Source organism: Pieris napi, chromosome 23 (assembly GCF_905475465.1).
Source record: "Pieris napi chromosome 23, ilPieNapi1.2, whole genome shotgun sequence".
In the NCBI taxonomy this organism is placed as follows: Eukaryota; Metazoa; Arthropoda; class Insecta; order Lepidoptera; family Pieridae; genus Pieris; species Pieris napi.
The window spans coordinates 925,899-1,070,077 of record NC_062256.1 but is presented as its reverse complement, the minus strand read 5'-3'; the positions used below and the strand labels follow the sequence as shown (position 1 = coordinate 1,070,077).

The 144,179-nt window shown below is 34.2% G+C and overlaps 8 protein-coding genes across 15 annotated transcripts in view; 3 read left to right on the top strand and 5 right to left on the bottom strand.

Annotated features, from left to right (window-relative positions):
- The window catches only part of LOC125061602 (regulator of G-protein signaling 7), a 21,225-nt gene extending 5,590 nt beyond the window's left edge, over positions 1-15,635 (bottom strand). Inside the window, exons 1-12 of the mRNA XM_047667110.1 lie at positions 14,902-15,635; positions 13,930-14,086; positions 13,431-13,517; positions 12,272-12,432; positions 11,414-11,472; positions 10,399-10,541; positions 9,129-9,209; positions 8,084-8,197; positions 6,085-6,166; positions 4,795-4,939; positions 2,063-2,176; positions 783-911 (exon numbers count right to left, since the gene is read on the bottom strand). Coding sequence (XP_047523066.1) covers positions 783-911; positions 2,063-2,176; positions 4,795-4,939; positions 6,085-6,166; positions 8,084-8,197; positions 9,129-9,209; positions 10,399-10,541; positions 11,414-11,472; positions 12,272-12,432; positions 13,431-13,517; positions 13,930-14,086; positions 14,902-14,963 — 1,334 coding nt within the window. The 5' untranslated portion in view covers positions 14,964-15,635. The remainder of the gene's footprint in view (positions 1-782; positions 912-2,062; positions 2,177-4,794; positions 4,940-6,084; positions 6,167-8,083; positions 8,198-9,128; positions 9,210-10,398; positions 10,542-11,413; positions 11,473-12,271; positions 12,433-13,430; positions 13,518-13,929; positions 14,087-14,901) is intronic.
- A 12,335-nt stretch (positions 15,636-27,970) lies between these two features.
- On the bottom strand, positions 27,971-30,614 carry LOC125061238 (UDP-N-acetylhexosamine pyrophosphorylase). The gene has a single exon (XM_047666566.1). The coding sequence runs from the start codon at positions 30,453-30,455 to the stop codon at positions 28,998-29,000; it is 1,458 nt and encodes a 485-aa protein (XP_047522522.1). The 5' UTR covers positions 30,456-30,614; the 3' UTR covers positions 27,971-28,997.
- An 873-nt stretch (positions 30,615-31,487) lies between these two features.
- LOC125061557 (RNA exonuclease 4-like) lies at positions 31,488-32,884 on the top strand. Its single transcript, XM_047667029.1, has 2 exons — positions 31,488-32,376; positions 32,641-32,884. The coding sequence occupies exons 1-2, from the start codon at positions 31,567-31,569 to the stop codon at positions 32,830-32,832; spliced, it is 1,002 nt and encodes a 333-aa protein (XP_047522985.1). The 5' UTR covers positions 31,488-31,566; the 3' UTR covers positions 32,833-32,884.
- Positions 32,885-38,649: 5,765 nt separating this feature from the next.
- LOC125061358 (RNA exonuclease 4-like) lies at positions 38,650-39,618 on the bottom strand. The gene is made up of 2 exons (XM_047666757.1): positions 39,221-39,618; positions 38,650-38,910 (listed from the first exon to the last, which is right to left on the bottom strand). Exons 1-2 carry the CDS (start codon positions 39,536-39,538, stop codon positions 38,782-38,784), a joined length of 447 nt encoding a protein of 148 aa, XP_047522713.1. The 5' UTR covers positions 39,539-39,618; the 3' UTR covers positions 38,650-38,781.
- A 17,374-nt stretch (positions 39,619-56,992) lies between these two features.
- Positions 56,993-57,795, bottom strand: LOC125061652 (RNA exonuclease 4-like). Its single transcript, XM_047667185.1, has 2 exons — positions 57,407-57,795; positions 56,993-57,214 (listed from the first exon to the last, which is right to left on the bottom strand). The coding sequence occupies exons 1-2, from the start codon at positions 57,734-57,736 to the stop codon at positions 57,083-57,085; spliced, it is 462 nt and encodes a 153-aa protein (XP_047523141.1). The 5' UTR covers positions 57,737-57,795; the 3' UTR covers positions 56,993-57,082.
- Positions 57,796-74,159: 16,364 nt separating this feature from the next.
- Positions 74,160-104,374, bottom strand: LOC125061651 (RNA exonuclease 4-like). 3 transcript variants are annotated; one of them, XM_047667184.1, is made up of 3 exons: positions 104,320-104,374; positions 74,578-74,939; positions 74,160-74,379 (listed from the first exon to the last, which is right to left on the bottom strand). In XM_047667184.1, exons 2-3 carry the CDS (start codon positions 74,905-74,907, stop codon positions 74,248-74,250), a joined length of 462 nt encoding a protein of 153 aa, XP_047523140.1. In that variant the 5' UTR covers positions 74,908-74,939; positions 104,320-104,374; the 3' UTR covers positions 74,160-74,247. The 3 variants fall into 3 exon arrangements, with proteins under 3 accessions (XP_047523140.1, XP_047523139.1, XP_047523138.1); XM_047667183.1 differs by lacking the exon at positions 104,320-104,374 and adding an exon at positions 99,849-99,880 and having other exon boundaries at positions 74,162-74,379; positions 74,578-74,946; XM_047667182.1 differs by lacking the exon at positions 104,320-104,374 and having other exon boundaries at positions 74,163-74,379; positions 74,578-74,964.
- LOC125061650 (nascent polypeptide-associated complex subunit alpha, muscle-specific form-like) lies at positions 86,515-120,315 on the top strand. 4 transcript variants are annotated; one of them, XM_047667179.1, is made up of 26 exons: positions 86,515-86,590; positions 89,051-89,084; positions 90,484-90,641; positions 90,708-90,825; positions 91,720-91,833; positions 94,488-94,532; positions 95,647-95,694; positions 96,411-96,458; positions 96,997-97,092; positions 97,841-97,888; positions 99,257-99,352; positions 100,801-100,869; positions 102,085-102,180; positions 103,181-103,228; positions 104,023-104,118; positions 105,384-105,527; positions 106,492-106,635; positions 108,493-108,594; positions 110,925-110,972; positions 111,901-112,041; positions 112,174-112,218; positions 113,229-113,276; positions 114,102-114,149; positions 114,219-114,266; positions 114,337-118,602; positions 119,460-120,315. In XM_047667179.1, exons 1-26 carry the CDS (start codon positions 86,570-86,572, stop codon positions 119,609-119,611), a joined length of 6,321 nt encoding a protein of 2,106 aa, XP_047523135.1. In that variant the 5' UTR covers positions 86,515-86,569; the 3' UTR covers positions 119,612-120,315. The 4 variants fall into 4 exon arrangements, with proteins under 4 accessions (XP_047523135.1, XP_047523134.1, XP_047523137.1 ...); XM_047667178.1 differs by having other exon boundaries at positions 90,484-90,650; positions 90,717-90,825; XM_047667181.1 differs by having other exon boundaries at positions 90,484-90,656; positions 90,786-90,825.
- Positions 120,316-125,221: 4,906 nt separating this feature from the next.
- Positions 125,222-131,802, top strand: LOC125061609 (RNA exonuclease 4-like). Of its 3 annotated transcripts, none has more exons than XM_047667119.1 (2): positions 125,222-125,635; positions 131,575-131,802. In XM_047667119.1, exons 1-2 carry the CDS (start codon positions 125,303-125,305, stop codon positions 131,704-131,706), a joined length of 465 nt encoding a protein of 154 aa, XP_047523075.1. In that variant the 5' UTR covers positions 125,222-125,302; the 3' UTR covers positions 131,707-131,802. The 3 variants fall into 3 exon arrangements, with proteins under 3 accessions (XP_047523075.1, XP_047523074.1, XP_047523073.1); XM_047667118.1 differs by lacking the exon at positions 131,575-131,802 and adding an exon at positions 125,923-126,150 and having other exon boundaries at positions 125,223-125,635; XM_047667117.1 differs by lacking the exon at positions 125,222-125,635 and adding an exon at positions 130,939-131,290.
- The last annotated feature ends 12,377 nt before the right edge of the window (positions 131,803-144,179 follow it).

Genomic DNA, 144,179 nt, shown 5'->3' with positions numbered 1-144,179 from the left:
AAATTGGTTAAATAAAGTTAAATTAGATAAAGTTTAATAAAAGGCTTTTATTATCATAGACATGAATACAAATACAATTATTTCATTTTAACTTATTACTGTACTACTATGTAGTACTAAGATTATTACAGAATTTCATTAATTGTATTAGAATTACTATTAGTATTACTATCATTGTTATCGTTATTATATATTTTTGTTACTAATGGCTTCGAATCTCTTCGGATCAACCGTGGGACAAGAAAAAGATGGCGCGTAACCGAAAAATGTCACAAATGTGTGTAAATTTTTTTCCAACGCCGATAAAGAAGTTTGACTTCAAAAAGCAACATGGAGCGTAACCTGCTACAAAATTTCTCCCATACGTCGATAAAGAAGTTTCACTTCAAAAGATGGCGCGTAACGGAAAAATGTGACGCGTAACGAAAAAATGTAACACTAAATTTTTTTCCAACCCCGATAAAGAAGTTTCACTTCAATAAAATAAATCAGTGGCGCTACAACCTTTTTAGATCTGGGCATCAGATTTCTGTATCTATTTCCTGATCATTTGTCAATGTAATAGATAGGTGATCAGTCTCCTTTGCCTGACAGATGTCGACTTTTTGGGTCTAAGGCAAGCCGGTTTTTTTTTTATTTTAAAATGCGCACATAGAAAGAAAGTCGGTGCACAGCCGGGGATCGAACCTACGACCTCAGGGATGAGAGTCACACGCTGAAGCCACTAGGCCAAGACTCGATAACATTATAAAAAAAAATTTCTTGCACATAATATAACTTACTTGAGATTTTCCCCACTGAATTCCTTATTGAGAAACTTCGCGAAGTGATCCCTGCCTGGAGGATCACGGAGCAGTTCCCGAAGGTTGAACGACCAGCGTCTGACGCGACGGAGGGGAAGTGGTTCTTTACTGAAATAAATTTAACGTTCAAAAAAAAATATCTAATTAAAAAAAGACGAAAAAGTACTTTAGTTACGAGAGCAATTAAACTGATTTAGTTTTAATTTATAAAACAAATTTGTGTTGCAAAAATTATATATTGTTATATGTTATTTGAAAGACAAGGATAAAAGTCTAACATAAGTGTTGTCATACTATAAAAATCCCAATGTAATGAATTAAGAAGAAGAAACCCAAGTGCAAGTGTTGCCATATTTTTGAAGTTATACTTCTTTAGGCGCGTTATGAAAAATTGATGAGAGTGAAATTTTACGACGCGCGCGCACCGTGACACAAAATTAACAGAATGAAGTTGCCCACGGAAGATGCTACGGCATTGGACATAATTTAAAAACAACATTCGAATAATAATAGAATTTATGTTACACTTAATGTAAGAGAATAATAATAAATATTTATTTATTTAATTTTTCAAATGTAAACTGAACTTTATTGACTATAATGACTCCTTTTCCAGTCTTTGATTATTTAATTGTAATTAATTAATTGCATGCAATCAAAAACTATTTTTAATAATGCCAAAGAAGTATAACTTCTTACGCGCGTACATAAGTACATGCACCCTTTTTTTCATAGATCATAAGTTTTGACAATTATGAATAACTGTTCGTATGATTATGCCATTATGATAATTATTATGACATTTACATGCCTTTTTTATATGGCTGTGTGGTTTTATAATTAATCAATCCGAATGTACCACTTTCTTTGCAAATAACGATTTATTATAAACAGAAAAAGGGTGAATGATGCCATATCTAACAACCAAGAGATTATAAAAAAGTGCGTGCGTACAAAGTACACATGTCAGAAGTGAAACTTCTTTGGCCAAACGTGGCATTTAAATTTACAATCCGTCATTTGAGATTTCAATAAACTCTTTTGCACAAAATATAAAACACTAATATTTGATAAATTCTCTTACGAAATTTAATTTTAAATATAGAATTTCTTTAAGGTAATTCACCCTTCTCACTCTCTCCCTTTCGACAAAAACGCTGCACATCTTCGTGACGTTTGAGTAAAAATTTACCGTCATGCGCCTAAAGAAGTTTCACTTCAAACAATCTCAATATATTTATATATATAACAATAAATACCATTGCTTCTCTTGATCCCACAGCTCCGTGGTATCGCTTATCCATGGATTGGGCCACTCCGGTGGAGTCAGGAACGCGTCATACTCGGCATATTGCTCGCAGTACGATATGAATCTGTGGTTAAACTCACACTTTTGGGACCGTTCAAGTATTACGTAACGAATTTTGGGGGGGGATCCTTTTGTAATACGTTACGATGCGGGGCGGGGATTGAATTACGCGTTATTTTTAACATTATTTTCGACTTTCCAGTACTTTATACTACATAATGGTAACTTTTAGGTATTAAGAGTCACTAGGTAGTCATGAAACGTTTTACTATACTTGGGTACAGAACGTTACGGCGCGTTACATGGGGGTGTGTCAATAATCTCCAAAAATTGCGTGACGTAATACTTGAACGCTCCCTTTCACACAAGAGAACCAACAATTGTAAAGGGCCGATTGAAATCGGCCTTGACTTTCGCCCGAACCCAATAATCAATCCACAATCCCAATAACCAAACCCCACGAAGACAATCCATTTTCGGCGACGGATAAAATACTCTTTGTCGTTCCATTTTACCGAGTTTTCACTCATATTTGATAATCAATGTAAACCAAATAAAGTAAATAAAACCGTACAAATAACATTAAAATATACATGTGTATGTTTATAACATAACAAACAGTTTTTTCAATTATTTAAAAAACTGGTGTAAGTTAAAATCTGTTAAAATAATTAACTGTTGAAATCGAGCTTTCGTCAACTGTCATTTTCATACAAAGGTCTATACACAGACACCGATACGACCTCCCATGGATAGCTTGTATCGACAGATGGCTATTACAATCCGTCGATTGGTTATTGGGTCACTTGTTACAACATTTGGATTAAGATTACTATCTCAGATGGTGGTTTATGGATTAAGATATGTTATTGGGTTCGGGCGTTATAAACGATTCCTTTTATCCGTACTAGGAAAGAAGTCACACAGCAAATTGTAATCTTATTTTAATAAGTCTTTGTTATCTGTGAAGCAATTAAATAACACTTTTCTTTTTTTTATAGGAGGGAAAATAGAGTCTACGGAAATACCCAATTTAGTGGGTGCGTTGCCGGCCTTTGAGGAAGGAGTATACTCTTTCTGTAAACAATTGGAGGTGGTATCTCCCAAGAAATACCCCTCACTGGCAGTCACTTCCACAGTTCGCTAGTTTACCAAAGAAAATGACCTGAGAAGCAGACAGTGGAAAACAAGCCAAGGTGATGCTGGAAATTCTAATCTTTTTTTCTTCTTTTATAGAACAGGGAAACAGGCAGGAGGCTCATCTGATGTTAAGTGATACCATACACAGTCACATTGCCAGAAGGCTCGAAAGTGTGTGCTGGACTTTCAAGAATTGGTGCGCTCTTTTCTTGAAGGACCCTAAGTCGAATTGGTTCGGAAATACTCCAGAGGTCTCGCGAGTGCGCTGCCGGCCTTTTAAGAATTGGTGCGCTCTTTTCTTGAAGGACCCTAAGTCGAATTGGTTCGGAAATACTCCAGAGGTCTCGCGAGTGCGCTGCCGGCCTTTTAAGAATTGGTGCGCTCTTTTCTTGAAGGACCCAAAGTCCAATTGGTTCGGAAATACTCCAGAGGTCTCGCGAGTGCGCTGCCGGCCTTTTAAGAATTGGTGCGCTCTTTTCTTGAAGGACCCTAAGTCGAATTGGTTCGGAAATACTCCAGAGGTCTCGCGAGTGCGCTGCCGGCCTTTTAAGAATTGGTGCGCTCTTTTCTTGAAGGACCCAAAGTCCAATTGGTTCGGAAATACTCCAGAGGTCTCGCGAGTGCGCTGCCGGCCTTTTAAGAATTGGTGCGCTCTTTTCTTGAAGGACCCTAAGTCGAATTGGTTCGGAAATACTCCAGAGGTCTCGCGAGTGCGCTGCCGGCCTTTTAAGAATTGGTGCGCTCTTTTCTTGAAGGACCCTAAGTCGAATTGGTTCGGAAATACTCCAGAGGTCTCGCGAGTGCGCTGCCGGCCTTTTAAGAATTGGTGCGCTCTTTTCTTGAAGGACCCTAAGTCGAATTGGTTCGGAAATACTCCAGAGGTCTCGCGAGTGCGCTGCCGGCCTTTTAAGAATTGGTGCGCTCTTTTCTTGAAGGACCCAAAGTCCAATTGGTTCGGAAATACTCCAGAGGTCTCGCGAGTGCGCTGCCGGCCTTTTAAGAATTGGTGCGCTCTTTTCTTGAAGGACCCTAAGTCGAATTGGTTCGGAAATACTCCAGAGGTCTCGCGAGTGCGCTGCCGGCCTTTTAAGAATTGGTGCGCTCTTTTCTTGAAGGACCCAAAGTCCAATTGGTTCGGAAATACTCCAGAGGTCTCGCGAGTGCGCTGCCGGCCTTTCAAGAATTGGTACGCTCTTTTCTTGAAGGACCCTAAGTCGAATTGGTTCGGAAATACTCCAGAGGTCTCGCGAGTGCGCTGCCGGCCTTTAAAGAATTGGTGCGCTCTTTTCTTGAAGGACCATAAGTCGAATTGGTTCGGAAATACTCCAGAGGTCTCGCGAGTGCGCTGCCGGCCTTTAAAGAATTGGTGCGCTCTTTTCTTGAAGGACCCTAAGGTTAGGTTAGGGCTAGGGCTGGTTTCACATAGAATAAAATAAAAACGCTCAGTTGTGGAACGACGGACGTCGAGATGATACGGGTGGAATTTTCTGGACGTCCGATGATGAAGCCGTATCTTTATTGGAGAAATAATTATTTACTTACATTTCTGCAACCTTACTGACGCGAACGTTTCGTCTCTCGAGTCGCGCCTTCAAAACCGCAACTTGTCGTTTAGCCGCTTCAATCTGTGCTTCAATACTCGGCTTGTCACCCTCCAGTGTTGCCAGTTCAGAGTGGGACGATTCGCCTGATATAAAAATTCAAAAATCAAACCGAATCCGAATGATCCTAAGAGCTTTATATTATTCCTTACATATGAAATTGGCGTTTGGTATGGTAGGAACATAAATTAGTTTTTTTTTTGAGGTATTTCTATTGCATAGTGTTTTCGATTAGAGTCAACCATTGAAATTATAGTGAAGAATCAATACGTATTTATTGATTTTAATTCAAACATCACATTCTTAGATAAAATCAAATCTACGATGACTGATTTAAGTTAATACCCGCTCTTAATACTTTGTAAACATAAATGAATAATACAGAAACTTAAATAGTCAAGTTGAAACCGAATTGCCCCCAAGCTGTCTAAAATTGTCAAACTAAAACTGAATTGTCCCTAAGCTGTCTAAAATTGTCAAACTAAAACTGAATTGTCCCTAAGCTGTCAAAAATAGTCAAACTAAAACTGAATTGTCCCTAAGTTGTCTAAAATTGTCAAACTAAAACTGAATTGCCCCCAAGCTGTCTAAAATTGTCAAACTAAAACTGAATTGTCCCTAAGTTGTCTAAAATTGTCAAACTAAAACTGAATTGTCCCTAAGCTGTCTAAAATTGTCAAACTAAAACTGAATTGTCCCTAAGCTGTCAAAAATAGTCAAACTAAAACTGAATTGTCCCTAAGTTGTCTAAAATTGTCAAACTAAAACTGAATTGCCCCCAAGCTGTCTAAAATTGTCAAACTAAAACTGAATTGTCCCTAAGTTGTCTAAAATTGTCAAACTAAAACTGAATTGTCCCTAAGCTGTCAAAAATAGTCAAACTAAAAATTAATTGTCCCTAAGCTGTCTAAAATAGTCAAACTAAAACTGAATTGTCCCTAAGCTGTCCAAAATAGTCAAACTAAAACTGAATTGCCCCCAAGCTGTCTAAAATTGTCAAACTAAAACTGAATTGTCCCTAAGTTGTCTAAAATTGTCAAACTAAAACTGAATTGTCCCTAAGCTGTCAAAAATAGTCAAACTAAAAATTAATTGTCCCTAAGCTGTCTAAAATAGTCAAACTAAAACTGAATTGTCCCTAAGCTGTCCAAAATAGTCAAACTAAAACTGAATTGTCCCTCAACTGTCTAAAATAGTCAAGTCAACCAAATTAGTAATAATGGTAACTCACCATTTTCCTTAACGGCCTCAGAATTCTTCTGTATGGCCTCTTCGCTTTCTTGAGGGTTCGTGATTGTTACTATTGGGTTGTTCTGTAAAATTAAAAATGGTTAAAATGTGAATAACTTAACGCTTATCATGTGTCTGTAATGTGTCACAATGTAGCATTGATATACAAAAAACCCAAGATGCACAGTCTCGAATAAAAGTAACGCTCGAAGGTGTCCCGAAACACTATTTCTGTCCCTTTCTTTAACAGTATGTCTATAACAGTATATGTTACAAGCATATATTATTGCAAAATCAACCTTACGCGAATTGCTTAAAGTTGTTATTACAACGCTGTGTATACGTACTTAAAGCAATAAAATTTTATGACCGACCGTGGTCGGTAGGACAAGGTATTGAGTGGAGTCGAACATGACTTTTTTATTTACAACTATTTAACATAATTTTAAATTTATCCGACTTTTCGGGTGCTTTACAGCGTGCGTGGTCACGGTGACTGAAGACAAAAGGTGTTGGATGTTAAATAGTTGTAAATCTATAATAATACATAACTTTAATCCGGTTAAAAAGATTTTTCTTTAAATTAAAAAAAAAATTTTAATTGGCTACCTCCTGACCTACACTTTATATAGCGTAAATATATTTGTCAAAAACTACACACAAAAAAGTTCAAAAGTACATAAATTTATTTATAAAAAAAACAAAAATAATTAACATCGACTCCACTTATTAGACGCGAGACTATTTGAAATGAGTGCACAATTTAGAATGTTGCGCTCATTTTTTGAGGACGTTTTTTTGACGTTGAGTGTGCATCTTGGGTTTTTTGTATATCAATGCAATGTAGTCAATTTCTGTCTGGGTGGTATCTCTTTTGTGGCAATTTTCTTTAAGGGCAAGGAGTTGTGTAAAACAAAAAAAAAGAGTGGCGAAGAATTTATTGCTAGTTCTCTTCCGTTCTACGCCCATGATTTGAGAACTGGTAAAAAATGTAAAATTTGAAGCATTTCATATATATTTATTTTCCGTTCCTAAGTGTACATTTTGTTACCTATATGAATAAATGATTTAGAATTTTGAAATTTTTGATCAGCCTTCTGTGACTTTTTGGGTCTAAAGTCGGTTTTCCTTCGATGCTTCGCGGACCCATGCGACTTCTTCAATAAAATTCCTTTTGTGTGTGCTGCGATATTGCCATTGTCCATTATGAGGAAGTTGCATGGTTCTCATGTCATTTACACGTGTATATCATTTCTATATGTTCATAAGTATCTGATTATCCACCTTGTAACATGTGTGATGTTTGAGAGTGAACATAAAATACAGTGTAAACTCCATGTAACGTCTCTCGATTTAGCGACAATCTCGATAAAGCGTCGAAGTCACTCGTCTTTGGTTGGTTAAGCTTGTCTTCCATACAATGATGCACTCTACATAGCATTACACTCTCAATAACGACAATTAATACTAAAAAGTACTTAAGTTGCCGAAATTAGTTGAACCTGCGGAGCTGTGTACGTTCTTTTGTCGCTTTATTGTTAGCCCGGAATAAACTCGACTATCGGCATCATACGTACTGATCTTTCTGAGAAATCCGTTCGTTTGTTTACAAATTGGGATTGCTATCCCTAAGATGCCTCAATATCGCAAGATATGAATAAAATATGTATAAAAATACAATATATTTGCTAGTACAGCAAAAGCGTTAGCATAGCGTTCAAATAAGAATTGTTTTTATGTAATTACTAACACTACTCTGAAATAAACTTTTTCTAATACAGATTTTTCTTCTTTCCAATTAACGACAACTCTCTGTAACGTCAAAATAAGCAGTCGCCGTGTGTCGTTATATAGAGTTTATAATACGAACTAAATTAAAAAAAAATTAACCATACAAGCAAGTTAATGCCACTCACAAGAATTGAGAGTCATATACTGCTCAAAGCATCAATCTTGCCTTTTAAACTCTACCTCTTTTGCCCCATGCCCCAAGAACAAACCTTCAAATTGTGCTGCGTGATGAGCTCTCTGCATAGCTGAAGCCGTTTTTCCTTTAACGCGTTAATCCTTGACAGTTTCTTTGGATCCAATTCAGTTGTGTTCACACATCCGGGCTGGAAAATTTTACAAATTAAAATGATTTTATTACAAGTAGATTCTGTGCAGTAAGATACTAAACTAAATTCTTATTTGCTACTTGTGAACAATGCGCAGAGGCAATGGGAACTTGGAGAAGCTGAAAGGTCACGTGACATTCTGTTTTGGTAAATCACGAACCACCACCACCGATGTACCGATCAAGTGCAGGACTCATCCTCAAATTTACTCATACACTGCAAAATTTTACTAATATTATTGTTATTTTTCTACTAAGTATTATTACATTCTTTTTCTTTCTTTTTTGCGACTGAGACGCAAACTAGCTGCTGTGGTCTCTGGCAGAACGACCAGCGCTGTGGAACATTCTGCTCCTCAACATAATGCTGAGCCAGAGCCAATTACAACCACAGCACACACGCATTACACACTTGAAACGAACCGAAGAATTGAAACAAAGAAAAAAAGTTAAACAAATTTTCTTTGATTATTGTTATTATGTGTGTGTCTAAAATACACTGTCATAAAAGAGGCGCTGGACAGAAACAGCTGGAAACAGATTGTCAGCCCCAGATGTTTTCTTGCAGATCACGATCAGATATGAGCTACCTGACTGAAGATAGAGACTCAGATAGAGAGTTACACTTTTTGCCAGCTTCTTTGGCTCGAGAAATGTTTTTAAGAATAGCAACTCAGTTTCTCGTCTATTCCAAAGAACACACCAGCAGTCCATTTTCTAATTCGTAGCTCAAGAAATTCTTAATTAATTCCAAACTTCAGAAAAAATGGTTTAGTTTACTGCATTTTAGAAATTTAAAATTTTGGTACCGGCCTACCCTCACTTTAATTCGAATTCAACAATCATAACAAATATCAGCGACAAATCACGCGCATGCGCAATGCAGACATACACATTTTTTCTTCTTAATTAAGTCATTTTCAACTCACCATAGGTCTATGAAGATCCCAGAATGCCCTCTCCTGGCTGTCCAGAACTTTCCTCTCCAACTTATCCCTTTTTTTATCAACCTGAAATTATTAAATATAAATGGTTATGTATAATTTGATACCCGATGAAATAATAATTTCCAATATGGTTGCATTCCTTTCGAATTAATTTATTAAACTCAAAATAACGTTGTTCATATCGGTAGACAAGTACACTTATGAATGTCAACAGAAAAGATGTTAAATAGATTCTAAATTTACATTTTCTACCAGCTCGCAAGTCAAGGGCGTAGAGCGGGCAAGAAGAACTGGCACTTAGCATCATGACATTTACTTATAAAAGCCTAAACCTAATTTCGATCGCAAATAGTAGTTTATGCAACTGTCATATAATAGAGGGTATTAAAACATGAGTGTAGTTTTCAAAATAAGATTAAACGAGTGTTTTAATACCTAATTATATGCAGTTGTATACACTACTTCATTTAATCTCATGGCTATAGGTAGCTACATTAAATAAAATGCAATATAAAAGAAACAAAAGTCTGTTATTGGTCTATCGGCTCGGAACCAGCGCGCTCACCACAGATTATGTGTACTTAAATTGAATTGAAACCTCCTTGGTCGGGACACATTGTACTTTAATGATTAAAAAAATGTGTGCGTGTACTACTTCTTTATGACCTTATTTTTCGAAAAATGATCTACTATATGCAACTTAACGAAATTGGTTAAATAAAGTTTAACAAAAGGCTTTTATTATCATAGACGAATACAAATACAATTATTTCATTTTACCTTATTACTACTAAGATTATTACAGAATTTCATTAATTGTAATAGAATTATTACTTTCATTGTTATCGTTATTATATATTTTTGTTATTAATGGCTTCGAATCTCTTCGGATCTACCGTGGTAGGGACAAGAAAAAGATGGCGCGTAACCGAAAAACGTGACGATTTGCTACAAAATTTCTCCCATACGTCGATAAAGAACTTTCATTCCAATGCCGATAAAGAAGTTTGATATCAAAAAGCAACATGGCACGTAACCGAAAAATGTGACGCGTAACGAAAAAATGTTACACTAAATTTTTTTCCAAACCCGATAAAGAAGTTTCACTTCAAAAATTATTTTAAAGCTATTCTAATTCTAATTTTAATTATGAAATGAAATACAGACGAAAATTAAAGAATTATCTTATCTTTGTTTAGGATTATAAGCTTCTGGGCATCTGGAAGGAGCTAGAACATAGACTTTTACTTACTTTACTCTGAGCCTCTGCCTGCATGAATATAAACTCCCATTTCCTGCTGAACATCTTCTGTAATCGCGCCAAAGACTCTGCCTCATAATCAGCCAGTTCTAAACGCGCCTTGTTCTGCATTGTTCGCTTGCAGAGGTATACCGCTGAAAACGAGAACAATTAGGGTCCATCAAGAATACAGACTCCAAAAAGGCCAACCCACTGGCCAACATTCTGGTGAATGCTAATTTCGTCGCTGTAGAATGCTGAATGATAACCTCGCGTCCATGCGTCGGGTTGTCCCTCTCCCTAAAATATGGCGAGGGGGCCGATGGCTGGCCATGCGTCATACTCGTGAAAGGGTGCTACTTGTGGTGACTGGTCGTACTTGAATTCGTGTATGCGGTGATGTTAATTATTTCGAATATGTATTTGCGTGTTGTTCCCACGAGAATGTAAGTGCGTGCTCCTATTTCATTATGCCTCCTGCTGATAGAGGACAAATCTTTGTTTTTAATTTATTTTATTATTATTTATTACTTAAGATGTCATGTGGAACATGTAATGGTTGCAGCTCCTTAAAACGATGTGTAAAAAAAAATGGCGATTAAAAAGAGTGGCGTAGAGTTTATTGCCAGTTCTTCTCTTCCGTTCTACGGCCTAGATTTGAGAACTGGCAGTAAATGTAAAATTAGAAGCATTTAATGTATATTTCTTTTTACGTTCATAAGTGTACATTGTGTTACCTACATGAATAAATGATTTTGGACTTTGACCTCATATGTCCAGAGAACCAAACATTACAGGAAACGAAAAAAATGTATCATTTCGTCAATATTCGTTAAAATATTATTATGTGTTTTGTCCATAGTTTTGGATGGTAAAAGGACTCATTTATTAATAACATAAATAAATCCTTACTTCATGATTATACTAGTTAAATGACATAAGATTTAAGAATAAAAAATAAATGGTTTTTAGACATACGAGACTATATAGTGACGATTTGCTTTAAAAAAAAAAATTGTATACATACCGTAATCCGTATTTTCAGGCTCCCACTGATTTGAGGGCCAAAAGTACGGCGTTTGGAACCTGATAAATAAATTATTTATTTTATAAGTCATCTTTAATTTAATAACGTGATGATGTAGTGATCTAAATGATGTAGACTAAAATTGGGCTAGCTGATGGCAACGTGTATCTCGTTTCGTATATACTTAATATTAAATTTCTCATGTAAATAAAATAATTTTTGTAATGAGAAATAAAGTTCTTTAAACATTAAGTAATAAAAGAATTGACTGTAACTACTATATAAAATTGCTTTAAAGACAAATTTGCACGCCATTATGTGGCAGAATATGCGAACTTCAAATTGTACCACGATAACAATTGTGTACCATATTCTTGCAAATAAATTATTATTATCTCTATATATATAAAAAATTCTCGTGTCACAATGTTCGTTCACATACTCCTCCGAAACGGCTCAACCGATTCTTATGCATATTCAGTATGTCTGAGAATCGGCTACTATGTATATTTCAAACCCCTAAGTGATAAGGGGTGTCCACCCCAAACATTATATTTTTTAGACAACTTTTTTTTGTTTTTATGTTACAGCATACAAAAATATATACAAACCCTAATTTTCACCCCTCTACGATCAACCACTATTATTTATTTGTTAATAAAAATCTTATGACTTGAACACCGAGGTTTATATAGAGAAAAATTCACAGAAAAACCTTAAAAGTTTTCATTCCGAACAGTCTCTGGGGTAGCATAGCAAAATGTTCCATGTTGGTATGTACTAAAAAGGTAGGCTAAATAAAAACACATTAAGGAGAAACGAAGTTCGCGGGGGCAGCACATATATAAATAAACTTACCTATAATAGGTATTATCATTCTTCACCGTCAGACAATGATCATCTATAGGGAATAAGTAGCCATGAGCTGCCAAAAGATGAGACAGGTGCAGAGCCTCCCAAGCGTCTTCCAGATTGAGATGACGGGTCAACCATGCCACCAGTTCTGAGCCAGTGAAAACCTGAAAATTTGAACTTTAAACCATAGAGATTCCTGCTCTGACTTTTTCTACCTGTGTATACAGAATTTATTTATTTATTAAAGTTCACCACATCATATATAATGCTATATCTATAGTATATGTTACAAGGTATCTTTACTCATGACAAATATGTTACAAAAAATTAAAATAACAAAAAACTTTAGAGGTGTCAAGGGACACCCGGATCGAACGAAATTCCTTTCGATTAATTTATATGTTAATTGGTATCATAACAGTATGATAGATTTTCTCGACACCAATTAAGATTGGTGTCGTGATGTTGTCGTCGTAAGCGACGAAAAAAAAAGCCAACATCACGAGGTGTTCCCAGGCGGTCACCTATCCAAGTACTGACCTCGCCCGACGTTGCTTAACTTCGGTGATCGGACGAGAACCGGTGTATTACAATAGCAAATAGCAAAAAAGTGTCGTGACAACTTTTCGTAAGAATTTTTTCCGTCAAGAACCCCCTTTCACAACGCGCGATAAGGAATTTCGTTCCAAATATATGCTTCCAATTTTAGATTTTAAGCAAAAAATACTAACAAAACAGTGGATAAGTATCAGATTAGGCACTTAACAATGCTTTCTTTCTTTAAAATTGATCAGCCTACTACCAAATACATTCAGCATCCTTTAATCCGGATTAGAAGAATTCGAATGAGAGGCAAAAACCAACAGCAGTTTTTGCTGACAGAATTTAGAAGATTCTGTTTGTTTTGAACTTTGGGATTGAATAGGAGATGACAATGTTAACATGCTGTCAGAGGTTGCTGTTCTGTATTTGACAATTAAATGATTTGTTTTCGAAACACCGGCTATAGATCACCAATCATACAGTGACTTCATTTTAAAATTTCACTAGTCGACACTTCTACACCCTTAAAGGTAAAGTGCCGCTATGAGTGTGAAGAAGACATTGTCATGTTGTCTTGGTCTTACACACAATAATTATAATCAAATTATATATTACTTACGGATGGTATTTTACTCATAAAGCTCTTGACAGTACGAACAGGCACCCCTGTGTTTTCATCTTGCATTTTCTCTATGATAGCTTCCATCTATAAATTTATATCTGTATTTTATTAAAATTATTAAGTTTTAATTAGTTAATACGTCTTACATTAACTGCAGATCCATTCAAGAAGATGCATATAATTACTCATTATTGTGTCACCGGGAAGCGAATCAATAACAAGGTTGTATGATATATGTGTTAAGTATTTGAAGCTAGCTTAATTGATAAATTATATAAGACAAATTTCTTGGAAACTATGTCATGTTGAGATGACAAATTTCATCAAAATCAGTTCAGTTGTTTTTGAATTAGCATTTACACATTTCTGAAGGGCATTTGTATTTTTATATAGACTGTTAACTTTAAAGTATAAGCTTTATAATATTTAAATTATATAGTGGTCAAAAACAATATACAAGGTAAAAAGAAAATTACAGAAGTACAGCAAACATTACCTTCTTATATGCCAGATAGTTAGGCGATTCTTCTGGTGAAGGTACTGTAGCCATCAGTGCCTGAACACTGGGTGGCATGTTAGCTATCATGCTCTCTCTGTCTTTCTTTTCTTTCTTCTCATTTTCCTTATCATCTTTTCCTGATTTTGCCACCTCTCTGTAAATCATGGATATTTTTACAGCGATGCAAATATTTATATCCTATAAATATTACTCATAACCTGATGAAACCTCTATTCAACAATTACCAATGCCTGTTTAAGTAACATCTATAGAAAATATTTAGAACTTAACTGTACTAGCTAAAATTACAAAAACTGATAATTAAAGGAAATCTGACTTATTAATGTAGATAATAGAAATATTGAAAACAAAGATGCTATAACTACAATATTTCTTAACAGCAAAAAAACCTTAAGAAGGATGTTAATAATTTGATATGTATTTTTCTTATCAACACTATTACATACAATTACATGTACAAATAAACTGGCAGATAGTGTCTCACAAAGTTTAGAAGACAGCTAGAAAGTTATACCATTTTGTGAGTAAGAACTGTATAAAATATGAATAGTTTGCAACTAAGAAACTACTATACATCTAAAAAATATACTAGATTTTATAAATCAAAGCTATAAGTATGTAACCTATGTAATGAAATCCTAAACTTACGATGCTTTTGGGCTTAAGAACCAATGGCTTGCCATAAAACTAAAAATTACAAACATACTGGGATATTATATATTTTTAAAACCTTTTGCCAAAATTCTTACACCTAATATTAAAATAAGTATTTTGTTATGAAATGTAATCTGATGTTATCACCATCATACAAAAATCATGAATTATAAAGACTGAGATAAACAGAGAACAAGAAATAAGAGTAAGTTTAAAGATTACGAGAAATTAGCAATAGGTAGCTAATTGATGCATATGTAGCTGTTTTTTTTTTAAAAGAATTATAGAACCTACTTGGAAGGTCCCTGCTGACAGGCCTTCTGAGCCGTCTTCTCATTTGAATTCATCGTAACCATTTTAACACACTCACTTATAAATTCCTGAGAAAAACTTATTAATGTTCTTTCATAGTGAAATATTAAATAATTTCTTAATAATTTACATTGAGATTCTTAACACAAGGTCACTAACCACAAACAAATTGAAAAAAACCAAAAGCACAATCCCTCAGGGCACTCATAGTTTTTTAATTAGAAAAATAAACGAAGCAACAAATTAATCTTTCGCTTGAATAGTTATGGTGGTTTTTCTTCAGAGATACAATTAAAATTCACGTCTCCAAACCAACTTCGATATAATTTAGTGAAACGAAAAATAGCGTTCGGTTTTCATTCAAAAATTACGAGAAAAATACGCGATAAACGTAAATTTTCGTATTCGAAATCAGTGCACGGCGAAATGTCAAAATTTCAAGTAGCCATTAATCAAATGCACTTTTTGAACGATAGTGAGAAAACTGTGCCTTGCGTAAGGGAGATAGACTATACCTTTTTACACGATAAAACGAGAGGTTAGAGGAAAGATGGCTAAGCAGATAAATTGTGAGGAATGGATTTATGAATGATCTCCCTCCATGTGTAGCGTCTTTCTATTTTGTCGAATAATATTAGGTTTGATAAGCGCATGTTATGAAGTGATCGACTATTGAACAGTTGCTCTATTTTTAGACTCGCTTTATATACTTTTATAATAGGAGTACATATTTAAAAAGGGTTTAGGAGAAACTATTTCGTTTTATTGAATACTGCGCAACGTTCATCTGTACTGTCAAAAGATGGCAGCACTTATATTCAAAAGTTCTAAAACCGTTACTTTTAAAAAATAGGCAAATATTTTTGTAAGTAAGTCTATATTGATCCTTATCCTTAATAGATATTTATAAATCAGATAAAAGTTTACTAATCTTATTAACTTGGATATAAAATCTACTATTAAAAAATAGTTTCTACATTAATAAGCAACATTATATCAAGTCGTTTCGTTGGAATGTCTTTACATAAGGCTGGACGGCATTTTTGCATAAATATTTATCTCGTACAGAATATTTATTGTCCCTTTACGTAGTATTAACATCGATTGTTCCACGTTACTCAGTACCATTTCGGTACACACTTGGACTTTTATTTCGTAGCTTGGAGGACCTGGGTCGATTATCGGAAATACAAAAAAAAAAATATTGTAAAATAAAAGATATTGTGGCGGTCTTTTTCAATATTTTTATTGGTAATAAAATATCATGGTACTTCTTGGGCTATTTGAGTTTACGGATTTTGACATTTGACAATATTTTTTGTCCTGAATTCCAACATGTCCTAAAAATCGTACGCCATTTAAAACAATCGCTCCCAGGTGTTGTTTTGAATTAATAAGAACTTAATTAAAAAGTTAATTGAAGTCTGTTTATTATTATACTAAGCATGGTCGTCCTTATGTGCTGATTTTTTTGAAATAAGGTAGTAGTAGGCTAGGATAAAATCAATAATTTATGTAAAGGAAAGGTATTCTGATAGCCTTGCAGTTTGAAAGTAAGTGACCTTAACGAACGCGGAATCGCCGTTCTATTTTGTATCGCTTTTGTTACAAACTTGCTTCCGTGGAATAACTCACAATACATCTGAAATAAACATTCTCCCGAATGTAAGAACAAGACCATAGATAATTGAGAACTGCAAAAAAAAATTATAGAGAAATCATAGATTCGTTACAAAACATCCCTGCCTATTTTTGTTTATGGTTGTCATAAATAATAATAATTTATTGCAAGAATATAGCACAAAAATGTGTAAGGTGGTACAATCGTAAGTTCGCATATTCTGCCACACACAATGGCGCGCAAATTTGTCTTTAAAGGAATTTTACATTTTACATTATTAGTCAAATGAATTTGTCAATTCTTATATTATTTGTATCGTACATATCATATATGTTATTAAATTTATATCAACTACAGTGTCTCACGCAAATAATACTATACCAATACTCAATATATAGGTAAGTATATGTTTTATTAATTATTAAGTTTTATGTAGAATTAATTAAGTCAAATTAAATTATTAATATGTCAAAAGGAAGAGACAGGGAATCAGTGGCGTTACTATACCATCTGGGGCCCGTGACAAATTCTTTTGATGGGGCCCTATAAGTAAAAATCGTCACGTTGTACTCAGTTTAATTTTAATAAACTTCGAGATTTTCAGCGTACCCAATTACACGTTGTATATGTCCCACTAATGGCCATAGGCCTCCTCTCTTGGGTGAGAGGGAATGGTCTGTAGACCCCACGCTAGCCCAATGCGTATTGGAGACTTCACAATTATCCGGGGAACATAATATCTATTAGCGCCTTATTGTTACGCCACTGCAGGGAATCCTAGTTAGGGCTAGAATTATATAACTAAATATCCATTTTTATTATATATATCTTTCTATATACACAATGGAATTATGTAATAATTACGTACAATAAAAATATAATAATTCCTTCATCAGTTCTTGTTATCCCTTTTTCAGTAAGTACACCCAATGAATCTAAATCAATTAAATCGGTTTTTATCAAAGTCCTCATCTAAATCTAGTTTAATGCACTTGATTTAATTACTGCGATAATTTATAAACATCGATATCTTTCACTTTGATTGTTTAGCGATTATTTTATCATTTATATCGAAATTATCAAAGAATAAAAACGTGATAAGATACAAGTGGGGTAAATACCGGTCATGTTTAACAAATTAAATGTAGGAGTAAAAAATCAGTGGAGAAAAAAAATCTGTATAAAATTGTGTGTATCTTGTATAAAGATGGATAAATGTTTCATGAAATACATGTCTTAATTTTTAATTATTATTATTAAAACAAAAATCTGTGCAAATACAACCTTTTTATGTCTGGGCCTCAGATTTCTGTTTCTGCTACGTGATCCTTTGTCAATCTAATAGGCAAGTGATCAGCCGCCTGCGCCTGACACACGCCGTCGACTTTTGGGTGTAAGGCAAGCCGGTTTCCTCACGATGATTTTCAGAAACTACGATCTCAGGGTGATGAGAGTCGCACGCTGAAGCCACTAGGCCAACACTGCTTAACAATAAATGTATTGGATTTTGACAGAAGGGAGTCATAGTTCGCTCTTAATCTTTTTGAAGCTTATTGTCTAGTCACTGAGTAGTACTCAGACTAGTTTTATATAAATATAGTAGAATAGTTTTTTTTATGATCTGTGTCTTCTATCACCGTCAATTTTGCATCTGTTAATTCAGCAGATATTGAACCTGTTACTTGTTGGGGCTTAACGCACATGTCGTCTCTAATAAATTATTTGATTTCAAAGCTGAAACGTACTATTACCACGAATTGAACAAAATTAATTTAAAAAATCAAAATGGCCGACTAAAAACATTTTCCATTTTATTCTTTTTTTCCTTTTTATATCTGTCAGTGTCCATGCGCGGATATTACTTAACCGGCCCCCCGCCCCCTTGTCCCCTTTTATAAAAAAACCGCGGCACTTATGCCGGAAAAGTAAAAAGCGAATCGTAAATTTTACTATTGAGCTATCTTTTTATGTTTTTATGCCAAAAACAATTTGACCTTGACTTACAGACAAGACGCGATAAGAATTGTTATCAACTAAAATTAACAAATTGAATGTGTCGTAATTGTGTAATAGATAAATAACAATCGACAAACTATGTTTAAATAATCGAATGGAAATATTAAATAATACAACGGCCTATATAATTTGTGGTTTAAAAAAAAGTTAAACTCAACTATAAATTATTACAACCAGAGATAATTGCAACCAAAACAAAGGTATGACAGATTGCTTATTTAAAATTATATTTATTCATACTTATCAATGTTAAAAAATATTGTTTTAAAAGTAGAAGGCACATTCGGCCGCACATGGAGTACTGTTCTCACTAGGAGCAGGAGGCTCCTCAATACCAGCTCCTTCCACTTGACAGTATTTAACGAAGAGCTGATCGAATCGTCGACGACCGTGCACTTTCCTAGCGGCTTGATCCCTTGGCGTTGCGTATAAATGTGGGGTCTCTCTTCTTCTGGAGAGTGATCAGAGCAACTTTCACCATCGGACGTCGAGAATACAAAATTACCGTATCACCTCGACGTCCGTCGTTCCACCACTGAGCGTTTTTTGATGCAGTTTCTGCTGCGCACCACAACTATGTGAACCCAGCTGCCCACTGAAGTATTTCCGAACCAATTCGACTTAGGGTCCTTCAAGAAAAGAGCGTACCAATTCTTAAAAGACTGGCACCGCAAGCCCTCTAGAAGGTATTGAGAGTGTCCATGGGCGGCCAATCTGTATAAGTAAAAATATTATTAACGGATGTGTTTTCTATTTTTTTTTATAGACCAGGGGGCAAACGGGCAGGAGGCTCACCTGATGTTAAGTGATACCGCCGCCCATGGACACTCTCAATGCCAGAGGGCTCGCAAGTGCGTTGCCGGCCTCTTAATATTGGTACGTTATTATATGTTATTAATTGATAAAAAAAATAAGAATTTATCTATCCTATTATTATTACCAAAAAGGCACACAGACACCGTTCTCGGTGTCTGAACAGCGTAATATATATTATAGAATAATAACTTTAGCCAGTGTCTGAAATAAAAAGGTTTTTATTACGATTACTATGGCCCCCGCAAAGTTCGTTTCGCCTTAATATGATTTTTACTAAGCCTACCTTTTCAGTAGCTACATACCATGGAACATTCTGCTATGTTATCCTACAGAAACTTTTTGCTTTTCCGGAACAATAGTTAGTATTCAAGATTTGCCAATTTTGAAATTTTCTTTTTTTTTAGATTATCTGTGACATCACTGGCGTATTTGCCTTTAAACATATCCATATAAACGAATTATTTAACATAAAAAATGGTTGATACACGCGCACATGCTTCCATATATTATTCACGATCTGAACTTTGCGATTGCTTAAAATCCTTGACATTATAAATGAGACGCGTCGATGACATTTACGAGATATAAATTGTATACATAGTTTCGATTGTTGTTTTACGAAAACGTTCACTAAAACATCACCTTTATAACTCAATTTTAAAAACTTTAGCGCGGCAAATTATCTACCAAAAGAGATTCTAATATTATTATATTTCATGATATATTCACACTCACAATATAATCTATATTAGATTATTTAATAGTAGATACCTACTAGATTCATCGTCACCGACCGGGGATCGAACGTACGACCTCAAAGATGAGAGTCGCATGCTGAAGCCACTACTAGGTTCTTATTATTATTATAGTAAGTTTTAAATGAACTAAAAATAAACACTACAAAAAAGCCACTATTATTATTACACGAATTTCTTGCTTTGTATTGTACGATGTTCCGTTATAACTAACTGCTTAGAATACATAATGTCAAGTACATAATATTCTCAGTACATTGACTTTAATGAAAGTGTGAGTCAACTGAATTCTTTACATGCCTTAAAGGACAAAGGAATAACATCTTATATAAAATTTAATTAGAAACTAATGAATAACTTTGAGAAATGCTTTCGTATCAGTAGAATAAAATACATAACAATAAGCGTGCGTTATGTAGTTTATGATAATAACTAGCCGTTTCCCGCCCGCGTTGCTGGGCGAATTAAAATAGGAAATAAATAAAATTTTATGTTTCATTATTTTTTTACATTTTTTTTATTCTTCTTTCTTCCTGCTAAGAAAATTGAAAATTTTCGAAAATCGAGTTTTTTAACAGATGTTGACGTTTTGAGGTTCTAGATAGCTTCCCCGAATGTTTCCGCGGTGAAGTCCGTATGTATAAATTTTCATAAAAGTAAAACAGCAATAAAAAAATGAAGAAACGTTGGAATTTCAAAAATAAATAGCCATAAACCATCTAGGCAGTAGTCTCATGTCGATACGATCAGTGGTTTAGGCGTGAAGGAGCCTTAAACGAATACCATTTTTCTTATATATATAATATATATATAGATTTATATTCATTACCATACAAATATACAGTATTTACAATTAGCCCCGTCTCACCTCCTTCGGACAAACACAATAACTGGCGCGGCCGGGAAATAATGAGTCTGTCCTCCAACTTTGATTTTGTTCCCTTTGGAGTAGAGACTAGGTACGTAGGCTTCAAGTGCGCAGGCGCTAATTAATGATGTAATTTGCGTCTGGTGGTACCGGTGGCCCCTGAGCTAGTGCTTTCCTCGCTCAATCTCAATTCAGAGAGGAAATGCCAGCAATAAAGGTACCCACCAAACTTTTTAAATTTGTTTTTTTGACACTAAAGTATATTTATTTAAATAAAACTTAATGATGTTCAGCAGTGTTGGCCTAGTGGCTTCAGCATGCGACTCTCATCCCTGAGGTCATAGGTTCGATCCCCGGCTGTGCACCAATGGACTTGCTTTCTATGTGCGCATTTAACATTCGCTCGAACGGTGAAGGACATATACATAGTAAATAATAAAACAATTAAAAATAATAAATCGAAAATTAATAGAATTTAAAAAGTTTTGTCATCTGTGGCAGTGTACCTTTAACGTTGGCAGCATTTCCTCGCTGAATTGTAATTTGTTTTATTTTCTATTTATCAATTTTTAATTATTACTAGGTACATATACTCTGATTTTTAATTCCTTAGAATTCTGCCAGCTATCAATTTTTGACATGTCAGTGATTACAAACCTTTTTGGCCGGGCACATTTTTCAATTTAAATACGAGTCGAAAATCTGAGTATATACATACATTGTATTTGTCAGTGAATGTATCAATGTTTTTAAGTGCGGTGCTTCACATAAAAGTTGTTTTACGGCGACTGATAATTACGTTCTTTTTCATCACAAACAGTAAAAAACGCACAAGTAAAGATAACATTTTTCTTTAAAAGGTTTACTAAACCTAGAATTAGTAGCAGTGATGCCAGCTAAAGAATAAAATAAAGTAATTAAAGTTAATTCGATATATTGTTCGTGATATTGAAATATTAGTTATTTTTGTATTAGGTCACTTGAGTAAGTAAAAATTTAGATTTACCTTTTTGTAGGTAAAACATAAAAATACGTAGCATTTATATTTAATGCCCTCAAATTGGTCAATTTGTCCCCTTTTCGGTGGAGAACTTTTTTAGTAGCAACACTTATGAAATGTCAGAATTCTACGGAATGAAAAATCAGTGTTTTTGTAGGTTCATAATTAATTTTCTTAAAAGATTTCTTTATTTAAAATATAAAATAATAAGCTTCAAAGCCTGAACTCAATTTGAATAAATCATTGAACTTACCGCAATTTGAAAGTGAAAGGCAAAATGTCAAAATAATAGATATTTCGTTGCATAATTGCGTAGGTCAGGCGCGAATTCCGCCTACTTACCTAGTTAAATTAGAAATATGCTAGATTTGAAACCCATTTTAAACCATCACAACATTGATGGGTCTATTATGAGCTGTGGGACTAATGCTAGACAGTCTACTTCTAATTAATTTGCGATATTTATTTTATAATAAGTGTTGTTTAATGATTTGCTATTTTAAAAGAGTACCGAGAGATTTTTACGCCGGCTTTTTCTCTCGGCCTACACCCTCTGTCTTCTTTGCCGATGAGTAGGGATGCCTACAAATTCAAATTTAATAACGTGGAATAAGTGATACATGTATCTTATGTTCCATAATAAACATATTTCATTTTGTGCCAAGTCCTTATATTTACACCGCGAAGCGCAAGCGAGCTGTATATCTGTTAACGTAAAATTGTAAACACCGTTAGATTGTAATCTATCTCGCGAGATTATAAACTGTCGAAAGATTGTGAACCTCAACGAACTGCTTACAATTTAACGTATTATTATTCGGTAGATTGTACTACACTAACTTAGTTATCATTCAAACTTCTTTGGTCAATTACAGATTAATTTTACTTTCCAACAATTTCATATAACTACCGAATAATAATACGTTAAATTGTAAGCAGTTCGTTGAGGTTCACAATCTTTCGACATTTTATAATCTCGCGAGAGAGATTACAATCCAACGGTGTTAACAATTTTACGGTGACATATCTATATCTCTGGTATAGCGCGTGCCCTAACAGCATGCTAGCGGTAATAGCTGGAAGCCTGGATTGCCCTTATGGGTCATTGCAATGGACTGCATGTGCCCTTTTTAATTTTATGATTTAATATACAGTATACACTCCATATAACGACCCTCGATTTAACGACAAATCTCCTGAAGCGTCGAAATCACTCGGCTTTGGTTGGTTTAGCTTGTCTACCATACAATGATACACTCTACATAGCATTACACCGTCAATAACGAAAATTAATTAATAAAAAGTACTTTTCTAGTGTCTGAAATTAGTTAAAACTACGGAGCTGTGTACGTTCTTTTGTCGCTTTATTGTCCTCCGTAATAAAATCGGCTGTCATTCACCCATGACACTTCTGTTTAAGGGCATACTTTTATTTTTTTGTCTTCTTTTGCCTATTGCTTCTGTAATTTATAAAAAAAATCAGTGGCGCTACAACCTCTTTAGGTCTTGGCCTCAGATTTCTGAATCTGTTTCATGATAATTTGCCTGTGCTAGTGCCTGACACACGCCGTCGACTTTTTAGGTCTAATACATGTCGGTTTCCTCACGATGTTTTCCTTAACCGTTCGAGCGAATATTAAATGCACACATTGAAAGGAAGGAATTGGTACACAGCCGGGAATCGAACCTACGACCTCAGGGATGAGAGTCGCACGCTGAAGCCACTAGGCCAACACTGCTCAATAGGTATGTTTTTGCACCGTACAATTGTAAACACCGTTAGATTGTAATCTATCTCGCGAGATTATAAACTGTCGAAAGATTGTGAACCTCAACGAACTGCTTACAATTTAACGTATTATTATTAGGTAGTTATATGAAATTGTTGGAAAGTAAAATTAATCTGTAATTGACCAAAGAAGTTTGAATGATAACTAAGTTAGTGTAGTACAATCTACCGAATAATAATACGTTAAATTGTAAGCAGTAAGCTGAGGTTCACAATCTTTCGACAGTTTATAATCTCGCGAGATAGATTACAATCTAACGGTGTTAACAATTTTACGTTAACATATATAAAGTCCATATTTGATATTAAAATTACGCCAACATATAATTAATGTTATCTCTTCCGCCAGTTGTATATCACAACCGACACGGTGGGGCGCCCATGAGGCAACTCGTTCTACCACATACCAGTCAAATACTACACTCTATTATAATTTGATTATTTTAATTAAAACAATGTGACTCCAGTAAGTCAAAAACTTATCGCACATGGAAAACTTGAAAAGCTTCTAGGCAAGCTGTTTTCTAAATTCAGCACTGAAAATCCAAACAATTTGTTTTGAAATGTATGGCAGTTAACTCACTTGGCGAAGGTTCCAGAAAGGAATAAAGTGCGCACAAAGTACACATGTAAGAAGGGAAACTTCTTTGGCAAACTAATTTTTAAGTCTTGTTCATATTTATACAAATCTAAAAGTTTAGATTTCCGAGGCTTAGAGGGAGGGAATTTAATTGTCATTAAATTTTATGTGTCCAAAATTAATACAAATATTTTTTTAATTTATTTCTTCGATAATAAAAACACGTGGCATTTTAATTTAAAATTCGTCATTTGAGATATTAATAAATAATTTTGCATAAAATATAAAATACTAATATTTCATAAATTCCAATTTTAAAAATATAATTTCTATAGGGTAATTCACCCTTCTCACTCTCTCTTAATCGATATCAATCGCTCTCTCCTTTTTCTTCGACAAAAACGCTGCACATCTTCGTGACGTCCCGTAAAAATATTACCCTCATGCGCTTAAAGAAGTTTCACTTCAAAAAGAAAAGAAGAAGGTTCCAAATGAGCAACGTTGCCAAACCGTCGCCAAGTGAATTAACTGCCATACATTTGAATATAAATTGTTTGGATACATAGCCAGTGACGTCGCCATGGTTTCCCGGTGAATTTGCGGCCATAGCCACATCACTTACCGCTTACCAAAGTTACATTTTGTTTTCTCATAAGTAAGACACGTATGTTTTTATTGAGAATAAACTTCTTTAAACCTAATTTATAGCTAAATGTTTAAAATGGAATGTCGTGTGATGTGAATGAATAAATCGACATGGTCGTAGAACAATATCGGATTTGAAAAAATACAAAATCCACTTTTTATTGTATCGAACATTGACTAAATATTTCGGCTACATTAAAAAAAAATCCATGTGTTTTCAATTTCAAATTAATCGGTAAAGTGACGGATTTGATAGAAACGTGATTTTTCTAGAAAACTGTGCAATTTAATGTTATTATTTTTATTTTGTTTCCAAACAAACCCTTTTGTTTGCTTGTATGCCAATTTTCATAAATACAGAATATGAATTAAAAAAGTTATAACATAGAAACTAGACTATTTGTCATCCGTCACTTTTCTACGACTATGACGAAATGCTGTTGTTTGTTTATGTTGTAATGTTTGTTGCTAGTATAAAAAGTGAAATGAACGATGATTGAGTGTAAGATGAGTGAATGAACAGAAATGAACGAGAATTTATTTAATTGGGGATTAGGTTTTTGAAGTCACGGTGCTTCTATAGCGTAACTGAATACTTAGAACATAAGTTTAGAACATAAATTTAATAACGTATGATATGATATGTACAATAATATAAAAACTGACCAATTCATATGACTAATAATGTAAAATGTAAAATTCCTTTAAATACAAATTTGCGCGCCATTATGTGTGGCAGAATATGCGAACTTATGATTGTACCACCTGACACATTTTTGTACCATATTCTTGCAATAAATTATTATTATTATATATTTAGTGTTTACGGCAGTTGTATTTACATCCGTTAAAACTTTTTAATGTTATGCGAGGCTACGAACTCGTTCCTTATTAATCCACAGAGCTTCGAAGATATTAACAAATTAATTACGTTGTCAAGGTTAAAACTTGGCATTCACTTTTCGATTATAACAGGTTACGAAATATTACCCGTCTAGTTGTGTAACGTGACAGCGACTTCGTTCAGTTTTGGAGGGAAAAAGTAAAACATGAACAGTGTAAATCATGTGGTAGTCGAAATATAGTGTTTCCCCACAGGGGGAAATTTGATTGCTAAGGGCTATTCGAAAATTTATTAAAATTATTTGTATTTTGAATTTCAGTTTTTCTTTCGATGTTTTGAAAATTTACTTACTGTGTTTCGTTAACAATTAGTAATTGCTTCCTCAAACCTTCTCTCTTAAGTGAACAATTCAGTTTTCTTAATATTTAAAAATTATAAATGGCTAAGGTACAAAAAAGTTTCAGATACACTGATCCAGTATATCTGTGGAACAATAATTAAACCATAGACGTAGAATTAAAAAAAATATTCCACGGAAAAATGACATAACATTTTTATTTAATTTACTGTAAAAATAAGGAAATAAATGTATTCATAAATGTCACAACTATAATGAATTCATAAATATATTAATTTCGTTTTAAATGGAGTCATGTTATTCAAGTCACGTAAACAAAACTAGCGGAATAAAGTTAAAAAGAGCGGCGTTTCTGGTCTGGGCACTTCGTCTGTTCTACGCCCTTGATTTCAGAACTGACTGAATAGTGACATTTCTCTCCAAAGACCTCACCGTCCCGAGGTTTGAGGACGCTACACTACAAAATTCCCTTTATTTTTTTTTATGGCTCTGGCACGATTTGTGCATTAGCCAGCGTCAAGTATAGGATTTTTTATAATTCGTACTTGTCTTTAGAAATTCGACCGTGTCCTCCATGTACGGTTTAGGCACTCACCCGGTACCGCATAACCCCAAAAGCCGAGAACAAATTTTAATTAAATTAAAACTTGCCCTCGAACCGGGAATCGAACCCGGTACCCCTCACCTAGCTGCCACTTAATAAGACCGCTAGGCTATGAGGCCCTTATTCACTTTATTTGTTAATAAGTTGACAAAGCAGTCATAAAGTTCGAAAATCTGAAAAAATAAGTTTTTGAAAATTAATAAAATGTCGCACAGACGCACGTTTATTATATATTGTCCATGCACAAAGCCTTAAAATTACGACGAACCTAAGTTAAGACTAATAAGTAATTTAAGTCTAACCTAATTTACTAAAAAGGATATTTTACATAAGAAAGTGTCCAACAACAATACTTACAATGTCTATTAAGAGAAGACACTATGTTCTTGTGTACTATTTTTCTTAGCAAATAACAGTGATACTACAATAACAGTCCTTTTCCATGTCCCACTACATACCTTTATTTTTTTTTTAATAATTATAACAGCCGTCATAGACAAAAACCAAGATTTTTTACGGCAAAGGTAGTCCTAGGGGGAGTTCTCATTTTACTGTACATCTTTAAATTATATTTAATGACAAAATTATTTTTTGAATTCTTTCTTCGACTAAAAAGGTGCATTCATTTTGGGATATTAGTTTCGAGGCCGTTGCTCAAAATTAGATATAATTATTAATTGAGATATAATGGACGATTCTAAGTAGGGCTCTTTAAGAAATTGGTCGATTAAGAAACAAGAATTTTCAGTATAATTATTTATTGCATATTTCATATATGTACATAAAAATCTAACAATTTAATAACGTTTAAAATCTAAAAATTAAGTAAGTACATGGAATTTTCAAATTAAAAGCCTTGCGAGGCAAAGGGCTTAACAATTTGTAATATATTTACATAAACAACTATAACAATTATATAAAATATAAACATCCATTAATGGGTAGCAATTGCGTAAAGCATAAAGATTTTATGTTCTTTCATTATAATACATTTTGCTGGAAGCTTTTATAACTAAGATTAAAATAGTTCAATTTAATTTCGCTATATTGTCACCGAGAGGTTTTATTACCAAATAAAAACTCTGCAGAACAAAAAAACAAATGTTTGTCAATTTCAATTTTCGATTGTCAATTTTAAAAAAGGAATTTTGCTAATTTTCTTTTTGGCAATAGATAACAAATTGAATCTGCGAGTATTTTTTTCTACGAAACTAATACCGTTTATATTGTCTGATTAGTGGAGCTATATTATGACTGAAAAATGTTGACATATTTTGAAATTTTTTGCCAATCAACAATTGACGAACTATTATTCGTGATGGTAGTATTATATTTATTTTACTCCCGGTATATTAAACAAATATATACCATACAAATTACTAGCGTTTCTATAAATACTAAAAACGTATATTACATATGTACATAATAAATTCATTGTGATTATGACCGTTGACTAGAAATTTTGAAGAAATTTAATAGCACAGAAAAAATCATATAACCTATGTTAAACACAGTATTTTTGACTTCATAGCACACGGATCCGTATTTTTACCATAACTTTTTAATAAATTTTCTAATTATTGATACACTTACAAAAGTGAACATCGTTGGATCGATCCCTTAAAACGAATCCCTAAGAATAGTTTCCGTATTAATCGTCTAGTATATAGATTCTCGTATGATTCAGGTAAAGATATTAATTATAAATACTATAAAAATTGTAGAGAACATAAATAGAACGGTAGATAAATATCTTTCGGTATAATATACGTAGAATAAACTAAAGATCGGCTAGTCTTTAACCAATCGTAATTTCTACGAATTGTAGATTAATAATCGTAGGTCATTAATTATAGAAAACATTATTGCTTGTTAGTAAATGACATTGACATTATCTTAATGGCAGTATGCAGTTTTCCCGCCTAAATTTTTGTTTACTAAATGCTAAGGCAAGCTTTTCTGAACTTATATTTACATTTTTTAAAGGCGTTTCAATTACAATGATTTTGTAAATCAGTCATATAGACTGATTCAATTGGAATTAATATTAAAATGTTTTTAAACAAACTTTTTAAATTTTGAGGAATTATGAACCTGTTCTGTATAAAATCAAAGGAGTTTTAATATAATTAATTTTTCAAGTGTGTATACTGATAATGATATTTATCAGATTATAATCTGATTAATGATTGCCGTTTCGATAACCATTACTTTCATGAATACCGCTTAAATGGAATGGTGAAATTGTGAACACTTCATTTTCAACAAACTCCCTCAAATTTTCTCCTCCATAGGAAAGTAGGGGAGAAATTTCAACGTCAATATCATCAGTTATAATCCCACCTGCTTCCCTGATATATTTCCTGTGAAGCGTCAATAAGTCTTCCCGAGCAGTTGATGGGCAATCTTTCTTTGCTGAATCTGCATTTTTCAAAGCTGAAAATTCAACATCTCTAGCCACTTCTAAGCAAATGAAATTCTCAGCAAATTCAAACACATCAAATATGAACTTTTCCATTTTAATACCGTTTGGTTCAGTTGGTTTTATTTTTATTCCATCATTAACATATGGTATTTTCTTTTTTGCAACATGGAGCTTTAGTTTCCGTTCAAAGTCTGAAATTTTTAGAAGAAAATCAGCTGAGAAATAATGGTTGCATATGTTTCCAGCAGAGAATGTTAGGCGTCCATCCTGGTTTCGTCTGTTTGCAGCTTCATCAGTCAACTCAGAGTATTCCACCACTTTATAATGTCCATTCACTCTACATACCACACCAACTGCTTCACTTGGTGAAGATTTCTGAACAACTTTAGCAGCACAATCAGCATTTTTACTCTTACAATAACCAATAAATACTGGATCTGCCACTTTAATTAGAATGTTATCTACAGAGTGACCATGTAAGTGCTGGATACCACGCTTTTTGATATCTTCTAGAATGCCTTGACTTTTCAATGCATGGTAAAGGCCTCCATTTCCATCTGGAGCAGAGGCAATATGATGTTTTTCATCAAGTAGAATTTTTCCTTCAAAATCAAAACAGGGAAGTGTACCCTGCTTAAAGTATACTATGTTTCCTTCATTTAAGCCAAAGAAGGAATGATCTTTGAAGTATTTCGCTGTAGGAGCTTTTGTATGCTCAGAAGTCATAATATACCAAGTAATATTACCAAATTTGCCTGTTTTTTCTTCTGCCATTTGCTGCACACGAAGAATTCTTTCTGCTTGGATTTGAAACAGGGTTTTGTGTGATGGTAAACCAACATCATACATGCCTTTAGGGTGTCCAAATCCAAGCCTTGTAGCTTGCCCGCCCGCGAGAAGCAATACACCAACTTTTCCATCAGAAATCTCTTGTAAACCTATATTTTCATACTCCATAATTTTTTCCTCAGTTAAGCTGGGAACAGCTTCATAGTGTGTTTGTGGAATAGGTTTTAATTCGTCATCTAATTTTTCCAATATTACTTTTGGAGTTTCGTTCGCTCTGTGGAAAGTTTCATTCATTTCCGCCAGATCTAACTTCCGGATCTCTCCCGCCAACTGTTCCCGCTCATTATCATTAAGTTCCGGCCAATACTTGATAAGGTGTTCTTGACCATGGGCACTCACATAATCCTTAAGATTTTCGAACGACATTTTTTGATGCGCGGCAAAAGAACTATATCTTATCGAGACCGATCACCACGATTAGAAAGTGTATACTGATTGCGTTCCACATCACCTTCATACATTTTCACGTAAATATTCCCCACCACAAAAACACGTCGCCGTCGGCCGACTTTTGACATTTAGAGACAATTTTGTTTATTTACATTCTTGTGTAATACATCACCTAATATAAAATTTTAATTTTATATGTAGTCATATACATTGCGGCTTTTAAATAGTAATAATAACTTCATTTCTGAGGCAAAACATCAATGATTAGTGTAAATTGTATATTGTAAATCAAAATAAAAACATTAAATATTGTTTTTTGTAATATTGGCAATTGATGTTTTGTCAACTGTCACTTTCAAGTTTCAACTCGATAACACAATAAGCGGATTCAGAAACATAATAATATTAAACTTATATGACCAACGAATATAAGTATATTAAAAAAATATATATTATAAAGTCACAATAATTGTGTATTGCCGTAAGCAACGTAAATAATAATTTAAATATATGTGAGATGTTATATATATTGGCGCAATCTTTCATCTTACATTTTTAAACGAAAGTTCTATACTTTTTGTTTGATTATTAAGGGTTACATGTTACAAAAATAAATACAAGATTTTATTAAACTTTAAAAAATATTGAATTAAAAAAATATTCAATGTTAACAAATGAGGCTGGGCCATGCATGCATTCCCGTGCATTTGGCATGGCTTAACCTTAACTTTAACCTTTTGCCACACCAAATTCCTTTTCCTACTTCAATTTCTGTCCTTTTATCTAATATAAATATTGATGTATATAGAATTTTAGCCAGTTTCATTTTTCATAACAATATAAAATTATAACCATTTAAGTATGTACTTAAATACTAAATTTATCTGATCCCTTTCCAAATTCATACATGGCTGATGCACAAACCGTGCAGGCCAAGAAAGGAAAAAAAAATGTTAACGAAATAATAATATATAGATAGGGCCCATTTTATAACTGTTAATATTTGTCAATTGTCATAAACCATAGACGACAAGAGTAGAGAAGCCATGTGGATTAATACAGTTTACAGTTGCTAAAATATATATAAATGTTAATTTCCTTTCACGACTTACTCATACGGTTGCTATTTATTATCGATTTTGTGCTGAACACTGTTTTCCGTGTTTTCGTGTTTGCTTATTATATCTTTAGTAAACTTATTCATCAAGTTTTCAATGTAAACATGGTCGAAAATAATAAGAAACTTAAAAGGAACCCAATAGGGAAACCTAACCAAACAATTGTTAAAAGAGGTGTTATTGATGCAAATTGGCAAAAACTTATGCATTTAACAACCTTCATGGACAAAAAAAGTGAAAAGAAAGAAGATACGGATAAAAAAGAATCGTTTAAAGGTACATTTCGTCGCGACAGAAAGAAGAAATCTAATCAACAAAACAATGTTGCAAACAACATGAAAACTTTAAAATTGAATAATAAATTAACAGAATTGGACAATGATGAAGTAGATAATGTTAAAGAGGAAACTAGGAAAGATAAAAAAAATAAACTCACTAAGTTTATAGCAATGGATTGTGAGATGGTTGGAATAGGTTACAATGGAGACGATCATATGATAGCTAGAGTATCTTTAGTTAATAAATTTGGTGACTGTATTTACGACAAGTTTGTTAAACCGCGAGAAGAAGTTGTAGACTATAGAACTAGTATAAGTGGAGTTAGAAAAGAGGATTTATTAAATGGTGAAGACTTTATAATAGTACAAAAAGAAGTTTCTGAGATATTAAAAGGACGCATTGTAGTAGGCCATTCACTCAAGACTGATTTAAGTGTGCTATTCTTATCACATCCTAAGAAATGTATAAGAGACACATCAAAATATAAACCATTTAGAAAGGTAATGCATCTTTAATATAATATTAACTAATTAAACTTTAAAATTATATTAATTAATTTAGTTAATTTAATGACAAATGATTATTGGTTTCAAGCTAGCTAAAAGAATGTTAGTGAAATAGCATGGTGAAGACTTGCGAGACATAAGATATTGATAGATTTATATAAATATACATAGATTCATAGTCAGATATCATAGATCAGTCTTCAACAATATTTCAAATACTGTTTGATCAAATCTTACTAAACACTTATCAAATTTCAGATCACTAAAGGCAGCACACCGTCCCTCAAACGTCTAGCGAAAGAAATACTAGGTATAGATATTCAACATGGGGAACACAGCTCTGTTGAGGATGCCCGAGCTACGATGCAGCTCTACTGCACAGTTGGCAAAACCTGGGAGCAAGCTTTAAGTGAAAAAAGGGGATATAGTCGTAAATTTGTTGAGACATAACATTTATTAATGTTATAGTAATATTAAATGGACTGAGAATTTATTAATTTTCTCTTTAAAAACAAAAATGATTTCTTAAAATTTCTTTGTTATCCTGGAAAAAGGACATACTTTTACAAAATATACTCCTCCTTTATTGAATTATATTAGTCTATTTCACCCACTCAGCCCATTTTCTATATCAACTAAGTTTTTTGTTCAAATTTTCAAGTAAAGAAAAAGCTGATGTTAGTTCTTTACTATTTAAAACTATTTGCTGAACAACATGAAAAAACTAATAAAAAATTGGATTATGTTGCCATTCAATAATAAATTACTTTTAAGCAAAAGTATTTTATAAAACATGGTTAAAAATTGTATGAAACTTGTTACCATATACTTGCTTCTATGTCAAGGCAAAAAATGTTTTGAGCCATCTGATTAAATTTCTGACGAACATACTTACATATGTCAAGATAGATTTGAGACAAATACATATATGATTTGAGATGTTTTAAAAACTTTCTAGCGGATATAAAATCGAATTTGTTATCAAGTTGACAGATGGATATTATGATTAAAGTGTATTGAAATGATGACATTGTGAAAGAAGGCTGCTTTTAGACCTCCTTGACTAGTCTAACTATAATTCAAAGGCCCCAGTGGCCATAGACGGACCGCATGTATGTATGCAGTCAAGACCTACTGCAACATGCGGTTTGCCCAGGAACTGCTCTGCTACTGCGGTCCGTCTATGGCCCGCTTAAAGCCGGGCGCATACATACTGATTCCTGATCAGAAATCCTGATCAGGTTTCCTAATCAAGAATTCCGTGTGGAGAACGCACACATTCTGTTTTTTGCATTCGGAATTTAAACAATCAGTTCGATCATAGACGCTTCTGATAACGCACGAGTATGGACGACGAAGACGAATTGATGCTCATTGCTCTTTTATTGGCGCTAGACAAAAAGGGCATAAAACGTCGTTATTGGGTGCATCCACTGAATACCCAAAGATTAACTGAGAGTCAATTCTATGTCAAAAGAGCAAAGTTACGGGCATACCCAGAAGAATTCTTCAAATATTACAGGATGTCAATGAAATCCTTTGATGAGCTTCATAATAGCATACGAGATAAAATAAAAAAGCAAAATACGCACACAGCGCCAACGCGATTCTGAATGAAAATTTCCGTACGTGTGCGGTGATCGAGCCAAAATGTATGCGAATGCTGCGTTCGGGGTGACGTCATCAGGTTTTTTTCCGTTCTTCCAAAACGAACGCACGGAGAAATTCCGAACCGAACGTCAGGTCTTTTTCTGTCCGGAAAAAGTAAGAACGGTGTGCGCCTTGTCGAACATTTTGTATGCACGCGGACCATTCAGGTTTCCGAATCTGAAACCCTGATACGGAAACCTGATCCGGAATCAGTATGTATGCGCCCGGCTTTGGGGTTATATTAGCGCGATCCAGGCTATGACGTCATAATAAAGATTGTAGCCCCTGTTTGTAGATGTCGCTACAACATATTAAAACACTATTGCCGCTTAATTATTTATAATTTCAAATATATAATCCGTTGATAATAAATTCGAACTTATAACAGCTAAAATAGTTTTATTAAAATACACACATATGTAATTAGGGTGGTTTAATTTTCTCTTCGACAGTTATAACGAGATAGTATCTGACAAAAGTATTTAAGTCTGTCAAAGTTACGTCCTTATAAGAATCAATAACTAGAATATTCTAAGAAAATATAAGTCATACTAGGAATTGTTAACTTAAGATAATAAATTTTAATTTTCTAAATGTTTATTATTTATTACATCTCCTAAAGGGTGGGGAAACCTAAAAGAGAATGAACTGAATGAATTTTACCGGCGCACTATGTAAAATGGTAGAACAACGGCATATCAAAAATCGTTTTTACTAATGTTGTTATTGATGCACTTCTAAAAGTTTATTAAATAGTAATAAGAGTAACTTTAATATAATATAGTACTTTTGCATGATTTTCATTTGGAGTAAGTTTTTTTTAATTCCGCAAAGTATGTCCTAGAATGTCTATTTTATATCAGTTCGCTTAAATCTTTTAAAAAATTTCATTCAAAAATTTGTAGGAATAGTTATAAGATGTCGTACAAATTTCACATACATATAACATTTAAATAGTAGGTTTTAGGATTATCTACTATATAAAAATAAGTCGGGTTTTCCTTCCTGACGCTATAACTCCAGAACGCACGAACCGATTTCTACGGTTTTACATTCTTTGGAAAGGTCTCGGGCTCCGTGAGGTTTATAGCAAAGAAAATTCAGGAAAACTTTCCACAGAAAAGCGGGATCACCAAACGAAATGTTACATAAAACGAAGCCATCTGGTGGCGAAACGGAGTTCGCCGAGTTTGCTAGTATTTATATAAAAGAAATTAACAGTATAAAGTAAAGGACAGTTTTGTAACTTCGTCGTGACTTTTGACAGTTTGGCGTCTCCCGGTGCTTTACATTTCGCGGCATAATTTTAATCAACAAAATGCTCCTCTTTATTATTAAATCATATATAAAGATATATATTATGGTTTCCTAGGAGCTCTATCGACAGTTTTAAAAGAAAAATCATGTTTCCGAAGACTTTTGTCTTATTATCAGTGATATTCGACTGACGACTCATTGGTCTAGTGGTTAGTACCCCTGACTGCGAATCCATGGGTCCCGGGTTCGATCCCCGGCTGAGACGGACATCGATGTGATGAGCATTTGGTGTTGTGCTTAGGTCTTGGGTGTTTAAATATGTATTTATATGTCTATCTATCTATAATATGTATGAATATCCGTTGCCTAGTACCCATAACACAAGCTTCACCAGCTTAGCATGGGACTAGGTCAATTGGTGTGAATTGTCTTTAAAAAAAAAAAAATATTCAATGTAATCTTATTCCTCCCTTGAATAGACGATGGGCAGAAGCGTCGAGGAAAAAGAATTCATTTTTTAGAAAGAACTGCAATTGGTTGGATGCAGAATATTTGGTAACTACTGAACTAAGAAGTAACACCTGATTTCACGCCATCTACTTGGAACCGCGGAAGACTGACTCGTCAGAATCAGCTAAAAAAAGAAACAATACAGCGCTTCTTGGTGAATATGGCTTTGAACACATCTAAAATGCCTTTGTTCAGGGATTACGTTCAATAGTAGAAGGGAGAGAAGCATAACTCTTGGAAGCACTAAAGCTTGCTGGCAGTGATACAAAGTCTCAATATTTGAAACTCATCAATAACGTAAACCAATTAGGGCCTCATAGCCTAGCGGTCTTATAAAGTGGCAGCTAGGTGAGGGGTACCGGGTTCGATTCCCGATTCGAGGGCAAGTTTTAATTTAAATTTGTTCTCGGCCTTTGGGTGGGTTGTGCGGTACCGGGCGAGTGCTTAAACCGTACATGGTCGAATTTCTAAGGAAAGCAGTAAGTAGGCTACCTAAGAAAGGAGACTGTGAAGGTCAAATCAAACAGAGCAGTTATTGTCGAGTTTTTATTTAATTTATCGATTTGAAGTAAAAATTACGAAACGATAAAATTGCGATTTTAGTATTTTTTCTTCCTGGGTGTAAGCTGTATAATATACTTTAGGACCGATTTACATTATCTTAGTGTTTAGGAGAGTATTTTAGTACACCTTGAAAGGCAAGTTCTTTAGTGCTTTAGTGCGTTGCGAGTGAACGTTTACATTTTTTCCAGTAGAGTATCATTACAGCGGCACAATGAACGCGCAACGACGTCAGCAAATACACTCTATTCTACGCAAAATACTAACTGTAGTTATGGAACAAAATATAGAAGACGAGATTTTATTCGAAATAATTAAACTAAATACAAATAATAAATAAAATAGCTTCTTTTAAGGCAGTGTATGCCGAATGCCTAGCCGGTTTGTTTTTGTATAAATTGTTTCTAACGTTCCACAAACATTCGTAAACAACATATTCAGACAAAAATTAGATAGTTGTATTTTCCAACCATTTAGCCATCTTTAAAAATCAAAAAACACGCACGCGTTTCACGGGACTTGTGTACTCTCCTAAACATTTTACTAAATTACGTGTTTACACAAAACGAGGGAAGATCTCGGGGGTTGCGCGGGCGCGGGAAACTCTTGAAACAAAAATAAAAAGCGATTCTATTTTGATTCAACTTGAAAGTCATGTAGAACCGTACTAAAGCAAATAGCGTTTACATGTTTCAACTAAAGTACTATCCTAAAGCACTCTGCTAAACACTAAGATAATGTAAATCGGCCCTTACCCGGCAATTTGGTTCTTTTGCTAAATTGGTTTAATTAACAATTAATACTTTTGTCTTTTTAAAGTTTATAAAAATTACCACCGGTACTAAAAGTAAATAAATGAAATCAGTACAAAAATATATTTTTAACAACTCACTTCATGCCTCGACTATTGTTATACCCGCCTTCTCTTTTCTCTTCACTCTGATAACTAGTTCAAGAATTTGTTTATAAATGTGTGGAGAGCACCATCTAGTAGTAATTTGCATGTGATAATGATTGTGACAAAACACTACAAACGCTGAATTGTTTTAATGCTATCTAGCGATACGTATTGAAGATGTCATGATTTGGATTCGAAATTTAATATTAACAAAATCTTATTTACCGGTTAAAAAATTGTTTATGTTATAAAGATGACAAATAAGTTTTAGCAAAACTTTGCAGTAATTGAATCTTAAACTGTTCCCTAAATGTAAAGCTATCGATTTCTTGTTATCAGTGGCGCCATCACACTCATTCGCATTTCGCATGCATTTTTTAATTGTTTGCTCAGACGAATAATATAATAAGCTTATTTCAAAATGCTCAGAATGTCTTTTATTAAGGTGGCGACTGACATTGAATTTTCGCTCGATGTGAATATGTTAACGTAAAATCGTAAATACCGTTAGATTATAATCTATCTCGCGAGATTATAAACTGTCGAAAGATTGTGAACTCAAGGTACTGCTTACAATTTCACGTATTAAAGAAAAAACTGTTTAACCGGATTGAAGTTATGTATTATTATAAATCAGCGCGCGAGGTGCGTACCGTTTCACAATATGACGATTTCACTTCGATAGATTATTATCTACCGAATAATAACACGTTAAATTGTAAGCAGTACGTTGAGTTCACAATTTTTCGACAGTTTACAATCTCGCGAGATAGATTACAATCTAACGGTTTTTACAATTTTACGTTAACAAATATACGCATGAATATTCGCGATTCGCCTGTGCAGTGTGCTCCAGCCTCCATCCCATGACCCATGAGACATCCCTCAGACACAGACCCATCCACAGTTGAATAAATAAAAATAAAATATGTTTATTATGGAACATAAGATACATGTATCACTTATTCCACGTCATTAAATTAGAATTTGCAGTCAAAATGGCGGACGTAGAGGTGGTAGCGACCGACTTGTAATGTAACATGTATTTAAATTAAACATTATTTGTAATGTGGGACAATATTTGTAAATTGATTTTTTGTAAATATTTTAATCTATTTTTAATGTAGAGTTTTGTGTGTTATGAAAATAAAATGTAAATAGTTGCCATAATATAATGGCATAATCTGTAATGGTATGATGTGTAATGAGTAAATGTAATTAGTTAAATAAACGACATTACACTGACACTTGGTTTGAAAAAAGGAAGTTAGAAAACTACGATACGATAATGAAACTGCGACCAATTGCAAGGAAATATATCAGAAAAATCTATACTAAACTACCTAAAAGATATTAAATATATCCTACAGAACAAGGAGGAATTAAAACCATTTCAATTAATACATTTATTTTACGAAACTTATCGAATGGAAACTTAATTTGTAATAAGAACAAAGTAAAATATTAATTAACATTTAAGAACACGTAAATTGGGATCATTAAAACGGTATTTACATAAATAATTAAAAGCTATATTTTTGGTAAATGTTCATAGCAGCAGCAGAAAAATAGCGAGAGTCATGTAGTCCGGGATTGGGATAACGAAGCTCTTGAAAAGCCAAATCCATAAGAGACTCTTTCAGGCCAGATTCCTGAAAAATACTATATTATATTTGCGTCATCTAAACGCCGTACTTGCATTCGGAATCGGTAAAGAGAGATAATTAGGTACTTATTATATTGTGTAACAAGCCTTTACGCATCTATTACATTGAAAAAATAACCAACATAACATCAATAATAATAGAATAGTCAATAATTCATAGATAGTTTAAAGCAAAAACAAGTAAAGAAAATTGTTTTTTCTGTAAAACACGCCAAACGAGACTGATTTTAAATTAGATATACTTAATAAACTAATTGTTATGATTTACTTTTACTGAAATAAATAATAGCACTTACTAGGAGAGCATTGTAGGGCGCCATGTCCCTGACATTAGAGTGGAACATTCCCATATCATGGAGGTCCTTCTGAACATCAAACCCCACAAGCACGTCTTCCTCTTTGATGATTTTCTTCAAAGCAAGGACAACTTTCTCTACCGGTTCTGCCCAGCTATATTGTCTACGGCAACTCGGGTGACGGGTGTCGGGTACTGGTTTAATATGTCTATCCATGACACAACTACATTTTTCATCCACGACGGTTACTCTATGAAGCCTACTTTCATACTCATTAATTTGAACCCTCTCACAATCCATAGCGAAGACACGAACCATTTCTCAAGCCAAGATACTGGTAACTGGAGTAACGGATTACGGAAATGTGCGCTTCAAGAACTTATAGGATATTTTTTGACAACTCAGCGATCAAGCGCTGTGTGACCATTTAATAAACCGCTTCATTATTTTGTTTAAAGCTTTAAGAGATTTATAAAAAATTAGGGGGTAAACTAGAAACAAATCTCGATTAATCAAACAAATATGAATTTAGATTGGTATGCATATGAAATTTGTAAAATTAGTTTAGTAAGTCTATCTGAAAACCAATAAACATCATAAAGCGCTTACATAGATTAGATTTAACTAAGCAGTGTTGCCAGAAAATATTGTGTGCTAAAAAAAGCAAAAATAAATTTAATAAACCCAATTAAACTTTGATTAAATACAAATACTTACATAATTTAATAATTGTACCATTGTGTTGTTATGATTGGACTCTCTTTTCAAAATAGGGAAATAATATAGCCCAGTGTTACAACTGTTATAACGTGTTTTAATATGACGGTTTTACATAACAATAAAACCGATATTATGTGCCGAGAAGGAAAACATACAGCATTGTATAATGAAGAAGCAATGTATACTTAGCCATGAAGTGCGATACATACCGAGTGAAATAGTTCCGCTTAGATAGAATAGATGGCGGTGTAATCGCCTCAACTTCATACTTATCTTAACCAGCTAGGACGGTGTCATTTCCACAGTCATAGAGTCTTCACCAGGAAGAGCTTCCTACAATGCTGTATGTTTTCCTTCTCGGCACATAATATCGGTTTTATTGTTATGTAAAACCGTCATATTGATGTGCCTCCGGAAAACATACAGCATTGTATAATGAAGACGTGTTTGTTATCTGCTGGTGGATGTATATAGTACAATATAAAACACAACGCTATGATGATTATGAAGAATTAAGGTCCGGGCTTTAGCTAAAGCCGTTATTGTTTATATAACTATTTTATTTACTTGCCATTATTCTTAATCAAAGCATAAGTATTTAGCAATTATTATTCTTAGTTACGGTATAAATATAACTATAGTTACTAGTAACTATATACTCATCTGATTTAGATGTACAATTAACATAATAATATAAACTTCCTATCATAACAACAAGGTATTTCTATAATTACGATGGTGCAAATGTATTAAAGAAAGAGTGATGAGTTTTCTCTACGAGAGTCTATCTCGCGGCAGTAATGATTAAAGAATCTATGTATTTGAAGATTTCCAATTACCCCGTGTAATAAAAAATTTCATCTATTGGTTGATTTTCGACCTAATTATTTTGCTGTTGATGGATAAAAAATATTGTTTAGATTTTTTACTTGAGATCTTGTTGTACCTGTTACTCAAAGCAATATTTTTTTTTTTTTAAAGACAGTTCACACCAATTGACCTAGTCCCATGCTAAGCTGGTGAAGCTTGTGTTATGGGTACTAGGCAACGGATATACATACATATTATAGAAAGATAGACATATAATTACATATTTAAACACCTAAGACCCAAGCACAACACCAAATGCTCATCACATCAATGTTCGTCCCAGCCGGGAATCGAACCTGGGACCCATGGATTCGCAGTCAGGGGTACTAACCACTAGACCAATGAGTCGTCAGGACTAACTGAAGTCTCACTAAAGTGATAGGGCATATGTTTTATCGTGGTGTTTAGAAAGTTTCCATGTTGACTGGCGTCTTGAGTGTCTGTCTTAGATTCGAATACCGGTGTTAAATAAATGTTACCACCATCATCCACGAATTGCTCGTCAGTAATTTCTAATAAAGTGAACCCTGCCGCCCAATGCTACATGCAATACTGTGGCTGTTCTGCGAGCCGTATCGAATAAAGTGTCCCTAGGGGAGTTGGAAGAAAGCCAGTCTAGTACTATTCGCGGGTCCCACGTGACGGATGATTTCACGACTTTTGGTTTAGCTACTCCTAATACTCTGAGGATGTGTTTAATAATAAAATTTGAAAGTGTTTGTTGTTCTACATGGGGACCGCAAAAAGTTAAAATTGCCGATTTGCGAACAAGGATGGTTGATAGGATAAATTCCTGTTTTGGCTTTCTGTACTGTCTAAGTGTTTGTTTTGTAATATTATGTATGTTAGTTAGTAAGATTACTTATAATTAAATAAATAAATAAATAAATTTTCTTTTAGAAAAAGAGATATTAATTTTTTTGCAATATCGGCTGTTTGAGGGGATTTTGGGTTCACTTGAGAGTTGTCACACCATGACAGCCCCCTTTTGATTGCGGGTAAATAAGTGGACAGGTGGAGTGACCAACTCTTCAAAAGTAAATCTTTTTCCAGTGTGGACCAGTCTTTTATTTGGGCACCCCACCCCCAATTTCCCAAACTTTTAGGGTCAATGCTTGTATTTGTGGAGGAGACAGTGCAATTGTCGTATCTAGGAGTGTCTGCGATAGGTATTGAATTTCGTGGGGGTGATCTAGAGACCTGGATTTCAGGTCCTGCAGCCAGAAACCTTGCGGCCAATCTGAAGCAACTATCAGATAGGTTCCCGTCGCCCGGTTTAGGTGTGCTAAAACTCAGGGTAACAGACTTGGAGGGGAACACCCGTGCTAGAGGAGGAAGGTGCCACTACGCAGCCTTTTTTCCCCTTTATAATCTGTCTGCTATGATCACCCTGGTAGGTAATGTACCGACAGAGTTATGTTGAATTTGTCCGTCAGGTGCAATAGTTTGAAGGTTAGTGTAAGTAACCCTATCGATTTCGTTCCACCTTCTGTTTGAATGTATGCAATCAGAGTTTCATTTGTCCGATTGTATTAACACGTGTGTGTTTTGTAATATTTTTACATTTATTTGTATTGCGGCTATCACTGCATATAAGTCCTTTTTGTTGCAGTGCCACGTTTTCTATTGGTATGACCATTTTCCTGACAAGGTTTCCGTCTAGATGTGAACTACTGGGGGTCAACTGGGGGTTTTGTTGAGAACTGTTTGTAGGATACCTTGCTTGATTCAGGAGTTCTATGATTATCTGCGATGTCGTAGGTGACGGTTCGGTTGCGTATTGACTTACTATTCGATTTATTGGCATTAACAAAGCGGTTTCTTGTACAGAGGTATGCGGAATCCTTGAATTATGTTGGATAGTAATTTTTTTTCCGTCATTGTTAGATAACGGGTAGTTTTGAAGTTGTTTATGACTATCGATTTTCCTGTTAAACGTTCGCATCGTTTCTTGTTTTAGGTGGGTATTACGAAAATTATTTTTTCCATTTTGTTCCTGGTGTCTGTATTTGGATGTAGACGCTTACTATTCTTTGTATCTAGGTTTAAAAAGCTCTTACTCTTGAAGGTTGCGGCGGAGATAACCAGAATTGCGGCCCACCGAGGGATTGTATTAGGGACGCGAGCTTACTTTTGTCAAATAAAAATTCCTCGCTAGGAGGTATATTACTAAGCGCAGTTTGAATACTTTTGTCCGAAATCTTACTTATTAATCTTTTACGCCTAGTTTCTATACATTCCGCCCGTTTTCCGCATACAATTTGCAGGGTTTGCTCATGCAATTTGTAAGAAGGTGATTCATTACCAACAATATAGGATATTTTTGTGAAAAGATTTAATCGCGGGTTTTAATTCCGTTGGGTTATTACGAGTCCAGTTTATGATTTTTTGTAATCCAGATTGTAGTAATTCCCTTTGACATATGAGTTTTAAAAGCTTAATATATTATTATATTTTTATAGGTATATTTATTTTGTAATTTTTTTCTTTTTTATCGGCTTTCTTAATAATCTTTTTATCATCAATATTTGTGACCAAGCCCAGAGATTTCGATTTTCGGGTCGACGGATTAATAAAAAATGGTTATAGTAGTTGGTCGGTCAGTGGGTACCCTCGTCATTGGACGCACTGGCGTTGACATTTGGTACATAATATCGTTGATGCATTATAAAATTTGTGAGGAAACTCACCTGATTATATAACGCGTCGATCATGGGATCGACCGTTACCTGTGCTACTAGTTTCCTTTTCTTCCGTGGCGGTCCCTCGCGCTCCGAGTCGCTATCAGACGCGCTGCTGGTGCACGTGGAGTCCTCTTTGTCTTGTTCGCGACCTTGCTCGACACTTTTTTAGACTACTTGCCTGATCGGCCCCGGCGGCGGCCTTATCGGCATCGTGAGTCCATTACGCACTTGTGATGTATAAATAATGCGTTTTGCTAATAATTAACACTAAGAAAGACTATAAGGTTTTAAGTCGTTATTGAGTTGTTTCGGTTTCGACCGCACGCGGCGAAAGTACACAACGCTATGACTGTGGAAATGACACCGTCCTAGCTGGTTAAGATAAGTATGAAGTTGAGGCGATTACAGCGCCATCTATTCTATCTAAGCGGAACTATTTCACTCGGTATGTATCGCACTTCATGGCTAAGTATACATTGCTTCTTCATTATACAATGCTGTATGTTTTCCGGAGGCACATCAATAGTGAATTAATTTTCTAAATATATCAGTTTTGAGTTTATTAATTAAAAACATTTCTCTTATATTGCTTATAACTGATATTGATGCAGAAAATTATAACTCAGCTATATTTTGTTCATTAAAACGGTATTTCTCCTTCTATGCTGGCAACACTAATTTCTAACAGTCCTTGTTCTTTATGATTTCGGGGAAGCCCCATACATAAAGTAATTATAACTGTTAATAGGAATAAGTTTTATGTATTTTAAAATTTAAATTTTTAACCTTCGTTCTGAAATGATCATTATTTGGAAGAGGTAACTCATATGCTGGATTTGCTGGTCTTTGCTGGATTGACTTTTGCTTATCCCACAAATTTTATGATAGAATTTAGGCGTTTTCTTTTGGAATTTGTTTTTTTTAAACCATAATATTACCACTATAGACTTAAGCATTTAGAAATAAAGTGTGAACTGCAGATCACCTGTTTTTGAACAGTATTGTCAATATTTTGTATAATTGTCCGGAGATACTATTACGTGTGTTCCAAGACAATTCACGCTATTGCCAAATGCATTTTGTCAAGAGTTCTAGAACTATTTGGGCTTTTGCAGCATCAGTTCTAGAGTAACTTGACTACGAGGTGCAAGGATAAAAAACATATATATTAGAGCAATTTGTGCAGCAAACTGCCTTGATAGTTGTTGTATTTCTTTCCTGTATGTTCCTTATATTTTAGAAATATCCTTATTCATTCACAATAACATAAATATTTTAAAGTCAACGGAAGTGGAGAAAATATTTTAATAATGTGATGATATAGTGATACAATAATATAAGAATTGACTATAATTCTACCTTTTAATTATTATGTAAAACATATTAAGGCCGATTTACATTATCTTAGTGTTTAGGAGAGTGCTTTAGGATAGTACTTTAGTTGAAACATGTAAACGCTACTTGCTTTAGTAAACGCTACGCTAAAGAACTTGCCTTTCAAGTTGTACTAAAGCACTCTCCTAAACACTAAGATAATGAACAAACGGTCTTCTACAAAAACACTAGTTTTCAGTAGAGCGTTTTTGGTGTAATAATGGTATAACTTCTACAATAACAAAGACATCTTCTTCGAATTTGGAATAGTTAATTATTACAACATTACCTATTATTTAGTATAGGTGAATTATCAATAATTTTATTATTTTTCAAAATACGGTAGATATCTTTTTCTACTCCGATTGAAACAACTAAGAAACTGAATCAACTGCCATATGTCCGTCTCTACTGGGGGGCCGATAATTATTTATTATTTAACTATCTTATTAATAATGATGTATTTTTATTGCTATTAATCATATAAGACAAAAAGTCAAAAGTTAAAATCATTTATTCATATAGGTAACACAATGTACACTTATGAACGTCAAAAAAGAAATACATATTAAATGCTTCTAATTTTACATTTACTGCCAGTTTTCAAATCAAGGACGTAGAAGGGAAGAGAAGAAGTGGCAATAAACTCTCCGCCACTCTTTTTAATAGCCAAGTTTTTTGTTTTACACAATGTTTGTAAGGAGCTGCAACCATTACACCATGTTCCACATGACATCATAAGTAATTAATAATAATAAAAATTGAAATTGAAATCAAAATTTGTCTCTATCAGCCGGAGCCATGGTGAAATAGGAGCATGCACTTATATTCTCGTGGGAACAACACAATATATAACCAATTTTATCAAAACAACAAATATATTTATGATTGGTACTAAAACACTGAGTACCTAGTCTCAAAATACTGCCAGAATCCAGATATCCTTTTAAGCTTCGCTTATCAACCTTAAATTTCAAGTTTAATAAAATTAGAGATAATACGAATGGATTGCTATCAGAAAGGTACTATGTATTATGTAAAAATTCAATAAGTTAATAAACATATCTTCACGCGTGTCCCCAATGATCGTGACACTTTTATAAAAACACTAGCTGACCTGGCTAACTTCGTTCCGCCCTACAACCTTATAATATCGTTGTTACTTTAATTTAACTTATTTTAGGATTTTATTAATGTTAAGTATTACATTAATACAACTTTTTTCAAATACAGAAATGTTTTATTGCTTGCCATTGCGAAAGAAGAATGGCAGTTTTACACATTAAGCATCTTCTCTCTAGCGTCAATATGGCGATACTGCATGTTAAGCACTTTCTGATATCCAACATCTTTTGATCAGGATCAAAGCATGGTTATGCATCTCCTCATTCAGCTCAAGATCGGAATTTCTTGAACTGACACGAATTCGACGTAAAATGATGCGTAGTTTTGTCAACAGATGGCACCATATGGTTTTTGCATTCGTAAAATTAATTAATTTATTTATTGTTATTCGTTAACTTATCCGATATTTTATTGCTTATTCTGCTATTCGGGACGGAAACAAATCCAACAAATCAAAAACCATGGCAATCGGTCCAGCCGTTCTCGAGTTATAAGTGTTGTAACAAACACGACTTTCTTTTATATATATAGATTACTTTGCTTTCGTTTTTTTGGCTTAAAACGTAGTTGTTTCTATATATTCAAAACGCCGGACGCCCAAGACGAAACGGCCAATAATTATAATATAAGGTACCTTTTAATGTGCAAAGTATTTTTATATATGTAAGATAAGATATGTAAGATCTAAAATACTGTTTTGACCGGATTGAAGTTATGTATTATTATAAATTTACAACTATTTAACATAATTTTAAATTTATCCGACGTTTCGCGTGCTTTACAGCGTGCGTGGTCACGGTGACTGAAGACAAAAGATGTTGAATGTCAAAAAGTATCACAGCTGCAGAGAAAGTTGAATTATCTGTATTTATTTCCCCGGAGTTGGTATCGACTAAAAGATGGAGGGTTTTGGCAAAAATGGCTCACGGTGTCCTCTATTTTCGCGGATTGTGTTTCTTTTTGAGATTTTAATTTGGATATTATTGGATCCCAGGTGTTTGACAATTTTAGGCCGTCTTCTCTATTGAAATTGGGGTGTTTTTTGATTTCAATGGCTTCGCGTACCAATCTTGGGAAGAATCTTTTCTCTTTCGCAAGTACTTTCGGTTGGTCAAAGCGTATGTAGTGATTAGGCCTATCTAGTATGTGTTCACAGACTGCTGATTTTGTGTGTCGTCTATGTCTTATGTCTGCAATGTGTTCTTTGAGTCTGCTGGACATATTGCGTTTAGTTTGCCCTATGTAAGACAGGCCACAGTCGCAATCCAGTTTGTATATACCTGCATCTTGCAATGGGGTGTTACTTTTGATTGGTCTTAGGAATTGCTGAATCTTCTTGTGCGGCTTGAAAATTGTATGAATAGAAGCTCGTTTTAGGATCCGGCTAATTCTATCTGTAACTCCCTTTACATATGGCAAGTAGGCTGGCTGGCGGGGAACTGTTTGTGTCTTGTTTTTGTTTTTGTGATGTAGCCGGGGGATGCGCAGCTTGTTTCGGTGTAGCACCTGTTTGACATGCTGTAGTTCCTCCTCGAGGTGGGTATCATCACAAAGACGTTGGGCTCTCTGAAACAAACATTTACCGACAGAAAGCAGTTGTGAAGGGTGGTGGTGGGATTCACCATTGAGGTACCTATCTGTGTGGGTTGCCTTCCTGTGTATTGTGTGACCTAGTGTGCCATCTGCTTTGCGTATAATTAAAATGTCTAAAAAGGGCAGACGGTTGTTGTTTTCTTGTTCAACAGTAAATTTAATGTTCTTGTGTATTGAATTTAAATGTGCTAGAAATGCAGATATTTTGTCATTGGGGAGTACTACAAATGTGTCATCGACATATCTCTTGTACAGTCGAGGTTTAACCGGGGCATTGGCCAGAGCTCTCTCCTCAAAGTCCTCCATGAAGATGTCAGCGACTATAGGTGACACTGGAGAACCCATGGCTACTCCATCAACCTGCACATAGAACTCATCTTTCCACATTAAGTATCCTGATGTGAGACAGTGTTTTACAATATCTACATAATCTGGTTTATAATAATACATAACTTCAATCCGGTCAAAACAGTATTTTATTTAAATGAGTTATGTTAATCAAAGACAATACTATATGTAAGATCTGTTGGCTGACCTTTATTAAATATAATTTGACGTAGGAAAGCATATTTGCTGTAAGTAGACATATTGCAATTGTTCACCAGAGCCAAAAAACTTAATTAATTTCGGAAAAAAATTTATAGTGTCGAACCTATCCATGATATTGCTACCATTTTTGAAACATATATTTATTTAACTGCCAGTCACCATTTGCAATGTAAACTTTTTATCCAAAGTTACTATAAGTACGGTGTTTGGCTAGTTACAGCAAACAGTTTTTTAAATCACGTACCTTTAAAACGCTGTAACTAAGGAAGAAAAATGTACGCGCGGAAATATTATCAATTTACAGGCGGTAAATATGGTGTATGCAGTAAATTTATGTATTTGGGTACTTTCAATTCGATGCCTCCAATTAACACTACTCTAACTCGAAATTCGTAGGTTTACAGGAGAAGCAATTGAATGAAAAAACTTGATAAAATCTTTATTATTACAGACATATTTATGATTTTTTTAATGTGACTAGCTGATTTACTCTTGCTTCAAACCCCATTAATAAAATATTGTTAATCTTTTTGGTTTTAAAGTTAGCACCAGTTAGCGGAATGTAACAGGTAAAACTCCAGTTCAAGATGAGAATACATTCCGCTAACTCACACTTGGCGGAATATATTAGGAAATGTTAGATAATACAGAAAAATAAATGAAATCCTATGAATAATAAAAAACAATATATTAGTTATGTCAAAAATCTAATTTGTAACTTGTTTACATTATTTTATCCAATATTTCTCCTAATAACACCGATTTATATCAATTTATAGCAGTTGGAGTTTTGTAGTTTGGAATCAAAAGAAAATCTTCTGCCGTGTTACAAGCTGCTAATAAATATATAGCGTAATGTAACTCATAGTGTGTATGGACTTAGCGTTTTGTATTAGTATATATCAAAGAAAAAAAGGATTTTATCCAACTATTTTTTGTTTTAAAATAGACAATTAAAACATGTACCTAATATTTATAATACTTCTGAAAAACATTGTAAAAATGTTATTCTAATTATGTAGCAGGAATGTATAAAATATGGAAACAAAGTTTACTTTAAATAGATATTTATTTATTTTGATTATAAATATTTATAAATGTCTTTTTAACACATTACGTACAGAGGTAAGAATATAATTATTAATTTAACTTAAAACTTCTAGAAATGAATATTCTTATACAATAAATCACAGTAGGAACTTAATATAAAGAGATGTTGAGGTCAAGCAAGAAGCCATTGACATTTTGTACTATTATAATTATAAAATAACAATTAAAAGTTCAGTTCAAACTTTAATTGTTTACGTAACTACAAGTATTTTTTCCGGCCCCGTCTAGGACCCAATTTTTTAAAGGATTCAATCTGCTGCCTTTCTTCATCACCTAAGCTATATTTATAACTCGGAACTCCTTGACTATCTGGAGAAGCTTCGATCTCTTTTATTTTATTCCATGAAACTTTAACTTTACTAAAGTTCTTGGTCCAACTTTTTGCAACAATGCCTTTTTTAAAGCTTATAGTAGTTTTCGCTTATAATAGTAAATACTGATATTTCCTTGCGGTGCGCTTAACACTTTCTGGAAATCGAAAACAGTGCATGCTTTTTTGTTGTCATTACCAGCTTTTAATTTGTTTTCCAGCTTTAGCATTCGAGCATATTCCTTCTCCTTCTGATGTTTTTCGTATATTTGGAGTTGGTCGTCAGTAACTGCAGGCGTGTTCTTAAATTGATGGCAGAGGTCACATTGATCTTTATTAGGAACATGAAAGCCAATCTTCATATTATAATTTACTATCTTTATAGTGCCTTACAGTCTGCACTTTACTATTATAACCATTTTCTGTACACCATTCTGAATACATCTTAAATATTTTTGAAAATGATAATGAGAAATCTAAATATGTATTTGATGATTGAATTTTTCTAACATAGTAAGATTCCATCGGTGCAAAAGAATTAACATGATCTAAAACACTTTGTTTCATTTCGTCTGTAACTACTTACGGTGATGTTTATGGTGACCTCCGCCATCAAAAAAAGTATCAAAATCAGTTGATTCATGGTTTTTTTGTAGGGCAGTATAAACAAAATCGTTACTTATGGAAAAAGTATTCAGGAACATACCTATTTTTACATACTTTTTTAATGCTACTTTGTTTGTTTGTTTTGTTTGATTTAATTGGAAGATGGTAATGCAAAGTGTGTAATCGACGAACGTGTACATTTTCAAGATTCGTACAAAGTTTTTTACTTTTCTTAAAATCATTTTGCGCGTATTTAACAACTGTTAGCACAACTTCCTTTCATCTGTCTTGCTTTTTTACAGACCCTCTCTTAGAAATATATTCCTGTCCCAAATTACATAAACGTTTTCTTTTTGTAGTTACCCAGTCTTCTACATATATGTTGCGCTTACGCCCCGTGTCAGATCTTATCTTTGATTTTCTTTTACTTTTTGGGGTACTGGTCTCATTTCCTAAAGAAAAGGATTCATTGGATATCAAAGACGTAGCAACAAATAGAGGATTCACATCTAACTCTGAATTTTGTTCATTTGAAATTGTACGCAGAGATGTGTCAGTTGTTAAATCTTCTTCGGAACCATTTCCCTGTATTAGCGTAAAGTTGTCTTTAACAGTTGTCGACTGCTCTAAAGTGTCATCAACGTTGTCAGAACAATGACTAAAGTTACAATAAGGTGAAGGCATTGTAGTACGTTCACCATTTTCTGCGCTACATGAAATGAGGGATTTTGTTAAGTCTTCGTTGTTGTCTGGTCCATAGTTTTCTACGAACGGACTGTGTAGTCAGTATTATCGGAGATGGTTTTTGAATAACAAAAACTAAATTAGGAGAATAAGGTTTCATCGGTGAATCGTATGTTCACGTCCTTTATGATCTGGCTACGGGTCGAGTGAGCTGGAGAGATAAGTTGTCTTGAAAATAAATACTCGTTTTGGTCATTATATTTTCACTACACTATTAGCTAATTAACACATAAAAAGTGCACAAACGGGCGAAACACCGCTAACTGTCAATGTCGGCGAGAATTCCCCGCGCGTCACCCCGCCAATCTTAGTTGGCGGAATATATCTCGCGGGCCGCTGCCGTGCGTGCAGCATACACTCCGCTATATTGAGATAGTGGTTTGTCTACCACACGATTGCTGGAAGTACATATACTTAGCGTTATGTAAATCTCAAAACTTTTTTGTTTCTCATGATATTTTTACAAAATTTGGTGGACTTAATCCTTATAAAATAGTTAATCAAATTACGTGAAAAACTAAATTTTAAATTTTTTGAGTTAGAGTAGTGTTAATTGGAGGCATCGAATTGCAATTCAAGATGTAAGATTAGTTTATAATTATGATTAGATCTAAAAATGCAGTGGGTCATTTGGTAATGTAATGTTTGCTTGAAATAAAATGTCGTAAATGGTAAAAAAAAACTGCTGTAAGTAAACGAATGTAAAAATCACACGCCGCAGAATTGCTGTAAGTAGCGTTAAGTTTTTAAATGGGAAGAAGTAAGTATTTGTAAAGAAAAAAATGCAGTTTTTCTTTTGCTGTAAGTACAAATTGTCTATAATGACTGGATTTTGGTCTACATACAGCATTTAATCTTGCTAAAAATATAAGTACGGGCGTTTTCAACGGCGTATGTAATGTTTTTTTCATCGTAGAGACACAGGACCCGGCACATTCGATGCGGTTTTTTTTTTCTGATTCTAATGGCAGTAAAAATTCACTTTAGGTATTTTGTCTACTTACAGCAAATATGCTTTCCTACGTCGATATACATTATATTGTATTTAAATAAATAATTAATAATACTCCCTTTGGAGTAGAGACTCTTGGGCCGTGGGGTTCAAGTGCACAGGCGCTTTAAAGATTTAAGTTGACGCCAGGTAGTTAGTACCGGTGAACCCAGAGCTGGTGCATAGCTCGCTCAACGAAAAAGTATCGCAAAACAGCGAGGAAATGCTGCCAGCATTAAAGGGAAACTGCCACACGGGCTAACGTGTCCACACAAGTAGCATCCCATACCAAAGTCTGTCCCATCACCCAAGGAATCAAAGATATCTCGTCCGGCCGCGTGCCATCGTCTCTAGCAATTAGCAAAGACAATTAAAGTAAATAGACAAATCAATGCTAAGGATTAAGGAATAGCCGTAACTCTCGTGTAATTACAAATTTTGACGATGGATGTCAGAAGCTGTATTAAAATAACAAATATTAACCTAATCATTGGAATGTTTGAAAACAGCCGCGAGATGTCGCTTTAAAAATCATTCCTACGGCCTGATGCCTAGGCGAGGTTGCCAATCTTTGAATAACGACTAAAACATGCAAGTGCGGCAACGCCGCAAATGTACCTAATACCTATGAGATGCGACACTTAGGGCAAGATCTATAGAGCGCACTTAGGGTGAGATCTATAGTGCGCACTTGGACTTTGCTCAGACTTTACTTACGAAAAACACTAAGGTTAAACTATGATTTAGTATATTTATAGACATTTTAGCGGTGAGATTAAGCTAAGCTCAAGCTAAGACAGAAATTGATGTTTCATTTCATGCAATACCTTCTTTATTATCCTTTAAAAAAGTAAGGAATGGTTATAGTTAAGTCTGAGCAAAGTCCAAGTGCGCACTATAGATCTCACCCTTAGACCTGCCTGAAACTGCCAACCAGCATCCAGCTGTAAACACTGCCACAGGCACACATTTAAAATTAATTTTCATTTTCTATTTCATATACAAAATTGTAAATACTGTCCATTAAAAACTAATGTAACGAGAGATGACCAGTTGTAATGGTGGCATTATATTATATTTATTAACAGGGTTGCCTCTTCCGTTATATAAGCACGTAGATAAGAAAATTCAGAGAAAGGCTCAACCGAAACATTGTAACAAAGCCCTAACAACAGCAAAAAATTTTATTCAAGAGAAAGAATGATATCATAAATTACAAAACACAAATAGTCGTCATGATCGTAGAACAATGGCGGATTTGAAAAAAATCCAAAATAACAATTGGGTTGAAATAACAATATTATTGATAAGTAAATTGATACATATTATTGAAATTGATTTTCAATTATAATCGAGGAAAAATTGATTTGGACAAAGTTTTTTTATTCATTAAAAACTGGATTGAAAAGTGTACTAAAAAGTAAAGGAAAATTATTTAACAATCAAACCAAACATAGAAGTTAATGTTGAGTTTTTATTTAATCCACTTTTTATCATATACATATACTACATTGTACATATTACGGATACATTAGAAAAAACCATGTATTTTAAAATTCAAATTAATTAGTCGGTAAAGTGACGGTTTTGATAGGTACCTACGCTCATAGAAACGTGATTTTTCTAGAAAACTGTGTAATTTAATGTTATTATTTTTATTTTGTTTCAAAACAAACCCTTTTTTTTGCTTGTATGCCAATCTGCATAATAACGGAATATGAATTAAAAAAGTTATGACAAAAAACTAACATGATTCGGTATGTTATTTTGAAATGGCTGCCTTGTAAAGTTTACTATTTGTCAGATCCGTCACTATTCTACGACAATGACGATATACAATATTCTTAACCTACATAGTAATAATAATAATTCAAAATTGATAAATATAAATTTATGGAGTGCGGTTGCACTGGTGGTAAAGGAAGATTTAAGTTGGCGCCTGGTATATATACGTATATATAGATAGTACCGGTGACCCCATATGGTGGTGCATAGCTCGCGTACCGAAAAAGTATAGGCTATAGCAATACAGCGATGAAATTCTGCCAGCATTATTAAAGGTACACAGCCACACCGGCTAACGTGTCCACACAAGTAGCATCCCATGACAAAGCCCGTCCATCTTCCAAGGGAGGAAAGATACCGCTTGCCATCTTGTCTAGCAAAGAGTAAAGACATTTAAAGACAAATCAATGCTAAGGAATAGCCGTTACTCTCGTGGTAATTACAAATTTTAACGATTGATTTCAGAAGCTGTATTAATATTTACCTCATAATTGGAATGTTTAGAAAACAGCCGCGAGATGTCGCTTTAAAAATCTTTCCTACGGCCTGGTGCCTAGGCGAGGTTGCCAATCTTTGAATAACGACTACAACATGAAAGTGCGGCAACGCCGCAAATGTACAAGACACGACAGTCGACACTTAAGCCCCATCCACACGCTTGACAAACAATGGCAAACAGCCAAAAGCAAACAGCAAACACGGACGTGTGGATGGGTGTTTGTCGTTGTTTGCCTGTTTGTGTTTGTGTTGGGCAGTGTTCGGCATCGGTGTCGGTTTTAGTTGCCAGATCAAAGGATGTTTGGCAAACAGTTTGCTACGTATCCACACGTTTGGCAGCGATCAGTATGCGCGCGAGCTTGCGGGAGGCGGACGTATTTACTTGCTACACTTTTTCAATTAAAGCCCAAATAATAAAGTCTAAAGCAGTACCTTGTACGATTTCTATGTATTTTAATCATCCACCATCGTCTTTGCTTTCTTCTTTTTTTCCTTTTTTCTTTCTCTTGCTTTAATTTATAATAAAAATATGTCAACCCGAAAGTAATAGCTGCCACAAGCTCGTCGTCCGCCATGTTTGCCGATTGAATTGGAATGTTATGAACGTTTGCCAAGCATGTGGATGGCTGTTTGTGTTGGGTGATTGTGGTTGGTGTTTGGGACTTCGTTTGCTGTTTGCGGTGTTTGTGACAAACAGCCAGCGTGTGGATGCCCCATTAAAAACTTTGAATTATTTTTAAAAAGCAAAAGAGACCCAACGGCCAATAGTGACGTAGGATATTGCAATTGTTAATAAAATGGGAGTAATGAAATAATGAAAACTCCTATTATTCCATTACTTTGTATACTCTTAGATCTTGGGTTTATTTAATTAAGCGAATTAGGTTCGAGAAAGGCACCCCACAATGCTTTCTCTAAAACCAAAATAACAATTGGGTTGAAATAACAATATTATTGATAAGTAAATTGATACATATTATTGAAATTGATTTTCAATTATAATCGAGGAAAAATTGATTTGGACAAAGTTTTTTTATTCATTAAAAACTGGATTGAAAAGTGTACTAAAAAGTAAAGGAAAATTATTTATCAATCAAACCAAACATAGAAGTTAATGTTGAGTTTTTATTTAATTTATCGATTTAAGTAAAAAATACGCATGGATAACAATAACGTTTGCGTGTATGAACACCATGTACTCCAGACATTGCCATATGTTTAATATGCAAAGTACTTTAAGAGGTGGCGAGGGATAAACATAAATATCATAATTTACTAAAATTTCTAGTACGTAGCGCATCTTTAAAGTGTAATTTTCATAATCTATGATTTTCATACAACTGCAGTGACAGATAAAAATATATTAAGAAACTAGCTGACCGGGCAAACGTTGTTTTGCCATAGTATTTTTGTATGTTGTATCATAAAAAAATAGAAATTAAAAATTTTGTCTAAAAAATAAAAATAAAAATTTAGGGGTGGACTACCTCTAACATTTAGGGGGATGAAAAATAGATGTTGGCCGATTCTCATAGATACCGGATAAGCACAAAAAATTTCATCAAAATCGGTCAAGCCGTTTCGGAGGAGTATGGCAACGAAAACTGTGACACGAGAATTTTATATATTAGATAATTAGTTTTAACTTTTAATTAGTACCTACTTATTAAAATATTATTGTAATTGTTTTTAGTATTTTTTCTTCGTGGTTCTATATCTTTAACCGGAAATTTGGTTCTTTGGCAAAATTAGTTTAATTGACAATAAATATTATTGTTTTTTTAAAGTTTATGAAATTACCATCGGTACTAAAAATAAATAAATAAAATCAGTACAAAAATATATTTTTAACAAATCACTTCATGCCTCGACTATTGTTATACCCGCCTTCTCTTTTCTCTTCACTTCGATAGGTTCAAGAATTTGTTTATAAATGTGTGGAGAGCACCATCTAGTAGTGATTTGCATGTGATAATGATTGTGACTAAACACTACAAACGCTTAATTGTTTTATTGCGATCTAGCGATGCTCATTAAAGATTTCATGATTTGGATCCGAAATTTAATATTTACAAAATCTTTATGTTGTAAAAGTTTTAGCAAACTTTTAATTGAATCTTGAACGTTTCCCTAAATTAAATATCAAGATATCAAGGATTTCGTCTCATCAGTGGCGCTACTACAGCCGGCATTTTAGAATTATTTATTTTTATATGAACATTGCTGTACTTACTTCAATTGTCTGCTAAGACGAATAACGTAATTTTAATTTCAGAATGCTCAGAGTGAGTTTTATTAGTTACACTGAGTTTTAGCACTATTAAATGGTTAAATGTAAATGAATTACTATCTTCTATAGTCTCCGATATATAGAGTCCGAGTTTACAACAAAACCAGTTGAAACTGTTATTTCGTTATTATAATTTTGAACTTTTATTGGCATTGTATTTAAATAAAACATTATTTGTTAATGTGGGACAATATCTATAAAAAGATTGTTTATTGTAAATATTTTAATCTATTTTTAATGTAGTGTTTTGAGTGTTATGAAAATGTAAAACCTTGCCATAATTGCATAATGGTATGTGTAATTTGTTAAATAAATAAATGAATGTTCATATGACGCAAACTTTAAAATTGTTTTGAAAGAAAGATGATAGAAAACTACGATACGACCAATTGTAAGGAAATATATCAGATAAATCTATACCTACTAAAATATCTGTAAGATATCAAATATATCCTACAGGACAAGGAGGGAGATTGCGGAATAAAAACTTTTTTATTTAATTAATTTATTTTATGTTAGCGCATGAAAGCTCTTAAATTGTAATAAGAGGAATTAAAAATATTAACTAACACTTTAGAACACGTGATTAAAAAAATAATAGTGACATAAATAATTATTCGCCATATTTCTTGTAAATATCCATCACAGCTTTCGCATCTTTAACAGTGTCATGTGGTACATCTTCAATGGACAAACCAAGCTCTTTATAAGCCAAAATCTTGAGTGCATATTTCTGGCAACAATCCTGAAAAAGAAATTTATAATGTAATTGCTAATTAGGTACTATGGTAACAGCCTTTACGCATCTATTGCATTGAAAACCAAAAGAACATCTTAATAGAGAGTTTAAAGCAGAAACAAGTAACGAAAATTGTGTTTTCTGCAAAACAGGCTAAACGAGACATATTTTAAAATTGAAATTTACAATTAGACTTACTAGGTGCTTACTGTCCGCCATGTCCCAGATTTTAGAATGCAATATTCCCAAAGCTTCGAGGTCTTCCTTTACATTAAATCCTACCACGAATTGCCCGTTGACCATGTTTATCACACGACGGAGTACCCCATCTTTCGGTTTAGCTTCAGTTTCGTAGCCGCGTTTAATCCCGGATATCGAGGTCCGGTAGTCGGCTACATTACGAGTAGGTTTAATATACTCATCCAGAACAGTTTCTAAAGCTTCATCCACGAGGGACACTCTAGCAACCATGCTTTTACCCAAATCATTTTCAATCATCTCACAATCGATAGCGTAGAAACGAACCATTTTAACTTGAATACAGAGAACTTTTAGCTAAGCTTTATACGCAAGATGCTGGAGTACCGAGTAAGTAGGTAACGAAAATGTTCGCTTCAAGTATTTATAACAAATTTTTGATAAATCAGCGATCAAGCGCTGTGTGGCCGTTGAATAAACCGCTTCATTATTTCGTTCAAAGCTTTAAGAGATTTATAGAAAATTAGGAGGGTAAACTATATACTTATCTCGATTAAACAAACAAATATGAATTTTCCTTGGTATGCGTATGAAATTTGTAAAATTAGTTAGTCTAGTAAGTCTATCTGAAAACCAATAAACATCATAAAGCGCTTTCATAGATTAAATTTAAACAATGTTGCCAAAAAATATTAAGTACCAAAAAAATTGCAAAAACAAATTGAAAATAAAATTATTAATTTTAGTGTAATATAAAAATTTATATTTGTATTAACAGAAATAAAATTTAATCAGTGGCGCTACAAGATTTTAAGGTCTGGGCCTCAAATTTCTGTATCTGTTTCTAGTATAAGATCCCGATATACAACGACCTTCACCGAGATGCTTATTTAATGAAACGTATTTTATATTTAATTTAATATGTCAATTAATATAGTCCATATGGGTTGCCTAGCAAATTTCAGTCCAGAGTATGTTTAATTAATATTTAAAAAAAAAAATTTCTATATAATTTGCATGTAGTAAACTTTTTTAATTTTTTTTCAATCAATAGTTTTAATCAGGGTAGTATTATATATGTATAACTATAACTTTCTTTTGTACTAAAGATGAATATATACTTTAGTGTCACATAAAAAATATACACATAAATAATTAATTGATTAAAAACTACCTAACGTTTGCATATTCTTTGGGCTTCATACTTTCGATTGGTATAGAATTTATCTAATAATCATACCGGTTAAATGTTTAAACAATTTTTTTTTTAATATTAATTAAAATATAATAATAATCGTTGTATATCGGGATCTTAGACCATCATGATACTAGACAATCAAATAACTGATCGGCATCCTTTGCCTGACATACGCCGTCGACGTTTTGGGTCTAAGTCAAGCCGGTTTCCACACGATGTTTTCCTTCACCGCCGTTCGAGCGAATGTAGGAAGAAAATCCTTGCCGGGGATCGAACCTACGACCTCAGGAATGAGAGTCGCACGCTGAAGTCAACACTTTATTGGAATGAATGTAGTTAGTATTAAATGCACATCATTGCCTTTAAAAAACCGAAATATAATTAAACTTTGATAAAAACAAAAACATATTAATTTAATACTTGTCCCATTGTGGTTGGACCCTATTTCATAATTTGAAAATAGTATAGGCCGGTGTTACAACTGATATTGGTGCAGAAAGTTATAGTTCAGCAATGTTTTGGTCATTTAAAGGCGGTATTTCTCCTATGCTAGCAACACTAATTTCTAACTGTTTTTGTTCTTTATGATTTCGGGGAATCCCCATACAAAGTTAATATAACTGTTGATAGGAATAACAATAATAATTATGTATAATAAAATTTAATTCTTGGTTCTGAAATGATCATTTTTTGGAAGAGGTAACTCGTATGTTAGAATTTAGGTTTTGTTAGGAGAAATTGTCAAGTTTCTTATTATATTGGAATATTAGGTAAAGGAATACTGTCCCGATTTTTTAATGAAAATGAAATGGCCCGCGCGGGACAGACTTTTTCCTGCTTTTTCGGGTTAACTCAAGACATCACTGCCATGCTCAGAAATGGCACCAGCCGAGCCCTGCGATTCTGTAACTCACTTTTCGAATTCTGAAAAGGTGGGAGCTTGTAGTTTATTGTTTATTAGAATGCCAAATCATAAAATGACTGCTTCACGACTGATTTGAGAGCGACCGCCGATGCAAAAACCGCTGTGTGAGTTCGAAAAGTGAGTTACAGAATCGCAGGGCTGCTCTTTTAACAGCTACCAAAAGATACCAGGTATATCATATACTCATTCCTCAGAGTTGTGACTATTGTATGTTTTATTACATCTTATGTAATATTCAAGGCAACAAATAAACTCATTCCTATCTTTCAACCGCTTAAAGTTCAAGACGTTGAAATCAATAACAAAAAATGGGAGAAATATCTGGGTCTTAGAATGGATACAAATTTAAAATGGAACTTTCATATATCACACATAATTACAAAACTAAAATCACTTATAGGCAGATTTCGGTCAATATCTAAATGCATTCCGCAATCTGTACGTCATTTGATCTATAATTGTTTAGTCAAGCCACATTTCATATACCTAATTGAAATATGGGGTACAGCATGCAAAAACAAAATTTCTAAAATATAAACACTACAAAATAAATTAATAAAAGCACTATTCCGATACAATTTTTTAACACCTACTAATAAAATCTACCAAGAAACTAAAATTATGACGATTAAACAACTATATGTTTATAGCACCTGTATCCTTATTAAAAAAAAATTAAATAACTCTCTAAATAGTAACTTATCATTTAATAAAATCAAATACACCACTACACGCAATACTCGTCGAGCGAGTTTGCTTATCTTGCCAAAGCCGCGCAGAAATTATTTAAAGAGATCTATTAGGTATGAGGGTGTGCAATTGTTTAATCGGTTGCCGTCTAAGATTCGTAACATTAGCGTGATTGATCAGTTCAAAAGGGCATTAAAGATACACATCAGAATGGGACCATTAGACTAAAATTAGGCTAGCTGATGGCGACGTGTATCATGTTCGTATATACTTAATATTAAATTTCTCATGTAAATAAAAAATAATTTTTGTAATGAGAAATAAAGTTCTTTAAACATTAAACGCAATAATTGTCTAATGAATACCTTTTTTGGTTTAGTTTTGTTTATTTTATTTTTTTTACTAAGAAGACAAGTATTTAACGATAGGGTAAATCTGATTTAAAATATCACCTTTAGTTACTACCTATGTCCCGCTTTCGACTAGAGATTCCCGCTTTTTTAACTCAAAAAGTTCAAAAATCCCGCCTTGGCAATAAAAAAATCTGGCAACGCTGCCACCAATCCCTAATCCTTACACATTTAAAAAACCTTAATTGATCACTATTTCACTAAAACATTTTAAATAAAGAGCGTGCAGGTCAGCTGATTTTGAACAATATTATCAATAATTTGTATAATTGTCCGGAAATTATATTAAGAGATAATTCGCGCTATTCGTAAATTGATTTTTGTTAAGGGTTCTAGAACTATTTGGGTTATGGCAGCATCTCTTTTAGAATACAAATTGCATGGCTCAAAATATGTTTTAGAGCAAACTGACTTGATAGTTGTTTTATTTCTTTCTAGAATAATTATTGTCTCTCTCCCTAAAATATGGCGAGGGGGCCGATAGCTGGCCATGCGTCATACTCGTGAACGGGTGCTACTTGTGGTGACTGGTCGTACTTGAATTCGTGTATGCGGTGATGTTAATTATTTCGACTATGTGTTTGCGTGTTGTTCCCACGAGAATGTAAGTGCGTGCTCCTATTTCACCATGCCTCCTGCTGATAGAGGACAAGTCTTTGTTTTTAATTTATGTTATTATTATTAATTACTTAAGAAGTCATGTGGAACATGGCGTAATGGTTGCAGCTCCTTACAAACGTTGTGTAAAAAAAAAACATGGCGATTAACAAGAGTGGCGGAGAGTTTATTGCCAGTTCTTCTCTTCCCTTCTACGCCCTTGATTTGAGAACTGGCAATAAATGTAAAATTAGAAGCATTAATATGTATTTCTTTAATGACGAATCACAAGTGTAGATTGTGTTACCTACGTGAATAAATGATTTTTGAATTTTTTGAATTTTATTATTAAGGCCTGGGTGCGATGAAGCGTGTCAAGGAAGCAAGCAGTATGAGTGGTGCGCCGTGAACCACGAAATGCTGAAGTCCATAAATATTTGGGAATTGCCACTGTCGAGGAAAACACGTGATACAAAATGAGACTTCGGCAACACGTCAATTTCAAACTTGCCGCAGTCTGACAGTTTAGGAATTACGGAGGGAATAAAAATATATTGGATTTGCGTTCCCTAATAGCCATCATTTCTCATAAAATCTGATAAAAGCCAAGATGCAGATGGATTAAAAATTAAAAAAAAAAAGTGAAGCAAGCAAGCTGTCGGCCTGCAATTGGGTACCTTTTTATGTGCAAAGTATTTTTATATATGTAAGGTGCTTATCTGTTGGCTGACATATATCAAATATATATTTTACTGTAAAAGCTCGAACTGCAGTAAATCCTAAGATATTTCAGTAAAACCTAAGATCTACCAATTCCTAATGGTAAATGTCCCAAAAGGTTTGCGATTTGAACTCTTACCACCATTCCGTTTGTAAATCTTAGGATTTACATTAATGGCACGGTAAATGTTGAAAAACAAAAATAATTATTAAGTTAGACTAGCTTATGTAAGCAATATGTTTGTATTTCGTTGTTAAATTCCAAATAGAGAACTACTGATTCAGTTAGATATGATAGGGATTGAGATATTCAGAGATATACGTTATGTGTTTTTTCAGAATAATTTAAATAAGTTGGTATTAGTTTGTACTTATTACTATCATATGATACCTTTATAATACTATGTACCTGTTTTGTCTAATAGTACATTAAAGTAAATAATTAAGAATTACTCATTGTTTTATTCCTAAAACCTACATCTACCAGCTGACAGTGGTAAACCTAGCATATACTGAATTCGAATGGTAAAAGCTCGAAAAAATCGTCGTATTTTTAGAAATACTTACATTTACCAACTCATGTCGGTAAATCCTAAAACTTACACTTAAATCTTAAGATTAACCGTAGTTCGAACTTTTACAGTAACACTAGCTGATCCGGCAAACGTCGTTTCGCCATGTATATCATTTATAATAAAAAAATAGGGGTTGATCGTAGAGGGGTGAAAGTTAGGGGTTGTATGTATTTTTTAATGCTGTATCATAAAAAAATAGAAATTAAAAATTTTGTCTAAAAAATAAAAATAAAAATTTAGGGGTGGACTACCCTTAACATCTGGCGGGCTGATTTGTGAATCTAAACCATTCCCAGATCCCCTTGAAGACACACAAAAAATTTCATCAAAATTGGTCCAGTCGTTTAGGAGGAGTTCAGTCACATACACACGCACACAAGAAATATATATATTAAGATATACATTAGAATTGTATATACATACATAGTTAATAATACTCCCTTTGGAGTAGACCCTTTGGACTCTTGGGCCGTGGGTTCAAGTGCACAGGCGCTTATTAAAGATTTAAGTTGGCGCCTGGTAGTACCGGTGACCCCAGAAATGGCGCTTTCCTCGCCCAACGAATATGTATCGCAATTCAGCGAGGAATAGCCAGCGTTAAAGGTACACTGCCACAGGGACCACACTTATTAAATTTGTTTTCATTTTCTATTTAATACTAGCCCGGCTAACTTCGTTCCGCCTAACAGTTTATAATATCGTGTTAACTTTAGTTAAACTTAATTTAGGATTTCATTAAGGTAACATTTATACAGTTTTTTTTTGCAAATACAGAAATGTTTTATTGCTTGCCATTTCGAAAGAAGAATGACAGTTTTACACATTAGGCCTCTTCTCTCTAGCGCCAATATTGCGATACGGCATGTTAAATCACTTTTGCTATACAATTTTTTTTTGATGAGTCTTCGATCAAGATCAAAGCCTGGTTATGCATCTCCTCATTCACTTCAAGATCGGAATTGAACTGACACGAATTCGATGTAAAATGGCGCGTAATTTTGTCAACAGATGGCACCACATGGTGTTCACATTCGTATTAATTAATTAATTGTTATTCGATAACTTATCCGATATTTTATTACTTATTCTGCTATTCGGAGCGGAGAAAAATCTACCAAAAAAGAGATAACTAACATCGGTCCAGCCGATCTTGAGTTATAAGTGGTGTAACTAACACGACTGTTTTATATCTCCCACTATCACACACTCACCTACACAACACTCACTCACACACACACACACACACATACCATCATATACGCCCATACAACTTTATTTGTACTAACTTCTAATTAGTTCGTACGTTCGTCTTTCTTTATTTAAAACGTTAAATTTGTTTGCCTATATGTATGTACTTTTTGTAACCACTCAATATGACTTTGCTGTGGAATGGAAGCCTGGTTATCCATGTCACAGGTTCTTACCTAGTTTGGAAACCAGTCTCCCAATGCCTTCTCAACTGTAATCTTATTGTTTGTTGTAAATGTTATATGGGAGAAAATAAATTATTATCATTATATATTTAGATGTTTTAATTATTATTATTACTAAGTAGGTTAAGAACTTCACAGCCTATACCTTGAAAATTTTTAAAATCGCCGCTGCGTCGCACCTATGTGGAACCTGGTGCCCACTGAAGTAGAGGCCATGTGCCGCCCCTTTCTCAACACCTATCCATTTGTCCCTCCTTTCCGTAGAACGCGTTTTGGTCAAAGCTCACCGATGTCCAGATTAAGCATTCTTATAAACGAGCTAGGTCTGGATATACATAGTTGCTCCCCTCACACTGTAAAGTGGATTTTTGTTTAGTTTTTTGTAATTTGAATTTTTTCTTTGATTAGTAATTGATTTTTTGAAGTTATACTTCTTTAGGCGCGTTATGAAAAATTTATGAGAGTGAAATTTTACGATTGCGCGCGCACCGTGACACAAAGTTGTCAGTGTGATTATAGCGTGCGCGAGCGAGATGGGAATAAGACAATCTACAAGTAAAAAGAAATAGAATATGCCTTATACCTTTTAAACAAATCAAGGAGTTTTAATTATTTTTTCAAAGAAATTTAGCAATGCTTTTTCACAAAGACCTATTGTTACTTAGTTAAAAAGTTATGAAACATACGTAGTTATTAAATTGAATGAATAATATAATAAAATAATAATAATAATTATTAATATTAATTAATAATTGAATAATATACTAAATATTAAATATTCTTAAATTATATACGTTAAATAATAAATAATATATTAAATACGTTAAATATTAATTATTAATTAATTATATTTAAAAAAATACAGAAAGCCAAAGAAGTATAACTTCTTACCCGTACATAAGTACACGCAGCCTTTTTTTTGTAATGTTTGTTTTGTTTAATAATAGGTTATGATCTCTATATATTCTATGTCATGTTTGCCTTTAAGTGCTTGTCACATTAAAAATTGTATTTTGTGTTTGTTTTTACCAATGTGTCAGTGTGCCGAGCGTTGGCAAGCTTTTTCCCAAAAAAAAAAAATTATAACACCTATAGAAGAGATACATAAAAAATTAACTATATTGCCCACCTTTTTTGATTCAAAAAATTTGATAACGTTAACTTAAAGCTGCTAGTTTATAATATGTATTTTCCGAAGTTTTAGGGATGATTGGACATTTAAATAAAACATTTAAAACGGTTTTTGGCTTTGTTTAATAAATGTTTACAAATCTCGTCAGCACTTTAGTGCAGCAAAATCATTTATTAAATCTTCGCAATCCAATTTGCTTCAAAATTTTCTGAGTTGCTAAGATTCTCAAAACATTATTGTATACAATTTACAGATATTTAAAAAAAAATTGGCATGATTTTCCGCCCTTCGCATCTTGCCGCCCTAGGCCAGGGCCTTAGGGCAAATCCGCCTATCCACTGAAGTATTCCAAACCAATTCTATTTGGGGCCCTTCAAGGAAAGAGCGTGCCAATTATTATAGCCCAGCAACGGACTCGCCAGCTCTCTGTCATTGAGAGTGTACATGGGCGGCGGTATCACTTATCTCCAGCCCGTTTGCCCCCGGTTATATAAAAAAAAACTTCATTCTACTCTATTTTCTTTCTTCTCTTACTGTTGTATCTTCAGAGTACGCATAGGACGGATAACTTTACGTGCCTATTATGTTAGGTATCGTATAGTAGAAGGTAGTATTACGTAAGTAGAAGGTTGGTATGTAGTAGTAGTATTAGTATTTAATAATAAAATAGTGGTGCTAGAACCTTTTTGGTCTGTCTGGACTGGACATCAGATTTCTGTAGCTTTCTGTGCCTAAAGGCCGATTTACATTATCTTAGTGTTTAGGAGAGTGCTTTAGGATAGTACTTTAGTTGAAACATGTAAACGCTACTTGCTTTAGTACGGTTCTACTTGACTTTCAAGTTGAATCAAAATATAATCGCTTTTTATTTTTGTTTCAAGTGATACCCCTTCCGCGCCCGCGCACCCCCCGAGATCTTCCCTCGTTGTGTGTAAACACGTAATTTAGTCAAATCTTTAGGAGAGGGCATAAGTGCCGTGAAACGCGTGCGTGTTTTTTGATTTTTATAGATGGCTAAATGGTCGGAAGATACAACTATCAAATTTGTGTCTGAATATGTTGTTCACGAATGTTTGTGGAACGTTAAAAACAATTTATACAAAAACAAACCGGCTAGGCATTCGGCATACACTGCCTTAAAAGAAGCTATTTTATTTATATTTAGTTTATTTATTTCGAATAAAATCTCGTCTTCTATTTGTTCCATAACTACAGTTAGTATTTTGCGTAGAATAGAGCGTATTTGCTGACGTCGTTGCGCGTTCATTGTGGCGCTGTAATGATACTTTACTGGAAGAAATGTAAACGTTCACTCGCAACGCACTAAAGCACAAAAGAACTTGCCTTTCAAGTTGTACTAAAATACTCTCCTAAACACTAAGATAATGTAAATCGGCTTTGACATGCAGCCGATTTTAGGGTCTAAGGCATGACCATGTATTTCTCTACTATACAAGCGAGTGTTAAGGCCCTATCCCAGCACGAATTGCTGTGTCAATGTCTCGGGGTGGACTGCGGGGCGCAGTGGAGAGCTGGAGCACTGAGGCGCGCCGGTAATAACAATTAGTTATGTTAAATATTCAATCAATGTACACTTTTTTCCTGAAATGGATTACTTGGCTTGCGATAAAATGTATCGTGTAAATTTCAAAATCATGTTCTATATACATTTTCGTCATAAAATAAGTTTAAAGTGTCAAAAATTAGCTATGTTTGGCTTTTTCAAGCGAAGTTATTTAAATCGTGTATCTGTTAACGTAAAATTCTAAATACCGTTAGATTGTAATCTATCTCGCGAGATTATAAACTGTCGAAAGATTGTGAACTCACGGTACTGCTTACAATTTAACGTATTAAAGAAAAAACTGTTTAACCGGATTGAAGTTATGTATTATTATAAATCGGCGCGCGAGGTGCGTACCGTTTCACAATTTGACGATTTCACTTCGATAGATTATAATCTACCGAATAATAATACGTTAAATTGTAAGCAGTACGTTGAGTTCACAATTTTTCGACAGTTTACAATCTCGCGAGATAGATTACAATCTAACGGTTTTTACAATTATTTTACGTTGACATATCGATCTTTCAAAATGGATACATAAACAACTCAACTTCACCATATATTTTTTACATTCGGCCTACTTCAAGAAACGATTACGAAGAATGGAATGAAACAATGTGCTTTTTTGGAGTTTGGCGACCAGTGAGGTCCTTAAATGCGTATCCAGAAAAGTCCCTCGTGACTGACAGGCCAACGCTTAAGCCACTAGTCCTATCCTTAAGGTTTGATATAATGTAAAAATACATTAAATGAAACTTGTATAAAATTAGGTACATTTATTAATTATTATGTAAATATATGTTTCCTACCAATATTAGCTATGACGTACAAATGACAATAGATTCAAACAATGTATGAGAAAAACAATTACCGTATTTCAAAATTCAAACACAGTTTTGTGTATGTAAACAGATATCCCGAACGGCTAAACTTATTAAATAGTAATATTTAATCTATTTTATACAGGGTATGAAGTATTAACAGTTTTCTCAACCTACTAAGTAATCATAAAAAAAATAAACATTAATAAAAAGAAAAAATATTTAAGAGAAATTGAAAATTCTTTTTATTAATTTTTAATTATTTTTATGATTACTTTGTAGGTTAATAAAATTGTGAATACTTTATATCCTGTATAAAATAGATTAAATATTATTGAAGAACAAAATAATTAGATTAAAATAATATTATATACGAGCCAAGGCTGTACATTTTGCTCACTCAGCTTTTATTACACTTATAAAGCTCTGCAACATCAGGAATATATAGGATCCACTGTTGTAACTCAAATACATATAATCATTTTACATATTTTTGTTATTTTTTATTTTATAATAGCATAAACTGTAATTATTTTATTTTTATCTCACACACTGTTTTATTGTGCTTTTTTATTACTCTTTAATGTATAATATTCTACGGTTTCGATATTTGTAAATATGTGAGGAACATGTATACCTACTAACTTTTTTAGTATATGGTCTAAGATCCCGCTATACAACGACCTTCACCGAGATGCTTATTTAATGAAACTTATTTTATATATAATTTAATATGTCAATAAATATAATCCATATGGGTTGCCTAGCAAATTTCAGTCCAGAGTATTTTTAATTAATTTAAAAAAAAAATATTATCTTAAACATTTCACCGGTATGATTATTAGATAAATTCTATACCAATCGAAAGTATGAAGCCCATAGAATATGCAAAAGTTAGGTTGTTTTTAATCAATTAATTATTTATGTGTATATTTTTTATGTGACACTAAAGTATATATACATCTTTAGTATAGAAGAAGTTTTTAGTGATACATATATAATACTACCCTGATTAAAAATATTGATTGAAAAAAGTTAAAAAAATTTACTACATGCAAATTATAAAAAAATTTTTTTTTTTTAAATATTCATTAAACATACTCTGGACTGAAATTTGCTAGGCAACCCATATGGATTATATTTATTGACATATTAAATTAAATATAAAATAAGTTTCATTAAATAAGCATCTCGGTGAAGGTCGTTGTATAGCGGGATCTTATACTAATAGTAGTTTTATTCTAAGAATACATTGTCTTCACATATAATTATTTAACTAATGTATACAAAATATTGTAAACCTATTTTAAAAGAGTAAGTGTGGAGTTTCTTTCCCATTCTTCTCCACACGTAACTACCCTTTGGAAGGGGCAACTAGAATCATCTTAATATTTTATTTGACGTTAAAAATAGACCAGTGCAGATAGCCTTTAAAATAAATAAAAAGTGAAAAAAATTACAGTAGGATGAAACCCATTAGAAAAGGAGGGGAATATGATCAAAATGAAAGGAAAAATAAATTACGGTCGATCTGAGGTCGGGAAGGGGTAGGGGGGGGAGTTTTAAGGGTAAAAAACGGTTTATCTCGATTTCCGGCAAAACTACAAGTCCTATGGAAAAAAGTTAAATGGCAAAGTTGTAGGTCATAAAAAGATCTACAACTTTTGTATTTGCAATTTTTTCACATAACCTCAAAATTTAGGTGAAAAATTCAAAAAACCAAGTTTTTCGTTTTTTATTTATATCTTTTTAAAAAAAAAAATTTTTTCTACGAAATTAGGTGAAAACTTACCTTATTATGTCCCAAATATACTGTAATTTATTTGATTAAAAATATTTATTTTTTCACCTTATTTTGAATTAATATCGAAAAAACACCCTAATTTTCAATCGAAGGAAGGCCTAAGCGAAGTGAACTCAGTTTTTTATCTTGTAGAAATTTGCGGATTATTCTTCTGGTATTTTAATATTGCTTTTTGAAAGGTAATAGAAATGGATTTCCAGAGGTCTATCAGTTTAATAGGTTCGTGTAACTGTTTTGGGATTATTCCGGTGGTGAACAATTATAGGGAGTATTGATACTTTGTTAAGGGTTCGAATCCTTTTAAATTAATTTTTTATGATATGTATAATGCTATTGAGCTATTGTTTCTTGTAACTAGATGTTGGGTATGGCGATATCTATTAAATGTTCTGTTTTATTGACTTAATCAGTTTTATATCTGGTCTATTGTAGTGTATTGCTTTTTCTGTTGATATCTCTCTATCAAAGTACAAGTTATGTGTATGAATTTCAAGAATTATTATTATTAGGGCCTGGCCAAGGCGGAGGCGTGTCAGTGCTTAGACCTGAAGCAAGCTGTGTCAGCCTGCAATTGGGTACCTTTTATGTGCAAAGTATTTTTTTATATGTAAGATAAGATATGTAAGATCTGTTGGCTGACCTTTAATAAATATATACATTAAATTGTATTTAAATAAATAATTAATAATACTCCCTTTGGAGTAGAGACTCTTGGGCCGTGGCCCGTGGGGTTCAAGTGCACAGGCGCTTTAAAGATTTAAGTTGACGCCAGGTAGCTAGTACCAGTGACCCCAAAGCTGGTGCTTTCCTCGCATAACGAATAAGTATCGCAAAACTGGCAGTATATGCTCACAGGATATACTGCCAGCGTTAAAGGTACACTGCCACACGGGCTAACGTGTCCACACAAGTAGCATCCCATACCAAAGTCTGTCCCATCACCCAAGGAATCAAAGATATCTCGTCCGGCCGCGTGCCATCGTCTCTAGCAAAGACAATGAAAGTAAATAGACAAATCAATGCTAAGGAATAGCCGTAACTCTCGTGGTAATTACAAATTTTGACGATGGATGTCAGAAGCTGTATTAAAATAACAAATATTAACCTAATCATTCGAATGTTTAGAAAACAGCCGCGAGATGTCGCTTTAAAAATCTTTCCTACGGCCAGGTGCGTAGGCGAGGTTGCCAATCTTTGAATAACGACTACAACATGCAAGTGCGGCAACGCCGCAAATGTACCTAATACCTATAAGATGCGACACTAAGGGTGAGATCTATAGTGCGCACTTGGTTAAACTATGATTTAGTATATTTATAGACATTTTAACGCTGAGATTAAGCTAAGCTCAAGCTAAGACAGAAATTGATGTTTCATTTCATGCAATACCTTCTTTATTATCCTTTAAAAAAGTAAAGAATGGTTGTAGTTAAGTCTGAGCAAAGTCTAAGTGCGCTCTATAGATCTCACCCTTAGGGTAAGATCTAAAGAGCGCACTTAGACCTGCCTGCAACTGCCAACCAGCATCCAGCTGTAAACACTGCCACAGGCACACATTTAAAATTAATTTTCATTTTCTATTTAATATACAAAATTGTAAATACTGTCCATTAAACACTGATGTAACGAGAGATGACCAGTTGTAATGGTGGCATTATATTATATTTATTAACAGGGTTGCCGCTTCCGTTATATAAGCACGTAGATAAGAAAATTCAGAGAAAGGCTCAACCGAAACATTGTAACAAAGCCCTTACAACAACAAACAATGTTATTCAAGAGAAAGAATGATATCATAAATTACAAAACACAAATAGTCGTCATGATCGTAGAACAATGGCGGATTTGAAAAAAAAACACTTTTTATCATAGGTATATACTACATTGTACATATTACGGCTACATTAAAAAAAACCATGTATTTTAAAATTCAAATTAATTAGTCGGTAAAGTGACGGTTTTGATAGGTACGCTCATAGAAACGTGATTTTTCTAGAAAACTGTGTAATTTAATGTTATTATTTTTATTTTGTTTCAAAACAAACCCTTTTTTTGCTTGTATGCCAATTTTCAAAATAACGGAATATGAATTAAAAAAGTTATGACAAAAAACTAACATGATTATATTATTTTGAAATGGCTGCCCTGTAAAGTTTACTATTTGTCAGATCCGTCACTATTCTACGACTATGACGATATACAATATTCTTAACCTACATAGTAATAATAATAATTCAAAATTGGTAAATATAAATTTATGGAGTGCGGTTGCACAGGTGGTAAAGGAAGATTTAAGTTGGCGCCTGGTATATATACGTATATATAGATAGTACCGGTGACCCCATATGGTGGTGCATAGCTCGCGTACCGAAAAAGTATAGGCTATAACAATACAGCGATGAAATTCTGCCAGCATTATTAAAGGTACACAGCCACACCGGCTAACGTGTCCACACAAGTAGCATCCCATGACAAAGCCCGTCCAACTTCCAAGGGAGGAAAGATACCGCTTGCCATCTTGTCTAGCAAAGAGTAAAGACATTTAAAGACAAATCAATGCTAAGGAATAGCCGTTACTCTCGTGGTAATTACAAATTTTAACGATTGATTTCAGAAGCTGTATTAATATTTACCTCATAATTGGAATGTTTAGAAAACAGCCGCAAGATGTCGCTTTAAAAATCTTTCCTACGGCCTGGTGCCTAGGCGAGGTTGCCAATCTTTGAATAACGACTACAACATGAAAGTGCGGCAACGCCGCAAATGTACAAGACACGCCAGTCGACACTTAAAAACTTTGAATTATTTTTAAAAAGCAAAAGAGACCCAACGGCCAATAGTGACGTAGGATATTGCAATTGTTAATAAAATGGGAGTAATGAAATAATGAAAACTCCTATTATTCCATTACTTTGTATACTCTTAGATCTTGAGTTTATTTAATTAAGCGAATTAGGTTCGAGAAAGGCACCCCACAATGCTTTCTCTAAAACCAAAATAACAATTGGGTTGAAATAACAATATTATTGATAAGTAAATTGATACATATTATGGAAATTGATTTTCAATTATAATCGAGGAAAAATTGATTTGGACAAAGTTTTTTTATTCATTAAAAACTGGATTGAAAAGTGTACTAAAAAGTAAAGGAAAATTATTTATCAATCAAACCAAACATAGAAGTTAATGTTGAGTTTTTATTTAATTTATCGATTTAAGTAAAAATTACGCATCGATAATAATAACGTTTGCGTGTATGAACACCATGTACTCCAGACATTGCCATATGTTTAATATGCAAAGTACTTTAAGAGGTGGCGAGGGATAAACATAAATATCATAATTTACTAAAAATTCTAGTACGTAGCGCATCTTTAAAGTGTAATTTTCATAATCTATGATTTTCATACAACTGCAGTGACAGATAAAAATATATTAAGAAACTAGCTGACCGGGCAAACGTTGTTTTGCCATAGTATTTTTGTATGTTGTATCATAAAAAAATAGAAATTAAAAATTTTGTCTAAAAAATAAAAATAAAAATTTAGGGGTGGACTACCCATTTAGGGGGATGAAAAATAGATGTTGGCCGATTCTGATAGATACCGGATAAGCACAAAAAATTTCATCAAAATCGGTCAAGCCGTTTCGGAGGAGTATGGCAACGAAAACTGTGACACGAGAATTTTATATATTAGATAATTAGTTTTAACTTTTAATTAGTACCTACTTATTAAAATATTATTGTAATTGTTTTTAGTATTTTTTCTTCGTGGTTCTATATCTTTAACCGGAAATTTGGTTCTTTGGCAAAATTAGTTTAATTGACAATAAATATTATTGTTTTTTTAAAGTTTATGAAATTACCATCGGTACTAAAAATAAATAAATAAAATCAGTACAAAAATATATTTTTAACAAATCACTTCATGCCTCGACTATTGTTATACCCGCCTTCTCTTTTCTCTTCACTTCGATAGGTTCAAGAATTTGTTTATAAATGTGTGGAGAGCACCATCTAGTAGTGATTTGCATGTGATAATGATTGTGACTAAACACTACAAACGCTTAATTGTTTTATTGCGATCTAGCGATGCTCATTAAAGATTTCATGATTTGGATCCGAAATTTAATATTTACAAAATCTTTATGTTGTAAAAGTTTTAGCAAACTTTTAATTGAATCTTGAACGTTTCCCTAAATTAAATATCAAGATATCAAGGATTTCGTCTCATCAGTGGCGCTACTACAGCCGGCATTTTAGAATTATTTATTTTTATATGAACATTGCTGTACTTACTTCAATTGTCTGCTAAGACGAATAACGTAATTTTAATTTCAGAATGCTCAGAGTGAGTTTTATTAGTTACACTGAGTTTTAGCACTATTAAATGGTTAAATGTAAATGAATTACTATCTTCTATAGTCTCCGATATATAGAGTCCGAGTTTACAACAAAACCAGTTGAAACTGTTATTTCGTTATTATAATTTTGAACTTTTATTGGCATTGTATTTAAATAAAACATTATTTGTTAATGTGGGACAATATCTATAAAAAGATTGTTTATTGTAAATATTTTAATCTATTTTTAATGTAGTGTTTTGAGTGTTATGAAAATGTAAAACCTTGCCATAATTGCATAATGGTATGTGTAATTTGTTAAATAAATAAATGAATGTTCATATGACGCAAACTTTAAAATTGTTTTGAAAGAAAGATGATAGAAAACTACGATACGACCAATTGTAAGGAAATATATCAGATAAATCTATACCTACTAAAATATCTGTAAGATATCAAATATATCCTACAGGACAAGGAGGGAGATTGCGGAATAAAAACTTTTTTATTTAATTAATTTATTTTATGTTAGCGAATGAAAGCTCTTAAATTGTAATAAGAGGAATAAAAATATTAACTAACACTTTAGAACACGTGATTAAAAAAATAATAGTGACATAAATAATTATTCGCCATATTTCTTGTAAATATCCATCACAGCTTTCGCATTTTTAACAGTGTCATATGGTACATCTTCAATGGACAAACCAAGCTCTTTATAAGCCAAAATCTTGAGTGTATGTTTCTGGCAACAATCCTGAAAAAGAAATTTATAATGTAATTGCTAATTAGGTACTAATAATATGGTAACAGCCTTTACGCATCTATTGCATTGAAAACCAAAAGAACATCTTAATAGAGAGTTTAAAGCAGAAACAAGTAAGGAAAATTGTGTTTTCTGCAAAACAGGCTAAACGAGACAGATTTTAAAATTGAAATTTACAATTAGACTTACTAGGTGCTTATTGTCCGCCATGTCCCAGATTTTAGGATGCGATATTCCCAAAGCGTCGAGGTCTTCCTTTACATTAAATCCTACCACGAATTGCCTGTTGACCATGTTTATCACACGACGGAGTACCTCCTCAATCGGTTTAGCTTCAGTTTCGTAGCCGCGTTTAATCCCGGATATCGAGGTCCGGTAGTCGGCTACATTACGAGTAGGTTTAATATACTCATCCAGAACAGTTTCTAAAGCTTCATCCACGAGGGACACTCTAGCAACCATGCTTTTACCCAAATCATTTTGGACCGACTCACAATCGATAGCGTAGACACGAACCATTTTAACTTGAATACAGAGAACTTCTAACTAAGCTTAAAGCGCAAGATACCTCATACCTGATACTGGAGTAACGGAAATGTGCGCTTCCAGTATTTATAACATAATTTTTGATAACTCAGCGATCAATCGCTGTGTGACCGTTTAATAAACCGCTTCATTATTTCGTTCAAAGATTTACGATATATATGAAAATAAGGAGGGTAAACAAATCTTTATTAAACAAACAAATATGAATTTACCTTGGTATGCGTATGAAATTTGTAAAATTAGTCTAGTAAGTCTATCTGAAAACCAATAAACATCATAAAGCGCTTTCATAGATTAAAGATTAAATTTAAACAATGTTGCCAAAAAATATTGTGTACCAAAAAAAAATTGCAAAAACAAATTGAAAATAAAATTATTAATTTTAGTGTAATATAAAAATTTATATTTGTATTAACAGAAATAAAATTTAATCAGTGGCGCTACAACATTTTAAGGTCTGGGCCTCAAATTTCTATCTGTTTCTAGTAAGTATAAGATCCCGATATACAACGACCTTCACCGAGATGCTTATTTAATGAAACGTATTTTATATTTAATTTAATATATCAATTAATATAATCCATATGGGTTGCCTAGCAAATTTCAGTCCAGAGTATGTTTAATTAATATTTAAAAAAAAAATATTTTTTATAATTTGCATGTAGTAAACTTTTTTATTTTTTTTCAATCAATACTTTTAATCAGGGTAGTATTATATATGTATAACTATAACTTTCTTTTTTACTAAAGATGTATATATACTTTAGTGTCACATAAAAAATATACACATAAATAATTAATTGATTAAAAACAACCTAACGTTTGCATATTCTTTGGGCTTCATACTTTCGATTGGTATAGAATTTATCTAATAATCATACCGGTTAAATGTTTGAACAAATATTTTTTTTTAAATATTAATTAAAATATAATAATAATCGTTGTATATCGGGATCTTAGACCATCATGATACTAGACAATCAAATAACTGATCGGCATCCTTTGCCTGACATACGCCGTCGACGTTTTGGGTCTAAGTCAAGCCGGTTTCCACACGATGTTTTCCTTCACCGCCGTTCGAGCGAATGTAGGAAGAAAATCCATGCCGGGGATCGAACCTACGACCTCAGGAATGAGAGTCGCACGCTGAAGTCAACACTTTATTGTATGAATGTAGTTAGTATTAAATGATGTGTATTGCCTTTATAAAATCGAAATATAATTAAATTTTGATAAAAACAAAAACATAATTTAATACTTCTCCCATTGTGGTTGGACCATATTTCATAATTTGAAAATAGTATAGGCCGGTGTTACAACTGATATTGGTGCAGAAAGTTATAGTTCAGCAATGTTTTGTTTATTTAAAGGCGGTATTTCTCCTATGCTAGCAACACTAATTTCTAACTGTTTTTGTTCTTTATGATTTCGGGGAATCCCCATACATAAATTTAATATAACTGTTGATAGTAATAACAATAATAATTATGTATAATAAAATTTAATTCTTGTTTCATTTTTTGAATATCATATGATAAATGATCATTTTTTGGAAGAGGTAACTCGTATGTTAGAATTTAGGTTTCGTTAGGAGAAATTGTCAAGTTTCTTATTATATTGGAATATTAGGTAAAGGAATACTGTCCTCCAATCAGCGTTGCCATACGTCTCGATTTTTTTATGAAAATGAAAAGCCCCGCGCGGGACAGACTTTTTCCTGCTTTTTGGGGTTAACTCAAGACATCACTGCCATGCTCAGAAATGGCACCAGCCCTGCGATTCTGTAACTCACTTTTCGAATTCTGAAAAGGTGGGAGCTTGTAGTTTATTGTTTATTAGAATGCCAAATCATAAAATGACTGCTTCACGACTGATTTCAGAGCGACCGCCGATGCAAAAACCGCTGTGTGAGTTCGAAAAGTGAGTTACAGAATCGCAGGGCTGCTCTTTTAACAGCTACCAAAAGATACCAGCCCTGCGATTCTGTAACTCACTTCACAACTCACACAGCGGTTTTCGCATCGGCGGTCGCTCTCAAATCAGTCGCGAAGCAGTCATTTTATGATTTGGTATTCTGAAAAGGTGGGAGCTTGTACTTTATTGTTTATCAGAATGCCAAATCATAAAATGACTGCTTCGCGACTGATTTGAGAGAGACCGCCGATGCGAAAACCGCTGTGTGAGTTTGTGAAGTGAGTTACAGAATCACAGGGCAGGTATATCATATACTCATTCCTCAGAGTTGTGACTATTGTTTGAAACGCAATAATTGTCTAATGAATACTTTTTTTGGTTTAGTTTTGTTTATTTTATTTTTTTTACTAAGAAGACAAGTATTTAACGATAGGGTAAATCTGATTTAAAATATCACCTTTAGTTACTACCTATGTCCCGCTTTCGACTAGAGATTCCCGCTTTTTTAACTCAAAAAGTTCAAAAATCCCGCCTTGGTAATAAAAAATCTGGCAACGCTGCCACCAATCCCTAATCCTTACACATTTAAAAAACCTTAATTCATCACCATTTCACTAAAACATATTAAAATAAAGAGCGTGCAGGTCAGCTGATTTTGAACAATATTGACAATAATTTGTATAATTGTCCGGAAATTCTATTAAGAGATAATTCGCGCTATTCGCAAATGGATTTTTGTTAAGGGTTCTAGAACTATTTGAGTTATAGCGCTTTTAGAATACAACGTGCATGACTCAACATATGTATTAGAGCAAACTGACTTGCTAGTTGTTTTATTTCTTTCTAGAATTATTATTATTATGGGTGTGATGAAGCGTGTCAAGGAAGCAAGCAGTATGAGTGGTGCGCCGTGGTTAACACGAAATGCTGAAGTCCATAAATATTTGGGAATTGCCACTGTCGAGGAAAACACGTGATACAAAATGAGACTTCGGCAACATAGACCAGTGCCGATAATTTTTGAAACCAAAAAAAATTACAGTAGGATGAAACCCATTAGAAAAGCAGGGGAATATGATCAAAATGAAAGGAAAAATAAATTACGGTCGATCTGAGGTCGGGAAGTGGTGGGGGGGTTAGTTTTAAGGGTAAAAAACGGTTTATCTCGATTTCTGGCAAAACTAAAAGTCCTATCGAAGAAAGTTAAATGGCAAAGTTGTAGGTAATAAAAAGATCTAAAACTTTTGTATTCACACATTTTTCGCATAACCTCAAAATTGGTGTGAAAAATTCAAAAAACCAAGTTTTTGTTTTTTTATTTTTATCTTTTACAAGAAGGGTATGACGGGTCTGGGCGTTACTGCATACGATAATTATTTTTCCTTTAATTTTTATAATATTATCCTCCCTTTCCAATAGGTTTCATCCTACTATTATTTATTTTAAAGGCTATCTGCACTGGTCTAACACGTCAATTTTAAACTTGCCGCAGTCTGACAGTTTACGAATTACGGAGGGAATAAAAATATATTGGATTTGCGTTCCCTAATTGCCATCATTTCTCATAAAATCTGATAAAAGCCAAGATGCAGATGGATTAAAAATTAAAAAAAAAAGTGAAGCAAGCAAGCCTGCAATTGGGTACCTTTTTATGTGCAAAGTATTTTTATATATGTAAGGTGCTTATCTGTTGGCTGACATATATCAAATATATATGTTACTGCAAAAGCTCGAACTGCAGTAAATCCTAAGATATTCCAGTAAAACCTAAGATCTACCAATTCCTAATGGTAAATGTCCCAAAAGGTTTGCGATTCGAACTCTTACCACCATTCCGTTGGTAAATTTTAGGATTTACATTAATGGCACGGTAAATGTTGAAAAACAAAAATAATTATTAAGTTAGACTAGCTTATGTAAGCAATATGTTTGTATTTCGTTGTTAAATTCCAAATAGAGAACTACTGTTTCAGTTAGATATGATAGGGATTGAGATATTCAGAGATATACGTTATGTGTTTTTTTAGAATAATTTAAATAAGTTGGTATTAGTTTGTACTTATTACTATCATATGATACCTTTATAATACTATGTACCTGTTTTGTCTAATAGTACATTAAAGTAAATAATTAAGAATTACTCATTGTTTTATTCCTAAAACCTACATCTACCAGCTGACAGTGGTAAAACCTAGCATATACTGAATTCGAATGGTAAAAGCTCGAAAAAATCGTCGTATTTTTAGAAATACTTACATTTACCAACTCATGTCGGTAAATCCTAAGACTTACACTTAAATCTTAAGATTAACTGTAGTTCGAACTTTACAGTAACATATACATTAGAATTGTATATACATACATAGTTAATAATACTCCCTTTGGAGTAGAGACTCTTGGGCCGTGGGTTCAAGTGCACAGGCGCTTATTAAAGATTTAAGTTGGCGCCTGGTAGTACCGGTGACCCCAGAAATGGCGCTTTCCTCGCCCAACGAATAAGTATCGCAATTCAGCGAGGAATAGCCAGCGTTAAAGGTACACTGCCACAGGGACAAAACTTTTTAAATTTGTTTTCATTTTCTATTTAATACTAGCCCGGCTAACTTCGTTCCGCAGTTTAATAATATCGTGTTAACTTCAGTTAAACTTAATTTAGGATTTCATTAAGGTAACATTTATACAGTTTTTTTTTGCAAATACATAAATGTTTTATTGCTTGCCATTTCGAAAGAAGAATGACAGTTTTACACATTAGGCCTCTTCTCTCTAGCGCCAATATTGCGATACGGCATGTTAAATCACTTTTGCTATACAAAATTTTTCGATGAGTCTTCGATCAAGATCAAAGCCTGGTTATGCATCTCCTCACTTCAAGATCGGAATTGAACTGACACGAATTCGATGTAAAATGGCGCGTAATTTTGCTAACAGATGGCACCACATGGTGTTTACATTCGTAATTATTATTATTATTCTGCTATTCGGAGCGGAGAAGAATCTACCAAAAAAGAGATAACTAACCTCGGTCCAGCCGATCTTGATCGTAGATCTTGTTTTGTTACGCGTCACGTTTATTTATTATTTATTACTTATTATGTATTATTTATTATTTATTATTTATTATTTATTATTTATTATTTATTATTTATTATTTATTATTTATTATTTATTATTTATTATTTATTATTTATTATTTATTATTTATTATTTATTATTTATTATTTATTATTTATTATTTATTATTTATTATTTATTATTTATTATTTATTATTTATTATTTATTATTTATTATTTATTATTTATTATTTATTATTTATTATTTATTATTTATTATTTATTATTTATTATTTATTATTTATTATTTATTATTTATTATTTATTATTTATTATTTATTATTTATTATTTATTATTTATTATTTATTATTTATTATTTATTATTTATTATTTATTATTTATTATTTATTATTTATTATTTATTATTTATTATTTATTATTTATTATTTATTATTTATTATTTATTATTTATTATTTATTATTTATTATTTATTATTTATTATTTATTATTTATTATTTATTATTTATTATTTATTATTTATTATTTATTATTTATTATTTATTATTTATTATTTATTATTTATTATTTATTATTTATTATTTATTATTTATTATTTATTATTTATTATTTATTATTTATTATTTATTATTTATTATTTATTATTTATTATTTATTATTTATTTAATTCCTAACATATCTTCCTTTTTCCGTCCCTCTAAGTATCGGAAATCTAAACTTTTAGATTTGTATATAAATATGAACAACACTTCAAGATTAGTTTGCCACTGAAGTTTCACTTCTGACATGTGTACTTTGTACACACACACTTTTTTATTATTATTACTAAGTAGATTAAGAACTTCACAGCACTGCACAGCCTTGAAAATTTGTAAAACCGCCGCTGCGTCGCACCTATGTGGAACCTGGTGCCCACTAAAGCAGAGGCCATGTGCCGCCCCTTTCTCAACATCTATCCATTTGTCCCTCCTTTCCGTAGAACGCGTTTTGGTCAAAGCTCACCAGAAAAAGCATTCTTATAAACGAGCTAGGTCTGGATATACATAGTTGCTCCCCTCACACTGTAAAGTGGATTTTTGTATAGTTTTTTGTAATTTGAATTTTTTCTTTGATTAGTAATTGTTTTTTTGAAGTTATACTTCTTTAGGCGCGTTATGAAAAATTTATGAGAGTGAAATTTTACGATTGCGCGCGCACCGTGACACAAAGTTGTCAGTGTGATTATAGCGTGCGCGAGCGAGATGGGAATAAGACAATCTACAAGTAAAAAAAAAATAGTATATGCGTGATGTTAACAGCTATGCCAAGAATTTTGAATGAACATAATGACATTTACCTTTTAAACAAATCAAGGAGTTTTAATTATTTTTTCAAAGAAATTTAGCAATGCTTTTTCACAAAGACCTATTGTTACTTAGTTAAAAAGTTATGAAACATACGTAGTTATTAAATTGAATGAATAATATAATAAATAATAATAATAATAATTATTAATATTAATTAATAATTGAATAATATACTAAATATTAAATATTCTTAAATTATATACGTTAAATAATAAATTAAATACGTTAAATATTAATTATTAATTAATTATATTTAAAAAAATACAGAAAGCCAAAGAAGTATAACTTCTTACCCGTACATAAGTACACGCACCCTTTTTTTTGTAATGTTTGTTTTGTTTAATAATAGGTTATGATCTCTATATGTATGTCATGTTTGCCTTTAAGTGTTTGTCACATTAAAAATTGTATTTTGTGTTTGTTTTTACCAATGTGCCAGTGTTTCGAGCGTAGGCAAGCTTTTTCTCAAGAAAAAAAAACACGTATAGAAGAGATACATAATTAAATAATTAACTTTATTGCCTACCTTTTTTGATTCAAAAAACTTGATAACGTGACTTAAAGCTGCTAGTTTATAATATGTATTTTCCGAAGTTTTAGGGATGATTGGACATTTAAATAAAACATTTAAAACGGTTTTTGGCTTTGTTTATTAATAAATGTTTTACAAATCTCGTCAGCACTTACGTGCACCAAAATCATTTATTAAATCTTCGCAATCCAATTTGCTTCAAAATTTTCTGAGTTGCAAAATTCTCAAAACATTATTGTATATTGTAAATTACAGATATTTAAAAAAACGATTTTCCGCCCTTCGCATCTTGCCGCCCTAGGCCAGGGCCTTAGGGCAAATCCGCCTATGCACTGAAGTATTCCAAACCAATTCTATTTGGGGCCCATCAAGGAAAGAGCGTGCCAATTATTATAGCCCAGCAACGGACTCGCCAGCCCTCTGTCATTGAGAGTGTACATGGGCGGCGGTATCACTTATCTCCAGCCCGTTTGCCCTCGGTTATATAAAATAAGGAACTTCGTTCCAAAAAAAGGGTGCGTGTACTTATGTACGTGCGTAATAAGTTATACTTCTTTGACATTATTAAAAATAGTTTTTGATTGCATGCAAATAATTAATTACAATTAAATAGTCAAAGACTGCAAAAGGAGTCATTATAGTCAGTAAAGTTCAGTTTACATTTGAAAAATTAAATAAATAAATATTTATTATTATTCTCTTACATTAAGTGTAACATAAATTCTATTATTATTCGAATGTTGTTTTTAAATTATGTCCAATGCCGTAGCATCTTCCGTGGCCAACTTCATACTGATAATTTTGTGTCACGGTGCGCGCGCATTGTAAAATTTCACTCTCATAAATTTTTCATAACGCGCCTAAAGAAGTATAACTTCAAAAAAACTTCATTCTACTCTATTTTCTTTCTTCTCTTACTGTTGTATCTTGAGAGTACGCATAGATCGGATAACTTTACGTGCCTATTATGTTAGGTATCGTATAGTAGAAGGTAGTATTACGTAAGTAGAAGGTTGGTATGTAGTAGTAGTATTAGTATTTAATAATAAAATAGTGGTGCTAGAACCTTTTTGGTCTGTCTGGACTGGGCCTCAGATTTCTGTAGCTTTCTGTGCCTGACATGCAGCCGATTTTAGGATCTAAGGCATGACGATGTTTTTCTCTACTATACAAGCGATTGTTAAGGCCCTATCCCAGCACGAATTGCTGTGTCAATGTCTCGGGGTGGACTGCGGGGCGCAGTGGAGAGCTGGAGCAATGTGGCGCGCCGGTAATAACAATTAGTTATGTTAAATATTCAATCAATGTACACTTTTTTCCTGAAATGGATTACTTGGCTTGCGATAAAATATATCGTGTAAATTTCAAAATCATTTTCGTCATAAAATAAGTTTAAAGTGTCAAGAATTAGCTATGTTTGGCTTTTTCAAGCGAAGTTATTTAAATCGTGTATCGATCTTTCAAAATGGATAAATAAACAACTCAACTCCACCATATATTTTTCACATTCGCTCTACTTCTAGAAACGATGAAAAAACCAATGTACTTTTTTGGAGTTTGGCGACCAGTGAGGTCCTTAAATGCGTATCCAGAAAAGTCCCTCGTGACTGACAGGCTAACGCTTAAGCCACTAGTCCTATCCTTAAGGTTTGATATAATGTAAAAATACATTAAATGAAACTTGTATAAAATTAGGTACATTTATTAATTATTATGTAAATATATGTTTCCTACCAATATTAGCTATGACGTACAAATGACAATAGATTCAAACAATGTATGAGAAAAACAATTACCGTATTTCAAACACAGTTTTGTGTATAACAGATATCCCGAACGGCTAAACTTATTAAATAGTAATATTTAATCTATTTTATATAAGAACAAAATAATTAGATTAAAATAATATTATGTACGAGCCAAGGCTGTACATTTTGCTCACTTAGTTTTGATTATACTTATAAAGCACTGCAACATCGGACCTGTAATGTATAGGAACCACTATTGTAACTCAAATACATATAATAATTTTACATATTTTTGTTATTTTTTATTTTATAATAGTACAAACTGTAATTATTTTATTTTTATCTCACACACTGTTTTATTGTTCTTTTTTATTACTCTTTAATGTATAATATTGTACGGTTTCGATATTTGTAAATATGTGAGGAACATGTATACCTACTAACTTTTTTAGTATAGTAGTTTTATTCTAAGAGTACATTGTCTTCACATATAATTATTTAACTAATGTATACAAAATATTGTAAACCTATTTTAAAAGAGTAAGTGTGGAGTTCCTTCCCTATTCTTCTTCACACGAAACTACCTTTTGGAAGGGGCAACTAGAATTATCTTAATATTTTATTTGACGTTCAAAAGTGCCATTTTAGGTGGTCTAATTGAAATAAATGATTTGACTTTGACTTGACTTGTTGTTCTGCAGGGCATGGAACTCTTTAATATATTTGTTTCGATAACGGTCGGTGGCCCCGAGTCGAAAGCGAGACTTAAAAATAGGCATTTAACTCTGCCTCCAGGTCCCTCAAACATGAGATTCCTAGGGCAAAGTCTGAGCATATTGCAGATTTGGCGACAGATTGGCTTATGCTCCTGAGTTGGCTCAGGTACCTACGCACTGAGCACTGTCCCGAAGTGCTGGAAGACATTAAAAATCTTCTTAACTTCTATGTATATGACTGTAAATATTATACGTGAATTGGATCCAGGTCTTGGGGGTAAGATTCAGGGTCGCTAGCCAGTGGGCAATTCTTTTGATGGGGCCCTATCAGTAAAAATCGTCCCTACTCACTTCGAGACTAAACTAAACTTTGAGATTTTCAATGTAGGTACTCAATTACACATTGTATTATGTAATGGCCATAGGCTTCCTCTCTTAAGCGAGAGGAAATGGTCTGTAGTCCCCACGCTAGCCCAATGAGTATTGGAGACTTCACATTCATCCATAGAACATAATATCTCTTGGGGAGGGGGCCTCTTGGGTCGGGGGCTGGTGGCATTTTGCCAGCCCAGCCACCCTATTGTTACGCCACTGTCGCTAGCTAATAAGATTCCCGTGTGTCAAATCCAATAGGTTCCTGAGATCACACTTGGTGTCGTGAAATCTATATATATATAATGAAAATGGTCTTCGTTTGAGGCTCAATCACGCCTAAACCACTGATCGTATCGACATGAAACCACCATTCGATGCGAAATTTTTCCTAGATGGTTTATATTTATTTATTAATTCCAACGTTCCTTCATTTTTTTATTGCTGTTTTACTTTTATGAAAATTTATCCATACGGACTTCACCGCGGAAACATTCGGGGAGGCTTCCTAGAACCTCTAAACGTCAACATCTGTTAAAAACACGATTTTCGAAATATTTCAATTTTCTTAGCGGGAAGTTAAAAAGAAGAATAATAAAAATATGAAAAAAAATAAAATAATGAAACATAAAATTTATTTTAATTCGTCCAGCAAAGCGGGCGCGAAACGGCTAGTAACATTATATAGAAAGCGAACCAGTGATACAGAACAGACGTTGACATAATTTTTTTTGTTGTGTGCTCGCATTTGTAAGTTTTTGTGTGTGGATGACCGTAATTTTTTTTTACACAACATTTTACTCGCAACCTGGTGGCAGGAGAAATGCTGGTAGACCGGGCCTGCGTTGGTGAGACGTAGTTATCACGGATCTCGAAACACTGTGTTCGAAGTTGGTCGCAAGAAGCACTAAATGGATTTTATATAGGCAAAATATACTCGAGGCAAAGTTCCACAAGGGGCTGTATAGCCAATGATGATGATGGCCATTTTTAAGGGCTGGGTGGTTACGCATTTATTTCTAGAACAAAAAAAGACCTTAACAAATTCTTGACGGGTTCCAGCTTAGTTTCGCATGACACTTACTGAATTTAAAGCCAGATATGCAGCTCCAATGGATTCTCTAAGCACAGAGTTCTTACGGTTAAATCATCGTGACGACACAAATACAGGCCCGTGACATCTCTTGCTGTCCTATCATTGAAACGGTGAAGCGGTAAGCCGCTGGAGCTGCCCAGAGCTGATAAGAGAAAACCCTGGATTTATTAACTCTTTTGTCAAAAGGTTTGTCAAGAAAGATTGCTTAATATATCTAAGTTACTGTTTAAATGTTTTACTATAGAGCAGTGTTGGCCTAGCGGTTTCAGCGTGCGACTCTCATATCTGAGGTCGTAGGTTCGAGCCCCGGCTGTGCACCAATGGACTTTCTTTCAATGTGCACATTCGCTCTAACGGTTAAGGAAAACATCGTGAGGAAACCGGCTTGCCTTAGACCCAAAAAGTCGATGGCGTGTATCAGGTACAGAAGGCTGATCACATAAATCATGAAATCGATTCAGAAATCTGAGGCCCAGACCTAAGAAGGTTGTAGCGCCACTGATTTTTTTTAATGTTTTAAATTATACATGACCACGATGTTTTAACTAGCTTTATACAACTCTTGTTATCCTCTTAATCTTCTTTTAGCCTTGCCTTGAATTGAATCGGCTGTTGACGGTTGCTATGGACTAGTGCCTTATACATTGAAATAACTGCAAATGTTTTTAATTATAATCATTGGTAACCTATAAATCGATCGAGAGGCCAAATATATTAATTAGAATTCTATAAATTACGTATGAATATCACAATTTGCACAGCTGTTCTGTTCGGTTTATAAATGTGGATTTTTATGGAAATTGCGTAGTGGAATAAAAGACTCTGTCTGGCCACACAATGCGTGCTGTACTCATAACTGTAAGTCTTTTTATATAATATCTTATCTTAATATATATAAATTACGTGTCACGTTGTTTGTCCGCTATGGACTCCTAGATTACTGAACCGATTTCAATCAAATTTGCACACCGTGTGCGGTTTGATCTAACTTAAAAGATAGGATAGCTTACATCTCAATTTATACCCACAATATTATTTTATTGCAAATTATTTGTTAATTACTTGATAGTCACAATTCTAACAGATGGCGCTGTGTTGAAAGTACCAACGTTTCACATAAGCTAAAATTTAATGGCATTACCACCAAAAAAGCATGGCGGTCCCCATGACGGGTGTTCTCCTATTCCCTCTCGTTTCCCTTGAATAGTTTCCTACTATGTAATATAACAAAAACCTTAGCTACAGCAACGCTTGGCCGGTCTGCTAGTTATTCATAAGTTTCTATTCTTTTATTAGTTAGGAATAGTTCTCGGTTTGGGACGCAGTTGATATAACAGTGGTTGATTTGATGTGGAAAAATGGGGCCACCACTGCAATCTGTTGACGCGGCCTCCTCTAAATCCAGTTTCACATTCTTTTTTATTATAAAAAGGAAATAACACTATATATTTTGTTGAGCAGTGTTGGCCTAGTGGGTTCAGCGTGCGACTCTCCTCCCTGAGGTCGTAGGTTCGATCCCCAGCTGTGCACCAATGGACTTTCTTTCTATGTGCGCATTTAACATTCGCTCGAACGGTGAAGGAAAACATAGTGAGGAAACCGACATGCCTTAGAAACAAAATGTCAACGGCGTGTGTCAGGCACAGGAGGCTGATCACCTACTTGCCTATTAAATTGAAACTTATCATGAAACAGATTCAGAAATCTGAGGCCAAGACCTAAAGAGGTTGTAGCGCCACTGATTTATTTTATTATTTAGTTTCAAGCTAAAAAAAACAGCTTGTGTCAATGCTATTTTAGTATAGAGAGTAGGTATGATTCTCTAATTTGAAATAGTTTAAACTTCTTTTGCGCGTAAACTTTCTTTCTTAAACAATTTCGTTCTAGAGTCTGACAGCAGGAATAGAGCACAACTAACTAGCTGCTAATATTTTCATTAGATTCTTATTTATAAAGCAATGTCGAGAAATATTTTATTTAGGCTAACTAGCCGACCTACTGTCGGTGAAACCAAATAAAAGGCAAACGGGTAGGAGGCTCACCTGATGCTAAGTGATAGCACCCATTGACACTCATTGCCATAAGGCTCGCAAGTGCGTTGCCGGTCTTTTAAGAATTGGCATGCTCTTTTCTTGAAGGACCCTAATTGCTTCGGAAATACTTCAGTGGGCAGCTGGTTCCACATAGTGGTGGTGCGCAAAAACTGTCTTAAGAAACGCTCAGTTGTGGAAAGACGGACGTGATACGGATGGTATATAATCTGTACAAATATCTGTTGATAGTTTATCGGGTTCATATAATAATAAAAGATTTATTCAATCAGACAATCATAAGTATGGTTATTATAGTGTTAGGTACAATATTGTTCTTAATATTATATTAGTAGCTTTAAATAAATAAAATAGCCTTTATTACTGTAAGTTTTAAAGTTAGTATATATAAATTAAAATTATAAAATATCCCTAATTACAGTGTGCCTTTCGGCAAAGGCCTCCTCCAATTCTTTCCACTGTGTTCTGTCCAAGGCGACTCTCCTCCAGTTTGGACCTGCAGTCAGTTTTAGTTCGTCTTCCCATCGTCTGTATTGACGTCCTCTACTTCTTTTGCCGTTGCCGTTAGTGTGTGACGATGTTGCTCCATTTGTTCTTTGAAGAAGAAGAAGAACGCAGCAAATGTCCTGTCCACCTCCATTTTTGTTGGTCTATTCTGATCAGTATGTCGGTTAGTTTTGTCTTACGCCGTATGTCGGTGTTTCGACATATTAGTAGCTTTAAACTATATTAAATCATAAAATTAAAAAGGGCACATGCAGTCCATTACAATGACCCATAAAGGCAATCCAGGCTTCCCGCTATTGCCGACAACATGCTGTTGGGTAGACGCGTCTAGAGCCATATTATAGCTATTTATTCATACTAACACACTGTCTTTATAGAGCCAATACGATATTTAAAACGCGTTAAAAAGCAAATATCTTGGTTGAATTATAAAGTTTGAATATTGACAAAAACCTAAAAATGAAAACCTGAAGCTTTGAAACTAAAAAGGCAATGGGCTAGTCATGTAACACAATAGACAACAGATGAACGTTAAAGACAACACAATGGAAGGGACCACGCGGGAAAAGAAGAGTGGGAGGACAAATAGAAGGTGGGCTGATGACTTAATAGAAAGAGCAGGAAAAGACTGGCAGACTATTGGCAAAGGTTGGGACATATGGAAAGCGTTGGAGGAGGTCTATACCTAAGAAGAAAATTACATATATTTTTATTATTTTTATCACTCCGATTGATTTATCTTTTATTATAATTGTTCTAGGTCCTTGTGGCGGTGGCGCAAGCTTTACCCGAACGTACGTATTAAACATTCATTTATATCTCAGAATACATATATATATTAGAAGTTTGTTGTCTTGACAGCAATGTCAAGGGGGCATATGAATTTTTAACTTGGGTTTGTAATTGTCATAGGTCCTTATGAATAAAAACTATCAGTGTTTAAATTACGTAATTATTTTCATCACGGCGTTAAGAGAATTTTATTACTTACTTATTTTATATTTTTACTAGCTGATCCGGCAAACGTCGTTTTGCCATGTATATCAATTATAATAAAAAATAGGGGTTGATCGTAGAGGGGTGAAAATTAGGGGTTGTATGTATTTTTTAATGCTGTATCATAAAAAATAAGAAATTAAAAATTTTGTCTAAAAAAATAAAAATAAAAATTTAGGGGTGGACTACCCCTAACATTTAGGGGGATGAAAAATAGATGTTGGCCGATTCTCATGGATACCGTATAAGCACAAAAAATTTCATCAAAATCGGTCAAGGACTTTCGGAGGAGTATGGCAACGAAAACTGTGACACGAGAATTTTATATATTAGAAGATTCCTATTCATCAGCCCCTATGATGTAAAAGTTTAACCAGACCTTGAAAAAACCTTTCATGATCATCTACTATTACTTACGAAAGAGAATATAAAAATTACCAGCAGAACCTGCTGTAAGCTGTTTAATCATTTTATAAGATTCTGTTTGATTCTGAATAATAATAAAAGGAAAAAATAAATTAGGATTATACGAAATGGTGACACAACAATTCAATTTAAGGCTGTCTTAATTGTTTTTTAAGGATTAATAATATTTATGACTTACTGTAAACTAGAATTAGTAGTAATAATAATAATTAAATATTGGTAAATAGAAAACTAAAAGAAATAAATAAGTTTGGTCCCTGTGGCAGTGTACCTTTATTGATATTTACTCGCTGTATAGCGATATATATTCGTTAACCAAAAAGCACCAGCTCTGGGGTCACCAGCCCTGCGATTCTGTAACTCACTTTTCGAACTCACACACCGGTTTTCGCATCGGCGCCGCAGCGGTCGCTCTCAAATCAGTCGTGAAGCAGTCATTTTATGATTTGGCATTCTGAAAAGGTGGGAGCTTGTAGTTTATTGTTTATCAGAATGCCAAATCATAAAATGACTGCTTCACGACTGATTTGAGAGCGACCGCCGATGCGAAAACCGCCGTGTGAGTTCGAAAAGTGAGTTACAGAATCGCAGGGCAGTACTATCTACCAGTCGCTAATTTAAATCTTTAATTAGTGCCTGTGCACTTGAACCCCACGGCCCAAGAGTCTCTACTCCATAGGGAACAAAAATTGGAAGAGACTCTTAACTAATTTAATTATTATACAAATTGTGTTTTTAATTTAGAGAACTAAATAAAAATAAACTCGGCAGAGTACCAACAGTTCAACCAAGAGCAGTCATACCAACATAATCAGCAATATGCTCGCAATCAGGAGTATCAGCAGAGCAATCAGTTCCAGCAGAATCAAAACGAGCAATTTCAATATAAGCAGAACGAAAACAATGAGCAGTTCCACACAGAGCATCAGGAACACAACGAGCAGTTCCACAAAGAGCATCGGGAACACAACGAGCAGTTCCACACAGAGCATCAGGAACACAAGGAGCAGTTCCACACAGAGCATCAGGAACACAACGAGCAGTTCCACACAGAACATCAGGAACACAATGAATTCCAGACTGAACATCACGAAGGTGTAACTCATGATGGAGGTAATTTTTTTACTTACAAAAATGATAAACTAAAATTTTTACAGATATAGCAGCGGCCTATATACGCAGAACTTTTTTAATATTTTGTAAATAAAGTACGTTCAGGAATAATCTAACAATCTATCCCCGTGGGTAGAATGCCTGGAGAACCCCGAGGGGCCCATCTTAAGGGCGTGCGAAGGGCTGAGGTGTTTTTAGTGGGTGGGGTCGCTACCCCTATAAATAGCTTTGAGTGTAGACCCAGCCCCACGGTCCCGCGTCAATCTCGACGTCCATAGCGCGGGCCTGCGTAAGCGCATTTTCACCTCGTTAAAAAAACTGTTATGGGTTATTATTGTAAAATTAAACAAAATATTATTTTTTATTTTGACTGCGAGACATATACGTTCATCGCATTTGGAGTTATACTTAAAATAACTTAGTTTCCTAGATATTTGTGGATAAACAAAAAAATTCAGCGCACCTTAAAAACCTTATCGTTCAAACTCAAACTCAAAATATCTTTATTCAAGTGGGTAACCAAGTACACTTTTGAATCGTCAAGTTAAATTAATCGTAAATGTACATTTACTACCAGTTCGCAAGTCAAGGGCGTAGAGCGGGTAAGAAGAACTGGCAAGAAACTTTCCGCCACTCTTTTTAATCGCCAAGTATTGTCATACAAATTGTTTGAACTGGAGCAAATCAATCCCAAGGATTAGGATCATTTAAGTAGTCCTCAAATTTATAAAAAGCTTTATTGATTAATTTTCGTTTAACGAGGGCTTTGAATTTATTTAGTGATAATTCTCTAATTTCGCTTGGGAGTTTGTTGTAAAAACGACGTAACATTAGGTGGTGTTTAAAATGTCTAATATCTGATTAACATAAGCTATTTTGATGTTTCTTACCAAGGTAACGAACATGGTGTTCTGGGGGTATTGGGAACTATTGGCAATGAAGTCCGTGACGTGAAAAATATCCATGAGAACTTGGATGATGCTATCCTGGGCGGTCCAGTCGGTAAAAGTGAGTATTACATCTGCATAACTCGACGTTTTGAGTTTCTACATTCCTGCTTTTGTATTATAGTAATAATCTTTCTAATATCAAAACGTGTTTATATATCTAATTATATATATATACTAGCTGGCCTGGCGAACATCGTACCGCCTAACAGTCTATTCTTTATTATTTTTAAAATACTTATTCTGCTATTTGGGGCACCGGTCTAGCTAGTAAGATAAAAAAAAGAAAGTTGATAAGACAACAAAGACATTATGTCAAAAAATAAAAATTTACCTTCCCGGAACCCCTCCACTAACACTTGAACTCTATGATATGGTATTAAAGTTCAAATTGACTTTTAAGTATTATTACGAATATTTTGTATGGGAATATAGAAAAGTTGTTTTTAGACTTTTTCACTCATTTTTTTTTAATTTTTCTCTCCGTAAGAACCATCCTCGTACTTCAAGGAATATTATTTTAAAAAAATCAGACAAATCGGTCACGCCGTTTTCATGTTATGTCGTGACAACGGAAAACGGGTTTCATTTTTATATATATAGATATATATGTATATTATAACAATGCATTACAATCTTGTATGTGTTGTTAGGATTAGGGAACCCTATTAAGTAATAAATACCTGGGTCCCAGCTCTTCACAAAGTTAATTTAAGTATATATTAATTATAATTTTGTTAAGATTAACGCAATCAAAGTCTTAGGGTAACATTATATTATATAGCACATTTATAAATGTGACATCCGGTGTACCTCAGGGCTCTATACTGGGTCCGCTGTTGTTTAATGCTTATCTTTATGATATACAGAATTGTTTCAAGTATTCAGAATATCTTATGTTTGCAGATGACAAAAAAATATTTCTAAAAATTAAATCTATAGAGAACTGTGTTCAACTTCAACAGGATCTTAGTAGATTGGAAATTTACTACAAAAGAAATAAACTATCTTTAAATATTGGAAAATGTAGTAAAATTACTTTTACTCGCAAACATAAGAAAATACAATTTTGTTATAAGATAAGAGATACAACAATTAAACAGGTGAATTTGGTTAGAGACTTGGGGATACTACTAGATGATAAGATGTCTTTCTCAGAACATATAGATAATATAACAGAAAAAGCATATAAACAACTTGGATTCGTCAAACGAGTATGCAAATCTTTCAGGAATATAAAATGTATAAAATGCCTGTACTTTGCTTTTGTTAGGAGTACACTGGAATATGCATGCACTGTTTGGTCCCCAACCTACAAGAAATACATTGAAGCAATAGAGAACATTCAAATAAAGTTTCTTAAGTTTTTAAGTTTTAAGGATTTCCGAAAGTACAGTAGCTATATAGATTCCTGCAAGAACTTTGGTATTGAATCATTGGAATGTCGACGTAAACAATATGACCTTATATTTTTACACGCTATTTGCAATGGTTTAATTGACTGTCCTGACTTATTGCCGCTTTTACTTTTTCACGCCCCTTCTTCACACAATACAAGGCAAACGCAACTATTTAAAATTCCTCGGTTTAATTCAAACTATTTGCGTAACTCAGTCATGCATCGTATACCTTCAGATTATAATAGGAATTACCAGCAAATAGAAATATTTAATGTATCTAAAAAATGTTTAAGAAATGATATAAAAAATCTAGTATCTTTTATTAGATAGAATGGCTTTGTTATTCCTTCTTTATAATAAATGTGTTGTAATGAACGGTGAATCGTAGAATTTAGAATTTACATACATACATATATTCTTTGTAATTTTTTTTTTTTTTTGTATTTGTATAGGTGTAACTGTGTTTTGTGTATGTTTAAATGTGTATTCCATTTTTGGCTCTTGTGTATAGTGTAATTTTTTGAATATTGTATAGTACTTGTAAGTAGCTGTAGGAATACCATTAAGCAAATAAATAAATAAATAAATAAACATTTAGAGCCAAGACTTAGTGGTAAGTGTTACTCTCTCGTCCTGAGTGCCGATGCTTTAGCGTGCGACTATCATTCCTGAGGTCGTTGGTTCGATCCCCGGCTATGCACCACTGCACTGTCTATGTGCGCATTTAACACCCGCTCGTATGGAGAAGGAAAACATCGTGAGACATGCCTTAGACCCAAAAAGTCGATGGCGTGTTTCACGCACAGAACGTTGATCACCTATTAGCCTATTAGAAATGATCATGGACCAGATACAGAAATCTGAGGCCCAGACCTAAAAAGTTGTAGTGTACAATACACTCAATAAACAACTATAAATAGTATGTTTAACGCAAGAACTCATCAGTACCAATCTAGTGGATATTATGAAAAAGATACAGGATGTAGATTTTTTCGAATTTTAATAAGAATTAGTAAAAAAAAGTCAAATTTCTTATAAAACGCAAAATAAATTATAACTCTGCAGGGGTTGAGCTTAGAGACCTCCCGTAGAACAATTTTTTGCAGCTGATGGCCTCATCTATCCCCTATTTGCGTTTGATCCACGACTTTTTGGCCACCCTGTATATGTATAGGGCGAGTTGATCAGCCTACTATGATATTTTATGTGATAGACAGCATTAGATACTTATGGAATCAAATTAACTAAACTAAATCACATTTTTCATTTCTTTATATTTAATGTACTAAATTTAATTAGAATGCTTTTCTTTCAGAAAAAAAACGTCCCGACCCATTGGTGACTTTATTTGGAGTACATAGTAAGTAAAACATTATTTGTTATGTATAGTTAGCGCTCTTGAAAATCTTTTAATAGCGTTGAGGGTCACAGAATAAAGGGAAGAATTAATAACCTAGAATTGTGCACGAAAAATATGTAAAATCTTTTGTAATTGAATATAATAGAATAGCAACTATATATATATTCTCCGTAGACATATGTGGAAAGCGAAGGCACACAAGCATACGTTAAAAATTATATGGATATACTTTCGAGCTGTCAAAAATCGACTTGACGTATCATAATGCTGTCACTTATATGGTTAACTAATTTTAAACTTTAATGTTGAACACAATAGTGGTTGATAGATTATAGTATAATAATATAAATACTATAATCTATACCTACATGCAAAACCAAAATACAGAAATAAAATATAATATCGAATATTATGTAAAGCGTTTAGTCGTTTCTTCCCCTTTCCATGTTCCCTAGCATAATATGGGTTAAGAGGCGGTTAAATAGACATCTCCTGGTCAGGCACGCCCACCAATAGGCCACATCTCACTTAACATCAGATGGGAGTGCTTGCGTACAAAGTACACATGTCAGAAGTGAAACTTCTTTTGCCAATTTTGAAGTCTTACATACTTACGTTCATATTTATACAAATCTAAAACTTTAGATTTCCGAGACTTAGAGGGAGGGAAAAAGGAAGATATGTTAGGAATTTAATGAATTTAATTGTCATTAAAATATCAAGTGTCGAAAATTTATTAAAATTTATTTCTTCGATAATAAAAACACTTGGCATTTTAATTTACAATTCGTCATTTGAGATATTAATAAATTATTTTGCATAAAATATAAAATACTAATATTTCATAAATTCTCTTTACGAAATTTTAATTTTAAAAATATAATTTCTATAAGGTAATTTAAACTTCTCTCTCTCTCAATCGGTCTCAATCGCTTTTCTTTGACGAAAACGCTGCACATCTTCGTGACGTTTTCGTAATAAATTTACTAAAGAAGAAGATTCATTTAAATAAGTGATGATGTTTGTTAAAACCTATTTTTTAGGTTGAATGTGAATTAGCCTATGTAGCCATTGTACATTTGCAGTCTGCTTTTATTACATAATTTTGTTTCAGGCCACAACCAATTGAGCGAATTCTATTACAAATATACAGGTTTTAGAGGTGAGAATACAAAACATTCTGAAAAAGATCGCATTGATCGCATCTAAACGAAATTTGTATGAAAATTTGTCGACACGAACTGACATTTTCATACCAATTTAGTTTAGTTTCTACATACACTGCTGATAAGGTATCGTGGCTAAAACAAAAGCATTAGACATTCATACCAGGCTAGTAAAATAATGTTTAAACATATGAATCATAATATGGTTTTTATGTTCCATTATTTTCAGACATTGTCGCGGGTTTCACTTGTGAAATAAGTTGTTTTTAAACTCCTTGAAAATATTTGACTACAGAAAATATTGGACTATTTGCACACTTGAGTAAATAATATAATTATATTATTAAACTAATTAAAACATGTGCTGTCTAATTTGCGTAATATTGAAATTATATGCAACGACGAGTACAATCAAACTTATAAAATACAAAACTTGTAGACTAAACTACTTTTTTTAACACAATTATCAAGTGATCAAGTATTCTGTGGAAGAAAATTGATCTATAGATCCTTGTATTCTATATTAGATATATAATTTTTTTGTTTATATCATAGAATACCATATATATATATTTATAACTCTTTATTAAGCATAATACCCTTGATTATAGATTGAACATTATACCATCTGTAATATAAACATCTTCAGGAAACGACAAAAAAACATATTTTTACTGTAAAGCGATAATTTATTTTTATTTTTGTGTTACAGAAAGACAACAGTTTATGTCGTATTTGTTGAAGGAAACTGAGCTTAAATGTAAGTCATTCTTCTTTTTAATAAAAATTATAACAAACTCATAATTAATATTATTCTACGCGTGATTATTTAGAATGGAGTCGAAAGACGAAGTAAAATATCGTCAGGACCTGAGAACATGTGTCAGGCATGTTCAAGCTGATCACCTACTTCTCTATTAAGAAATAATCTATTATACCAACACCCCATGCTTTATTGGGCTATGAGATTTCGTGCATACTTTTTTTATTTTATTCTTGGTATCTCTTCTAGAGACCCTAAAAGATATAAAACCATAGATTCAAGAAGCTAAAATAGTTTATATATCGCTTTTATTCAAAGACTACTAAAATTGTCATAAAAGTGATTTAAATTTGGAACATAGATTGTGAATGTTTAAAAAGAGATCGATTACGAAAAATTACAAATTAAAAAAAAAAGAAAATGCTTTCTTTATCAATTTTGAATTTAAGTAAATGAAAATTACAAATAAATCAGACATTTATAATAAGCCTTAATTGCTTTAGCATATGGAAATATAAAAAAAATCTTTTTACAGCTCCAAAGGAGATTTTCAAATTCCTGAAAGCATGCAAGGGTAATCGTGGATGGTACTTCTACGATCAAATAATGATTAAATTGACTGGAAATACCCGTAAGTATCTCTGATTATAAAAAGTCTTCGTTGAAAGCTACCCTAGGCTAGGAAGAGCCTCATAGCCTAGTGGTCTTATTAGGTGTCCGTCAGTGAGGGGTATCGGGTTCGATTCCCAGTCAGTGCACAAAGTTTATTTCTATAAATTTAAATTTGTTTTGTGCCTGTGGGAGAGTACATGGAGGGCACAGTCGAATTTCTAAGGCTAGCAGTGAGTATGGTTCCTAAGAAAGTACATTGTGATGTATATCCTGGACCGAGGATGGTGGTTGGAAGTGGCGAACCCCGCCATCTGCGGGCCTGTGTGGGGCTGAGGTGTTTTTAGCATCTAGGGTCTCGGTACCCCTCTGAATACCAGCGGGCTTTGAAACCCAGCCCCACTGTCCCCGCGTCAAGCTTAAATCAATGGCGCGAGCCTGAGGGCCTCTTTAAAAAAAAAAACTTAGCGGGGATCTTAACCGTGAGGGCGTGTGTTCGAATCTCGACTATGTATGGCTGTTTCTCATATTTGATACTAATACTGTTACTGATATTTGTATACTAATACTGTATAGAAATATATCATGAGGTAATCACGTCATTAAATCTTTAATTTAAAATAAAAATAGCAATCTGAGGCAAAACCAAGGGTAGTATTTTATAAGAAGAAGCCTGTTTCAGAGAATATATACTGTAGCATTATATGTGATGTGGTAAATTTTAATAAATAAATAAAGGATATTATGTATTTTTTTGATTGTTTTTCTAGATATTAAGGGCTGCCTGCGGCTGTTACAACTGCTCACTGGAAAGAAAAGTAAGTATAAAAAGTATTTGAGTCATTAATATATATGATAGATGTGAAAATTCGACTGCGTTTCCAGGAATAAAAACCATAGTTCACGTTTCATTCAGACTACCACAGATAAGAGGAATGTTACATTATATTGTCATTTTAGTTGGTTTAGGTTTTAAAAATAAATGATTTTTCCTTTCTTAATTCAAATTCTTATTCGTATAAAATATAATTAATAATAATAATAATTAAGCCTCATTTATTCCTTAAAAAAATTTACAAAAATTTACAAAATATACACACACACACACACACAAAATACAAACATATATATACACACCATATATATATATATTGTTTTTCCAAGGACCTCTCATTGAGTATAGGCCTCCTTCAATTGACTCCATCTCTCTCTGTTTTGAGCATTTTTCTCCCAATTCTCTCCACCAACTTTCTTAAGCTCGTCGGCCCACCGTGCAAGAGGGAGCTTTCTTTTTCCTGGTGTATAAAATGGCCGTATAAAATATACTTTCATATTTAGTAGATCTATACTAATATTATAAAGAGGAAAGGTTTGATTTTTTGTTTGTTTGAAATGAATAGGCTCCGAAACTACTGGACCGATTTCAAAAATTCTTTCACCGTTGGCAAGCTACACTATTTCCGAGTGACATAGGCTATGTTTCATTTTCAAAAAAAGGGATGCTTACTAAAACTTGAATAATCTGACCCAAGGTGTAAAAAAATAAACAAAAAACTTCCTTCAATCGTGTGCGCTGCGAAAACTATTAATGATAGAACAAAATAATGTACCTGCTACAATTTTTCAGGACACATCACTATCTATAAAAAATGTCGCGACAGCATGTCTCTATCTTTTATAGTTACGTCACAATAAGCGTCCTTTTATTAATATTTTTTTTATTAAAATACCACCGCTAGAAAAGGCTCTTTATTCGTACTTAGGTATTGATCCTTATCAAAATAATTACCAACGTTTCACATAAGCTACAATTTAATAGCATAACCACCAAAAAAAGCATGGTGGATTGGTGTTCTCCTGCCGTTTCTCTTGAATAGTTTACTACAATGTAATATAACAAAAATCTTAGCAACGCTTGGCCGAATCTACTAGTATTCTTATATATAAATAGAACATATCACCAGAGTGTCGTCCCTTTAATAGAGACTGTAAGTAGTGTTATTGGACACTTTCTCATATTAAATATCCTTATTAGTAAATTAGGTAAGACTTAAATTAAAGTAAAAAAAAATAGTATTCTTAATTTACAACACAATAACTCACTTGACAAATTCCTGGATTCGATTCTCAGTGAAACGATATTTAAGTTAAGAAAGAGTGTGCCTTTACGAATAACGTAATTTCAGATCCACTTGATGCCTTCGAAGCGATAAAACCGCTGACCGGCCATGACGATATTGAAGGTGTCTGGGAGATGTTGCAGAAAATGTCCAGTCGAAAGAGTGAGTATGATTCAAGAAGAGATGCTGACATTAAACGTCGGGAGTAGTTAGTGAATCTTGTTTCTGAAACTTATGCCAGAAACTGCTGTCTGCGGAGGTTGACCAACTAACTTACCACTTTTCTAGGGAATATTATGAACGTGGTTAAACAGAGATATATTATTACCACTCTTTATTTGTTTTTAAACTGTCGCATTGAATGTAACTTTTATGATTATTTGGTAGAATTACAATCTAAACTAAAACTCTTTATGGTTGTTGCGATCTATTTCTGGAAAATAAAATTTGGTTATTACTAATATTTTGCACAAAATAAATTCCGTAGAATTAAGACATCCTAGTGTTTTTTTAAATAAACTTTTTGCCAAAAATTCTGTAAAAAGTTCCAGTTATCATCAAAGGAAGTCAAAAATGAGACAACATTAAAACAGTCGAAATACGTTACGGCTTTGTTCCCAAGCGATATTCACACACCCACAACCACACGTGCTTTAAGGCCGATTTACATTATCTTAGTGTTTAGGAGAGTGCTTTAGTACAACTTGAAAGGCAAGTTCTTTAGCGTAGCGTTTACATGTTTCAACTTAAGTACTATCCTAAAGCACTCTCCTAAACACTAAGATAATGTAAATCGGCCTTTAGTTCTATTTGGTATACATAAATGTACTCCCTGTTATCACAGGACTTCTATAGTCCTATTATAGTCAAGTCAATAATCATTTATTCATATTATATACACTTATGAACGTGAAAAAAGAAATATACATTAAATGCTTCTAATTTTACATTATATATTTGTAATATACAATGTAATAAGCCCGAATCGTTGTTGTTGTTTTTTCGTCCTAGAAAGATATTAGAGCGACTCATGGCCATGTGTAATACCTTTTCAGAATCCCTATTAATTGCGCCAAAACTTGTAGTACAGGGTCACTTTTCGGTGGAGTAATTTTTTTTCACAGTGGGGGCCGAAGTAAAGAAAAAGTTATGATTTGAAAATTTTTTGTATCGTATAACTTAATATTATCTTCAATACACTCAATAAACAACTAAAAATAGTATGTCTAACGCAAGAACACATCAGTACCAATCTAGTGGATATTATGAAAAGATAAAGGATGTAGATTTTTTCGAATTTTAATAAGAATTAGTAAAAAAAAAGTCAATTTTCTTATAAAACGCAAAATAAATTATAACTCTGCAGGGGTTGAGCTTAGAGACCTCCCGTAGAACAATTTTTGCAGCTGATGACCTCATCTATCCCCTATTTCCGTTTGATCCACGACTTTTTGGCCACCCTGTATATATATATATATATATATATATCTAGATATCCATCTTAAAGTTTCGACGCTTTAGGGGGTTTATCGTTAAATCGAGGGATGTTACATGGATTCCACTGTAATGTGATGAGGCAAATAAACTTTATTATTATTATAATTTTTTAGACATGTCAGACGTATTCGATTGCTACGAACACGAAGCTGAACATATGGAGGGAATAACTAATGCGACTGGTGAGTAACAGACAATACTTATTAAGATCAAAATACCTGCAGCTGAGTTTTATTATCGGACGTCAAGGCAGAATACAAAATACGATCCGTATCACCTCGACGACCGGCGTTCCACAACTGAGCGTTTTTTAATGCAGTTTTTATCGCGCACCATCGCTATGTGGAAGCAGCTGCCCACTGAAGTAGTTCCGAAGCAATTCGACTTAGGGTCCTTCAAGAAAAGAGCGTACCAATTCTTGAAAGGCTGGCACCGCATTTGCGAGCCTTCTGGCAATGTGACTGTCCATCGGCGGCGGTATCACTTAACATCAGATGAGCCTCCATAAAAAAAACACAAAATCTAAAATACATAGATAACCTTATTTATCTGTACAATGCGCAGAGGTAATGCGAACTGCTCTGCGATTCTGTAACTCACTTTTCGAACTCACACAGCAGATTTCGCATCGACGGTCGCTCTCAAATCAGTCGTGAAGCAGTCATTTTATGATTTGGCATTCTAATAATCAATAACTACGAGCTCCCACCTTTTCAGAATCGCAAGGCTGATCGATCCTGATCCTTCCTGTCCCAACTGGATAGAAAGATAGAGTCAGATACGGATAGAGACAGATAGGTCTAGTTGGGTCGGGATCGATGTATTGGTGCGCTTCGAAAAATGAGAAAAATTTAATTTGTAAAGCTCAAAAGGCCAAATGGACCTGAGATTAATTGATGGAATTATAGCGCATGATTTTTTTGAACTAATTTCTGGTCAATATTCACGTAAATAACAATATATAAATAAAATAACTTTATTACTTATGAACGTCAACAGTAAAGATGTTAAATTGATTCTAAATTTACATAATTTACCAGTTCGCAACTCAAGAGCGTAGAGCGGGCAAGAAGAACTGCAAAGAAACTCTGCCACTCTTCTTGATCGTCAAGTTTTGAGCCATACAAATTGTTTGAACTGGAGCAAATCAATTCCAAGAATTAGGATGATTAAAACAATCGTCAAACTTATAAAACGCTTTATTAATTAATTTACCGTTACCGAGAGTTTTGGATTTATTCAGTGATAATTCTCTAATTTCGCTTGGGAGTTTGTTGTGTAGATTAGTAGATTAGTTATGTTTCTAGTATTATATTGGTGAAAGTCTCCATCGGTTTTAACATACATATATCATTATTTTAATTAGAAATCAATTGTTTACTATATTTGCTTTTCAGCTCTGGATGGGGTTGAGAATTATGTCAACAAGATGACAGCAGGAGAGGGACCGGACGCTTTGTCTGGAGTCTATCTCGCCATGAAGACCGATCTCGGTATACCTTTAGACTCATAGTGCTCTTAACATTTTCATTAGAACCAGTTGTTAAATTTGTTGTTTTAACTCTTACTTTAATTTCTTTACAAGAAGGAATTTAAGTTTAACACGATTTAATCTGTCACGGTTATGTGTCACAATCTCGTCTTAAACGTCAAACTTCACACAGCTAGATAGTAGCCGATTCTCAGACCTACTGAATATGCATATATAATTTGATAAAAATCGGTCAAGCCGTTTCGGAGTAGTATGAAAACTAACATTATGACACGAGAATTTTATATATCTTATGTATGAAATTCTCGTGTCACAGTTTTCGTTGCCATACTCCTCCGAAACGGCTTGACCGATTTTGATGAAATTTTTTGTGCTTATCCGGTATCTATGAGAATCGGCCAACATCTATTTTTCATCCCCCTAAATGTTAGGGGTAGTCCACCCCTAAATTTTTTTTTTAATTTTTAGATAAATTATTTATTTTTTATTTTTTTATGATACAGCATCAAAAAATACATACAACCCCTAATTTTCACCCCTCTACGATCAACCCCTATTTTTTATTATAAATGATATAGGTACATGGCAAAACGACGTTTGCCGGATCAGCTAGTAAAGATATTTATTTAATCGAACCAAGTGAGCAGTGTTGATCTAGAGGCTTCAGCCTGCGACTCTCATCCCTGAGGTCGTAAGTTCGATCCCCTGCTGTGCACAAAAATACTTTCTATGTGCATTTAACGTTCGCTCGAACAGTGAAGGAAAACATCGTGAGGAAATGTTGCCTTAGCCAAAAAGTCGGCGATGTGTGACATCTACTACACTATTAGATTTACAAATGATCATGAAATAGATACAGAAATCTGAGGCCCAGACCTAAAAAAGGTTGTAGTGCATTTTTTTTTTTAAGTTAAACCAAGTACACATAAAAACTAAACATAGTTAATAATTTATATAATAACTTTAACACTATATGTGTTTTAATTAAAACATTTTTCTAGATTGGGATTTGTCATACAACGTTCTAATGGGCGCTATGAGATGCAACGGTGAGTTTTTAATTATGTATTTAAACAAACAGATGGCGCCACGTGTTCCCAAACAGTCAGCTACCTTTTTTGCAATTAAAGGCCGATTTACATTATCTTAGTGTTTAGGAGAGTGCTTTAGTTGAAACATGTAAACGCTACTTGCTTTAGTAAACGCTACTTGCTTTAGTACGGTTCTACTTGACTTTCAAGTTGAATCAAAATAGAATCGCTTTTTATTTTTGTTTCAAGTGATACCCCTCCCGCGCCCGCGCACCCCCCGAGATCTTCCCTCGTTATGTGTAAACACGTAATTTAGTCAAATCTTTAGGAGAGTGCATTTAAGTGCCGTGAAACGCGTGCGTGTTTTTTGATTTTTAAAGATGGCTAAATGGTCGGAAGATACAACTATCAGATTTGTGTCTGAATATGTTGTTCACGAATGTTTGTGGAACGTTAAAAACAATTTACACAAAAACAAACAGGCTAGGCATTCGGCATACACTGCCGTAAAAGAAGCTATTTTATTTATTATTTATATTTAGTTTATTTATTTCGAATAAAATCTCGTCTTCTATTTGTTCCATAACTACAGTTAGTATTTTGCGTAGAATAGAGCGTATTTGCCGACGTCGTTGCGCGTTCATTGTGGCGCTGTAATGATACTCTACTGGAAGAAATGTAAACGTTCAATCGCAACTCACTAAAGCACTAAAGAACTTGCCTTTCAACTTGTACTAAAATACTCTCCTAAACACTAAGATAATGTAAATCGGCCTTAAGACAAGCATTGATGCACAAGTCTTCTTTTTCAGATATGGGCGAGGCACCGGCCGAATTAAAACAATTATTGAACGAAGATGAATTCTCCAAGTGTATATGGTTATTAAAGGAGTTCACTGGACTTACGAGTAAGTCAAAATTCAAATAATTAAACGCAATAAAGTTATATTCTTTTTTATTTTGACATTTCGTATTGGTCAATCAATTGTGACATTTTACTAATTTGACATATTGGTTCCCGCGTTTATCCCCGGCTGTGCCATCCAACCAATGGACTATCTATATACGCATCTACCACTCGGTATCACATCGTGGGGATACCGGCTTGCCTTAAAGGCCGATTTACATTATCTTAGTGTTTAGGAGAGTGCTTTAGGATAGTACTTTAGTTGAAACATGTAAACGCTACTTGCTTTAGTACGGTTCTACTTGACTTTCAAGTGGAATCAAAATAGAATCGCTTTTTATTTTTGTTTCAAGTGATACCCCTCCCGCGCCCGCGCACCCCCCGAGATCTTCCCTCGTTGTGTGTAAACACGTAATTTAGTCAAATCTTTAGGAGAGTGCATTAGTGCCGTGAAACGCGTGCGTGTTTTTTGATTTTTAAAGATGGCTAAATGGTCGGAAGATACAATTATCAAATTTGTGTCTGAATATTATGTTGTTCACGAATGGTTGTGGAACGTTAAAAACAATTTATACAAAAACAAACCGGCTAGGCATTCGGCATACACTGCCTTAAAAGAAGCTATTTTATTTATTATTTATATTTAGTTTATTTATTTCGAATAAAATCTCGTCTTATATTTTTTCCATAACTATAGTTAGTATTTTGCGTAGAATAGAGAGTATTTGCCGACGTCGTTGCGCGTTCATTGTGCCGCTGTAATGATACTCTACTGGAAGAAATGTAAACGTTCACTCGCAACGCACTAAAGCACTACAGAACTTGCCTTTCAACTTGTACTAAAATACTCTCCTAAACACTAAGATAATGTAAATCGGCCTTAAGACGTAAAAAGTCACGTGTGTCAGGCACACACAACCTATCTATTATGTATATTATGTACTAGATTGACAAAAGATCATGAAACAGATACAGAAATCTGAGGCCCAGACCTAAAATTTTAGTATACTAAAACTGTACTTAATATAGTTTTATAGATCACTGCCGTGTAATGAGTAAAGGTGATTTTTAAAGGCAAGGTGCCTTTATGGCGTGGGAGAGTATTTAGACCATAACTTTTGACAACAATTATAACTAACTCAACTTATTATTATGACAATATGATAATTGATATGATATTTGCAGGCCTAGTTTTATATGGCAGATTGTGAACTTTCTTTGCAAATAAACGATGTATGACTATTATTTTATTAACGTCGTTCATAGATTTCAGATACGCTATTGAACAAATACTACAGGATACGGGGAGGGTCAGTTTGAAAGAAGTCGTGCGACTTCTATACAAAATCACTGGAGAAAATCGACTTGATAAAATTCTAGTTCTCGTACGACGCCTTTTTAAGGTTAAAAGTAAGTTATACAACATTATTATGAAGCTTGAATGTTAAATGAATGTTGATAATGACGTTTAAAACAAGAGCTTATAACTGTCACCGTAAAATTGTAAACACCGTTAGATTGTAATCTATCTCGCGAGATTATAAACTGTCGAAAGATTGTGAACCTCAACGAACTGCTTACAATTTAACGTATTATTATTCGGTAGTTATATGAAATTGTTGGGAAGTAAAATTAATCTGTAATTGACCAAAGAAGTTTGAATGATAACTAAGTTAGTGTAGTACAATCTACCGAATAATAATACGTTAAATTGTAAGCAGTTCGTTGAGGTTCACAATCTTTCGACAGTTTATAATCTCGCGAGATAGATTACAATCTAACGGTGTTTACAATTTTACGTTAACATAACTAACATAAAATTAGGGGTAGGGGGGACGCTGGATTAACAAAAAACTAACTTGGCTTATTTAAGGGTTCTTAAATCTAAGTGATACTTATGTTATTGGACATTATCGGAATCGAGAATGTGATATTACAATTTATGAGTGTGGGATAAACTAAAGGGCTCATTTTGGCTTCAAGTGTGCGATGATTGTTTACATTTGGTTTACGCTTAACTAATATATATAATGCAACTTAACATTAGTTAAGTTACATAACTCTTGATACAAATTCAATGTTGTTACAAAAGGAGCATTATTTCGACCAATTTTATTCTATCACTTTGTTTTGTTTCCTAATAAAGCATTTATTTCGGACACAAAGATTACTTATTTACGTAATCAAAATATCATTTATTCATTGATTACAAATGTATATAAACGTCAATAAGAATTAAAAAAATGGATCTAAATCAACATTTACTGCCAGTTCTTAAATTCTGAGCGTAGTAGCAATAAACTCCCAAATGTTTCTTTAGAACCATTCATGCTCATCATCGCGGCCAATTAATAATAAATAATTAAATTTTCAGACATAACGGATCTATTCCAACGCATCAACAACCTGACGAGGAAGCGGGATCCTCTCCAATTCCTCATCAGCATCATGGACCTCACAAAGCAGAACACGATCGAAGGCGCTTGCAATGAGATCACGGGTCTCACTACTGGCACAAGTTAGTCAAAAAACTTGAGTTGTTTAATACTGTCCATAGATGGCGTTGTGCGACTTCTAAAGCGAATAAAGCTTTATTAAATTAATCGAAAGGCTTTCAAAATTCAGGCTTTAAACTTTGTATGTGGATGCGGAATTATATTAATAATAAAGCCACAATAATACCATACTATAAAAGTTCAGGGGCCTTAGTCAAGATGCTTTTACAGTAGTGTAGGTAGAAAGTCGAAAACTATATATACGTATATTTGTCTGACGATGACAGTTTGTGTCGACAAATTTTCATACAAATACTAGCTGACACGGCAAACGTTGTTTTGCCATGTAGTCTAGTCGACAAGTTGAAAATGGAACAAAATAGAGATACTACTCTTAAAATTATGTGCGATAGCTCATTCGAACCGGAATGACGCCTAGAAAAATGTGCTAAAAGCGTGTATTAGCACATAAAAAATTGCAAAAGTTATAGACAATTAAAGATGAAAAAAAAATGGCATTTAGTTTTTTGCCAATATTTAATAAACTATTAATATTTAAGAAATTTCAAATAAAGATTCTGAAAGAAGAGAAAATTTCCAATAAAATACTCCTAACTCTCGGAACTCTATCTCCATTATTTATAACTTTAATTTAACGCTGAAAATAGGTCTGCGGGTGACATTTTTAGGATTCGCGCGTGGCGTCAAAAGCGACTACGGCACATTAATTAATTTATTTAAGGTATTGAATATTTTTTTTTAAATTTGAAAAAATTATGGTGTGTTCTGAACACTATAATTAATTTATTCCCGTTGAAAATTTTACTTAAAGTTAATTTTTCAACAAGTTAAATAATTGTTAACAAAGGAAATTTTCTCGAACGACCGTCTTAATTGTAAGTGAAAAAAAATGTTTAAATAATGGTCGTAAAAATATTTCGCTTCGTAGAGCCTTTCTTACATACATACTTAACAAGATCGTGCCATAAAAGTTAAAAAAATATTTATACTTTGTTTATAACATTTTTTTTACTTAAACAAAAACTTAAAAATCCATGTAATGTTGTTAAAAAAAATTTTTTTTTCTAAATCATCATATAGTCGTTTTTTTATTAATACAAGATATTTATTGATTTGCAAAAAAAAAAATTCCCGCCATTTGTTGATAATTTTTTTTTTAACAAATTGAATAAATAAATATTTTTTAAAAAAAATTTACCACAACTTTATTACATTAAAAATTTTATGATTTTTAAAAAAAATTTTTTTCCTAAATAACAATTTTTAATTGTTTATAATCGTTTTTTTTAATTTTCTATTGTTTAAATAATTAGTTAAAAAATTTTTTTTTATCTATATAGACAATATTACACCTCTACACTTTTATTTACCTAGTTTTCTAATTTTCTTGACATAATAACCTTTGTCTCCGAAATGGGGCAGAGGTTCAAAGTGATTGAGTTCGAACTTTGCATTTCACTGCTATTATTTATCTGCATATCTGCATTTTATTTTATTTAGAAGATTTACAAAATATGTACCAAATATAAATAACTTTCTGCGCTAATAAAACAATACTTAATAATTAGGTGGATTAATACAAATTCAATTTTAATCCAGGTACAAAGAGACAAAATATATTAGTTACAGAACACTTTATATAATCTAATATATAAAATTTTCGTGTCACAGTTTTCGTTGCATACAAAAATACATATAACCCCTAATTTTCACTCCTTTACGATCAAATCCTATTTTTTATTATAAATGATATACATGGCAAAACGACGTTTGCCCGGTCAGCTAGTAGGTACAATATATATTTCCCTAAAGAAGATTTCTTATCAAAATATAATATTTTTGAACAATATATGTTATAGCTGACGCCATAGCGGTCCTAGAACGAATACAGCGCGACTCGGCCCACGAAGATGTCGTCGACTTCTTGAGACAACTTATGATAAAAGTGACTGGAGCGAAGAGTAAGTATTTTTTTTTATATAATAGGGCGACAAACGAGCTTACGGGACGACCAAAAAGGGCAGTCTACGCAGCCCATAGACACCCATTTTTAGTGGGTGGGTTGCCGGCCTTTGAGGAAGGAGTAGACTCGCTTTTTAAACATTTGGAGGTCGTATTTCTGAGGGGAGACCCCCACCGAGAGTCGATTCCACAGTTCGCTAGTCTTAACACATCGAACGTTATTTATGTCACCGTAAAATTGTAAACACCGTTAGATTGTAATCTATCTCGCGAGATTATAAACTGTCGAAAGATTGTGAACCTCAGCGTACTGCTTACAATTTAACGTATTATTATTCGGTAGTTATATGAAATTGTTGGGAAGTAAAATTAATCTGTAATTGACCAAAGAAGTTTGAATGATAACTAAGTTAGTGTAGTACAATCTACCGAATAATAATACGTTAAATTGTAAGCAGTAAGCTGAGGTTCACAATCTTTCGACAGTTTATAATCTCACGAGATAGATTACAATCTAACGGTGTTTACAATTTTACGTTAACATTTATAAGCTGTACGCGTGATATTCTATTCTTAAAGCCGCAACAAAATATTAGAAATAAAAACTGGTTTAAGCTATCGCGGAATATTAAAGAAGAATTAAGAATATCTAAGCACGGAGACCATGGAGAGTGTTCAGAGGAGTTGTTCGGACCGGCAGCAGACTTTCATTATCGCAAATCAAGGCAGAATAAATAATATAATAGGCAGTTTTTGCCGAGCACCACCACTATGTGGAACCCACTGAAGTATTTCCGAACCAATTCGACTTAGGGTTCTTCAAGAAAAGAGCGTAACAATTAAAAGGCCGGCAACGCACTTGCGAGCCTTCTGGCAATGTGAGTGTCCATGGGCCGTTCGCCTCCTTTTACATTAAAAAAAAGGGGGCGTGTACTTATGTACGCGCGTTAGAAGTTATAATTCTTTGGCATTATTAAAAATAGTTTTTGATTGCATGCAAATAATTAATTACAATTAAATAATCAAAGACTGGAAAAGGAGTCATTATAGTCAATAAAGTTCAGTTTACATTTGAAAAATTAAATAGTTAAATATTTATTATTATTCTCTTACATTAAGTGTAACATAAATTCTATTATTATTCGAATGTTGTTTTAAATTATGTCCAATGCCGTAGCATCTTCCGTGAGCAACTTCATTCTGTTAATTTTGTGTCACGGTGCGCGCGCATCGTAAAAATTCACTCTCATCAATTTTTCATAACGCGCCTAAAGAAGTATAACTTCAAAGACTAAATCACCTGCATCATGAACACACCCCACATACACACCCTCATACACTTACCCTAACATTCAGACCAACACACAGCACAGCCGAATTAGGTATTACTTAGTTGTATTGAATAACTAATTATACTATATAAGAAGACTATTTTGTTCTCAGTCAGTTTATAACGGCTATTTAAGAACTAACCCTAAAATCATTGATATATAAAAAACCCAAGATGCACAGTCTCGAATAAAAGTAACGCTCGAAAGTGTCCCGAAACACTATTTCTGTCATTTTCTATAACAGTATGTCTATAACAGTATATGTTACAAGCATATATTATTGCAAAATCAACCTTACGCGAATTGCTTAAAGTTGTTATTACAACGCTGTGTATACGTACTTAAAGCAATAAAATTTTACGACCGATCGTGGTCGGTAGGACTAGGTATTGAGTGGAGTCGAACATTACTTTTTTATTTACAACTATTTAACATAATTTTAAATTTATCCGACTTTTCGGGTGCTTTACAGCGTGCGTGGTCACGGTGACTAAAGACAAAAGGTGTTGGATGTTAAATAGTTGGAAATTTATAATAATACATAACTTTAATCCGGTTAAAAAGTTTTTTCTTTAAATTAAAAAATAATTTCTTAGTAAATATATTAGTCAAAAACTACACACAAAAAAGTTCAAAAGTACATAAATTTATTTATAAAAAAAAACACAAATAAATAACATCGACTCCACTTATTAGACGCGACACTATTTGAAATGAGTGCACAATTTAGAATGTTGCGCTCATTTTTTGAGGACGTTTTTTAGACGTTGATTGTGCATCTTGGGTTTTTATATATCAATGCCTAAAATATAATAATTAATGATTTAATATACAAATATTAATGATACTTTATAATAAATTCTATTTACGACAATCCGTTCTTCAAAATTTATATAATAAACATGCATTAGTGGTTGAGTTGTTTGTGTATTTTTTTTATTTTGCATTATAATTCTTGTTGTTGCTAATTTTATTAATATACATTAAAACTATTTCAGATTTGACACAAGGCTGGAAAGTTATTATATCCGTAACGAAGGAAACAGGTAAATTGGCTTAAAAATATTTAATAAACAAAGTAAAAAGAGTGATGTCTCGTAGAAGTACATAATCCCATACTTTTTTTTTAATGGCTCTGGCACCATTGGTGCATTAGCCAGCGTCAAGTATAAGTTTTTTTTTTATAATTCGTGCTTTTTGTCTTAGAAATTCGACCATGTCCTCCATGTAGGTACGGTTTTAGGCACTCGCCTGGTACCGCACAACCCTCCCAAAGGCCGAGAGCAAATTTAAATTAAATTAAAACTTGCCCTCGAACCGGGAATCGAACCCGGTACCCTTCACCTAGCTGCCACTTAATAAGACCGCTAGGCTATGAGGCCCCTAATCCCATACTTATAAATTGTATTTGAACTGTCTTGAAGAAACAGCACTTTCTTCTTAAAAACAAAAGAGGCCGTTTACCGCGATTTGGTCCTCATGATCTTGGAACTCAAAATTTTGTATTTTTACACGCTTTAAACGGACAGATTTAATTCAAACTTTGTACACTTATAAAGAATCAGCGACAATATAATAATTTCATAGGTTTATCTCGAAAAAACAATGAAATTTTTTTTAAGTCCACAAAGCAATACGATTAAATTGAGACAACACGTATTGCTGCTAGGACTAAAAAGTGGAAAATAAATATAGTTTAAAAAAACTATAAAACACGCTTTTAAAGCACATCAAACTAAAAAGTGAAAAATAATTCCTAATTTAGGCTGAAAATGGTAATGAACAAAAAATACTGGTTTTATTGTGAAAAAGCGTGGGTTGCTCGATAGACGAAAAATATGGCACAGAGCGCCTTTTAGTTTAATGTGCTTTAAAAGCGTGTTTTATAGTTTTTTTAAACTATATTTATTTTACAATATTTGATCAAAAGAAATCTTTGTGTGTCCAAAGTAATGGGAAATCTATGTGTTACAGATATCTTCCTGCTCATCAGGCGTTTCAAGTTATACACACACACGAACATAATAATCGTTGTATTAACGATTTTGCGTATTACCAACACATCTACATTGCCAGTCGCAAATATTAAAATAAATAAGTTACTGGGCATTGAAGGTAAGATTTTTGAAATTTAAATTCATGAATGTCAATAACCAATGTACCATTGGTTATGTTAGTCTCCAGTTCAATTCCTGTGGACAAAAAGCCTTTATTCTCCGCAATTGTTTAAAGACATGTTTTTTGCAGGTTTCTTTGAATGGTTCGAGGTTATTCACAAAACATCTAATATGGGTGAGGAATAAAAAAATATTTTATTTTTGTTTAATAATGTTTAATTTAATAAAACATACAATTTAATAATGACACAATTATATACAATATTCTTAACGTACATAGTATTAATGATAATTAAAAATAGATTAATTGAAAATTAAAACAAATCATTAAGTTTGACAGTTTTAATGTGTAATCTATCACTACATTATTTTTTTACGTAATATTAAAGATAATTAATAACTTATAAACTTTACAAAAGAGAGAAAGGAAAGGTCTTCATTTAGATATAATATATCTATTAGCCATGGAGAATGTCTATCACGTCATTAAATTTGACAGACTACGCAGCAAATTTAATCAGGAATTATATTTTTCCTTTTTATTTTATTTTTGCTCTCAATAGTCATTCATGTTACAAGGAGAACCATCAGATACTTATGAATATGTTAAATATATATAATGGATATACATGTGTGAAAATGACATGAGAACTTAAGAAGCTAACCAGATCTCACTTCAACTCTCTCTCTTCAACATTTCAACTCTCTCTCTCTCTCTCTCTCTCTCACTCAACTTCCTCACAATCGAGTAGCCCGCAATATAGCATAACTCCCGAAAGTACTTTTTGTATTGAAGAAGTCGCATGGGTCCAAGCATCCGCGAATATACACTGTAAATACATAATTATGTAGGAATAAAGAAAATAATAACAAGAGCAATTATACATGGAAAGGTTTCTAACGAATAGTATCTATTATATTTCAATAGATTACACAAACAGGTAGTTGACAATACATTATTAAAAAATACAGTAAAACAGCGACAGAAACAATATAGAAAATACAGATTAAAATAGCAAGTGCATACTGCGTGGCATAAACAATAGTGTAGCGAGGAAATGCTTTAAGGTACACCTGCCACAGGGATCTTTTAAATTTGTTTTAATTTTCTTTTTATTATTACTTTGTAGGTTCAGGTAATTGCAAATCCGTTTGTGTAATGTCTAAAATGTTTTTCTTTTTCAGATGTAATTAAATTCTTCGATTTGTTCACTACATTGAGTAAACGATTGCGTGAGTATTAAACTATTTATTAATCCCTTTATTTATAATTTCAATTGCGTTTTAAACATATCTCTTTTCATCTCAGCGTCTACACAATTTGTAAGAAAGAGACGCATTTAGTTTTTATGAGCCTGAGTATGGTATGACGATTGTTGAAGGGATGTTCAAATGTAACAGTTTGAAGTTTGTCAACTACTTATTTATTTATTCATTTACTAGCTGGCCTGGCAAACATTGTACCGCCTAACAGTCGATTCTTTCTTTGTTTAAAATACTTATTCTGTTATTCGGGACACCGGTCTATCTAGTAAGATAAAAAAAAAGAAAATTGATAAGACAACAAATACATTATGTCAAAAAATAAAAATTTACCTTCCCGGAACCCCTCCACTAACACTTGAACTTTATGGTATGGTATTAAAGTTCAAATTGACTTTTAGGTATTATTACGAATATTTTGTATGGGAATATAGAAAAGTGATGATTTTAGACTTTTTCACTCAATTTTTTTTAATTTTTCTCCGTAAGAACCATCCTCGTACTTCAAGGTATATTATAAAAAAAAATCAGACAAATCGGTCAAGCCGTTTTCGTGTTATGTCGTGACAACGGAAAACGGGTTTCATTTTTTATATATATAGATAAGTTGTTTGCATACAATTATACAAGAAAATATGTTGGGACAACAATATTGTTACCATAACCAATTGGTACCTAGACCAAGAACTAGGAAAGAATCCACGTTCTTGGAGAACACTTGGGTTGCTCACCAGCCACCAATAATGCAAACATATTTTCGTAATTATTTTAATTAATATTTGAATATCTTTTCAGTTTTGGACAACGCAATAACGAAGTTATTAGCTTTTACGAAACAAACAAGTAGGTATCAAAATAATATTTTTTCCATTTTCTGAGAAGCATGAAATTAATTTTCTATTTTCCTTACAGCTTTCATTGACGCCCTTAAGGTCCTAACTATAGCCACTGGACACAAAGGTATTGTTTAACTGTGAACTTTTACTTTGTCTTTCTACTCTTATATTTATGTTAATGCATTCTTTTTCAGATTTAACAGGTCAAATTATATACATAAAAGACAATAAACCAGCACTTAATACGACAACAACAACGACGACAACGACAACAACAACAGAAGCGCCAAAAACAGAGATATTAGGTCAAGCAACTATTACCTCCGAAACAACAAAAACCGAAACGGAAAATGGTGCAACTATAACTATTGTAACAACAACAAAAGAAACTCCTGTTGTTATACACACAACTCAACAAATAACAAATGAAAATGCACCAGAAACTGTCATAACTCAAGGTCCGCCAGGATCCAACCCAGAGGGCAGTAATCCTAATGGACCAAAAGTTACCCCGCAAGAAACCTACCCGGCGGGTACCAATCCCAATGGCCCAGAAGTGACCCCGCAAGAAACCAACCCGGCTGGTACTAAGCCCAATGGCCCAGAAGTAACCCCGCAAGAAACCAACCCGGCGGGTACTAAGCCCAATGGCCCAGAAGTGACCCCGCAAGAAACCAACCCGGCGGGTACCAATCCCAATGGCCCAGAAGTGACCCCGCAAGAAACCAACCCGGCGGGTTCTAAGCCCAATGGATCAGAAGTGACCCCGCAAGAAACCAACCCGGTGGGTACCAATCCCAATGGATCAGAAGTGACCCCGCAAGAAACCTACCCGGCGGGTACCAATCCCAATGGCCCAGAAGTGACCCCGCAAGAAACCAACCCGGCTGGTACTAAGCCCAATGGCCCAGAAGTGACCCCGCAAGAAACCAACCCGGCGGGTACTAAGCCCAATGGCCCAGAAGTGACCCCGCAAGAAACCAACCCTGCGGGTAACACTCCCAATGGCCCAGAAGTGACCCCGCAAGAAACCAACCCGGCGGGTACCAATCCCAATGGATCAGAAGTGACCCCGCAAGAAACCAACCCGGCGGGTACTAAGCCCAATGGCCCAGAAGTGACCCCGCAAGAAACCAACCCGGCGGGTACCAATCCCAATGGCCCAGAAGTGACCCCGCAAGAAACCAACCCAGCGGGTACTAAACCCAATGGCCCAGAAGTGACCCCGCAAGAAACCAACCCGGCGGGTACCAATCCCAATGGCCCAGAAGTGACCCCGCAAGAAACCAACCCTGCGGGTAACACTCCCAATGGACCAGAAGTGACCCCGCAAGAAACCAACCCAGCGGGTACTAATCCCAATGGCCCAGAAGTGACCCCGCAAGAAACCAACCCGGCTGGTACTAATCCCAATAGATCAGAAGTTACCCCGCAAGAAACCAACCCGGCGGGTACTATGCCCAATGGCCCAGAAGTGACCCCGCAAGAAACCAACCCGGCGGGTACTAAGCCCAATGGCCCAGAAGTGACCCCGCAAGAAACCAACCCGGCGGGTACTAAGCCCAATGGATCAGAAGTGACCCCGCAAGAAACCAACCCGGCGGGTACTAATCCCAATGGATCAGAAGTGTCTCCGCAAGAAACCAACCCGGCTGGTACTAAGCCCAATGGCCCATATGTGACCCCGCAAGAAACCAACCCGGCTGGTTCTAATCCCAAAGGATCAGAAGTGACCCCGCAAGAAACCAACCCGGCGGGTACTAATCCCAATGGATCAGAAGTGTCTCCGCAAGAAACCAACCCGGCGGGTACTAAGCCCAATGGCCCAGATGTGACCCCGCAAGAAACCAACCCGGCGGGTACTAAGCCCAATGGCCCAGATGTGACCCCGCAAGAAACCAACCCGGCTGGTACTAATCCCAATGGACCAGAAGTGACCCCTCAAGAAACCAACCCGGCGGGTACCAATCCCAAAGAACCAGAAGTGACCCCGCAAGAATCCAAACCAGAGGGTACCAATCCCAATGGCCCAGAAGTGACCCCGCAAGAAACCAACCCGGCGGGTACCAATCCCAATGGCCCAGAAGTGACCCCGCAAGAAACCAACCCTGCGGGTAACACTCCCAATGGACCAGAAGTGACCCCGCAAGAAACCAACCCAGCGGGTACTAATCCCAATGGCCCAGAAGTGACCCCGCAAGAAACCAACCCGGCTGGTACTAATCCCAATAGATCAGAAGTTACCCCGCAAGAAACCAACCCGGCGGGTACTATGCCCAATGGCCCAGAAGTGACCCCGCAAGAAACCAACCCGGCGGGTACTAAGCCCAATGGCCCAGAAGTGACCCCGCAAGAAACCAACCCGGCGGGTACTAAGCCCAATGGATCAGAAGTGTCTCCGCAAGAAACCAACCCGGCTGGTACTAAGCCCAATGGCCCAGATGTGACCCCGCAAGAAACCAACCCGGCTGGTACTAATCCCAATGGACCAGAAGTGACCCCGCAAGAAACCAACCCAGAGGGTACTAATCCCAATGGATCAGAAGTGTCTCCGCAAGAAACCAACCCGGCTGGTACTAAGCCCAATGGCCCAGATGTGACCCCGCAAGAAACCAACCCGGCTGGTACTAATCCCAAAGGATCAGAAGTGACCCCGCAAGAAACCAACCCGGCGGGTACTAATCCCAATGGATCAGAAGTGTCTCCGCAAGAAACCAACCCGGCGGGTACTAAGCCCAATGGCCCAGATGTGACCCCGCAAGAAACCAACCCGGCTGGTACTAATCCCAATGGACCAGAAGTGACCCCTCAAGAAACCAACCCGGCGGGTACCAATCCCAATGGCCCAGAAGTGACCCCGCAAGAAACCAACCCTGCGGGTAACACTCCCAATGGACCAGAAGTGACCCCGCAAGAAACCAACCCAGCGGGTACTAAACCCAATGGCCCAGAAGTGACCCCGCAAGAAACCAACCCGGCGGGTACCAATCCCAATGGCCCAGAAGTGACCCCGCAAGAAACCAACCCTGCGGGTAACACTCCCAATGGACCAGAAGTGACCCCGCAAGAAACCAACCCAGCGGGTACTAATCCCAATGGCCCAGAAGTGACCCCGCAAGAAACCAACCCGGCTGGTACTAATCCCAATGGATCAGAAGTTACCCCGCAAGAAACCAACCCGGCGGGTACTAAGCCCAATGGCCCAGAAGTGACCCCGCAAGAAACCAACCCGGCGGGTACTAAGCCCAATGGCCCAGAAGTGACCCCGCAAGAAACCAACCCGGCGGGTACTAAGCCCAATGGATCAGAAGTGACCCCGCAAGAAACCAACCCGGCGGGTACTAATCCCAATGGATCAGAAGTGTCTCCGCAAGAAACCAACCCGGCTGGTACTAATCCCAATGGACCAGAAGTGACCCCGCAAGAAACCAACCCAGAGGGTACTAAGCCCAATGGCCCAGATGTGACCCCGCAAGAAACCAACCCGGCTGGTACTAATCCCAAAGGATCAGAAGTGACCCCGCAAGAAACCAACCCGGCTGGTACTAATCCCAATGGACCAGAAGTGACCCCGCAAGAAACCAACCCAGAGGGTACTAAGCCCAATGGCCCAGATGTGACCCCGCAAGAAACCAACCCGGCTGGTACTAATCCCAAAGGATCAGAAGTGACCCCGCAAGAAACCAACCCAGAGGGTACTAAGCCCAATGGATCAGAAGTGTCTCCGCAAGAAACCAACCCGGCTGGTACTAAGCCCAATGGCCCAGATGTGACCCCGCAAGAAACCAACCCGGCTGGTACTTATCCCAATGGACCAGAAGTGACCCCGCAAGAAAGCAACCCAGAGGGTACTAATCCCAATGGATCAGAAGTGTCTCCGCAAGAAACCAACCCGGCGGGTACTAAGCCCAATGGCCCAGATGTGACCCCGCAAGAAACCAACCCGGCTGGTACTAATCCCAATGGACCAGAAGTGACCCCTCAAGAAACCAACCCGGCGGGTACCAATCCCAAAGAACCAGAAGTGACCCCGCAAGAATCCAAACCAGAGGGTACCAATCCCAATGGCCCAGAAGTGACCCCGCAAGAAACCAACCCGGCGGGTACCAATCCCAATGGACCAGAAGTTACCCCGCAAGAATCCAAACCAGAGTGTACCAATCCCAATGCACCAGAAGATAAGCCGCAAGAATCCAACCCGGTGGGTACCACTCGCAATGGACCAGAAGTGACCCCGCAAGAATCCAAACCAGAGGGTACCAATCCTAATGGACCAGAAGCTAATCCTCGAGTACCTTCATCTCAAGAAAGTCCCGGAAGCAATGCTGGTACAGACGGAAACAGTCCTGGTGGCAGCAAAGTGGCTCCAAGTCAGAATCCATGCCCTGATATTAGTCCAGTCGAGAAACCAGCTTCTGGGTCACAACCTACAGCACCCGGACAAGACATACAGAACATAGGTAAGAAACCAAAAAACTTATGATTAAATTTGAAAGTTAAAAGGTAATTCTTCGATTTTTTTAACTACATTATGCACTTAGTTTTTACTATCGTAAATTATATCGTGTCGAAGTGCAAGCGAGAGTGCGGAAAGAGCGACAAAGAGGCACAATCGGCCTCCGCGTTCGACATCTGTCTCTCTCCTACTTGAGTGAGCGATGCGTCTGCGGGGACAGCTGCTTTACAATAATACATTTACATGTTTTCGTCAAGTAAAAAATTTAAATTTTACTTTTGAAAAATGCAGCCATTCCATCAGTATTTTCTTATGACATTGTCACGTTCAACTATCGTCAGTAAACCGACTTTACAGTGTACGGACAACCGATTTTTAATTTATTTATTTCAACCAGGCAATTATGAGTTCATATTGTTATTATTGTGGTAGTCCCGATAGTATATGGAATACTATCATATGATATTTAAAAATGAAAATACGTATACCCAAATACAAAGCTTGTACAATATACGATAATAAATTATTTTAACATCATCAGAGGCATTTTACGATAGTTTTTTGACGTAAACGATAATACGATAAGGTTTTGACGGTAAAGTTACTGTCCATTTTGTATACAACAGGGGGAGTGGTCCAAGATTCTTTAACAGTAGTGTATGTAGTCAAAAATTTAATTTGTATGAAAATGACAGTTCGTGTCTACAAATTTTCATACAAATTTATTTATTATTTTCGAACAATGTTTCCACTTCCGCTTAGTTCCATTACGCTCACAGCGCTCTTTAAGTTTTCCACACAATGTTCTATCAAAATATATTTATTATCGCTGTGTATATATAAAATCGTTTATATTTTCAGATAATCTTCAAGCATTACAAACAATTGTCGATCTACAGTTTGTCATTCTGCCCCGAGGACCGAAAAACACGAAAAATTGCTACTGCACTTGTGAAAGCCCGTCTGCGCCAAAATTAATTAAAATGAAAGACCTACCACCCGGTATCAAATAATACCGCGATTTAATTTAATAATTGTTAGAATTATATCTACAGTGTGCTTTTCTGTTTGTTACGAAAATAATTTACTCTATGATTCAAACTTCAAAGCGTCACAGTTGACGTGACATGTCTACAGGCTGTCATGTACAAGTGGCGCTAACTCTAATCTGTGGCGGCACTATCTTTATTATTTGAAAAGCTTTTTGTAAATGATACTACATATATTGTTATAAAATAACCAGCTTTAAAAGTCAGTTTTCAAAATTAACCCCAAACGATTCTTCCAAGATGACCAAACGTTGAGAACTGTCAACTGTCAAAATCATTTACAATTTTTACCACTCACTCCTTGGTAGATTGAACTTTAGACAAAATTGTGATAATCGTCACCCAATATCAAAAATAGTAGTTAGATTATCAACGGCGGATCTACAACTTGCATCAAGGGGGCACAGACAAAAGACGTTCTTTTCGATTGTTGGTGGTTAGATCAGTTGGTGTTAGAAGCCTCACAAGACCCCCAATGCATTTTGGAGCATTCGGGCAGTAAGAACTTACACTGACGTGAGCCTTCACCTACGGATTGTTCTCATAACGTCAGTTGTCAGTTTGACAGCTGAAATAAATGTTTTTTTTTTAAATCTGGCGCGACGAAAACCTTTTAAAATTTTATCTTTGATTGTCCTTTGATTAATAATTTGTAACTAACAGTGTTTTAAATGTATACATTTGTTTAATTTCTAATAAATGTGTGTTTTATATATTGTTTTTATTATTAATTCTGCTGCTGCTGTCAAACCATTTCTGTATGTTAGACAGCGCACAAGATCCTTCTCACCTCAAGAGAACACGATGTTTACTGTACGAGTATTGTAAGTTTTTCTGTTCTCAGACAGTAATTGTTTTGAGAAATCGCCAACGAGCGACGGATGAAGTGCCACCACTGCCCAATGACATTTGTCTGGAGGTTCTTTGCCAGTCTTTGAGGGCCCCCTAAGTAATCATACTAGAGGTATTTTCGACATATACAACGTAGAAAAAAGACTTTTTTATAATGCATATTTATATATAATAGGCATATTTTTATAAACGTACAAGGAATATATCTCTAACTAAAAGCCCATACAAACAAATTGGGCTAAAATGAGTCGATAAATTTAGCAATGCAAATTCATTCGAAAGAGACGACGGTCAAGAAGTAAAAACGGCAACGACGCGCACCCGTAGTGAGCAGGGAAGTGAGCAGGGAGGTGGGTGGAACTGCCCACTTTCCTGCTCACTACGGCTGAATGTAAATGCGGCATTAGGGATGCAACGGAAGTGTCTTAGCGGAACCAGAAACGGAAACAGATGTCAAAAGTCAATTTTAGCAGAAACGGAAACGGATGCAGAAACGGATGCAGAAAAATTAACAAATATATTTCTTTATTAAGTATGAAATAAGGGGCCTCATAGCCTAGCGGTCCTATTAAGTGGCAGCTAGGTGAGGGGTACCGGGTTCGAGGGCAAGTTTTAATTTAATTTAAATTTGTTCTCGGCCTTTGGGAGGGTTGTGCGGTACCGGGCGAGTGCTTAAACCGTACATGGAGGACACGGTCGAATTTCTAAAGACAAGCACGAATTATAAAAAATCCTACACTTGACGCTGGCTAATGCACAAATCGTGCCAGAGCCATAAAAAAATATATGAAATACCTACACCAAATCTAGATTAGTAATAGATATATTAGAAATCAATATTGCAACTTTGCAACAGAACATTTTATTAATATTCAAAATTAAGTAGTGGTAAGTTATATTTTATGAAAAGTAATTTGGCGCTTTTGCACCTGATAATCTGTTCCGGTGTTCTTTGTATATAAGACCAGCTCCGCTAAATAATTGCTCACTGGTGACGCTGCGGGGGGGTACCGACAAATATTGGCTAACTCTCAGCCGTCGTAAACTTCCGATTATATCTCCGATATAAAAGTAGCGGAAACAAGCAGAAACTAATGTTGAAATGCGCGCGGAACTTCCGCACTTGCGGCAAATAGAAACAGAGATCCGTTGCATCACTAATTGGGGAGCGTTCAAGTTTTACGTCACGCAATTTTTGGAAATTATTGGACCCCCCCCCATGTAACGCGCCGTAACGTTTTTCTGTACCCAAGTATAGTAAAACGTTTCGTGACCACCTAGTGAATCTTTATACCTAAAAGTGTTATTATGTGTTGTAAAGTACTGGAAAGTCGAAAGTAATATTAACAATAACGCGTAATTCTATCCCCGCCCCGCAACATAATGTTTTACAAAAGTCCCCCCCCCCTATAATTCGTTACGTAATACTTAAACGCTCCCTTGATATGCTAGTTCAGTATGATCTAAATAATACCTACGACCGGGACGTAAATACTATCACTAAGTTCACTCATAACAAACAGGATGCGATTGTTTCTTTTTGAAATGTTTAAACGTGATATACCTATCAAAACGAAATTTTGTTGCAATATTATTATTTAAAAACTAAGCAATACAAATATCTGTTCAATCCTTTCATAAATTGTGTTTCAATTATAATTGTTATCAAATAAATTACACAGGTATTATAGTAGGTATCTTTTTTTTTTATAGAACGGGGGCAAACGGGCAGGAAGGAGGCTCACCTGATGTTAAGTGATATCGCCGCCCATGGAGTCTCAATGCCAGAGGGCTCGCGGGTGCGTTGCCGGCCTTTTAAGAATTGGTACGCTCTTTTCTTGAAGGACCTTAAGTCGAATTGGTTCGGAAATACTTCATTGGGCAGCTGGTTCCACATAGTGGTGGTGCTCGGCAAAAACTGCCTTGAAAAACGCTCAGTTGTGGAACGGCGGACGTCGAGGTGATACGGGTGGAATTTCGTATTCTGTCTCGACGTCCGATGATGAAACTATTTTAAAGTAAAGTTCCTTTAAATAATGAATAGAATCACAAAACGTGTCTGTAGGGAGGAGCCCCATAAGAGGCTTTTGCCGTTTCTAAAATTGTATGTATCACACATTTGCTAAAATTAGCGGTTTAAATAATTAACTTAGATTAATATATCTCACGTTTGATACAGACAAAATTATACACCACAATAGACCAGATATAAAACTTATAAAGTCAATAAAACAGGACATTTATAGACATCGCCATACCCAACATCTAGTTACAAGAAACAATAGCTCAATAGCATTATATAGATCATAACAATTAAATTAATAGGATTCGAACACTTAACAAAGTATCAATAGTCCCTATGTCCACCACCGGAATAACCCAACCAATAACGAAGCTATCAAATTTGTATACCTCCAAAAGGCCATTTATATCATCCTTCAAAAAGAAGTTTCGAGAAGAAAAACTCGCAAATTTCTACATGATAATAATATACGAAATACGAAAATTTTAGCCCATCTAAAGGCAAAATTTTTTTTTTTAGGTCACTCAGGTATATATAAGTTATCTTAAAATAGTAATAAATAGGCATCTGATAATAATTTAAAGAAGATTCATAGAGAAGTAGGGAAGAGGATGACGGGTCTGGGCGTTACTGCATACGATTTTTTGCATATTCTGAGAAGATTTACTATGGTAATATATATATATTTTTTTACCATAGGAAAGTAGAGATTTCAACGAACTGAAAGCACACCAACTTTTTGAAAAAAGCTGAAATTTTGACGTCAGAATTTTCGATTGAAAATTAGGGTGTTTGTTCGATATTAATTCAAAATAAGGTGAACAAATAAATATTTTTAATCAAATAAATTACAGTGTATTTGGGACATAGAAAGGTAAGTTTTCACCAAATTTCGTTAAAAAAAAAATATTTTTGTAAAAGATAAAAATTTAAAACCAAAAACTTGGTTTTAAATTTTGTTTGTTTGTTTTAAATTCACATAAATTTTGAGGTTATGTGAAAAATGTGTGAATACAAAAGTTTTAGATCTTTTTATTACCCACAACTTTGCATTTAACTTTCTTCGATAGGACTTTTAGTTTTGCCGGAAATCGAGATAAACCGTTTTTTACCCTTAAAACTCCACCGACCCCCCCCTACCCCTTCCCGACCTCAGATCGACCGTAATTTATTTTTCCTTTAATTTTTATAATATCTTCCTGCTTTTCTAATGGGTTTCATCCTACTGTAATTTTTTTTGGTTTCAAAAATTATCGGCACTGGTCTATAACCCATTAAAAACTGTGTTCACTTGGGTTAGGCCCGTGTAGGCAACAGTACGAGGATGATGAATCGATCCTAAGCTAAAGTGAACAGTTACCAAACATAATAATAATAATTTATTTGCAAGAATATGGTACAAAATTATAATTTACAAGCTAAACTTTGCATATTCTGCCTCACATAATAGCGTGCAAATTTGTCTTAAATTTTACATAGAAGTTATATACCTATGTATTACATAACATAGTGAAATCTTAGATTATTTTATCTCATTATTAAAATATATTATTTTATTATTAAATGAATATTAATAATGTTACACTCATATCATAATAGTGTAAGGCTATGATAAAATTTGAGTGCTAAGCAAAACCTGAAAATTACTCCCAAATCCAGCATATGAGTTACCTCTTCCGAATAAAGACAATTGAAGCAAGAAGGTTTAAATTTGAATATACAAAATCGTTATTCTTACCAACAGTTTTAAAAACTTTATATGTGGGGCTTCCCCGAAATCATAAAGAACAAAACAGCTAGAAATTAGTGTTGCTAGCTTAGGAGGAGAAATACCGTTTTTAATTGACCAAAATATTGCTGACTTATAATCTTCTGCACCGATATCAGTTTTAAGCAATATAAGAGGGATATTATTAATTAATAAACTAAAAACTAATAGATCGATTTCGCAAAATTCATTATCTATTAAAGCCGGCCTATATTATTTCCAAATTATGAAAAAAACCACAATGGGACAATAATTAAATTATGTTTTTGTTTTTTTATCAAATTTCAATAGAAATCAATGGAAATAGAAATCATTGAAGGCAATCCACCCGGCTGTGCACCAATGGACTTTCTTTCTACATTCGCTCGAACGGCGGTGAAGGAAAACATCGTGTGGAAGGAAGCCGGCTTAACTTAGACCCAAAAAGTCGACGCCGTATGTCAGGCACAAGATGCCGATCATTTATTAGATTGACAATCATGAAACAGATACATAAATCTGAGGCCCAGACCTTAAAATAATGTAGCGCCACTGATTAAATTTTATTTATATTCCAAGACAAGTATATTTTTTTATATTTCGTTTTAATTATTAATTTTATTTTCATTTTGTTTTTGCTATTTTTTTGGTGCATAATATTTTCGGGCAACACTGTTTAGCTACATCTAATATATGTAAGCGCTTTATGATGTGTTTTGGTTTTCATATAGACTTCGTTAACTAATTTAACAAATTTCATATGTTAATAGTTACCTCTTCAATCTTAATTCATATTTGTTTGTTTAATCGAGATAAGTATATGGTTTACCCCCCTAATTTTCTATAAATCTCTTAAAGCTTTGAACGAAATAATGAAGCGGTTTATTCAACGGCCACACAGCGCTTGATCGCTGATTTATCAAAAAATTGTTATAAATACTTGAAGCGCACATTTTCGTTACTTAATACTTACTCGGTACTCCAGCATCTTGCGTTTAAAGCTTAGCTAAAAGTTCTCTGTATTCAAGTTAAAATGGTTCGTTTCTACGCTATCGATTGTGAGATGGTTGAAAATGATTTGGGTAAAAGCATGGTTGCTAGAGTGTCCCTCGTGGATGAAGCTTTAGAAACTGTTCTGGATGAGTATATTAAACCTACTCGTCATGTAGCCGACTACCGGACCTCGATATCCGGGATTAAACGCGGCTACGAAACTGAAGCTAAACCGAAAGATGAGGTAGTCCGTCGTTTGAAGAGCATCATCAACGGGCATGTGCTCGTGGGGTATGATGTGGAAAAAGACCTCGAAGCTTTAGGAATATCGCATTCTAAAGTCAAGGACGTGGCGACCTATCAGCGTTACCAAGTAAGTGCCATTTCTTATTTCAGAAAAAGTACAACAATTAAGTAGTTATTATATTACAATTTCATAATCTGTTTCGATAGGCGTATTTTGCAGAAAACACAATTTTCGTTTCTTGTTTTTGCTTCAATCTGTCTATGAAATATTGACAATTCTAAGAGGTTCTGTTGGTTAATTTTTCATTGAAATTGACGCGTAAAGGCTGTTATAATATGTACCTAATTATCTCTCTTAACCAATTTCAGTACGGCGTTTAGATGACGCAATTTCATTATCGATTTCTTTTTCAGATATCTGGCCAGAAACAGTCGCTTAAGAAATTGGCTCAACAAGAGCTTGGTTTGTCCATTCAAAATGGACCACATGACTCTGTTGAAGATGCGAAAGCTGTGATGAGGATTTATAACAAAGATCGCTTTTAATTATTTATGTCAAAGATTAATTAGCATTTTACATAAGTACAATTTAATAGTTTCTATTCCGTAAAGTTTCGTAAAATAAACGCATTAATTGAAAAAGTTTTTATTCTGCTATCTCCCTCCTTGTCCTGTTGTAGGATGTATTTGATATATTTTGGTAGGTATCTTTCTTTCAAACCACTTTTTCGTAATATTTCATTCATTTATTTAACAAATTACATTAACTCTTGACACAGACTATTACAGATTACTCATGAGGCAACTATATACATTTTCATCACATTTAAAACTAAACACTACATATTTTAACAGTAATAGATTAAAATATTCACAAAAAAGAATCGACAAATAATGTCCCACGTTACAATTTTTTTTAATGACAATGCCAATAAGAGTTAAAAAATAGCATAGTTTCAACTGGATTTGATGTCTATCCATTTAGACTCCCAAGATATTAATTATTTTCATTTTATAACCATTTAATAATGCCAACCCTGAGTGAAACTAAGAAAGCTCACTTTGAGCATTTCGAAATAAAAATATTTTATATTATTCGTCTTCATTAAACAATTAAATTATAGTAATAGACCACTAATGTTCATATAAAAATAAATATTCCCAAAATGCTTCTGGCTATTAATTGTGATGGCGCCAAGAGAAGGTGATTGTGAAGGCGCCTAATAAGAAGAAATCCTTGATATTAAATTTAGGGAAAAGTTCCAGATTAAATCATTGCAAAGCTTCTTTCTGTAAATAAGATGTTGTAAATTTATTAAATTTCGGATGGTAATTTTTATAAACTTTAAAAAGACAAAATTATTAGTATTAATTGTCAATTAAACTAATGTTGCAAAATAACCAAATTGCCGGTTAGTTTATAGAAGCAGCGCAAATGAATAATTTCTAGATATTTTTGTTTGGTGCAGCTTTTCTTTAAGTTATTATATATCTAATAAAAACTGAAATAAATAAATAAGAACACAGAAAAATGTGTTTCTAACGAATAAAAAATCTTTGTCCAAATCGAGTTTTCCTCGCAATTTCAATAATATGTATCAATTTATTTATCAATAATATTGTTATTTCAACCCAAGATCTAAGTAATGCAATAATATAAGTTTTCATTATGTTAATTCCTACGTCATTGTTGGGTCTCTTTTGCTTTTGAATAATTCAATTAATCCTTTAACTTTAAGTGTCGCGTCTTGTACATTTGCGGCGTTGCCGCACTTGCATGTTGTAGTCGTTATTCAAAGATTGGCAACCTCGCATACGCACCTGGCCGTAGGAAAGATTTTTAAAGCGACATCTCGCGGCTGTTTTCTAAACATTCGAATGATTAGGTTAATATTTGTTATTTTAATACAGCTTCTGACATCCATCGTCAAAATTTGTAATTACCACGAGAGTTACGGCTATTTTAGCATTGATTTGTCTATTTACTTTAATTGTCTTTAATAGAGACGATGGCACGCGGCCGGACGAGATATCTTTGATTCCTTGGGTGATGGGACAGACTTTGGTATGGGATGCTACTTGTGTAGACACGTTAGCCCGTGTGGCAGTTTCCCTTTAATGCTGGCAGCATTTCCTCGCTGTTTTGCGATACTTTTTCGTTGAGCGAGCTATGCACCAGCTCTGGGTTCACCGGTACTATCTATATATATTATATATACCAATTACCAGGCGCCAACTTAAATCTTCCATTACCACCTGTGCACAGGACAGCCATTTCAAATTATTATGTTAGTTTTTTGTCAAAACTCTTTTAATTCATATTCTGTTATTATGAAAATTGGCATACAAGCAAACAAAAGAGTTTCTATTGAAACAACATAAAAATAATAACATTGAATTAGTTTCGTTTTCTAGAAAAATCACATGCTTCTATGAGCGTCTATCAAATCCGTCACTTTACCGACTGATTACTTTGAAATGTAAAACACATGGTTTGTTTTTTAATGTAGCCGTAATATTTAGTCAATGTAGTATCCAAATATGATAAAAATATGATTTTGGATTTTTTCAAATCCGCCATTGTTCTACGATCATGACGCTATTTCTGTATTGGAATTTATAAATGATATCATTCTTCCTCTTGAATAACATTGTTTGATGTTGTATGGGCTTTGTTACAATGTTTCGGTTGAGTGTTTATCTGAATCTTCTTATCTACGAGTTTATATAACGGAAGCGGGAGTCCTGTTAATCTTAATATATATAAATTACGCGTCACGTTGTTTGTCCGCTATGGACTTCTAAACTACTGAACCGATTTCAATCAAATTTGCACAGCGTGTGCGGTTTGATCTAACTTAAAAGATAGGATAGGGTACATCTCAATTTATACAGCAATATTATTTTTTTGCAAAATATTTGTTTATTATTTAATAGTCACAATTCTAACAGATGGTGCTGTGTTGAAAGTACCAACGTTTCACATAAGGTACAATTTAATGGCATATCTACCCATTACCCACCAAAAAAGCAGGGTGGACTCCATGACTGGTGTTCTCCTACCGTTTCCCTTGCATAGTTTACTATGTAAGTAATACATTTATAACAAAAACCTTAGCCACAACAACGCTTGGCTGTTCTGCTAGTTAAATATATAATATAAAGCCACCACAACAACTGGTCATCTCTCGTTTCATCAGTGTTTTTACAATTTTCTTAACCTAATTAGTCATAAACCGTGTACTTGAAACAACGGCCCAAAGAGTCTCCAAAGGAAGTATTATAAATTATGTTTTTGTATACAATTTAATGTATATATTTAATAAAGGTCAGCCAACAGATCTTACATATCTTATCTTACATATATAAAAATACTTTGCACATTAAAAGGTACCCAATTGCAGGCTGACACAGCTTGCTTCAGGTCTAAGCACTGACACGCCTCCGCCTTGGCCAGGCCCTAATAATAATAATTCTAGAAATTCATACTCATAAGTTGTACTTTGATAGAGCGATATCAACAGAAAAAGGAATTCATTACAATAGACCAGATATAAAACTTATTAAGTCAATAAAACAGCACATTTAATAGATATCGCCATACCCAACATCTACTTACAAGAAACAATAGCTCAATAGCATTATACAGATCAAAAAAAATTCAATTAAAATGATTGGTACCCTTAAAAAAGTATCAGTAGTCCCTATAATTGTCCATCATCGGAATAACCCCAAAACAGTTACACGAAGCTATCAAATTGTTAAACCTCCAAAAGGCCATTTATATCATCCTTCAAAAAGAAGTTTCGAAAAGAAAAACTCGCAAATTTTTACAAGATAATAACCCATTAAAAACTGTGTTCACTTGGGTAAGGCCCGTGTGCAACAGTCTACGACGATCATGAATCGATCCTAAGCTTAAGTGAACAGTTACCAAACATAATAATAATAATTTATTTGCAAGAATATGGTACAAAATTATAATTTACAAGCTAAACTTTGCATATTCTGCCTCACATAATAGCGTGCAAATTTGTCTTAAATTTTACATAGAAGTTATATACCTATGTATTACATAACATAGTGAAATCTTAGATTGTTTTATCACATTATTAAAATATACTATTTTATTATCAAATGAATATTAATAATGTTACACTCATATCATAATAGTGTAAGGTTTTTAGATGTTTAGGGATTACGGATTGGTGAACAGTATCCCTCTAATATTCCAATATAATAAGAAACTTGACTATTTCTTCTAACAGAACCTAAATTCTATGATATAATTTGAGTGCTAAGCAAAACCTGAAAATTACTCCCAAATCCAGCATATGAGTTACCTCTTCCGAATAAAGACAATTGAAGTAAGAAGGTTTAAATTTGAATATACAAAATCGTTATTCTTACCAACAGTTTTAAAAACTTTATATGTGGAGCTTCCCCGTAATCATAAAGAACAAAAACAGCTAGAAATTAGTGTTGCTAGCTTAGGTTGAGAAATACCGTTTTTAATTGACCAAAATATTGCTGACTTATAATTTTCTGCACCGATATCAGTTTTAAGCAATATAAGAGGGATATTTTTAATTAATAAACTAAAAACTAATAGATCGATTTCGCAAAATTCATTATCTATTAAAGCCGGCCTATATTATTTCCAAATTATGAAAAAAACCACAATGGGACAATCATTAAATTATGTTTTTGTTTTTTTATCAAAATTCAATAGAAATCAATGGAAATAGAAATCATTGAAGGCAATCCACCCGACTGTGCACCAATGGACTTTCTTTCTACATTCGCTCGAACGGCGGTGAAGGAAAACATCGTGTGGAAGCCGGCTTAACTTAGACCCAAAAAGTCGACGCCGTATGTCAGGCACAAGATGCCGATCATTTATTAGATTGACAATCATGAAACAGATACATAAATCTGAGGCCCAGACCTTAAAATAATGTAGCGCCACTGATTAAATTTTATTTATATTCTAAGACAAGTATATTTTTTTATATTTCGTTTTAATTATTAATTTTATTTTCATTTTGTTTTTGCTATTTTTTTGGTGCATAATATTTTCGGGCAACACTGTTTAGCTACATCTAATATATGTAAGCGCTTTATGATGTGTTTTGGTGTTCATATAGACTTCGTTAACTAATTTAACAAATTTCATATGTTAATAGTTACCTCTTCAATCTTAATTCATATTTGTTTGTTTAATTGAGATAAGTATATAGTTTACCACCATAATATTCTATAAATCTCTTAAAGCTTTGAACGAAATAATGAAGCGGTTTATTCAACGGCCACACAGCGCTTGATCGCTGAGTTATCAAAAATTTGTTATAAATACTTGAAAGTTAAAGCGCACATTTTCGTTACTTACTCGGTACTCCAGCATCTTGCGTTTAAAGCTTAGCTAAAAGTTCTCTGTATTCAACTTAAAATGGTTCGTTTCTACGCTATCGATTGTGAGATGGTTGAAAATGATTTGGGTAAAAGCATGGTTGCTAGAGTGTCCCTCGTGGATGAAGCTTTAGAAACTGTTCTGGATGAGTATATTAAACCTACTCGTAATGTAGCCGACTACCGGACCTCGATATCCGGGATTAAACGCGGCTACGAAACTGAAGCTAAACCGAAAGATGAGGTAGTCCGTCGTTTGAAGAGCATCATCAACGGGCATGTGCTTGTGGGGTATGATGTGGAAAAAGACCTCGAAGCTTTAGGAATATCGCATTCTGAAGTCAAGGACGTGGCGACCTATCAGCGTTACCAAGTAAGTGCCATTATTTATTTCAGAAAAAGTACAACAATTAGTTATTATATTACAATTTCATAATCGTGTTTCGATTGGCGTATTTTGCAGAAAACACAATTTTCGTTTCTTGTTTTTGCTTCAATCTGTCTATGAAATATTGACAATTCTAAGAGGTTCTGTTGGTTAATTTTTCAATGAAATTGACGCGTAAAGGCTGTTATAATATGTACCTAATTATCTCTCTTAACCAATTTCAGTACGGCGTTTAGATGACGCAATTTCATTATCGATTTCTTTTTCAGATATCTGGCCAGAAACAGTCGCTTAAGAAATTGGCTCAACAAGAGCTTCGCTTGTCCATTCAAAATGGACCACATGACTCTGTTGAAGATGCGAAAGCTGTGATGAGGATTTATAACAAAGATCGCTTTTAATTATTTATGTCAAAGATTAATTAGCATTTTACACAAGTACAATTTAATAGTTTCTATTCCGTAAAGTTTCGTAAAATAAACGCATTAATTGAAAAAGTTTTTATTCCGCTATCTCCCACCTTGTCCTGTAGGATGTATTTGATATATTTTGGTAGGTATCTGGTTCTTTCAAACAACTTTTTCGTAATATTTCATTCATTTATTTAACAAATTACATTAACTCTTCACACATACCATTACAGATTACTCAAATACTATTTACATTTTCCTTTTAATTTAACTTTATTTAACCAATTTCTGTAAAGTTGCATATAGATAATTTTTCGAAAAATAAGTTATAAGGTCATAAAGAATTTCACTTCTTACGTGTGTACACTGTACACTAGTACACGCACATTTTTATTTATTTTAATGAAAATGCCAATAAGAGTTAAAAAATAGCATAGTTTCAACTGTATTTGATGTCTAGCCATTTAGGACTCCCAAGATATTAATTATTTTCATTTTATAACCATTTAATAATGCCAACCCTGAGTGAAACTAAGAAAACTCACTTTGAGCATTTCGAAATTTAAATATTTTATATTATTCGTCTTCATTAAACAATTAAATTATAGTAATAGACCACCAATATTTATATAAAAATAAATATTCCCAAAATGCTTCTGGCTATAATTGTGATGGCGCAACTAATAAGAAGAAATCCTTGATATTATTAAATTCAGGGAAAAGTTCAAGATTAAATCATTGCAAAGCTTCTTTCTGTAAATAAGATTTTGTAAATTTATTAAATTTCGGATGGTAATTTTTATAAACTTTAAAAAGTCAAAATTATTAGTATTAATTGTCAATTAAACTAATGTAGCAAAATAACCAAATTGCCGGTTAGTTTATAGAAGCAGCGCAAATCAATAATTTTAGATATTTTTGTTTGGTGCAGCTTTTCTTTAAGTTATTATATATCTAATAAAAACTTAAATAAATAAATAAGAACACAGAAAACATGTTTTAACGAATAATTTTTTTTTTCCAAATCGAATTTTCCTCGCAATTTCAATAATATGTATCAATTTATTTACCAATAATATTGTTATTTCAGCCCAAAATCTAGGAGAATACAAAGTAATGTAATAATATGAGTTATAATAATGATAATAGTATTCCCATTTTATTACCAATAATTGCAATATCCTACGTCATTGTTGGGTCTCTTGCTTTTGAATAATTCAATAAATCTTTAACTTTTAAGTGTTCGCATCTTATAGGTATTAGGTACATTTGCGGCGTTGCCGCACTTGCATGTTGTAGTCGTTATTCAAAGATTGGCAACCTCGCTCTGGCAACAGGCCGTAGGAAAGATTTTTAAAGCGACATCTCGCGGCTGTTTTCTAAACATTCGAATGATTAGGTTAATATTTGTTATTTTAATACAGCTTCTGACATCCATCGTCAAAATTTGTAATTACCACGAGAGTTACGGCTATTTTAGCATTGATTTGTCTATTTACTTTAATTGTCTTTAATAGAGACGATGGCACGCGGCCGGACGAGATATCTTTGATTCCTTGGGTGATGGGACAGACTTTGGTATGGGATGCTACTTGTGTGGACACGTTAGCCCGTGTGGCAGTTTACCTTTAATGCTGGCAGCATTTCCTCGCTGTTTTGCGATACTTTTTCGTTGAGCGAGCTATGCACCAGCTCTGGGTTCACCGGTACTATCTATATATTATATATACCAATTACCAGGCGCCAACTTAAATCTTCCATTACCACCTGTGCACAGGACAGCCATTTCAAATTATTATGTTAGTTTTTTGTCAAAACTCTTTTAATTCATATTCTGTTATTATGAAAATTGGCATACAAGCAAACAAAAGAGTTTGTATTGAAACAATATAAAAATAATAACATTGAATTAGTTTCGTTTTCTAGAAAAATCACATGCTTCTATGAGCGTCTATCAAATCCGTCACTTTACCGACTGATTACTTTGAAATGTAAAACACATGGTCGGTATGTAGCCGTAATATTTAGTCAATGTAGTATCCAAATATGATAAAAAGTTGATTTTGGATTTTTTCAAATCCGCCATTGTTCTACGATCATGACGCTATTTCTGTATTGGAATTTATAAATGATATCATTCTTCCTCTTGAATAACATTGTTTGATGTTGTATGGGCTTTGTTACAATGTTTCGGTTGAGTGTTTCTCTGAATCTTCTTATCTACGAGTTTATATAACGGAGGCGGGAGTCCTGTTAATCTTAATATATATAAATTACGCGTCACGTTGTTTGTCCGCTATGGACTCCTAAACTACTGAACCAACTTAAAAGATAGGATAGCTTACATCTCAATTTATAGCCACAATATTATTTTATTGCAAAATATTTGTTTATTATTTGATAGTCACAATTCTAACAGATGGCGCTGTGTTGAAAGTACCAACGTTTCACATAAGCTACAATTTAATGGCATCACCACCAAAAAAGCATGGTGGTCCCCATGACTGGTGTTCTCCTACCGTTTCCCTTGCATAGTTTACTACTATGTAAGTAATACATTTATAACAAAAACCTTAGCCACAGCAGCGCTTGGCCGGTCTGCTTGTAAAATATATAATATAAAGCCACCACAACAACTGGTCATCTCTCGTTTCATCAGTGTTTAATGGACAGTATTTACAATTTTCTTAACCTAATTAGTCATAAACCCCGTGTACTTGAAACAACGGCCCAAAGAGTCTCTACTCCAAAGGAAGTATTATTAATTATGTTTTTGTATACAATTTAGGGTCGATTCGACATAACTTCAATTTATACTCGAGTAACTATACCAAGAATAATCTATTCCATGATTTTAATCTCGAGTAAATCCATAGTCGTTTGTCCACGTAATCGATAGTATAATTGTGCTAGGAAGTAGGAATAACAATACGCGAATAGCAAGAGAATGGTGAACGAAAATAAAACTCGGCAAATAAATGTTGTTCTACAATGGGACAGTGTAAGAGCATACATCATGTCAACTCGATTTTGCCGTATTATAGTGTGAAAAAGTAGCTTTTAACAGGTGTCAAACGACAACAAAAAGTTTTTATTTCTTGTTTGTTTGAGGCTTTCGTCTAAAAAGGAACTTCTGTTGAGCCCAGTTGAATTTCATTCTAATATTATAGAAAATAAAAAATCTAAAAACAAATAAATAAATAATAAATTGTTTAAACGTTTCATTATACAATACTAGACTATTAATTTAGTGCGTTGCGTTGACTTGAAATTAAAACACAGAATACATATTTGTGAAATGACAGAAATCAGCTGATTGGACTGACTGACGCCATTTAATTATTCTAGGAATAGCTGTTATTCCGTGCGTAACGGCGGTATAGTAGCTATTCCCGAATAAGCCCACTATTCTTAGAATTTGTAGTTGGTAAAACGTAAAATTGATTTACTCTCGATTAACTGACGATTTATTCTAAGATTAAGATTTACTCTTGTTTGGTCGAATCGACCCTTAATGTATATATTTAATAAAGGTCAGCCAACAGATCTTACATATCTTATCTTACATATTTAAAAATACTTTTCACATTAAAAGGTACCCAATTGCAGGCTGACACAGCTTGCTTCAAGTCTAAGCACTGACACGCCTCCGCCTTGGCCAGGCCCTAATAATAATAATTCTAGAAATTCATACTCATAAGTTATACTTTGATAGAGCGATATTAACAGAAAAAGTAATCCACTACAATAGACCAGATATAAAACTTATAAAGTCAATAAAACAGCACATTTAATAGATATCGCCATACCCAACATCTAGTTACAAGAAACAATAGCTCAATAGCATTATACAGATCATAAAAATTAAATTAATAGGATTGGAACCCTTAACAAAGTATCAATAGTCCCTATAAATGTTCACCACCGGAATAATCCCAAAACAGTTACACGAAGCTATTAAACTGATAGACCTCTGGAAATCCATTTCTATTACCTTTCAAAAAGCAATATTAAAATACCAGAAGAATAATCCGCAAGTTTCTACAAGATAAAAAACTGCGTTCACTTGGCTTAGGCCCGTGTGCGAGTCTACGAGGATCATTCCAAACATAATAATAATAATTTATTTGCAAGAATATGGTACAAAAATATTATGGTGGTACAATCCGACGGCAGCAAAGAACAAAAAGACTGCATTTTTGCCAAAATCGACTTTTTGCCTTACATGATAGCAAACTTCTGATACTCATATTGATAGCATTGTTCGCAAAGCTTATAAAATGTTAGGATTTATCTTTAGGACATCAACAAACTTCACCCTAGTGAAGACACTTAAAAGTCTGTACTTTGCCTATGTTAAGGCCGATTTACATTATCTTAGTGTTTAGGAGAGTGCTTTAGGATAGTACTTTAGTTGAAACATGTAAACGCTACTTGCTTTAGTACGGTTCTACTTGACTTTCAAGTTGAATCAAAATAGAATAGCTTTTTATTTTTGTTTCGAGTGATACCACTCCCGCGCCCGCGCACCCCCCGAGATCTTCCCTCGTTGTGTGTAAACACGTAATTTAGTAAAATCTTTAGGAGAGTGCACAAGTGCCGTGAAACGCGTGCGTGTTTTTTGATTTTTAAAGATGGCTAAATGGTCGGAAGATACAACTATCAAATTTGTGTCTGAATATGTTGTTCACGAATGTTTGTGGAACGTTAAAAACAATTTATACTAAAACAAACAGGCTAGGCATTCGGCACACACTGCCTTAACAGAAGCTATTTTGTTTATTATTTATATTTAGTTTATTTATTTCGAATAAAATCTCGTCTTCTATTTGTTCCATAACTACAGTTAGTATTTTGCGTAGAATAGAGCGTATTTGCCGACGTCGTTGCGCGTTCATTGTGGCGCTGTAATGATACTCTACTGAAAGAAATGTAAACGTTCACTCGCAACGCACTAAAGAACTTGCCTTTCAAGTTGTACTAAAGCACTCTCCTAAACACTAAGATAATGTAAATCGGCCTTAACGTAGAGTACGCCTCGCAAGTATGGAACCCACAATATGCCGTTTATAGCAATCGTATAGAACTCATTCAAAAGAAATTTATCAGACACCTCCAAAAGATAAGACTTTCCTGGCTGACTACTTAACAAGATGTAACCATTTCCACATTCTTCCTCTCTCAGGCGTGAGATTGCAGATGTTACATATTTAATAAATTTAGCTACTAAGTAAGGTGTGTCTCCGTGTGTATAATATGACGCTAAAAAATATGCACCTATTGTACACACCTAAAGTTAACACCAATTACAGAAGGAACAGCTTTATGGTTAGGGCGGCGAGTAAGTTTAATAGTCTAACTTCTGATATTGACCTATTCGCCTCAAGTGTGGTGTCGGCAAGGAGAGCTATGACATCTGAGCTCCTCAGTGGAATGAATGATGAACCATAAGTTTTTAAGTGTACATATAAAGGCCGATTTACATTATCTTAGTGTTTAGGATAGTACTTTAGTTGAAACATGTAAACGCTACTTGCTTTAGTAAACGCTACGCTAAAGAACTTGCCTTTCAAGCTAGGCAAGGCAAGGCAAGTTCTTTAGTGCTTTAGTGCGTTGCGAGTGAATGTTTACATTTCTTCCAGTAGAGTATCATTACAGCGCCACAATGAACGCGCAACGACGTCGGCAAATACGCTCTATTCTACGCAAAATACTAACTGTAGTTATGGAACAAATAGAAGACGAGATTTTATTCGAAATAAATAAACTAAATATAAATAATAAATAAAATAGCTTCTTTTAAGGCAGTGTATGCCGAATGCCTAGGCGGTTTGTTTTTGTATAAATTGTTTTTAACGTTCCACAAACATTTGTGAACAACATATTCAGACACAAATTTGATAGTTGTATCTTCCGACCATTTAGCCATCTTTAAAATTCAAAAAACACGCACGCGTTTCACGGCACTTATGCACTCTCCTAAAGATTTGACTAAATTACGTGTTTACACACAACGAGGGAAGATCTCGGGGGGTGCGCGGGCGCGGGAGGGGTATCACTTGAAACTAAAATAAAAAGCGATTCTATTTTGATTCAACTTGAAAGTCAAGTAGAACCGTACTAAAGCAAGTAGCGTTTACTAAAGCAAGTAGCGTTTACATGTTTCAACTAAAGTACTATCCTAAAGCATTCTCCTAAACACTAAGATAATGTAAATCGGCCTTAAGATAATGTAAATCGGCCATTAGTTATACTAAACTGTTTAGTGTTACTTAACCAATTTTTACTTAGTTTATTACTTTCTTTGATATTTATATAGTTGAATAAAATCATTTTATTGTTACTAATCCAGTTAATATTATTAGTACTTAACTATTTGTGAAGATTTATTTAATGGCGTAAAAGAAAGTTGTATTTAGTAAGTAGGTTAGTAATAAGCTGTAAATCTTTCTCAATAAATAAAATAAAAAATATTGTCTTATATTTTTTTTCTCGAAAAATGTTGTTTATTACTCCAACTTTTCAACGTATAAAAAGACATTTACACTGTTTCTTAAAAATGATTAAGTACAAACGGATACATTAGTGATCAGCTGTTATAAACAATGATATCAGTTACTTGGCCGTTTCGTCTTGGGCGTCCGGCGTTTTGAATATTGTAACGGACGTGACGTCGCCAGTCACATCCTGCCAAGCCAAGCCAAAGCCAAAGCCATAGCCAATGCCAAAACCAAGCCATGCCATGTTGACCAACCTTCCAGCCAACCGCCATGCCTGCCAACCGCAAATGCCAGCCACTTGGAGGGGATGAGTGCCAAAGTGAAGTGAAGCAAAGCCAGCCATATTAAAACCTACAGCCGCCCGCGCGGCCAATAATAATAATCAAATAGCAAAACACAGATTAGGGTAAAAACCGCCTTCACCGGGGAAGGCGCGGATCTTTACTTCGCACTTCGCTCACTCCAGTGAGCTTCCGTCCTGCCCTTCAGGCGATTGACCACCCCGCGACGGCCCAAGCCGAGGTTCGAGTCTCACAGGAGACGCCCTTGCGCTAGTCGCGGGAAAAACGCCCATTCTGGCCGAGCTACGCTCGCCAACCAGCCCGTGCTGAGCTGTAAAGGCCCTAAAGGCCAACAGCGAGATTCCATTCAAAAAAAAAAAAAAAATTTAAAACCTACTTTTTGGAAGACGTAACAAATAAAGAACAAGTGTGCTGTCACTCTGCCATTTTATTTTCACTGTCAATTAATAAAGCTTTGAATAAAATAATGAAGCGATTTATTCTACGGTCACACAGCGCTTGATCGCTGAGTTATCAAAAATTTGTTATCATCAGATATCTTGCGCTTTAAGTTTACGTAACAGTTTTCTGTGTTCAAGTTAAAATGGTTCGTATCTACGCTATCGATTGTGAAATGGTTTCTAATAAGATTTCTACAGTAACCCTCGTGGACGAAAATTTTTACCGGGTTTTAGATACGTGCCACGTGCCAGGCTATGCTGTCCTTCGATTGAAGGAAATCATCAACGAGGAAGACGTGCTTGTGGGATTTAATGTTCAGAAATACCTCCTAGCTTTGGGATTTTCCCACTCTAATATCAAGGACATGGCGACCCACCCTGCTCTCCTAGTAATTGCCATTATTTATTTCAGTAAATTATAACAATTAGTTTATTTAATTCTATTTTAAAATATCGTGGTCTCGTTTGGCGTGTTTTATAGAAAACATTATCTTCGTGACTTGTTTTTGCTTTCAAACATTGAAATATTGATAATTTTTAGAGGTTCTATTGGTTAATTTTTCAATGCATTCGATGCGTAAAGGCTGTTACACATAATAAGTACCTAATTATCTCTTTACTAATTCCGAATGCAAGTACGGCGTTTAGATGACGCAATTATAATATATTATTATATATTTTTCAGGAATCCGGCGAGATAGAGTCGCTCAAGAATTTAGCTTTTCAAGAGCTTGAATTGCCCATTCTAGAACGACATGACTCTTTCTATTCTGCGAAAGCTGCTATGGACATTTACAAAAAATATAGCTTTTAATTATTTATTCAACACCGATTGAATGGTCCCCATTTACGTGTTCTTAAATGTTTATTAATATTTTACTATGTTAAGTTTCCATTCTGAAAAGTTTCGTAAAATAAATGTATTAAATAAAAAAGTTTTTATTCCTCCTTGTCCTGTAGGACACCTACACTTCATAACTTTTAGATACTTTAGGTATAGATTTTTCTGATATATTTCCTTACAATTGGTCGCAGTTTCATTATCCTATCGTAGTTTTCTAACATCCTTCTTTCAAACCACTTTTAAAGTCTGCGTCATATGGACATTCATTCATTTATTTAACAAATTACATTTATTATGAGACACATACCATTACAGATTATTCCATTATGGCAACTATTAAAATTTTCATCACACACAAAACAATACTGTATACACATAGAATAAAGCAACACTACATTAAACAGTAATCTATATATATAAAACAAAGTCGTGTTTGTTACAACACTTATAACTCGAGAACGGCTGGACCGATGTTAATTATCTCTTTTTAGGTGGATTCTTCTCAGCTCCGAATAGCAGAATAAGTAATAAAATATCCGATAAGTTATCGAATAACAATAAATAAGTAAATTAATTTTACGCATGCAAACAGCATGTGGTGCCATCCGTTGACAAAACTACGCAACATTTGACGTCGAATTCGTGTCAGTTCAAGAAATTCCGATCTTGATGAATGAGGAGATGCATAACCAGGCTTTCATCTTGAGTTGGGTTACGTGTTAATGTGTCGCACGAATTTGATGATACTGATTATGCAGGAGTCTCGGGGGACATCCACGTGATTTTTGATGCCGGAAACGGGTCTAAGTATTTCAAAAAAAGATTTTTTGTGTAATATATTGAAATTTGTAAACAATCCGCCATTTTCTACTTTTCTATTGGTTATAAGAGATGTGACGTTCACTTTAAAAAATCGTGTTTATAATTAAACGATTGTTAATCTCATCAAAAAATTTTGTATATCAGAAAGTAATTTAACATGCAGAATCGCAATATTGGCGCTAGAGAGAAGAGGCCCAATGTGTAAAACTGCCAATCTTCTTTCGCAATGGCAAAAACTAAAACATTTATGTATTTGCAAAAAAAGTTGTATTGATGTTATTACCTTAATGAAATCCTAAAATAAATTTAACTAAAGTAACAACGATATTATTCAACTGAAAGGCGGAACGAAGTTAGCCGGGTCAGCTAGTAGATTAATATATTTACAAAAAACAATCGACAAATATTGTCCCACAATACATATTATAATGTTTTATTTAATTACAATGCCAATATAACAGTGGTGGTACCACTACACACCTGATTCAGCAACGGATTAGTAGAGGCTACAGCGACCTTGGGAGGAAATAATCCCTTAAAAGTCTGGGATAGAAGGCAGCGGGAAACCACTGCTCAATATCTTTCAACAGTAGTCAGTAATCATGGAAAAGTCTAATAAGGGCTTTTTCACACGTACCTATCACAACCACACCACGTCGCAACAACAAAATGCTGTCAAGCAGTGGTTACGTGTGAATAGTGTCGCTGCAGCTTTTTGTAGTTGCGTTGTGGTACCGACAAAATGTCGATGTGGTTGGATTGTCGCCAGTAGTTGCGATGCGGTAACGTCGTGTGCAGACACACCCAAGAGGAAACTTTGTCACCTCAGTCGAACGTAGAATGAATGAACCGAAGGAGGGAAAGGAAGCGTGCGTGCGTAGACGCAAAGTTTTGTTTGCGATGTGGTCGGCCACTAGTTCGCAGTGCCGCTGGTGGTTGCGTTGTGGTCGCGATGTGGTCGGTATCACACACACGGTCGATAATGACTGCAAAATGTGGTACGTGTGAATAGTCCTATTCATTTTCAATACAAAATATACGCTCGGCCACGTGGTGTGGTTGAGGTGTGGTTGTGGTCGTGGTGTGGTTGTGGTACGTGTGAACAAGCCCTAAAACAAGACACGCTTCAAGAGACTGACGGCCAAGCTCCAGTAATGGAGGTGCACTAAAAGAGGAAGAAGAATAATAAAAGTACAAAAATATAACTACGAAATAGCATAGTTTCAACTGGTCCAAGATATTAATTTATTTTCATTTTATAAACATTTAATAATGCCAACCCTGAATGAAACTCTAATAAAACTCACTTTGAGCATTTTGAAATTAAAATAATATAACATTCTTCTTATGGATGGTGGGGTACAATCTTATATATATATAATGAAAATGGTCTTCGTTTGAGGCTCAATCACGCCTAAACCACTGATCGTATCGACATGAAACTACCACCATTCGATGCGAAATTTTTCCTAGATGGTTTATGGCTATTATTTATTTCAATATTTATTTAAATTCCAACGTTCCTTCATTTTTTTATTGCTGTTTTACTTTTATGAAAATTTATCCATACGGACTTCGCCGCGGAAACATTCGGGGAGGCTTCCTAGAACCTCTAAACGTCAACATCTGTTAAAAACTCGATTTTCGAAATATTTCAATTTTCTTAGCGGGAAGTTAAAAAGAAGAATAATAAAAATATGAAAAAAAAATAAAATAATGAAACATAAAATTTATTGTAATTCGTCCAGCAAAGCGGGCGCGAAACGGCTAGTAAATTATAAACAAGGCGGGATTACAGTTGTCAAAGTCAAATCATTTATTTCAATTAGACCATCTAAAATGGCACTTTTGAACGTCAAAAAAAAATACAAAGATTCTGGTTGCCCCTTCCAAAAGGTAGTTTCGTGTGGAGAAGAATGGGCAAGAAACTCACACTTACTCTTTTAAAATAGGTTTACAATATTTTGTTACATTTGTTAAATAATTATATGTGAAGACAATGTACTCTTAGCATAAACTACTATACTAAAAAAGTTAGTTTACATGTTCCTCACATATTTACAAATATCGAAACCGTAGAATATTAACATTAAAGAGTAATAAGAATATTAAAAAAAAACAACAAAACAGTGGGTGAGATAAAAAAAATATTACATTTGTAGCATTATAAAAAAAATAATAATAACAAAAATATATTAAAGCAAAAAATCAGCAATCAATTTGATTTTGTCCAGGATCAATTTGATTTTGTCCAGGATCAATTTGATTTTGTCCAGGATCAATTTGATTTTGTCCAGGCCAGTTGGCCTAATATCTACTTAAAAATCTTGCGGGGGCTGGTGAGCAACCCAAGTGCTCTTCAAGACTTCGGGTTCTTTGTGCCTAGGGGCTAGGAGATATGTGCGACGGCGAAGGTTGTTTGCGATACCATAGTTCTGCGTTTAGGTAATCGCCACGCTACTATAACTAAGAAAGCCTAAGTGAGCAAAATGTACAGCCTTGGCTCGTACAGATATTTTGTTATGAATAGATTTGTTTTACCAGCATGTAATGGATTACATGGTATGGTATGGTTTGTGGACTCGTTTTCCGCAATTAGACGCTCACTAGGTCCGTTGTACGCAGTGGCGTAGCTAGGTAACCAAGGGCCCTGGGGCAATTGAAAAATGGGGCCCGCTGCTTTGTAAACTGATTAGGTTTTATCAAAAAAAATATAAATATACAAATACTTTAAAAATGCTAAGCTACTTAAGCTATTTTGTGCACTGCAGGGCACTCGAACAACTGTGTTGTTTAATAATTCTTTCTGATAAATGCTTCCAATCTCGAATTACAAAACGCACATATCACTATCCGTCAAATTGACGACACTGTCAACCTACAGAAAGAATTTAGGGGAATTCCCTAAGCATAACTTTTGATTTTCTCTCAACTGAGTTGTCATGATTAAAGTGGGGTTGCAACCTGTCATATTTATTTTGAAAATGGGAGAAATTACCAAAATTTCAATTCGATCGAGATTTCTGGTAAGGATTCGAGGGCCCCCTGAGCTTGAGGGCCCCGGGGCACTGCCCCGCCTAGCCCCTAGGTAGCTACGCCACTGACTTGTACGTGAGCCCTGGCTAACTAAGGCAGCCTAACTCCTTCCAAAAGCACAGAAGCTTCCTGGGCACTTCGCAGGCTTCACGGAGCGACCTCACTGTTCCGAGGATTTCTGTACGCTGTTTAGCCACAGCCTCGCATTCCAGGACTACGTGGGTGACTGTTTCCTCTGCGTTGAAACAGCCTCTGCACATGGGGCTGTCTGTCGCGCCTAGGACATAAATGTGAGACAATGGCCCGTAATTGTCCCTATCATTGTTTTGAGGTTGTTCTGGTTAGATTTAAAAGTTGCTTAGTCATTCTTGTGTTAACCACTGGCAGAACCATAAAATTTGGTTTTGGGTTTAATGGATTACATAAAAAACTTATTTCACAAATTTTACGCTAAACTCATATTTGTTTGAGAGAATTAATAAAAAAATATAATACTATGTAACTGAACATTTAAAGAACT

What these genes read in the sequence shown, in the direction of transcription:
- LOC125061358 (XM_047666757.1), bottom strand. Translation starts at nt 39,538, where the DNA reads ATGGTTCGTGTCTTCGCTATGGATTGTGAGAGGGTTCAAATTAATGAG. An exon ending in CGCCCTACAATGCTCTCCTA is followed by an intron (nt 38,911 to 39,220) that starts GTAAGTGCTATT and finishes AGTATTTTTCAG; the next exon opens with GAATCTGGCCTGAAAGAGTC.
- LOC125061557 (XM_047667029.1), top strand. Translation starts at nt 31,567, where the DNA reads ATGTTAATTTCCTTTCACGACTTACTCATACGGTTGCTATTTATTATC. An exon ending in AATATAAACCATTTAGAAAG is followed by an intron (nt 32,377 to 32,640) that starts GTAATGCATCTT and finishes ATCAAATTTCAG; the next exon opens with ATCACTAAAGGCAGCACACC.
- LOC125061609 (XM_047667119.1), top strand. Translation starts at nt 125,303, where the DNA reads ATGGTTCGTTTCTACGCTATCGATTGTGAGATGGTTGAAAATGATTTG. An exon ending in CGACCTATCAGCGTTACCAA is followed by an intron (nt 125,636 to 131,574) that starts GTAAGTGCCATT and finishes TTTCTTTTTCAG; the next exon opens with ATATCTGGCCAGAAACAGTC.
- LOC125061650 (XM_047667177.1), top strand. Translation starts at nt 86,570, where the DNA reads ATGCGTGCTGTACTCATAACT. An exon ending in GGCGCAAGCTTTACCCGAAC is followed by an intron (nt 89,085 to 90,483) that starts GTACGTATTAAA and finishes TAAACTCGGCAG; the next exon opens with AGTACCAACAGTTCAACCAA. An exon ending in TAAATTGACTGGAAATACCC is followed by an intron (nt 97,093 to 97,840) that starts GTAAGTATCTCT and finishes TTGTTTTTCTAG; the next exon opens with ATATTAAGGGCTGCCTGCGG.
- LOC125061651 (XM_047667184.1), bottom strand. Translation starts at nt 74,907, where the DNA reads ATGGTTCGTGTCTACGCTATCGATTGTGAGTCGGTCCAAAATGATTTG. An exon ending in TGGCGGACAATAAGCACCTA is followed by an intron (nt 74,380 to 74,577) that starts GTAAGTCTAATT and finishes TTTCTTTTTCAG; the next exon opens with GATTGTTGCCAGAAACATAC.
- LOC125061652 (XM_047667185.1), bottom strand. Translation starts at nt 57,736, where the DNA reads ATGGTTCGTTTCTACGCTATCGATTGTGAGATGATTGAAAATGATTTG. An exon ending in TGGCGGACAGTAAGCACCTA is followed by an intron (nt 57,215 to 57,406) that starts GTAAGTCTAATT and finishes TTTCTTTTTCAG; the next exon opens with GATTGTTGCCAGAAATATGC.
- LOC125061238 (XM_047666566.1), bottom strand. Translation starts at nt 30,455, where the DNA reads ATGTCGTTCGAAAATCTTAAGGATTATGTGAGTGCCCATGGTCAAGAA.